Source organism: Rousettus aegyptiacus, unplaced genomic scaffold, assembly GCF_014176215.1.
Source record: "Rousettus aegyptiacus isolate mRouAeg1 unplaced genomic scaffold, mRouAeg1.p scaffold_m13_p_13, whole genome shotgun sequence".
Classification (NCBI taxonomy): domain Eukaryota; kingdom Metazoa; phylum Chordata; class Mammalia; order Chiroptera; family Pteropodidae; genus Rousettus; species Rousettus aegyptiacus.
The window spans coordinates 13,210,470-13,316,215 of NW_023416288.1; the positions used below are offsets into that span (position 1 = coordinate 13,210,470).

General features: G+C 36.4%; 1 protein-coding gene across 1 annotated transcript; it reads right to left on the minus strand.

Moving 5' to 3' along the window:
• Positions 1–22,895: 22,895 nt before the first annotated feature.
• ABCB1 (ATP binding cassette subfamily B member 1) lies at positions 22,896–102,949 on the minus strand. The gene is made up of 28 exons (XM_016148017.2): positions 102,808–102,949; positions 102,196–102,263; positions 96,780–96,831; positions 90,270–90,441; positions 79,305–79,353; positions 74,153–74,344; positions 73,568–73,739; positions 67,997–68,121; positions 61,468–61,639; positions 59,629–59,742; positions 59,384–59,494; positions 59,098–59,223; positions 58,790–58,993; positions 58,310–58,480; positions 56,102–56,263; positions 55,108–55,284; positions 54,455–54,601; positions 52,055–52,162; positions 49,335–49,412; positions 46,825–46,908; positions 41,131–41,334; positions 39,071–39,171; positions 37,750–37,890; positions 35,373–35,529; positions 34,693–34,890; positions 26,914–27,120; positions 24,287–24,433; positions 22,896–23,475 (listed from the first exon to the last, which is right to left on the minus strand). Exons 2-28 carry the CDS (start codon positions 102,255–102,257, stop codon positions 23,272–23,274), a joined length of 3,837 nt encoding a protein of 1,278 aa, XP_016003503.2. The 5' UTR covers positions 102,258–102,263; positions 102,808–102,949; the 3' UTR covers positions 22,896–23,271.
• Between the last annotated feature and the right edge of the window lie 2,797 nt (positions 102,950–105,746).

A 105,746-nucleotide genomic window follows, 5' to 3' on the forward strand; every position in this document is an offset into this window, starting at 1 on the left:
TCCAAGATTCCTTCTTTTATCATTTCTTTTCTGTTTAGAGAATTTCCCTTAGCCACTCCTTTGGTGTAAGTAATTAGTTTTCCTTCATTTGAGAATGATTTAATTTTATCTTCATTTCTAAAGGATTATTTCACTGGATATAGGATATAGAATTCTAGGATTCGCTGGACGTAGGAGTTCTTTTATTTCAGTACTTGATAAATGACGTGCCAGTCTTTCTTGCCCCCATGGATTCCGATGAGAAATCCATTTTCATTTAAATAATTTTTCCTTGTAATAATGTGTCATTTCTCCATGGCTGTTTTCAACATTTTTTTCTTTATATTTAGTTTTTTTTTTTTTTTTTAGAGAAGCTTTAGGTTCACAGCAAAATTAAGCAGAAGGTAAGAGGTTTCCATATACCTCCTGCACCCCCACCCCTTGCATAGCCTCCTCCATCATCAACATCCCCCACCTGAGCGGTACATTTGTTGTGATTGATAAACCTGCATTAACACATCTGAATCACCCAAAGTCCATGGTTTACATTAGGGTTCACTCTTGGTGTTGTACATACTATGGGTTTGAACAAAGGTGTAATAACACATTTTTATTATTATAGTATCATGCAGAGTATTTTCATTTCCCTAGAGTCCTCTGTGTTCCACCTATTCATCCCTGCCCACCTTACTACCCCAGTTCATGCTCAACCCCTGGCAACTACTGATCTTTTCACTGTCTCTACAGTTTAGCCTTTCCAAAAATGTTGTATAGTCTGAATCAGACAGTATACAGTCTTTTCAAATTGGCTTCTTTTGCTTACTAATATATATTTAAAGTTCCTCTTTTCATTTCTTGATCTTTTCCTTTTTTTCCCTTTCTTTTTCTCTTTTCTTTTCTTTCTTTCTTTCTCTTTCTTTCTTTCTTTCTTTCTTTCTTTCTTTCTTTCTTTCTTTCTTTCTTTCTTTCTTTCTTTCTTTCTTTCTTTCTTTCTTTCTTTCAACACTGAATAACATTCCATTGTTTGGATGCGCCATAGCTTATTTATTGATTCTTTTCCTAAAGAACATCTTGGTTGCTTCAAGTTTGGGCAACTATGAATAAAGCTGCTATACACATCTGTGTGCAGGGTTTTGTGTGGACATGTGTTTTCCACTCCTTTGGGTACATACCAACGTGTGACTGCTGGATTGTATGGTAAGAGTATGTTTAGTTTTGTAAGAAATCACTAAACAGTCTTGTAAAGCGGCTGTACTATTTTGCATTTCCACCAGCAAAGAATGAAAATTTGTGTTGTTCCATACCCTCACCAGCATTAGGCACTGTTAGTGTTTTAGGTTTTAGCCATTTTAATAGGTGTGTAGTGGTAACTCGTTTTAATTTGCACTCACCTGATGACGTATGATGTGGAATATGCTTATTTGCCGTCTGTGTAACTTCTTCAGTGAAATGTCTGATAAAGTCTTTTTTGATCAGGTTGTTTGTTTTCTTAATGTTGAGTTGTAAAAGTTCTTTGCATATTTTATCATATGTGTCTTTTACAAATATTTTCTCCCAGTCTGTGGCTTGTTTTCTCATTCTCTTGACATTGTCTTCCACAAAGCAGTTTTTAATTTTAATAAAAATTATTAATATTTATTAATAATTAATAAGTTATTAATTATTTCTTTTGTGGATCATATTTCTGGTGATGTAGCTAAAAAGCCATTGCCATATCCAAGGTCATCCTATGTTATCCGCTAGGAGTTTTATAGTTTGGCATTTTATTTTTAGCTCTATGATCCATTTTGAGTTATTTTCGTGAAGGGTGTAAGGTCTATATCTAGAATCATTTGTGGGGGGCGGGGTGGCGCAGAATGTGGATGTCTGGTTCTTCCAGCATCATTTGTTGAAAAGACTTTTAGCTTCACTGTATTGTCTTCGCTCCTTTGTCAAAAATTGACTATATTTATGTAGGTCTACTTCTGGGCTCCCTATTCTGTTCCATTGATCTATTTGTCTATTCTTCTGGCAATACCACAGTGTCTTAATTACTGTTGCTTTATAGTAAGTCTTAGAGTCGAGTAGTGTTAGTCCTTCACTTTGTTCTTCTTCAATATTGTGTTAGCTATTCTGTGTCCTTTGCATTTCCATAGAAACTTTACAACCAGTTCGTCCACATCCACAAAATAATTTGCTGGGATTTTGACTAGAAATGCACTGCCTCTATAAATCAAGTTGGAAAAAATTGATATTTTGACAATGTTGAGCATTCCTATCATGAACATGGGCTATCTCTCCACATATTTAGTTATTTGATTTCATTCATCAGAATTTTTTAGTTTTCCTCATATGGATTTTGCACATATTTTGTTAGACATATCTAAATATTTTAATTTTGGGAGTCTAATGTGATAACCTTGTATCCTGCCACCATGTTATAATCAATCGCTTATCAGCTCCACAAGTTTGGTTTTTTGTTTTGTTTTGTTGTTGTTGTTGTCATTGATTCTTTAAGATTTTTCTACATAGACTACCATGTCATCTGTGAACAAAGACAGTTTATTTCTTCTTTCCCAATATACCTTTATTTCCTTTTCTTACCTTATTCCATTAGGTAGGACTTCCAGCCAATGCTGAACAGGAGTAGTGAGATGGGATATTCTTGGCTTGTCCTAAAAGTCGAAAGATTCACCATTAAGTACGATGTTAGGTATAGGTATTTTGTAGATATTCTTTTTCAAGTTGAGAAGGTTGCCTTCTATTCCCAGTTTACTGATAGTTTTTGTCATAAATAGGAGTTGGATTTTGTCAAATGCTTTTTCCGCATCTATTGATCCCATCGTGTGATTTTTCTTTTTTAGCCTGTTGATGTTATGGATCACATTAACTAATTTTTGAACGTTGAATCAGCTTTACCTATCTGGGATAAATCTCACTTGGTCATAGTGTATAATTCTTTATACACATTGTTGGATTTGATTTGCTGAAGATATCTGCATTTATGATCATGAAATATACTGGCCTATAATTTTTTTTCCTTTAATATCTTTGTCTGGTTTTGGCATTAGGGTAATGCTGCCCTCATTGAATGAGCCAGGGAGAATTTCCTCTGCTTTTATCCCCTGAAAGAAATTGTAGAGAATTGATATTATTAATCTTTTTCCTTAAATGTTTGGTAGAATTCACCAGTGAACACAACTGGGCCCGGTGCTTTCTGTTTCTTAAGGTTATTAATTATTGATTCAATTTCTTTATATTTAGTTTTCAGAAGTCTAAGTATAATATGCCTCGGCATGGATTTATTCCGATTTACTCTGTTTGGGTTTGTTTATTTCCTTGAATGTATGGCTTTATGTACTTTGCCAAATTTAAGGAATTGCAGCTACTATTTCTTCAAATACTTTCTCCGCTCTCCCCTCTTTCTCCTGTCATTGTGGGACTCGGATGATACTAGTGTTAAATCTTTTGTTATAGTTCCCTGAGGCTCTTTTTCTTCAGTATATCATTCCTACTGCTGTTCAGATTGAGCAGTTTCTATTGTTACATCTCCTAGTCTGCCGTTGAGCCCGTCATTCAATTTATTTCAGTAACTGTATTTTTCAGTCCTAAAATTTCCATTAGTCCATCTTTATAAGTTTTATTTGTTTGCTGAGATTTTCTGTTTGTCATTTGTTTTAAGCATGTTTGTAATTGCTCTTTGAAGCATTTTTCAGTGAGATTCTGGATCTCATTTAAACCTTTGTTTGCCTTGATTTTCGAAGATTGCTTCAGCAGGGAAAGTGGTGTCATTACTGCCTCATTATCATAGTGGGTGTAGAAGTCCAGGTTGCCCACTGATCTCTATTGATACCTGAGGCGGGAGGGGGTCCTTAGTACTGCTGGGGAGAGGTGGGAATTCTGCTTCCCCCTAAGTCTCCACTGACACTTTCCTGGCTGGGAGAAGTAAAAGTGTATTGTTACAGCTCTCCACATGGCCTCCACTGACACCACAGTTGTAGGGAGGTGACCTTGTTACTGCTATGTGGTGATGGAAGTCCCGATTCTCCACTAGGCACCCTCTTACACTACTCTGGAAGGAAGGGAGAGAGATACCTCATACCTACCAAGTGGGGATGAAAAGTCAGCCCCCTACTTAGCCTCCTCTGACACCACCATAGTGAGAGACAGGCAGTGAGGTTGGGGAGCTTTGTTACAGCCAGCAAGGGTGGAAGTGGAGGCCTGCCACTCAGCCTTTGTCGGCATGGGTCTGGGTGGTGGCACAGTTTTTTCTATGAAATTTGGCTAGAATAGAACAGTGATTTTCTAAACATTTTCTACCTTGCCAGGCCGCCCCTTTCCTGTACTTATTAGCTAGAGAGAGCAGGCTTTTGTAGGGGCTCCTTTATGTATGTGCACATTGGTGTTTCTGGGTTTTCACCTTTTATAGCTCCAAGTCTGGAATATACGAGGTAAGAACAAAGCTAAGGAAAATAAAACAAAAACAAAAATTGGTAACTTACCATCATGTCATTCTTTGTATTCCAAGATACTTAGCTGGTTTGTCTTCTCCCACTTTTCATGGTCTTCTTATGTTTGTTTTATATATAATGTTCAGTGTTTCTAATTGTATTTAGCAGGAGAAAGAGGAAAAAATACATCTATTCCATCTTCTTGGAAGTAGCTGCTTATATTTTAAATCCATTTTATTTAGTAGAGTGTGTAGAGGCAAAGAAAGAAAATTATAAAATCAAATTAGCCAATCCTTGTATTTATTCATCGATAGAAGATAAAAATATTTCTCTAACCTATCTGCTCATTTGCCTCCCCTGCACTCTCTCACCTTCTTAGTAATATTCAGTCCATGTGACTCCTTCTAAAACTCTGTATTTTTTTTTTTTACATAAAACGTAAAGATAAGTGGACACTATCTCAGTCAGGTCTTAAGCTTATTCGACAATAAAATAGGATGTCAAATGTCAATAATTGTAGATCTTGCCACAGCAAAATATGAAGCAATGTTAAAGAAACCAAGTAAAATCTATTTATTCATATGACCTTATGTTGTGTTGTGCTGTTGTGTTATGTTAAAGTATATTAATTATACTTATTTTTACACCTTTTCCTATCCACTAGACTGTGAGCTTCTTCAGAAATGGGAATAAACCAAATATAGCACCCGGCACATTGCAAACATCTAATAAATACTACGCTCCCTCTTCTTGCCCACTTCTTTCTCACTCCTAGTTAGTTTAGAAATCAAGGAAGAAAGCCCAGAGGAGAAACTGCGCCTGCGATTATTCTAGGCTTAAAGGTTGGAGAACACCTCTGGATCAGTAGCCAAGTAATATCAATCAGTACTTCAGACTAGATCTTGCAGGAGGTGCTGGTCACTTCCCATCCCACCCCATACATTTTTGAAGATTCTGACACAGCAGGTGCCCAGGGATTAAAAGGAAGGGGTTGTGGAACTCTGTCTTCTACTTCTCTTCTCTTAGAGTTCTGACCAATTTTGTCACTCTTTGTTTATTTATTCAATAAATATTTAAGAAGGAAGAGAAGGGTCAAGCTAAAGTATACCTCTCGAGCAAGGTTTTCCAAACTCGAAGAATACCAGCAAGTGCTTAGTAGATAACGAGGATTCTAGGGTCAAATAAATTTGGGAAATGCTGGTTACCATGTTGCTCTCTCAGAGGGTCACAATCTACATCATGCATTTTGAAAGTTCTGTAGTAAAAAGATAAATCATCTGTTTACCTGTTTCCTTATCTTCCCCTGTTCCCACAATACCTATTGAAAACACAATATTCATATTCTCTTTAACTTTATACATGAAGCTACTTATAAGAGAAGTATTTTTAAAAGTTTCAAGAGCAGGGAAATAATGCAACACTGATGAGGGTCAAGAGTGGATCCCTAGAAGAAAGAAGATGTGATCTTAACTTGACTGAGGCAAAAGGCAGATAAGACTGCGGTGGGATATGTAAGACGTTTTATACATTAAGTAGGAATTTAGACTGTCAGAGGTTATTGAGAAGCTCTTTAGAAAGCAATCATTACACTTGTCAAGAATGGTGGATTCTTTTTAAAATAATTTGACCTATCTTTTGTCAGTCAAAGTCCAAGGAGGAGAGGAATTACACATTCAGATTAGGATATTCAAGGAGGATTTAATGAAGTAACCACAAAAGTATGGGCAGAATATAAGTTATAGTGGATATACTATAAATAGTGAAATATGTTGGGACCACAAAAACGGGGAGGGGGACATTGCCTTCCCTAGGCCAGTACGGTGAGGGCAGGGAACAATTACTAGAATCCATACTGAGTGCCATGTGAAGAAAATTGCTTCTAGTAGGGCAGAGATGCCCGCCAACTGTCTCCCAGGCTCCCATTAGCTGAACCAACAAAAGTCAACCTCTCAAGGTATATAAAATAGTGAAGAGAAGAGATAACAGGTAAATATAAAACGACCAAAGAAAGATACTTGACACCCGTCTCAACATGGAAGAATCTGGAAACTGGCAAAAGATATTTCAATTCCATTTCCTGCCCAGCTGTATCTATTCATGATTCCTGTAACACTTTTGAAGAGAGTACTTATTATGTCAAGATATTGCACAAAGACAATAAGATAGAGACCCAACCCTCTAGTTTGCGAAGTAGCTACAGATAGAGAGAAAAATAATCAAATAATTAAAATACGGTGTGAGACAAACATGAAGAGGTGTAGAAAGTATATGAGAGTTTAGTGCAAAGAATTTATATAGCTGACTTTTGACCTTAGCCTCGATATGCAATGCTAGTATGTAAAATGTTGGCTAAGTAGCCTTTCTAGTATAAATGCATCTTTTGAGAATTTAAAATATACTCAAAATTTAATTTCATCAATTAATAGCCAGTAATAACCCATAATAAAAAATGTAACTACACAAAAAATTTGCTATCAGAATGGAAGTATATGAAAAAGAGTATACAAATGCTAAGTTTTGTGAAACATCAGTATTTTGTATTTAGCCTTCAACACTTTTAAACACCCTATTAAGTATTTATTCTCATAGAGGAAATCTGTAAGATTGTTTTTTCACTTTAACCTAACCATTTCCATTTTGGCATACTTCTCTCCAGGTTTTGTCTACATGCACATCTTCCAGACCTGGGCTCCCTAACCCCAAAGAATTTTATACCAGTTTTAATCCTAAGGATGTAGAATACTGTGACCATAAAATTTTTCAAAGAATTCAGTAAGTCTCAGCCATAGCTTGCTGGAACTGGCACTTTTCTAAGGCAATGTGGAAAATTCGTGGATAAATCCTGCCTGAGTCATCTATTTACACTCTAAAGAGTAGGAGCAGTGATGTCACTGCCCACACTGATAGATATGTTTTGCATATGAGAGAATTGAACAGAGACAATGAAGTCTTTTAGAAATGAAAAAATCGTCATACTCTAATTCCGATAAGTGGGAAAGCCTCAGCTGCAAACTGGTTTGATAATAAAAACAAAATCTAAGAGTAGTTTTCTCTATCTTTTTATTAAAATTTAAAAAAAAATTTTCTTCCTTCATCTTGCCTTTTCTCCATTTTTCCAAATAGAACAGTATTATTTCTTGCCTACGATGCTAAGATGTGCCTCTGTCTTGTGGTCGAAATGCCATAGCCACAGAAATTCTCTTGCAGATTACTCATATGCTCAGAAGTTCTAAACTGTGTCCTTTTCTCCTTTTACTTATGGAGTTTGTAAAAGGGTTATCTTTATAATGAATATCAAAAAAATTAAATGTAGTTCATTTTATAAATCCTCATGCACAGGTACATTACTAGGAATGTGGATACTCTGAAGTAAAGTATAGGTCAACACTTTCATCATTTCATATAAACCACTGCAAGAATAAAAATAAATCTATTCTGGTACACCAGGCCCTTCAGGCTCGGTCCTACCTGACTTCCCAGAATCATTCCTATGGTAACCATGACCAACTCTTCCCCACACCCAACACCTGAAATTCTGACCACCCTCAGTCATTTCTGTTTCTAGCCTTCCAGGCTGTTCTACACTGCTCTCCACATCCATACCTTTTGTGTACTATCCACTTGACACGTAAATACTCAGTTATCCAGGAAGCTTTTATAACCTTCAAACCACTGAGGAGAAGTGATGGCTTTTTTCTGGGTTCCCTGAGAAATCTTGCATCACAGAACTAATAAACATTACTAAACATATTTTTTTGTCTCTTAAACTGTGAGTTTCTTGTCTTATCATCATGCTCCCAGTATCTTGTTCAGTAGGCACATAAGATAATTGTTAAATGAACAAATATAATATAAAATTTCCTTTTCATGCAAGAGAATTGGTAGCATTGAAGAGCAAAAAACAAAACAAAAAAAATGAAGTGAAAGCAACTGTTGTTCTTTTTGTGTGTGTGTGCTTATATTCTGTGTATTGAGAAGTGTCCTAAAAACTTTATTATAATATTTAGTGCTCAAGTAATTTAATGAGGTAGCTATTGAAATCCCTTAATTGCCAATGAGGAAACAAAGGCTCATACATGTTAACAAACCATAAGCCAAGAAGAGAAACCCAGGTTTTGCTGACTGGAGGACCTCGGTACTTCTCCATACACCAAATGACAATCAATAAAAGGGAAAACATTCAAATTTAGCTGCCCAGTGGAGAATGTGAAAACGTTCAGTTTCCAACTCAAAGGTCACTTTTCCTTATGACCAAAACTGTCTTTCGAAAGAGTTCAGGTGAAAATATTTCATCATGTATCTTCGCCTCTTGCACATATCCACAAGCATTCCTGCTTTTCTCTTTGCTATTCTGATTTCTCCAGACTCTAATGGCAGAGGTATTTCACATTGGTGTTGGAAGTTCTAAGTGGAACAAAGGACTACAGCTGCAGAAGGTGCTCCCCAAAATTCTTTTGTTTAATCTTTTTTAAAGAGCAATAAATCTTTTTTTTTCCATTTGACAAATTTTTTATTGAGGATTTTCGGCATGCTAGGAATCGATAGAGATGTCAGAGTAAAATGGTGAACCAGGTGCCCACCAAGATATTGCAGCCTAAAGGGATTCTTTTGAAAACTATGAGGGTTAAGGTAAGTGAAAGTCCTTTATAGGCTCTGAGACTAAGAAGAGTTATTACTTGATCTAGTTACCAATTGGCTTTAAACAATGGTTTTTGTGATCACTTATTATTGTTTGGATTGGACTCAGCTGGGTGGTTCTCATCTCATGAGGGTGCAGTCAGATGCTGGCTGGGGCTGCAGTCATCTGAAGACATGATTGAGCTGGATGTCTGAAATACCCACTCACATGGCTGGCACTTGATATTGGTTATGGGCTGGAGGCTCAGTTGAGTCAAATCACATGATCTCCCCATGTATCTTGGACTTCTTATAGCATATGGCTGAGTTCTGAGAGGGAGGAGTTATTGCAGTTAAGGACCTGGTCCTCAGCTTATAACTAAACCAAATTCCATTGTGTCAGGCAGGGCTTCCTCTGGAAAGCAGGCATCTCTACTTACCCCACCAGGTGTCACATACCACTCTTTGCCTTGCTCAGCCAGCTCCAAATGCTCTTTGAACAGGCTGTTTCCTCTACCTGAAATTTCCTCTACCTGAAATGTCCCCCTTCTTCCCTATGGCCTGTCTTCCCTACTCTCACTACTCCCTGGGTAACTCCTTCTCATTTTTCAGATTTCAGCCCAAATTATTATCACTTCAAGAGCAGCAGATATTTTAGTAAAGTTTAACCATCTGAATCTCTTATTTCTTTTTTTCTTAACTTTTTGTTGTGAAATAATTATAGACTCACAGGAGGTTGCAAAAATTGTACATACCCTTTATCCAGCTTCCCTAAGTGATACCATGTAGTATGCAGCACAAAATCAAACCAAGGACACTGACGTTGCTACAAAACTCTTACCAAACTATTTCAATTTCTTAAAAACAAGTTTTGTGTGTGTGTGTGTGTGTGTGTGTGTGTGTGTGTGTGTTTTACAAAATTATGGGCATAATTCTCATAAAGCCTTACCTTTTGTTCTGTAGAGTGTATAAATAAGGTTGAGTCACAGGTCATATGATAATGATGGGCTCCCCTTCCTATATTTTATGTACATAGCCTTAGATAAGAGTCATATTAATGTATCATATTAATAAAGGACTTTTTCGATATTGTGATAAAACAAAACTGACCCAGAGAAAGGTATATACTAGATCAAAAACTTGGCAAAAGAGTAAACATTTATTGAACCTTTCCTATATGCTAAGGACTTTGCCAAACACAAGAACAAAGTGATGCAGACACACAGTTCTTTCCTCAAAGGGTTCATAAATGGAAGAAAGCATCTGAAACAGATATGTGAGTAAGAAAAATGAACAAAAAAAAGACTTATTATTGAAACCTGGGAACAAACGCTACTTTGTGTGTCAAGAAACAGACTGAAACACATTTTGGCCTAAATTCAGAAGTTTATTTTGGTGAACGAAATAGAAGGGCCACCATTGTTTAGAGTTGGATATAGCTGAATAATCCTAAAATGAGACTAGGAAACTAAAAGAGAGTTGAACTCAAGCAAACAGCACACTATGGGACCCATCTGTATTTAGTTAGTACCCAAGGCCACACTTCCAAATGCCTTCGACGATGATGTCACTTTCAAGCTATATGAACAAATCATCTTCCTCCAAAAACAGTTCCTCATCTCCATCAACGTCACAGCATTTTCTTAGCCAATTTTTATCATTCCTCTGCCTTTCTCATTTAGACTATGGAAGTTTTTCACAGCCACCTCTTCTCTGTTCTAAACAGCCCAACTTAGAGCCTCATTACCCTCACATTTAAAAAATAAAAGCATCTAGTTTAGCTTCCCTGGTTTGAGGCTTATATCAGTTTCCCAAGATGACTATAGCAAATTACTATAAATCTGGTGGCTTAACATTATGAAAAATGGAATAGAAGTTACTCAAAAAATTAAAATTAGAGCTATCACATGATCCAGGAATTCCATTTCTGGGTATGTATCTGAAGCAAATGAAATTTGCTAATTTCAACACCATGTTCATTGCAGCATTATTCACAATAGCCAAGATATGGAAACAACCTGTGTCCATTGATAGATGAAAGCATAAAGAAAATGTGATACACACATACACACAGACACACCCACATAATGGAATATAAAAAAGAAGACAATCTTGCCATTTGTGACAACAAGAATGGACCTGGAGGGCATTGTGCTAGGTGAAATAAGCCAGACAAAGAAAGACATTTTTTGGTGGAATCTTTAAGATCGTCTCTCTCTCTCTCCTCCGCCCCTGCCCCCACTCTCTATATAGTCACAGCATCTGCAAAGAAAATTTTACTTATAACTTTTTCTGATTTCGGTGACTTTTATTCCTTTTTATTGCCTGATTGCTCCAGCTAGGACTTCTAGTACTACATTGAAAAGAAGTGATGAGGGCAGGGACTCTTGTCTTGTTCTTGATCTTAGAGGAAAAGCTTTCAGCTTTTTATATTGAATATGATGTTAGTCATGGGCTTGTCATACAGGGTCTTTATTGTGTTGAAGTATAGTCCCTCTATATGCAATTCATTGAATTTTTATCATGAAAGAATGTATTTTTGTCAACTGATTTTTCTGCATCTGTTGAGATGACCATATGATTTTTATCTTTCATTCAATGAATGTAGCATATCGCATTTATTGATTTGTATATGTTGAAACACCCTTGCATCCCAGGGATAAATCCCCTTTGATCATGGTATGTGCTGTTGAATTCAGTTTGAGAGTATCTTGAGAATTTTTGTATCTATATTCATTGGAAATATTGGTCTCTATTTTTCTTGCAGTGTACTTATCTGGCTTTGGTATCAGGACAATGTTGGCCTCATAAAATGAGTTTGGAAGTGTTCTCTCTTCAATTTTTGGGAAGAGTGTGAGAAGGATTGGCATTACTTCTTGTTTAAATGTTTGGTGGAATTTACCGGTGAAACTGTCTGGTCCTAGGCTTTTCTTCATTGGGAGGTTTTTGATTATTGAGTCAATCTTCTTACTCGTTATTAGTCTATACATGTTTTCTATTTCTTCATGATTCAGTTTTAGTAGGGTATATGTTTCTAGGAATTTATTCATTTTCTCTAGGTTATCTAATTTGTTGGTGTGTAACTGTTCATAGTAGTCTCTTATGAATTTTTGTATTCCTGTGGTACCAGTTCTAATGCCTTTCTTTCATTTATGATTTTATTTACTTGAGTCTTCTGTTTTTCTTAGTCTAGCTAAAGTTTTGTCAATTTGATCTTTTTAAGAAATCAGCTCTTAGTTTTATTGATCTTTTCTATTGTTTTTCTTGTCTCAGTTTTACTTATATCTGTTCTGATTTTTGTTAGCCCTTCCTCCTGCTAACTTTGGTCTTAGTTTTTCTTTTTTATAGTTCCTTGAGGTATAAAGTTTGAAATCTTTGTTTCTTAATGTAGGCATTAATCTTCATAAACTTCTCTCTTTGAACTCCTTTTGTTGTATCTCATAGGTTTGGTATATTGTATTTCCATTTTCATTTGTTTCAAGATATTTTTTATTTCCTCTTTGACTTTTTATTTAACCATTGGTTGTTTAGAAGTGTATTATTTAATTTCCACATTAGTGTGAATTCTCCCACTCTCTTTCTGTTATTTGTTTCAAGCTTCATATCATTGTGATTAGAATAGATACTTGGCATGATTTCAATCTACGTAAATTTGCTGACTTGTTTTGTGACTCATATGATCTATCCTAGAGAATGTTACTTGAGAAGAATGTGTATTCTGCTGCTGTTGGATGGGATATTTTCTACATGTCTGTTATTCTATTTGGTCTACACTATAGTTCAAATTCAATAATTCTTCATTGATTTTCTGTCTGGGTGATCTATTCATTCTTTTTTTTTCTTTTTTATTAAGTTTATTGTGGTAACATTGGTGAATACAATTATATAACTTTCAGGTGTACATTATAATTTCATATCTGTCTATTCTATTGTGTGTTTACCACCCAAAGTCCAGATCTCTTCAGCTACCATATATTTGATCCCCTTTACCCACTTCACCCTCCCCATATTCTCCCTATATTTGACCCACTTTACCCTGCCTACCTACTCCCCTTCTCCTACCCCCTACACTTTGGTAACCACTAGTCTGTAGTCCACGTCCATGAGTCTCTGTTTATCCTGTTCATTTATTGCTTTTAGGTTTATATCCCACATATAAGTGATATCATGTGATTTTCAACGTTTTCTGTCTGGCTTATTTCTCTTAGTATGATTATTTTGAGGTCCATTCATGTCGTCACAAATGGCAGTACTTCATCTCTTCTTATGGCTGAGTAATATTCCATTGTATATATGTACCACAGCTTCTTTAGCCAACCATCGATCATAGGATACTTCAATTGGTTCCATGTCCTACCACTGTGAATAATGCTGCTATGAACATCAGTGTGCAAATAGCTTTTTGGATATGGGTTTTCAAGTCTTTGGGGTAAATATCCAGTAGAGGAATTGCTGGATCACATGGTAGATCAAGTCTTAGTTTTTTGAGGAATCTCTTTACTGTTTTTCATATTGACTATACCAATTTGCAGTCTCATCAGCAGTGTATGAGGGTTTTTTTATCTCCGCATCTTCTCTAACATTTGTTATCACTTGTCTTGCTGATTATAGCTATTCTAACAGGTATGAGATGATATCTCATTGTGGTTTTCATTTGCATTTCCCTAATAGCTAGCAATGTTGAGCATTTTTGCAAATATTTGTTGGCCATTTCTATGTTCCCTAGGGAGAAGTGTCTGTTCAGGTCCTCTGCCCATTTTTTGATTGGATCGTTTGTTTTTTTGTTGTTATTAAATTGTATGAGTTCTTTGTATATTTTGGATATTAGGATCATACCGGAGGCATTATTTGCCAATATATTTTTCCATTCAGATGGTTGTTTCTTTACTTTGTTGATGGTTTCTTTGCTGAGCAGAAGCTTTTGAGTTTGATGTAGTCCCATTCATTTATTTTAGTTTTTATTTCCCTTGTCTTTGAAGTCAGATTCATAAAATCCTCTTTAAGTCCAAGGGCCCTAAGTTTAGTTTCTATGTTTTCTTCTATGCATTTTATTGATTCTGGTCTTATATTCAGGTCTTTAATCCATTTTGAGTTAATTTTGGTGTGTGGTGATAGACAACAGTCTACTTTCATTCTTTTGCCCATGGCTTTCCAGTTTTCCCAGCACCATTTATTAAAGAGGCTTTCCTTTCTCCACTATATGTTTTTGGCTACTTGTTGAAAATCATTTTCCCATATAAATATGGGTTTGCTTCTGGACTCTCAATTCTGTTCCACAGGTCTGTGTGTTTCTTTTACTGCCAATACCATACTGTATTGATTATTGTTACTTTGAAGTATAATTTGAAGTCGAGCAGAGTGATGCCTCCAGCCTCGTCCTTTTTTCCCAGGATGTCTTTGGCAATTTGGGGTCTTTTGTGCTTCCATATAAATTTGATGATTTTTTTTGTTCTATTTCTTTAAAAAATGCCAATGAGATTTTGATGGGGATTGCATTAAATTTGTATAATGCTTTAGGTAATAAGGTAATTTTAATTATGGTGATTCTTCCAATCCAAGAACACGGATTATCTTTTCATTTTTTTTTGTATCTTCTTTGATTTCTTTTAATAGGGTCTTATAGTTTTTATTATATAGGTCCTTCACATGTTTCATTAGATTTATTTCTAGGTATTTTATTATTTTCGTTATAATTGCAAAAAGAATTATTTTTCCCACTTCTTTCTATGATGCTTCATTATTAGAGTATAAGAATGCTATGGATTTTTGAACATTGATTTTGTATCCAGAAACTTTACTGTATTTGCTTATTGTTCCTAGTAGTGTTCTTGCGGCTCTTTCGGGTTTTCTACATAAAGAATCATGTCATCTGATAAAAGTGACAGTTTGACTTCTTTTTCTATTTGGATGCATTTTATATCTTTCTCTTGCCTGATTGCACTTGTTAGGACCTCCAATGTTATATTGAATAACAGTGGTGATTGTGGCCAGCCTTGCCTTGTTTCTGATCTTAGAGGGAAGGTTTTTAGTTTTTCACCATTAAGTATAATGTTGGCTGAGGGCTTGTCATATATGGACTTTATTATGTTCAAGTACTTTCCTTCTATACCAATTTTGTTAATTGTATTGATCATAAATGGATGCTGTATCCTGTCGAAGGCTTTTTCTGCTTCTGTTGATATGATCTTATGCTTCTTATTTTTTAATTTGTTTATGTGGTATATCACATTAATCAATTTGCATATGTTGAACCATCCCTGTGCCCCTAGGATGAAACTCACTTGATCATGGTAATAATCTTTTTAATATGTTGCTGTATTCGGTTCTCTAGTATCTTATTTAGGATTTTTGCATCTGTGTTCATGAGAGATATTGGTCTGTAGTTTTCTTTCTGCATATCTTTACCAAATTCTGGTATCAGAGGAATATTGGCCTCATAAAATGAGCTAGGAAGTATTGCCTCCTCTTCAATTTTTTGGAAGAGTTTGAGAATAGGTATTAAATTTTCTTTGAATGTATGGTAGAATTCACTGGTGAAGCCATCTAGTCCTGGAATTTTATTTTTTGGTAGGTTTTTGATGATTGTTTCCATTTCTGTACTGCTGATCAGTCTATTTAGATTTTCTAGTTCTTCTTGATTCCATCTAGGAAGGTTGTATTTTTCCAAGTACTGGTCCATTTCTTCTAGGTTATTAAATTTGGTGTTATATACATTTTTCATAGTATTCTTGTATGATCCTTTGTATTTCTGCCATGTCATTCATAATTTCCTCTCTTTCATTCCAGATTTTGTTTATTTGTGTCCTTTCTCTTTTTTCTTTAGTGAGTCTAGCCAGGGGGTTGTCAATTTTATTAATCTTCTCAAAAAACTAGTTCTTTGTTGCATTTATTTTTCCTATTTTTTTATTGTTGCTTTCACTTTCATTTATTTCTGCTTTAATTTTGATGATTTCTTTCCTTCTGCTGACTTTTGGCTTTATTTGTTCTTCCTCTTCTAGTTTTTTTATGATGAAGCATTAGGTTGTTTATTTGGGCTCGTTCTTGTTTTTGGAGACAGGCCTATAATGATACAAACTTTCCTCTTGTGACTGCTTTTGCCATGTTCCACATGTTTTGATATGTTGTACTATCATTATCATTCATTTCTATGTATCTCTTGATCTCTCTTTTTATTTCTTCTCTGACCAGTTATTCTTTCAGTAGCATGTTGTTTAATATCCATGTATTTGTGGTCCTTCCTCATTTCTTTCTGCAGTTGATCTCTAGTTTCAAAGCATTATAATCAGAGAATATGGTTGGAGTAATTTCAACCCTCTTATATTATTTAAGGGTAGTTTTGTGTCCCAGTATTTGTTCATCCTTGAGAATGTTCCATGTGCACTAGAGAAGAATGTATAAGCAGCTGTTTTGGGATGGAAGGCTCTGTAAATTTTGATTATGTCCAGTTGGTCTAATGTGCCATTTAAAGATGTTATTTCCTTATTGATTTTCTGTTTGGACGATCTGTCTATATCTGACAGTAGGGTATTTAGGTCTCCTACTATGATAGTGTTTTGGTCTGTTTCTCCCTTTAGTTCTGTTAGTATTTGCTTTACATATTTTAGGGCTCCCTGATTGGGAGCATAAATATTAATAAGTGTTATGTCTTCTTGGTGCATGATCCCTTTATCATTATGAAGTGTCCTTCAATATCTTTCTTTACATTTTTATTTTGAAGGCTATTTCATCTGATATTAGTACTGCTACTCTACTTTTCTCTGAATGCCATTTACTTGAAATATCATTTTCCACCCTTTCACTTTGAGTCTATATATTTGTCTTTGGAAATGAGATGTGTCTTCTGGAGGCAGCATATGATTGGGTTTTGTTTTTTGATCCATTCTGTAACTCTGTGTCTTTTTCTTGGTGAGTTCAGTCCATTTATATTGAGGGTGATTACTGAAATATGAGGTCTTCTTATAGTCATTTTATCTTTTGCTTTCTGGTAGCTCGGTGTTTCCATTGTTTCCTTGTCCTTGTGTTTCTGTTTTCTTTATTTTGGTTGGCTTTGGTGGGTTTTCCCTCTAGTCCTTCTTGTTTTATGTCATGTGCTTTGGTTCTGAACCTTCTGTGTGTGGTTACTATTACAAATATGTAAATGATAGTTATATATATGTATGTATGTATGTATGTATGTGTGTGTGTGTACATATATATATATATATATATATATATATATATATATATAGTTGTCCCTTTTCTTCTGTGCATGCCTTATCTTCATCCCCATTTGTGAATTTGGATCTTTGAATCTTCCCCTTTTCAGTCATTGTTGTCTATGTATGCTGAATGTTCATTAATATCTTTCAGTAGCAATTCTACTTTTATTATTTAAACTTATAATGCCCTTTTCTTAGTAAGGATTGCACTCCTCTGCTTTTATTTGCCTGATAGTCACTTTACTCCTAATTATGTATTTTTTTGGTCATTTTGTTTTAGGTGAGCTGACCCCTTTCAGTATTTCCTGTAATGCAGGCCTCGTAGTGAAGAATTCCTTCAATTTTGTATGTCTAGAAAGGTCTTAATTTCTCCTTCATATCTAAAGGAGAGCTTAGGTGGATACAGTATTCTAGGCTGGTAGTTCCTTTCACTTAATAGTTTAAATATTTGATTCTATTACTTTCTGGCTTGTAAGGTTTGTGCTGAGAAGTTTGTGGATAATCTAATGGGTTTTCCTTTATAAGTTACTGTTTTCTTCTCCATGGCTGCCCTGAGAATTCTATCTTTGTCACTGATTTTTGATAACTTTAATACAATGTGTCTTGGTGAAGGCCTTTTTGGGTTGAGATAATTGGGTGTTCTGTTGACTTCTTGAATTCCAAGCTCCAGCTCATTCCTCAGATTTGGGACATTCTCATCAACTATTTGTCTGAAAATGCCTTCTAGTCCCTGCTCCTTTTCCTCACCTTCAGTAATGCCTATTATTCTTATGTTTCCTCTCCTGATGGTATCAGCTAGTTCCTGTACTTCTCTTTCACTATTTTTTATTCTTTGGTTTCTCTCTTCTTCCTTCTGACTCATTTCTAGATTTATGTCTGTGATATTACTAATATTTTCCTCCATTTGGTCAACTCTATTTCCCAAGATTGCTGTTTCAATTTTCAACTCTTGCAGAGTGTGTGTGGGGTGTGTGTGTGTGTGTGTGTGTGTGTGTGTGTGTGTGTGTGTGTTTATCCTCAGAAAATCTATTCCATTCTTTTTGAGGGTTTTAATCTCCTTGCTCTGCTCATCTAGTTGTTTTTACAATTCCTGAAAATGTTGAGATGACTTGTTTTGGAACTCACTGATTTTTTGCAGAAGTACCATCCTGAATTCTGTCACTTAAGTCGCACATTTCTATGTCTGTAAGCTCATTCTCTGGAGATTTTTCCTTCTTTATGAGATGCCTTGTCACCTTGGTTGCTCATAGGGTTTAATGGACTATTTCTCCTCCTGGGCATTAATGGAAGTATATTCTACTGTTTTTCCAGAAAGAAAAGATTTATTATATAAAGGTCTCTCTTTGCCTGATGCAAAGAAGGCGCTTTTCTTTTGGTGTCCAGTAGGTGGCGTCTAAGCCTTTTGGATCTCTGCTTTATATAAAGCCTTAATAATTTCTTTTACATTTTCTTGTAGATATTTAATGACGCTCACTACCTTCAGTTTCAGTCCCTGTCAGTGTCAGCAGCATTTATTCAAATTCCCCTGGGGCTCTGCAGTGCTCGATCTCTGTGGGTATGGGATAAGGGGCCCTGTAGGCTGGGAGCTGGGGGCTGCAGCCCAGCCTTGGTTTTGACACCAGGGCTGGTAAAAATCAACTGTTGTTTCTCTGCGGCACTGTCCTGCTTCTCTGCCTTCTGCCCTGATAACTGGGCCCTGCTGTCGGCTGCGTGGAACTCACAGCACTTCCAAGCAGGGCTGTTCAGGGAAGTCGCCACATTTTCCCTTCTCCCCCTCCTCCTGCAGGGAGCTCTGGAGGCTGCGAAAGGCAACTCCTTTATGTCTCCCAGTCCACTGCCCAACACCCGGGGTTCTGACCTGTGGTAGTTCTTATGCACAGATCCCATGTTCAGACTTGCTGGTGTGCAGTTGGGGTGTTTTTTTAGATGTTCAGCTTATCGTTATTTCAAGGGGAGAGATCTGAGGATGTCTCTCAATCCACCATGTTTCCAAGAATCCCCCTCTATCCATTCTTGAAAGTGGGCTATTGAAGTCCTCTAACATATAGTGTTGTTGTCTATTTCTCCCTTTAAACTTCTTAGTATTTGCTATCTTCTTTATCATGATATAATGACCTTCTTTGTCTTATTACCATTTTGACTTAAAGTCTATTTTGTTTAATATAAGTATTGTTGTCCCTGTTCTTTTGGTTTCCACTATCATGTCCTTAAGGCTGAAGTAAGTCTCCTGTAGGCAGAATATAATTAAGTCTTGTTTTATTATCTATCCAGCCACTCTATGTCATTTGGAGAATTTAACCAACTTACATTTAGAGTGATTATTAATAGGTAAAAACTTACTAATGCCATCTTATTCATTCTTCTCTGCTGTTTTGTAGTTCTTGTTCCTTTCTGCCTCTGTTGCTGCCTTCCTTTGTGAATTGATGATATTCTGTAGTGATATGTTTCAATTCCCTTCTTTTTGTCTTTTGTGAATCTACTGTAGGTTTTTGCTTTGAGTTTACCATGAGGCTTACAAAAAACACCTTACAGATATAAAAGTATGTTTTACACTAATAACATCAATTTCATACAAAAAAAACCCCTAACCTTTTACACTCCCTTTTGTTTTTAATGTCACAATTTACCTCTTTTATATTGTATGTTAACAAATTATTGTAGTTACACTTATTTTAATCCTCTTGTCCTTTAAATTTTATATTAAAGTTAAATGATTAAATATCAATACATTACAATATTAGAGCATTCTGAAGTTTACTATATACTTAGCTTACCATTATGTTACATATTTTCATATGTTCTAATGTTACTAATTACTATCCTTTCATTTCAGCTTGCAGAACTCCTTTTGGCATTTCTTATAAGGCAGGTCTAGTGGTGAATTTCCTCATGTTTTTTATTTCTCTCCATTTCTGAAGGACAACTTTGCGAGACGGAGTATTCTTGGTTGGCAGTTATTTTTCTTTCAGCACTTTAAATACATCATCTTTCCCTCTTCTGGCATGTAAGGTTTCTGCAGAGAAATTCACCGATACAGTTGTGGGGGTTCCCTTGTAAGTTATATGCTTTGTTCCCCCTCTTGATGCTTTTAGGTTTCTTTGTCTATAATTTTTGAATTTTATTATAAAGTGTCTTGGATACGATCTCTAAGGTGATTCTATTTGGGGATCTATGAGGTACAGGAACTTGGAAATCCAAATCTCTCTCCATTTTTTTCAACAACCATTATTTCTTTAAATAACCTTTCTACCTCTCTTCTTCTGGAACTCCAATAATTCACAAATTGGTTCTTTTGATGGTATTCCATAAATCACATAGGCTTTCTTCATTTTTTTTTCCCCATTCTTTTTCATTTGTTCTCCTCTGATTGGATAATTTCAAAGTTCCTGCCTTCTGATTGATCTATTCTGCTGTTGATACTCTCCATTACATTTTTCATTTCATTCACTGTATTTTTCAGTTCTAGAATTTGAGTCCTTTTTTATATTTTCCATCTCTTTGTTAAACTTCTCATTTTGTTTTTTTTCTGATTTTGTTGAATTATCTTCCTATGTTTTCTTGTAGCCCATTGAGTTTCCTTAAAATAGCTATTTTGAATTCTTTATCAAATATATCACAGATCTCCATGTCTGGAGTTGGTTACAGAAAGATTATTGTTATCCTCTGTTGGTATCATGTTTCCTTGATTTATCATGTTCCTTGAAGTTTTGCATTGCTGCTGATCCATTTGAAGTCAGTCATCTCCTCCAGTCTTTATTGACTGGCTTCAGGAGATAAATATCTTCCTTAAGACCTGCTAATGATTATGAAGGTTTCTCAGACCTTCTATGAGAAAATATGATCCACTCTTCTTCCTCCTATTGTGTCAAAGTTCTTAAGCTTTATGCTTTCTCTAGGTCCTGCAATGCACCACCAGGCCATGCACTAACTGCCTCCTTTTTGTTTTTCCAAAGGTGACACCAAAGCTCAAGTCTGCAGTCTCTCCCTGGCCTGCAGACCTGGGATAATCTTTTGTGAGTGCTCACAAGCTGTCTGATTGATCTTGCATTTGCCACCACCATTGGGAGCACACACAGGGCATTGGCCACAGGGGTCAGGAGGTGTATATGAGTGAGGTACATGGAGCACTTGGGGTGCCTGTGGGCCATTTGAGGAGATCTGCAGCTGAAGTGTTCTCAGCACCTTGTGGGCAGGCTTCTTGGTAGAGTCCACAATGCAGTTAGTAGGCTCCGCATACTTTTCATGCCCTCTGAGTCCTATTTGCCACCCTTCCAGTTTTTTTCCCTCCCCTAGCCATGTAGCTCACAATTCAGTACTCTGGGCGGGGCAAGAGAGAAATGAGCTTCTTTAGCAGTCCCCCAAAGCTGGGGAGACCAGATGCTCACTAGCAAGTTCTCACTTTCCCCCATGAGAAAAATCACAGTCTGAGATCACTCTTGGCCCTAAGCTGTGTTACTTTAGGGGAAAGATAGTGCGAGTCAAGTCAAGATGTTCCTCTTATCCTCTCCAATGCATCTAAACTTGTATTTTTTTCTCTCCAATGATATGCAGGAATTTTTCTTCTGAAACTGGACTTCTATAAACACTCTCTTCTTCAGTGGTTTTTGGCTAAGACAGTGTTTTGCAGGGGCTCTCAGACCTAGGCCAAGAGGGGCTGAAGGCAGTTCACAGGCTACACCAAGGTCCACGGCCAGGACCAAGGTCTATATGCCAATTACCTGACACACGGTGGGAAAGACTCTCCTTAGGTCCTTGAACACATGGTGCTGGATTCCACAGCTCCCCAAAATGCACTTTTGTTTGTGGATGGATGCCAAATTATCTTTGTTGAGGGCAAACAAGAGATTTTTCCACCATGAGGCTAATGTTACTTTTAATATGCATTTCTTTGAGATTGTGCACTTTTTTTTTCTTATCTATTTCTTCTTTTGGAATTACCTGACCATGTTCTTTGTCCTCTTTTCTTTGGAGGTGATAGCATTTTTTCCTTTTAAAATTCTTCATGTATTAAGGGTATCAACTGTTTATAACAAATATGGCAAATATTGCTCTCAGCTTCTGCTCTTCGATCTTGTTTAAAGTGCTTTTTGGATTTTTTGGGGCATCATAGTATCATTCTTTGTGATATTTTATTTTTTCATCATGTTTGCATGATGCTGTATTTAAAGTTATGGCACATCTTAAACATCTGCCACCAGAAAGACCATCTTTGGGAAAGATAAATTATTGGAAAAAAGTGATTCATTATCAGAACAACAACAACAAAAGAGTGATTGTATTTTTTAAAGTACAAAAATATTAAAATTCTGTAAGAGCCCTTTATAAGAGCAATGCAAAATATTTAATGTATATCAGAGTATATATTTCACAATTGTGCATCTTCTGCCCCACTCCAACCCCCCAAATCTTGGTATTGATCTGTGTGGTCAGTTTGAGAGCCATCATAATGTGTAAATGCAATGATCAGTAGGGTCAGGTCCAAGAAGAATGAAGGTAGATGGTTCTTTAGAATCCAGTGTGAAAAGACATATAGAATAGGAAGTATTTACACTATTTAACCATTCCCACAAAAATTAATGGCAGTTTTTAAAGGAGTCTCTTTTTAAAATGCAGATGTACTCTTCAAAATTCCAACAGGGAGGTGACGTATTTATAGGTATTTCAGACAAGATGACCCCGGTCATATAAAAGTTGTTTTATTATATGCACTTTATGCAAATATTGCTACTTTTAGCAAGGCAATTACAGTCCAAATAAGCAAATATAAACAAAAGTTACATACTTTATTAACAAAATCTACTTTGAATCATTCTATAAATTTTCTGATACAATTGAAACCCTTATTTTATTCCATCTGATGATGATCCTTCCAGTTTCTTTAATTACAAAGTCTCTGAAGACTCTGAACTTGGTGGAATGATCTGGTGTTGGAAGACATTAAACAGGTAACTCTACATAGTTTTTCAGTAAGTGCCCACTTTTTAACTTTGATTAAATGCCATATTTTAACACAAATATTAGAAAATATTTAACAGCTCATATGGTCACTAGCGCTTGGCTCCAGCCTGGACAGTGACCATGGAAAAATAGATGCCTTTCTGCGCCAGCAGCTGTTGATGTGTGCCGTGCTCCTTGATTTTGCCATTCTGAAACACCACTATTAAGTCTGCATTCTGGATGGTGGACAGGCGGTGAGCGATCACAATGCAGGTGCGGCCTTCTCTGGCTCTGTCAAGGGCTTCTTGGACAACCTATTCAATAATCACATAAATTAATTCTAATTAAAATAGTCCTCTCTTTTTAATTCCTCTTCCATAATAAGTCTCAACATTAATTTATCCAACAATAGGTCCTTCTTTAACAATGGTGTCAGTGAAATACTACAGACGATACAAAGCAAGGGATTTGTCATATCAGAAGATAATTGAATCCTAATTTGAATTAGTTCTGAGTTATCTATTCTCAAAGTTATTATAATAAATACAGCCCGTCAACCATTTTAAAAGGTTTATTGGTGTATCCAGCCTCAGAACATCCTTCAGAGCAGCCCTCTGGTCTGGCTCTACAGCAAATTCAGGAAGACTGAGCACAGGTCAACACAGCCTCCCTACATTTTGGCATTTTTAAGATAGGAAACATCTCAGGATTAGTGTTTCTTTCAGATAACTAAATACTCAACTTTTTCTCAAACTGAAAATAATTTCTAATATTTATCTTAAAGAACAGTTAGCTTTTAATATAGCTTTTTAAATATAGTTGCTGAGGAGAAAATGCCAGTAGAAATGTAACTATGTCTCCTGACTACAGCATCTTAGGTCAATACAAAGTGATCAGGGCTGTTTTTTTTGGAGCATAAAGGCTATAGACTAATTTGCCTCATTTTATCTTAGTTCTCTTTAGTAACAGCTACAGAAAGTGTTTAAATTCTACTGAAAGGTGACATAAGTATCAATCAACATATCCAGCTAAGTTTCGTTTTCTATTGTGGAAGATAGAAACATAAATTTAAACCTTTCAACTACAACTGATTCGAGTGTGAATGAGTCCAATTTAAATTCTTACCTTTTCACTTTCTGTATCCAGAGCTGATGTAGCTTCATCCAAAAGCAAAATTTGAGGCCGTCTAACAAGGGCACGTGCTATTGCAATGCGCTGTTTCTGGCCACCGGAGAGCTGGGTTCCTTTGTCTCCAACTCTAGTGTTGTATTTCTGCAAATAGGGTTTAGTTATTATGAAAGTAGAACCAAAGTTCTAAAAAAGTTTGCTTAAAGAATATAGGATAACCACTTCCATATATACAAAAAAACGTTTAGGTTCAGGAGTTAAGAGTGAGTTCAGAGAAAATTAAACAAAGACAGAGCTCTAAATGGCAGGTTTTATCCCTTTTCTTGAAAATAGACACTTGTGTCTTAAGTTATGTTTCAGTGTAAACAAGTCAGCATGTTCATGAAGAAGAATATTGCTGCAATGTTAGTCTCTGGTTTCATATTTGGGAAAAAGATTGGTAGGAAGAAGGAAATTTGATTTGAACAGGCTATGCATAATAAAATAAGTAAAGTTTATTTTTTTATAACCAGCAGGTGACGCTCTCCACATTATTTTAAAGTGAAGAAGGGAAGAAATTCTTGGGATGCTAGCTAGCCTTTTGGCCAGCATGTGAGTGTTTTTATAAAGCTGTCTCCAACATTTCAGCCCATTTTAGTGGATGTTAAAGAATTCTATTTTGATACATAACTTTAAAAGATGAACACTCCTTTTATTATTTTTTTTTAGAGTTCTACCCCCAAATTTTAATATACTGTTGCCCACAGTAGATAACTGTCACTAATTATTCAATATGATGACAGGGACAGGAATTAAGAAGTTATGTAAGAGAAAGCCAAAATGGGGTGTGAGAGCACATGTAACCTAGAAAACAATATTATCATTATTTTTAGGTGCTTGCCAGGCTAAAATTTTAGTCAAACTGTAGCCTCTGATTCTGACACCCAGAGTTTGACTGTAAAATTCTTGTTCTATATAGCATTGCCTATTTTTATTTACTATATCTGGCAATCCTAGTTCTATGGCACTCAGACTGAGGTCTCCACCTGCGGATGGAATAAGAAAACTCCAGGAGAGGTTCCAGCATATGCTTGGGACTGGCTCTAGCCCAGAAATATCTCTGCCTGGGAGGCAAGAGCACTATGTCCCATGTGCGTGTAGAGGTGCCCAGGTTGCACTGATAAAGTAGCAAGCCTGTTAAGGGAGGTAAAGACAGGACTCTAACCCTGAAGGAAGGAGGTAACTAGAAGAGTGAGGTAAATCCTAGTACGAATCACTCAGGGGAAGAAGTGGATCCTTAGACAGGAAACAAAACAAGGGGTTTGCCTTCTCTTTCCTTGTCTAGACACTGAGGAAAAGAATCACAAGGTCTACAGGTATGCTTTGTGTGATAGAATGAGACCAGGAGCCCAGAAAGGTAGGGTCCCAGTTGTAGACAAATGCCAGAGGGGCAAGATGCATTGAATAAGCTAGGAAATAGTTACTCATTCTGTTTTTGTCAACCCCTAGACCACTGGTCCTCACACTTTAGCCTGTGTGAATATTACCTGAGCTATTAAAACACAGACAGCTGGACTCCACCTCCAAAGTTTCTGATTCAGCAGGTATGGGGTAGGGCCTGAAAAACCTACATTTCTTACAAGTTCCTAGGTGGTGCTGATGTGCTGGTGGTGGTCCATTCCCATACTTTGAGAACACTGACCTTGTCTTTAGTAAAGGGAATTGAAGCTATATGTAAAATTTTTCTAGCCTTGGGAAGAGCTAATTGTTCATAGTTGAGCTAGAACGTTAAGGGAGGGAAGGCAACAATGCCTCCTCTGGGGGCCTCTCATCTGGTGGCAGCAGTTATCCAAAAAAGAGCCTAAGAAAAAGAAAATCTTAGGAATGAGTTAGGGCCACCTGGTATTACCATCTTGTCCATGAGATAGCCTTGCCTGCTGGTTTGAGGCTACTGAGCTTTATTTTTTAGGGGGCACTTCCTTACAATAAAGAATATAACTGGTGATAATTGGGGGAGGAAGTTTAGATCCATTTCAAAATATAGGGCCAAAGGCACATAAAAGAGGGTGAGAGGTTCTGTTTATTTAACTTCCTAGGAGGAATTCAGAAGACAGCCATGGGACAATAGCCCAGGAAAGGTTTCAATAATCAACCCTATAAGCAGAGCTTGGGACCCATGGAAAGTGCCATGGTAAGAGATTACATGCCATCAAGGTCACTCCAATGACTCAGCCCTATTCAGAGAGAACCTTCATTCTTGCATGGGTCCAGTTCCCTGGACTAACTCCACAGAGGGAGGTTTGAGGCTTGGAGAAGAGCTTCAGGGAGACAGAAGAATGGTTGGGAGAGAAATGAGGAGGGAGGGTCATGCTGCTTCTACAGGCCCTGCACTTAGACTTGAAGGGAAAGGTCTCTCAGACATATGTACTAATTTTAGGTCAGGCTTGTTCATAGGGAGAGTAGGTGGATCAGGTCAACATAATAACCAAAAGGGAATAGAAAGTGTGGCCAGATGCTTGTATTTAGGTGTGTGTGTTGTGGTTGCTCATTTCTCTTGACCTTTGGTAAATCAGTCCTTTGGAAATCAAACTATATGCCAGGGAGGCTGCCATGGGTGCCTGGGCTCCTAATTTGGAGAGACTTACATCAGGCAATGTTTCAATGAAGTGGTGTATGTTGGCCTCCTTGGCGGCCCGCTCAATCTCTTCCTGTGACACGACCCGGCTATTGTCTCCATAGGCAATGTTCTCGCCAATGCTGCAGTCGAAAAGGATGGGCTCCTGGGACACAATGCCCAACTGTGCTCGGAGCCACTGGACATTCAGGTGTTTTATTTCTTTGCTGTCAATAAACTGAAAACAAGAGTACACAGACAAACTTCAGGACCAGGACATTTTGAGTTTAGCAAAATTAACATCATTATTTCACATTAAAACTGCCAAATTACTGTGAGACTGACTACATTTCCGTTGTTGGGTTTTTGGATTATCTAGGATAATTAAATATGGTCATAGTTGTATGCTTTAAGGAACTGTCATGTTTCTTCTGTTTTTTTTTCCCCTGGTTTCTGATATATGCATGTGGTAGGCAGAATAATGCAACCCCCTGCCCCAGTTGCCACACACATTTACAAGATACCCATGTTCTAATCCATGAAACCTGTGAATGTTATGTCATATGGCAAAGGAGAATTAAGGTATAAGGATGCTCATCAGCTGATCTCAAAATAGAGTATCTTGGATTATACAGGTGGGTCCAATGAAACCATAATGGTCCTTAACTGTGGAAGGAGGTAGGAGAATGAGCATCAGAGCGGTGCAATAGGAGTAAGACTTGAAAAGTCTTTGCTGGCTTTGAAGATGGAGACAGGGGCCAGGACTCAGAAAAGGTAACAAGACAGATTCTCCCTTAGAGCCTCCAGAAGAAACCTAGCCCTGCTGCCACCTTGATTTTAGCCCAGTGAGACCTATTTTGGACACCTGGCCTCCAGAATTTGTAAGATAATAAATTTGTGTTGTTTTATACCACTAAATTTTTGTAACTTGCTGTAGCAGCCAAAGGGAAACTAATACAATGCCATAATGCATTTATGGGGTATATCCTGGCATCCTTATCCTTATGTATCAATTTTTCATAGGAAAAGAAGCTGAGATTAGATTCGAAATAGATAACTGCCATGACCACATAATAGGTTTTTCAGATCAGGTTTCTGATCTGCCTTGTGCTAGTTAGGATCAGTTTTTTGAGGAATGGGGTATAGCAGTTAAATGGAATAGAAATGAGTATGGGAGGCTGGCTGCTATAATCTTAATTGTTGATGTTGGGAAAGTGATTTAATTTTCTGAGAGTTTCCTTATGAGTAAAACAGGAATTGTGATAATTCCTAAATGCATAGAATTGAGAATTAAATGAGATCACATATAGACCCCTGTAAGCACAGTGCTGGACACAGAGTATGCACTCATCTGTATTTCTGTGAGTGTGCTATACTTGAAAATACAGTGGATGGATAGATGGCTGATAGATAAAAGGATGGATGGACATCTACGATATTGAGTCAAAAGAGTAGACAGGAAAGATTGGCCTTTCTTTAGTGACTTGGCTCCTAGAATCATGCTGCAGAATCCCAGGGAGGTGTCCCTTATACAGCCTTGCTGATAAAATCCGCATTCTCTGTTGTGGATAAGTCTGCCCAAAAGATCTACTTTGCAAGAGAATTCTGCCATTCTAGTGAGAGCTGTTCATCTTCTCTGAAGATGACATGAGTGATGGTGTAGAAGGCAGATGTTGTGCTGGCTTCCTCTCACGACCACATCAAAATTACAACAAAACTACAGAATGATCATAATTGGGAGTCACCTGAGGTCAGGCTGAACAGAAGTCCCACAACTGGGGACATACAGAAGAGGCATCCTCCAGACTGGTAGGAGTGGCAGAGACTCTTCATGGGCCAATTCTACAACTGCATGTGGTGGTTGAGAAGTGGGAGGGTTATCTTGGCTGCAGAGGTCTCCTCAGGAGGAGCAAGGGGTCCTGGCTCCACTCTGGGCTGCCCAGACTAGGGATCCAGTGCCAGGAAGAGAAGTACCCACAACCCTGGTTGTGGAAACTAGCAGAGATTGTGGCTAAGTGAGACAAAAGGCTGCAGTCACAGATGTTTCTCTTAAAGGGCCTGTGCATGGACTTCCTCAGTGATAGACTCACTTAGTTTTAACTCAAGTGCTGAAGCAGCTGCTTGAGGACTGCTGGGAACATACAGGAAGGAACTGAGTTGTCTGGCTTCAGGGCAAGGGCTGGAGGGGCTACTTTCTCCCAGACAGAAGTGCTGGCTGTATCCTTTGTTCTTTTGTTGAGCCCTCCCCAGTCCTGCCCCACAGACTCAGGGGGCCACCACATCTGAGTCTTCATCAACCTGGATAACACAGTTCACTCTGCCCAGGTAATTCTCTGAGATCCCATCCCTCCCAACTTGCTTGGATATTATCAATAAGACAAGTAACAAGTGATGAAGAGGTTGTGGGGGAAAAGGAACCCCTTCATTCACTGCTGGTGGGAACGTAATTTTGTATAGACACTATGGAAAACGGTATGGGGGTTCTTCAAAAAATTAAGAATACAGTTACCATATGACCCAGAAATCCCTCATCTGGGTATCTATCCCTAAAATTTGAAGACATTTATCCATAAAGATATTTGCATCTCAGTGTTCATTGCAACACTATTCACAGTGGCCAAGACATGGAAACTGAAGTGTCCTTCGATAGATGATTGAATAAAGAAGATATGGCACATATATACAATGGAACATTACTCAGGCATAAGAAAAGATGAAATGCTGCCCTTTGTGACAACATGGATGGGTCTTGAGATTATCATGGTAAGCAAAATAAGCCAAATAGATAAAGTTGAGAACCATACGATTTCACTCACATGTGGTATATAAAACTGAAAGCAACAAATGAACAAGACAAACACATACTTATAGACACAGACAACAGTTTAGCGGTTACCAAAAGGAAAGGGGGAGGGGAGAAGGCAAGTATGGGTAAAAGGGGTGCAATATTTATATAGTGATGGAAGAAGGAAATATGACATTGATAATGAATACACAGTACAATATACAGATGATATATTATTGAATTGTACACTTGAAACCTACATAATTTTATTAATCAATGTCACCACAATAAACTTAATAAAAAATTAAATTAAATTTTAAAAAAGATTGACATATCAAAAAAAAAAGACATGAATGACTCAGCTTCAAGCTTTTCTCATAGTGATGATGAGTATATACTGAGCCTTGCATACTGACTGTACCCTGTGTGCCTGGCTGGTTGCCTGTGTGAGACAGATGGTCAGGGGTAGGATACAATCTTTGCTGCAAGAAGGCAACTGTATGTGAAGCTTACAGGTAGGAGAATGGAAAACACTGCCATGACCTTATTGGTACCAGGCCCAGTTGCCATGGAGACTGTTTTAAGCTTCTATCTCCAGGCCTACTTACAGTGTGAAATGAAGGTGGAGAGGGTGAAGAAAGGCAGGAAAAACCACACAATGATGTGGTGAAACAGATCTTGTTAAATGGAACACTGTACTTGAGAAATGTAAATCTGAGGAAAGAAAAAGTAGTTATGTTGGTTTTTTTCCAGGCTTATGCCCCTGGGAGGAAAACAGACACTGTCTAACTAATATAATCAGACAAATTTGAATGATCCCAGCAAGTTTTAATGAACTTCTCCATCACAATGAATACAATAACACTCCTGGGCCTCCTCATCCCCACACGATACATTGGAGTTGCAGATTATTTAAAATCTGTATTAGCTGAAGAATTCTTATTTTTTAGGGAAAACATGTTTAGAAGCCTAAATATAAAGCAGATCAATGCAGAGGTTCTTTGGCTGAGGTCTGGGTGGTAGTCTGAGGGAAGACCAAGGAACTCTGGGAAATCAGTGAGCATCGCTCAAAAAATACTGACCTAAATAAAAACTTAATTAAGAAAATAAACACATTGGTACTAATAATGTAAGGCCAAGTTAAAATAATTAGCTATCTTTATTCTAGATTGATAAATCTACTGCTTGCTTTCATTAGCACAAACAAATGTTAAATATGTATTATTCTGCTGTATGTATTTACTCTGAGATAATAATTACAGATAAATTGACCACTGACTATACTATAGGTCCTGTGATAAGCATGTCTCATGCATTCTCTTGTTTAATCTTCACAGCAACCCTTGTGAGAGAGATGTGATTTTAATCCCTGTTTTATAGACAAGGAAAGAGCAGATAAGTAACTTGTGCAAGGTCACACGGTTAGTAATTGGGGCAGCTATGATTGGACTACACACTACAGGTTAGGTTTTGGTAACACAGGAGTCTCAAAATTGAAAGATGCTTTCTGTCCTGCTTCAAAAGAGTAATGCCCCTGTCTTAACCCAAGCACCCACTGAGTAATTCTTAGACAATGATAACGAGCTTATAACTGTATCCAAACAGGGACAGAGGACTCTAAACGTGGTGTATGGGATGGACCAGAGTTGAAAAGGTCAGGGGAAGACTTAAACCAGAAGCAATTTGACAGTGAAACTAATGAACCCAAGCTTCAAGGGTAAATACTGGGAGTTGAACAGGTAAATCCCAGATGGGAGGGAGCCAGGCTGTAGTCAGAAAGCTCTGCCAGATAAGTATTTATGATAACTTACCTAAAGAGAACAGGGACCAGAATCTTTAAGTTTTCAATGTTTTGTTGTGATTTTTTTTCATTTTAAGCAAATATTCACTTTTGTACCTAATTCTTTATTCATAATTTTGTATTCTTTTAAGTAAAGTACCTAAAATCATTTAAACTTTAGGCTTCACAGCAGTTAGAACCTCCTCTCTGTACAATTCTGTAGCTTCGTTTTTCAAGACTTTCTATAATTTAACTTAAACCTTTCAAATTTATCAGTTGAATGGTTCTCAGACTATGGCTGGTACTGGAATTGTCTGGGAAAATTATAAAAAATTAAAAAGCCAGAAACCTACTTGATCAAGCCAGGGTAGCTGTGTTCTTTATTAGCTCTCTAGGCTATTCTGATAGACATCAACTTGAGAACCACCACTAGGGGCAATGTTTCGCAAAGTATAATTCACGGCCTATTGATGGTCGTGAGGATTTCCCAACCTCGGAGTCAAGTCTTTTCTTCTGTTCTAATGATTAAATGATGCTCATATCCCAAGACTTATTTTCACATGGTAATGAGAACTAATTACTAGTAATCTACTGAGTTATTAAGGGTTACTAATTGCTATCCATAAACAAACTTGGCACATTTACTAGTGTTTACTGGGAACAAGTCCACTCAGTCTGGCTGCTATGCACCACTAATCGGTATTTCAAAGTTTCAGTGCAAACAGGAGCAGGTAATAGTATTCCTACAATAGATGAGGACACTTTGTATTCAGTGCACTATCAGCGTTGTCTTAAGATAATTATTGTCCTATGCACTCAACATTCATTTCCATATTCTTCTGTGTCTGCCTTTCCATAAATCAAGGAACTGGAAGGCTGAAAATTATTTTCCAGACTCTCTTCTGGTTCTAGAAGTAATTGAGGTTTCTTCAGTGTGATGCCCTGTGCAAAATCTGGAATGCAAAGGCCAATTCTCTTTACCAGCCATGGTAAGCTAACACATGTGTTATGGCAGATAGGAGTTTTTCCAAAAGCCACAGTCTGGTCTTAAGTCTTCAAGTTTAGAGCAGCTGTGACATTGGCATAATTTTATGCTACTTCCTGGCCACAGGATCCCAGCTGCAGTGCTGTGATTTAACTGTCCTGGAGCATTTACTTTCTTTCATTTTATACTTCCACTCCTTCAGCCCTCAGCCCTTCCAATGATTTTGTAAGCACCTAATTCCCCTTCTTATTTACTTATCTACTTGAAATACATGGAGCAGTTTCTGTTCCCTACACTGCATCATAATTGATATGGTCCATGTTTTTAATTATGCTCCTCTTTTGTTTTTATATGTATACAATAATTATTAATTTCTTCACTTTCTTCTTATTTAATTACTTACTGTTTATTATATTACTGTTTTCTACTGAACACTGTTATTGAGTACTTCTTCCGCTAAAGTGACTATGAGTACAGTAGTGAGGCCATGAGAATTTTTTGTCCTTCCTAAATGGGTTATAATAAAAAAAAATTGAGAAACATAACTCTAATTAAATCCACTGTTTCAGCCAAAATTGCCTATATGGATATTGGGAACAAATCACTTATCAACCACAACTCACATTGTCTTTTGCATCGAATGACATCTTGATGCTCACCCTTATTCCCCTATGCAACCAGCTCTACTTATCCCTCAAGAACCAGCTCAAGTTTATCTTATTCTTTAATCTAACTCATGGACGTATATACCACATTTCTTCAGTTAAAAGTCTTTGAGGGTACCCTATAACTCATTAGAGTTCAACATTTAACACGTTGCTTAATAAATCTCTGTTAAAAGCCATAATCAGTGTCTGAGAGCTAACATTTAGTTCTCTAATTGCTTTATTTGCAGGTGAGGTCTTCACTTAGAGTCCTTTGTCCAAACTTTAACCACAAAACTGAAACATGATATCAGAATTCACTCACACACACACAAAAAATAAACAAAGTGGTAAAAATAAGGAACAAAGCTTATGTAGCTGTGAAAAAATAGACTGAGTAAAGGCATAACTGTCTGAATACAATACAACATATTCATGAGTAACTGTGAATACTGAGGGGAAGTAAAAAAATAAAATTCTATTTTATGTCAATTATTAATGCAAGTAGGGCCCATATGCAATGGGTGGTCATCAATCTAACCGCATGGAACAAGTGTCTGGTTGGTCAATGCCCATGCCATCCCAGTTGTTAAATATTTTTAATATCACCACTAGGTGCAACAGATAATTAAATACCTATGTGATGAAAATTTCTTGCTATAAATTTTATTCCTTACTAATTTAATTCTTTTTCTAGTCTCCATTATAGTCACTTAAAATTTCACTACTCTCTTCAAGACTCTTATCCCCATTACTTAAGACAGTTGCTGACAGGCACTCAGTTAAGATTTGTTGAATGCTGAATGAATAAACATGACTCTTTACTTATTCTTTTAGTTAGGGAAACAAAAGGGAATCCTTTTATATTCTTTTTCCACTTCCCAAACTTGTTGATCTCACTTTTTTCCTTAGAAAATGATTCAATGCCTTCTTTCCATCAATGCCTCTACCTCACCTTTGGCTATTAAAATGCTCAAGATACCCTCACCATTTTCCCTGGCCTCTGCCTCCCCATTCAAGCTGCTGTTCTTATTTGCCCTTCCTTCACCTTTGATCTTCTTGATAGTCTACATTCAGTTTCAATTTTCCCTCCTAGCTATACCTCAGCTATGCTAAACTGGTTTCTACCACTGCCTCTTCACTGGGAATGGTTCACTGAAAATGTCAGAAGTAGCTCATTAATTACCAGATACTATCGTGTCTTTTCAGTCTTCATCTTACCCTACCTCTCTGTAGCCTTTGTCATTGCTGATGACTTTCTTCTGGAAACACTCCCTATCCTTGGTTTCCATTTTGTCTATCCTCTATCTTTCTGGCTACTTAAATTTTTGCTGGATCTTCTCATGGAAGCTGAAATCTAATTACGAGAAGGGAGCTGGGTGGGTAAAAGGCTGCTCACAAAGCAGGTGAGAGGGGCAGTGCTGAGGGAGGGGCTGCAGATGTTGACTGGGGCAGACGACACAGCTTAAAGACCATTTCTAGGATGTCAGACACTAAGTGGGACTGCTGTTTAAAGGTTTGAAAAACCACAGTTTACAATAAATACTTAAATAAATAAATCCAGGCATACAGATAATGAGAAATTTAAAATGAGCTGAATATGACAATGTGCTCACCACTGTTCCAGCCAAGGGGTCGTAGAACCGCTCGAGGAGCTGGACCACCGTGCTCTTCCCACAGCCACTGCTGCCCACCAGGGCCAGCGTCTGGCCCTTCTTCACCTGCAGGTTCAGTCCCTGAAGCACTGGGATGTCTGGCCGCGTGGGATAGTTGAACATGACTTCATTAAATGTCACATTTCCTTCCAATGCATTCTAAAATCAGAACAAAACCAATAAATTTGATTGCTATAATCCTGGAATCATATCGTATAAGCCAACCCCCTCTACTACCAGGTGTCAGAAGGTAGTGAACTTATACTTGGATCTCATTTACAACTGCTAGAATTTAATAAACAAGATCTCAAAGTGTCAATGTTTTTATAGCATGTATTGTTAATACAATGCAAATGTGATAACTCAATCTGTTCCCTGGGAATAATCTACATATAATAAAACCTGATTAACAGGATTTGCTTATAAAGTGGGCAGAATTCCTATCTCCCTGTAACTTTATCATATAAAAGTACTGGATGTTAATACATGCTATTAGCATTTATGAAAATGAACCTGTGATCTATAAAGTTTTATTTTATCATCAGCAAATTTAAAAAAGCACAGATTTTATTAAATTTCTTCTTAGAATACTTTCATTTGTCAGTCAAGAGAAGATCATTTAATCAAAACATCAAACTCACTAGCTTTAGGCCTTCTGTGCTATAGCTGTCGATCAGAGGGACTTTTTCAATGATCGTGATGATGTGAGCTGCTGATATTTTGGCTTTGGCATAATCAGGAGCAAATGAACTGACTTGGCCCACTGCCATGGCACCAAAGACAATAGCTGAGAATACCCTTGTAAAAAACAAAGAGAAAATGTGTGCAAAGAATTATAACTGCAGTGCTTGAAAGCTGACATTTCTATAAACCAAACAGCATTGCATCAAATTATAAAAGAGAAGTTAAAAAATAAAATAAACACTTTTCTTTATGTTTATGCAAGTATAACAAACTGACTGTAAAATGGCCCCATTTTCATATCTGTATCCTCACTGTTTTGCAATGTGACTTTGCAGCTCCTCCATTTAAAAACTGGGAATTATTTTTCCTATCCTTTGAATTTGGGTTGGCCTTGTAACTTTCTCTGGTCAACAGGATGTGGTGGAGGTGATTGTTGTCAGTTCCAAGCCTATGACTCAGGGGACCTTGTATGCTTTGGCAATCTCTCTGTCTCTGTCTGCCTGTCTCTCTCTCTCTCCCTCCCTTCCTCGAAACTCTGCTACTACCACAAGCCCAACTAGCCTCCTGGGCAACAAGGCACAGATGGAGGAGAGCTGTGTGGGTCCCAGTCATCTAGCTCATAGCTCACTGCAGATACATAAGTGAGCCCAGCTGAGATTCATGATGCCCAACCAAGATCAGCAGAACTACCTAGCTGACCCATGGACTTATGGACAAAAATGTTTATGCCTGGGCATTTCTCTAAAGTGGCTTCCATCCTCTGTTTTAGGGAGTAGCAAGGCTGATTACACCTACTGTTAAAAAGTTCTTCGAATTGAAGTAAAATCTATAACCTTTTAATATAACAAGTATTGGAATATTGTGGGGGGAAAAAGAAGAGCAGTTAAATGGTAAGATTTGGAGAATTTTGGAAATGACAAAGGAAAGCTAGATTGGGATTCCTGCTACATTGTAGGCACAATGCAGATAATTTGCTTCCCTACTAACTCCTTTCACTCTCAACCTTCCAGCGGCCTTCCTCTGGATACATTCATCAACATGCCTTTTTTTTTTCTTTTTTTTTTTTTTTTAACAGCGAGCCTGAAACCGACATCAAACTTGAGAACCTTCCCAGAATAATACTGTGAGTCCATTACTTCCTCTTCTCCGGACTTTCTGCCTGTGTTAATGCAGCACAGGGCGTCTTTTTTTTTTTTTTTTTTTTTTTTTTTTTTTTTTTTTTTTTAAATAGCTCTAAATAAATCACACAGATAGTTAATCTTGGACTTGTTATTCTTTAGATCTATGGACTCTTCAAAATGGTTTGCTCTCTGATCAGACAGGTTTTCCCTTTCCTTTACTTGGAAGACTGATTTTATGACTGTAAATGCTCAAGTGTCAGCAACTTACATCAATTCAGTGCCTTACTTTGGAGTAAAGCAATATATCAAATAATTATCTAATCAAAGCCCCAATGCCAATGATGCCTGGTTTTGATCTTCTGGTCATGGTCATAAATAGCACTTGTATATCATTTGTCAGATGGAGATATTAAGTGGAAATTTTAAACCTTCTGTTGGGGCCATCCTGAGCAAGCTATAATGCATGTACATGTCCATGTCTAAATAGAATGGAAATATACTAATACATGGTGTTGCCGGGTTGAGATGATTCTGGTTTAAATGTAAAACTATTACTCCTAATTACAGCACGCTATCAAAGGGCAGAATCTCACCCATTACCAAATCCAGATGCTTAGAAAAATTACACATACTTTTTAGTACCAAACTGCATATTTGAATACTTTAGAAGTATAATAAAGTTGAGGCCTGTCTCCCCCTGACCAAGGTACAATTTTCTGTATTAATAGTGATTTAGCAGATATTGCAATCTAGCATTCCTTTGTCATTTCTGAAATTCTCCAGCTTTTACCATCTAATTGCTCCTCTTTTATTGAAGAAAACAAATTTATTCTAGAATCTGCCAGGGCTTCCAAAACTCAGTTCTCCACACCATTCGTTAGCTGCCTTGTTCAGAGTCCTGAAGGAGCCAGATGCATTGTTCAGGGTTAGGCTTCTTCTAAAATGCCACGGACATTTGTAAATCCCCTAATTAATCACCACCCCATCTAGCCAAAGATCCAGAAAGGTCAAATGTGTGAGTCAGAAGTGGGGAGAGAAGGAGTCACTGATTTCCCCAAATGAAACACAGGGAGACGCAGAGGCAAAATGCCATCTTTCGAATATGAAATCTCTTCCTGAAGCGTCACAGTAAAGGTTTTCCATCCAAGAATGAAGCAAGTTCACCTCAATTATTTTTATAAAGTTTAATTGTAAATATTAATCCAATACTTACAACAGAACATCCTCAAATTCCATGAGCCCATTTGCCACCAAGTAGGCACCAAACCGAAAACAGGCAGCATAGGAAAAATACATCATTGCCTGTGTGATGGAAAATGTGATGCCAAAGATGTGTGCTTTCCTCAAAGAGTTTCTGAAAAGAAGACATTTCGAAACTTACTTGACTTTCATTTCTCAAGACTTAAAATGTAACCTTTGATAGGTTGCTGGTGGGGCATGGAAGCATAGCAGACAAAAGTGGGCTTAGTTTCCAAAAAACTAACTTTGGTCTTCACTTTACCACTTGTGAGAATTTAGGAAACTGCCTAATCTCTGAGTCTTGGTGTCTTCATCTTTAAATTATCCACACTTCAAAGTATTGAAGTAAAGTTAAAATAAGCCAAAAAAAATATGAAAAGCCTATTAGGGATTAACAAATGGAAGTCCCTCCCCCTTTGCCCTCACTCTTGGACATATAACACTTATATACTCTACAGTAAAGATTCATACACATTTATGTAACATCAACAAGCTACAGCGAGCATGCTGGGCAACACAGAGGAATCAAGCATGTCTTGGCCTTGGGTATCCAGGAGTCACAGTAAATTATAATTTATGCAATGCAGGAACCTTATAAATAACATGCTATGAGGAGAAAGAGGGAGAACTTAACTCTCTGGGGGAGTTAGAGAAGGTTTCACAAAGTGGTTAACATTTGTGGATTTCCTGAACCACACGGGTGTGGGTGACGTGAAGGTAAGAGCAGAATGACAGGCGGGCAGCCCTTGGGCCTCCTCCTCCCATTGCAACTAGATTGCCTCTGCTTAAATCTAATTCATATTTTGGGATTTTGAATGAAATTGTTTTCAGAAAAAAAGTCTCTTCTTTTGGGGTGAGGGGCTTCCTTATATTCAGATCACTTCTTAGAGCTCTCACTGGATGAATTCATTAATGGAAGAAGAGAAGGCCTCCCCTGGAGAAAAGTAAAGAGGGGAAGGAAAGGCATACTTCAAGAAGCACCGCTCCCTTGGCTCCCACAGATACCTAATAAGGTCATTATCCAAACTTGGCAACAGAGAGACATTCTCAATATCTTCTCACCCTCCCCTCCCCCCCAAGTCACCTGCTCTTACTGGTTCTACCACAGAGATGCCCCTGCCTTAGGTCAGGGCCTTGTGATTTCTTTCCTAGATAATTACAAGTACTTTCCGAATGGTTCCCTTTAATAGTTTCTCCACTGGTTCCCTACCTTCCAGCCAGAGCAATCCTCCTGAAAACAAATCTGGTGATTGACAAACTCCCACACTCTTCTCCTACGCCTCAGTGGTTATTACCTGTATGGTACCTGCAAACTCTGTGCATACATATTTTCAAACTTCTCCTCCTGAGTCAAAGAAACAACAGTTCGGAAGTTTTCAATTGTTTCGGTAGCAATCTGTAACAGAAACACCCAGTCACTAAGAGGCACAAAGACAAATGGTGGCCATTAGTTCGAATTCTATAAAAGAAGTAAATAATATGTAATAACAAAATCAATTTTATTAACTTATTATGACCTGTAAGTTTCTTCCCTATGGAAGAGGATACTAAGAAATTTATTAAATCACTTTTTAGATCTGGAAGAAAGATTGGATAAATCGTTCTCCTCTTTACAGAAAGAGAAGGTAAGGCTTAAACAGATAAAAGCATTTACCTAAAGCCATATAGCTTTATAGTGGCAAAATTAACCTGAGAACTCAGTATTTTACATCTACTGTCGTGCTCCTTCTTCTATGGTGGTTATATTTTAAGTTCATAGTAATTTTATATATTTTAAATGTAATGTTTGTATTTTTCTCTTTATAATTAGTAGTCATGATAGAGGAATAATTGGAAAATACCGAAGGGTAAAGAAGGTAATAAAAAGATACATATTGGTATATTTTACATATTAGCTTCCATTTTTTCCCTAAGCATATACATTTTTAACAAAATTGGGTCCAGATTCTATATTTGGCCTTATATCATTATTTTTTACCTTAACAAATATCAAAGCACTTTCCAAGGTCATTAAATATACATGAATAATGGGATATTTAATGGGTCACTTAATATCTCAGACAAGTAAGCATTCCTTTATTATTGAACAGATTTTCCATTCTTTTATTATTAAAAATAATGTTGTGATAATCATCCTTGTATATAAACATTTGTCCGTATTGAATTATTTTCTAGGAGAAGTTCTTAAAAGTGAAATTCCTAGGTCAAAGGGTTTTAAGGAATATGGCTCATATTATCAATTTGTTTTCTAGAAAGTTTCTATCATTCAAATTTTTTTTAATTAAAAAAATTTTTCAATTACAATTGGCATATATTAGTTTCAGGTGTAAGCATAGTGATTAGACACTTATATAACTTTTAAAGTGATCCCCCTGATAAGTCTAGTACCCATCTGACATTATATGTAGTTATTACAATATTATTGACTATGATCCCTGTGCTGTACTTTACATCACCATGACTATTTTTATAACTGGCAATTTGTATTTCTTAATCTCTTCACCTTTTTCATCTATAACCCCAACCCCCTCCCATCTGGCAACCATCAATTTGTTCTCTGTGTTTATGAGTTTATTTCTGTTTCGTTTATTCATTTATTTTGTTTATTTAGATTCCGCATGTAAGTGAAATCATGTGTATTTATCTTTCTTTGTCTTATTTCACTTAGCATAGTACCCTCTCAGTCCATCCATACTATCTTAAATGGCAAGAGTTCATTTCTTTTTTTTTTTTTTTATGGATTAATACTATTCTACTGAATTGATGTACCACTTCTTTATCCATTCATCTGTCAATGGACACTTAGGTTGCTTCTATAACTTGGCTATTGTAAATAATGCTGAAATGAACACAGAGGTGCATATATCATTTTGAATTAGTGTTTTCGATTTCTTTGAATAAATTCCCAGAAGTAGAATCGTTGAGTCATAGGTTAGTTCTATTTTTAATTTTTTGAGGAGCCTTCATACTGTTTTCCATAGTGGCTGTGCCAATTTACAGGCCACCAACAGTCCACAAAAGTTCCCTTTTCTCCATATCCTCACTAACACTTGTAGTTTGTAGATTTATTGATGATTACAATTCTGACAGATGTGAGGTGTAATCTCATTGTGGTTTTAATTTGCATTTCCCTGATGATTAGTGATGATGAGCATCTTTTCATGTCTACTGGCCATCTGTATATCTTCTTTGGAGAAATGTCTTTTCATGTCCTTTGCCCATTGTTTTGATCAAATTGTTTTTTTGGGGGGTATTGAGTTGTAAGACTGCTTTGAGCAGTAGTGAGTAACAGCATTAGAACAAGATTGACTGGAACATTTTACTTAGGTAAGCAATTACACTTAGTTCGACTCACCTTCCCCGCACCTTCTAGTTCTTTCTTATCTTTTAGCGCTTGTCCAGACAACATTTTCATCTCAACAACTCCTGCTATTGCAATGATGGGTACAATTCCTAAGAGTAAAAGCGTCAACTGCCAACCATAGATTAAGGATATAATAATGCCTGTCCCAAGATTTGCTATATTCTGGGTAATTACAGCGAGCCTGGAACCTATAGCCTGCAAAACAAACAAAACGAATTAGAGGGACACTTACATTATCTATAAAATCTATCCTTACATTTTATTGAGGAATATGACAATCAGCCTCATGAAAACCTATTATCTTCTCAGTTAGGAAGTAAAAAATAAAAGTTTACTCATAAGTTTATTTGGTTTGTAAAATGAAGATTTTCATGACCAGAATAAATTCTGAAAGTAGGTCAATAATGTAGAGTTCAGCTGCATTTTTCTATGTCTTCAGATTTTTTAAAATCAAGAAAATTTTCATTAAACAAACTGTGATCACTAAAGTGAGCTCTGTAGATTAGCAAGATAAAACAGTCTGACAATTACATTAAACTGGGAATGTTGGAAATTTCTGATGTTAGATGCAGAGCTACTTATAATTTGAGCTTAATATTTCTCATGGAGGATATTCAAATGTACACTGGCCTATTTGAGATACTGACTGTGTTAATCTAATCAGAATTTGATTTGGAAAAAGTATAAAAAGCTGAAAGCTATGGAAATTAATTTAGCATATTAAGCAGGCATTAGATCCTTCAGTTTGAATGCAAGATGCAGCCTGAAACCTGACTGTCAGTAGCATACAGTGACTTCCAACTCTAAAACCAGAAGCCAAACTACAGTCAGTTTAGTCCACCACTATATATCTTTCTCCCTCTACCCTGAAACACTCTGTGGACTCAAGCCATTCCAAATGCCTGCTCTGGTCCCCATATCTGCTTTGTCTGGAAAGAGCCTATGTTCTTTTCCACTCCCAGAATTTCCTCTGCCTGAGTGGGACTGGTCTCAGGTAAAGATTATGGTAGAGTATAGTCTAGGATGGTCACTGCCATATCTGTGACTTTGGACAAATTTCTCCTAATCTGTGATATGAACAGGTACATTGATTAATAACTAAAGGCTGTCTCAGCCCTGAATTTGAGGACACAATCCTTTACAACACCCCTCATCCCAATATTAAGCATCTAAAATCATTCGACACTTACATAATACAAACAGTAGATCAGTAATTAGGGGAAAAGGGAACTAACCAGGGAACTAACTGCACCAAGGCTGCAAGAAATAGCATAAATAACAGAGCATTTATTTTTATTTGATGCAGTCATTGAGCTTATAGTAAAGGGGTGCTTAGCTAAGTTTGCCGTAAGTCAGAGTGGAGTGGCCTTCAAAGTCAGCTCTCTGTATTTGCACATTTTCAATTTGAAAGTCAAAGTGTACAACGTGGAGAGAGTCTGCAGCACAAGGACAATGTAGATTGCTCCTGTTCTTACTATCTACACGTCCTCCTCAGAACTCACTCCCCACAGCAACCGATTTAGAGAAGTACTCAGAACTCTCCCCAAGTTCAGACCAGATGAGTTATCCTTTCAGACATATAACTATTCAGCTTTAGATGGCAGTCAAGGCCAAAGAAATAAGTAAAGAAGCTCAAAAGCGACAAATTCTTCTTAAATGTACATGAAGATGAGCTAAAAGATCTAGAATCTTCAGCTAGGGGTAGATTAGGCCCCTTGGCTTAATTAAAGTTAGCACTTCAGGTGGCATTGCATTGGTTAACAATGAATGGGAACACATGGATTAGTAATGAAGCCAAGTAATTTTTATTTCAAAAACTAGGGCCCAGTTTGGAGGTAACACTCCAAACACCATAGCCAAATGTGAAGCAAGGTAAGGCTAACACACTTGAAATCCACTGACTCCCCTTACAACCTCTCCATCCCACTGTACTTACAAGTATTTGTATCTCACTCTCCTACTCATTTTTCTCCCTGCCCTTCTGTTTCTCCCTCTCCTGCTATTTATTTCCTCCTCAAAACACCACCATACCACTTGAAATCTAATTTAAAAACAGTTGTGCTTACTGAAAAGACAAGCATATTTCCTGAACCTCCGTATGAAATTAGGATCATTTAACTTCATCTTTCCCTCAACTATTTCCTCTCAGAAAAAAAAAAAAAATTTTTAAAAATAAATATTTGCTTTTGATTTCTATATGGCTCTCCTTTGCTTTTTTTCTCTACAGAATGCTAGTCCTAATACCAAAATAAATAAAATTTAAAAGCCCACTGTTTCATTGAGAAATTTTTTTTCTGATTTATGTTTAGCAGAATTAGGCTACTTACTCAAAAATACATCTGAGAAAATGTTTCACCGATGATAAAGTTAAATATGAAAAAAATTTAACCTAGATAAACATTATCATTAATTATATACAGACAAACTTGGGTTAGCCCTGCCTTGGCAATGATTTGAGATAACACTGCTTGCCTCAGATATTCTTATATATAAAAAAATTAATGACACTATTTCCCATTGTGGAATAAAGATACACACATACTTATGTGTGTGTGTGTGTGTGTGTATATACATACATACATATATACACACATATGTATATATGTAAATGCATGTGTATATATTTATATATATACATACATGCAAATCGTCCATCACAAACAGTTCAGTTAGTGGCATAAAGTGGATGCAACTATTTTCTCTTAACTGATTTGTGGTAACAATTGTACTGGGCCTTCCTAGCTCAGATAGCACTCACCAATCTGCTTGCTTCCTCTTTCCTGATCTTTCTTTTTTAGCCACCATTTTGAATTCTAGAAAACAGTTCAGACTCAGAATGGCTACACTGAGTGTGCAGGTGGCCCATATGAGTGGGGCCATTAAAATGCAAGTTTGAGATGCGTTCTAGGAAACAAATGAAAAGCAGACAGTTGACACCAGCAGGCAATTAGAGACTAGCAGAGTATGTGAAGACAAGGGCCTCATAAACCACACTGTGGGGGGAAAGGATTGACTACCAATTTAACAAATATAGGAAAGCGCTGTGGCCTAAAGCAGGTCATCACCGCAGAGGAATTTAAGAGGGAAGGACGGCCAGAACAGAATGCCCAGATTGCATCTGCTGAGTGTTTAGCTCCAACATCATAAGTCAATGTTTCCTCCAGGACTGTGCTCTCAATACCAAGTGGGCTATGGGATGTGGGTCTGTGAAAGCACATGAATACATACACTGAGGTCTCTGTGAAAGGCATACTAAAGTTACGGTAGCTAAGTTCAGCTAGGGAGTATAGGATCTAGAAAATGTAAAGATCACAATTTGTTTACAGTGATCACTAGCCTCCAAAACAGCTCTTCCAGGAAACTAGCAAAATAGATTTACCCCAAGCTCGTTGATTGTTTCTCATGTCAATTTAACTAAAAAATAATATAGAAACTACTTACATCCTCCTACCATCCATTTTCCTGCCTCCTTTACCAGAAAGTCCTTGAACAGTTTTTCCAAATGTGTTCTATTGCTCTTTTCACTTTTCTCCTGAACCAGCTCCCATCAGGCTTTGTTCCCACCCCACCTCTGAAACAGTTTACATTAAACAGTTTATATTAGAACCATAAACACCTCCACATGACTACAGCATTGTGGAATGTTTGGGTCTTGCAAGTTTATCAGTAGTATTTGATATCCTAGACTGCTCCTTCCTTAAAATGCTTTCTTCATTTTGTTTCTGGGACACTGCTCTTCTCCCTCACTGGCTATTTCTTCTCGCTCTTCTTTGCTGGTTCATCTGCATAGCCCTGAGCTCAGGACCCATACTTTGCCATCTTCTTTAGTTATACATGCTTCCTTGGCTACCTCTAGTCTCACAGCTTTAAAAGCCACTCATGCACTGAAAAGTCCTGGAATGTCTATTTCCAGATCAGACTTCTCTGTCAAATTCAAGACTTGCAACTCCACCTGCCTTCTTGACTCCACTTGGAGATCTAAAGTGGGCATCTCAAACTCACCATGTTCCAAATAGAACTCTTGATTCTCCCCCCTTAAAATTGCTCTCTAATAGCCTTCACAGTTTTACTAAAAAAGCAACTCCATTTTTTTTCAGTTGTGCAAGTCAAAAATTTTAAGGTCATTCTTAAATCTTCTTTTTCTTATATCCTACATCCAACCAACCAACATATTCTGTTGGCTGTACCTTCAAAATATATCCAGAATATGATTATTTTTTATCACCTTCACTATGAACATCCTAGTCTAAAAACACTACCATCCTTACCCTGGATTACTGCACCAGACTCCCTGGCTCCACCCTTGCCCCCTTCAGCCTATTCACATAACAGCCTTTAAAAATTTAAGATCATGTCACCTCACCCCTGCATTCATAACCCTACAATGGTTGCCCATCTAATTCCAGATATAATGCGAACTTCAACTCTCATGACTCTTCCTTTCACTCATTTTACTCTAGCCACACTATCCTGCTTCTGTTTTAGGGTCCATCCTCAGGGCCTTCATACTTGCTGATCCTTCTGTTTAGAATATTTTTCTAGACATCTGCGGGGCTTGCACCTTCCCTTCAGGCCTCTTGCATACATCAACATATCATTGAGGCCCTCTTTCCCTGATAACTAGCCAGCTCCTATCCCCATATCCTACTGCCATTTTTTCCCATAGCTCTTAGGGTGATCTGACATGCCATGCAGACTCCATAAGGTCAGGGTTGTTGTCTGTTTTTGGAAGTTCAAAGTTATTTCAAGCAATGCACATTCGGTTCTGTTAGGTTCTATACAACTTGGTCTAAACCTCAATTTTTGTTGACATGTTTGCTTTCAGCAAACAAATCTGTATTAAAACAATTCCTAAGATTTATATTGCAATTTTACAAGTCTCTGTGTGCTTCTATATTCAGAACCTAATTTATTCCTGCAGAAGATCCATACATTAGTAGAAGAAATGTTACAGATATCACCTTATAGAAAGATTAAGAACCAAAGATTGATAAGGTTCAAGGGTGAGAAAGATGGCAGGGATTACATGTTTTTGTTTTTGTTTTTTCAAATTTGACATCATCTTGTGGATTTTTGCTATAAACAGTTGTAGTTGTAGAAGAAATTTTCACTTCATCCATAAATTGATATGTCCTGGTTCAACGGTGTCTAATTATATCAATTAAAGGGATTTATATAAATTTTGTGGCAAAATGTAAGCTTTGTAGTCTGATAATGTTATTTCTTTTACCCTTGCTTTAAATTTTTAATGTGCTTTTCATTCATTTCTTTCCATCTTTTTTTGAGGTTTTCTTTCCTCCTTTCTGAACTCTAATGACCTTAAACTTGCTTACGGCAATGACACACGTTCTTTTTGTTGGAGGCAATTAAAATTTTCTGTTGATTAACTGAACATTAAAACACACTGATTCTTTTCTAAATACCTTTCCATATGTATTTTGTTAATTGCATGGACAAGATGACAAATAAAAGAAAGCCTGTGAGTTATCCACATATTAAACAGTATACGATGTTCAAATAGTTAACAATCGGCTCTAAGGCATATGATATATTGTGTAGGTTAAATGTTTATTTAACGTTTTCTTAAAGATGATGAGAACTAACATATATAATGAGAAAATCAGTTTCATGCTAAGATTCAAAATGGCCAATTAAGACAAACACCAACAGAAAGGAGGCACGTACCCCTTTCACTTGAGCAGCGTCATTGGCAAGCCTGGTCGTCAATGCTCCAGTGGTGTTTTTAGGGTTATCAAACCAGCTCACATCCTGTGGCATGGAAAATGATTTGATTATTGTAAAGCCTTATTTATGAGACTCTTAGCTCTGAAGACAATGACGGGGTCAGTTTTATTTATCGTTTACATCCCTTGCATTTAGCACTCAGGATTTGACACTGAATGGACAAGGAAGGGACTTATTAGGCAAACGCATAAATCACTTCATTTGTCAAAAAATTTTTGTGAGTGCCTATTTTGTTCCAAATTTGACTTCTAAGTGTTCAATCTATATAGCAATGAACAAAAAGGACAAAGTTGCTGCCTTCATGAGGCCTAGAGCCTTGAGATGGAAGCCACAGATAAATACTTACCATGCCAGATAGTAATAAATGCTATGAAGAAAAATAGAGTAGGGTAAGAAGGAAAAGTGAAGAAAGGTGGTATTTTGTAGACTATGGAAGGGACAGAGAAGGCCTCTCTAAAGTGATATTTGGGCAGAGACCTGAACAAAGAGAAGGATGAGAATAGCTGAGAGAAGGAAGAAATCGCATGTGCAAAGGCAAAGGCACATTCGATCTGTTCATCTAAAGGGGTCGTGGGGGTCACACCATGTGTGAACTTACAGCCACTGTAAAAATTTCAGATTTTACCCTGAAAGATATGGGTAACTTTCAGCAGGTTTTGGGCAGAGGGCTATAATTTGACTTATATTTTAGAAAAATGAATCTCGCTTTTGGGAAGTGAACCTACTAGATTGAGATAAAGATGGAAGCAATGAGAGCAGTTAGGAGGCTTTTGTAACACTAAACAGATAGAAAGGAGTCAAGGATGACTCAGGTTTTTAGCCTGAACAACTGACAGAATGGAGCTGCCGTTACTAATATGGGGGAAGTCTAGGTAAGGAATGAACCCTGTGGGAGGGGAGAGTTTAAAGTTTAATTTTGGAAATGTTAAGTACTAAATGTTTATTAGACATCAAAATATAGACGTTAAATAAACAAGTAACTATAGTTCAGGAAAGAATATGTAAATTGGGTTAATAAACAACAACAAAAGAAAGCTAAATTAAAATTTCACATTCAACATAAAACAAAATTTTCTTTATAAAACCATTTATATTTTTAAATACACAAATACTGAAAAGATAGTCAGTTTGAAGTATAAATTTATTTCTATTAGAAAAATAACTATGGTCCTAAGAAGTTATCTGAACTGGTGATTTGCATTAAAGCAGTATCTATCATTTTCCCCAAAAAATCTTTAAGAAAAAAACAGCATTATAACTTATTATAGCATGTGTCAAATTTGCTTTTTAAAACTGTTAAGCCTCTAAGTACCTCCTCCACTGGAATGTAACTTTCTTGAAGACAGGGTCCATTCAGATTTGAATGACTTATAGTTCATAGTATTATATCTTGTAAGCAGATGACACTTAATATATGCTAGCTGGACTTAATAATTTATGGAGAGAGCATTACACAAACCATCAGCTCAGCTTCCAAAGTGTAATGGACCTAGGAGTTGGCCTGAGTGCTGGTGGGATAATGGGGCATTTGGCCCTAGACCAAGGTCAGCCTCAAGCCTAAGTAGAATCTCAGCTATTAATATGGTTTGACTGAGAGTTCTAGGACAGGAGCCTCCATCAAGGAGTGCTCTCTCACTCATAGATTCAGTTCTGACTCTTTCAGTCACTAGCTAGCAATTCTCATAACTATGTCTTCTTTTTAAGTGGCAGTGGGAGGAGCAGGAGAGGACTGAGAAACAAAAGACAGCTGGGAAAATGAAAATGTCATCTGGATATCCTAACGCAGCAAACTGATGCTTCTCAGGCAAGGTTTGAGTAACCCTGGTATTTCTGCGGTGTCCTCTGAAGCATCATTTTACTCACTGGGAAGTGATCAGTGTTTTTAAAATGAAAAGTCATATACAAAATTTCCATGATTGTTTGAACTGGACTGCTTAGGGTTACATTCCCAGAATCTCCTCTCTCCTTTTCCCCCAGGGGTTTTGAAAGTACAAAATGCAAGAGGCATTAAATTCAGCCTTTATCAGCTAGTGACACTGCAGCTTGAATTAGTAAACCGGTCTAGCCCCAGCAAAGAAACTGGGCAATGAGGAAATGGGCCATGGGGATAAATTTTGATTTGCAGGAAAAAAGGGTAAAAAGAGTGTCACTTGGTAGGAAGAAACACAAGTATCCTGGGTTTCCCAAGGTAAAGAAGGAAAGAAAGAAAGAGATGAGGGGTATTGAATATCTCTCTGCCTACTCTGCCTATGGCTGCTGAGACAAAGCACACACAGAGACAGGGTGACAGCAGGACCTCTGAGCCTGCATCTGGGCAGTGGTTTGTCTGCATCTGTGAGAAGAGATCTAGGGAAGAGCAATGCAGGAGGTGCTCCAAATAACCAGACGATACCCCCACTGCCAGAGTCCATGGGGCCCAAGTGGGGAGTTCTGCACATCAGTAAACATACCTGTCTCAGCATGGATCTGAAAACCATGTATCGTAGCCGCTTGGTCAGGATCTCTCCTGCTTTGCCAAACAAAAAGCCCTGTGAAGAACAAGAACAAACCCACAAGGAAGGGGACTTGTCAGACACCCGGCTGCTGATCACACAAAAGGAGAGGAATTTGATGTCATGGCCGAAGAGGACACTAGACAGCATCAGAAAGCCTGATTTTAAGGGTTGTCTACATTTTGGTGACTGTATACAATGGTGCCTAACTGCACTGGTGGCATAGCCAGGAGAGCCCAGTTTTGAAATTGATGTTGCACTCCCCAGCTAGGTGGCAGCCCATTGGAAATTTTTTTCAGAAATGTGGTTCTTTGTCCCCCACTCCCACCCCTCTTTATTTCTCCCAGTGAACCAGGGTCTGTCACTAAGGAAGCTGAAGCTGTTCCCTAGTCAGGGGATGCTCTAAACAGGGTAGCTATATTATGTATCATCCAAACCAGGACACTTTTAAAAGTGAAAATGGGTTCTATTAATAATTATACAAGGACCTGAGGTGTACTGGGAAAACAGGAATATACAGTCTCCTGGACATAAAGGATGCAGAGAACAAAGACATCAAATTTTTAGTTTCCAAGTTTGAAAAAGCTAAAGCCTAGGAGAAAAATAGATTGGGGAAGAAGGCTTACCAAGAGAGAATTTTCTGTACTACCCCTCCCATCCCCCAAGGGTATAACCTGTATTTGAGAGGGAGGAAGGAAGAAAATCATTGGGGGAAAAATTGAGTAAGCTGTGATTATGCGCCTATGTTTGGCCACCTCTGAGGGAAGGACAACAGAACTCTCATCTCAATGAGTTGTGGATACAGGACTAAAAGGAAACAGTGTTCCTCCTTTCTTTCTGGAGCTCTGCTAAGTGTCAGTTTACAGATGAGGCCTGTCACACAGTGGCATGGGGAAAGCACAATGGAAATAGCTGGATGGTGCATCAGGATTGAGTAGGCCCTACTAACAGGCTCAAGTTTCCTGCAGAATCAGAAAGTGGAGGAGGACTCCCGTATGTCCTCTGTGTTCCCAAGTAGCATGCTGGACACTGTGGAGAGAGGGAAGAAACACATGCAAAGAGCACAGGTGAAGAAAGAACTAATTCTTCTAAGTGTTCCTGATAAAGGAGACAGCCAGGTCGGGCCATGTAAATGTAGACCAGATGGGGCCACATATCCCTCTGGTTGCCAGCACAAAATAGATCATCACCCCCACCCGGTGCTGTAATGCTGCATAACCCCTCTGCTAACATAGATGCCAACCCAGGGAGAAGGAGGGGAGGGATTATTAGAATGAGTTTAAGCCTAAAATTACTAAAATAATTACATTTGTTTAGATGACCAGACACATTTTCTGCTATTAGACTGAATGCAATATGAAATATCTTGCCCACTATAGGAATATTACTGTTGTTATATTGGAGACAATATAAATGGAGAGCTAGCTGTTGTTATGTGCTTCCTGTGACACTATACTTTACACATGTTATCTCATTAAGTCCTCATGACAACCCTATAATCACTTTAAGAAGAAACTAAGGTTTAGGGAGGCTGATAAGCTGCCAGAGGCCACAGTTCTAACATGGCAGAGTTGAAATCTAAATCCAGGTTTGTGAGAATCCTTACCAGAATGGGAACCCAGAGCCTGAGATTTCATCACCCACCAAGCTCACTCCTAATGTTTCTAAATGAGGGGCTGGTCATTCTAACACTGGGCTTGGTTCTGTATCTACACTTCTGAGGCCCTAGGATTCAGAGCCTTCGTTCTCATCTTGGTTTGCCAGGTAGGCTCCAGTCTCTCCACGCATCATCATGTCACAAACATACTGTTTTAACTGCTTTGGCTTCACCAGTCTCAAACTCCAAAGTTTAAGGGAACAGCTCAAAGCCTACCTCCCTCTAAATTCTTTAACCAACTTCACCCTCAGCCATCTTTACTTTCTACCCACTGCTACTGCATTAAGAGTTGGCATAGCAATCTTGTATACCATTAGAGCATCACATCTATTACAGTAAGGTCAAATGCCCCAGTGAGACTTTAAGAACTTAGTAATGAAAGAGTTCAGTCTTTTTCTTTTGTACCTCCTATACAATGTCCGACCAATGCTCTTTCTATTAAAAATATTAATACATGCTTAAAAATTGTTAAATAAAGAGATCTATTCAGAATTTTATGTTAAAAATTACATGTGGCTAATTGTTCATTCATTCATTCAATAAGTGACTGAGTTTTGCAACTGCCTCACACAGGCCTGGGAACCTGGTCTCATTATCTCTTAATCATCTAGATGCAGGTACCATTATCTCTATCTCATAGATGAGGAGACAGGCTTAGACAGTTTAAATTATTTGCCCAAGGATACACAATTAGAAACTGGTTCAACCTGTATTCAACTCTAGGTCTAACACTATAACTCATACTGCCTTACCATAACTAATCTTTGAGAGTTCTTAATTTCTTTATTTGGTTTCCTCTGACTTCATTAATATTTTAGCTGGGGGAGGTGAGGGTAAAGAGAAAGAGGTAACCAAGGGAGCTATCTTTGTTTCAAATATCCCAAAACAATTGGCTGCTAATAGCCCAGTTAATATAGGAATGATTCTACTAAAAAGCAAATTACACAGATGTTTATAAATTTGCATTGTTGAATAATGATGCATTTCTCAAAATAAATAAAGTGAAAATGTAAACATTTACCTGAAGGAAAAATGTAATAAAAGAAATAATTCCAAGGATGAGAAACAACAGTGAAAACAGGTTACTATTCTGTCGTTTTGTTTCAGGATCATCATTTCTGGTAAAAATCTGTTAAGAAAATATTGAAAAGGCTTTCAGTTTGATCACTAAAGAAGTCATCCTGAGTCTGACTCACTTCCCGTTTAGTACAGTATTTGGGGGTCAAGAGAGCCTATAATGGAGGTCAGGGTTGGCTTCCTTAACCCCAAATTTAAAGGCATATATATATTCACTGAGTCTGTCAATCATAAATCAATCCGACACTTTTTTTGCTCATACTCCTTCTTTGAGTAATGAGTGCCACAAGTGCCAGACCTGCTATGTAAAGTAGATATGAAAATAAATACTCTCTTCTTCCTTTGAGAAAAATACATTGTATGGTAATTCATTATTTTATAATTTGAACATTTCAAACTCCCAAGGTGTCTGGAGACAAATCTGCTGATGTGGTCTTGGTGAACCAGAGATAGGTGGTCATTCACTCAGCCCAGGTTTTTTAGAAAGAAAGGCAGTTCCCTGAGCCAGTCTTCTTACAGGATGGCCAGTTAGGTAGCCAGTGGGGAACCACCACCAGCTGACTCAACACCACACATGGAGACGTTCCCAGAAATGGTTAGAAAAGTTAACAGGATGTCTTGGGCTCCAAGAACACAGAGAAGAACTGCCTCACAGGGAAAGAAAGCAAACATCACCCTTCACAGCAGGTCAAAGTCAGTCCTGCAACAGAGCCACATTCCTAACCCAGCCCAGACAGCTCTACCCTTTGTAAAGAAAAAAACTTTTTAGAATAAATTGTCTTGATTTGTCATTCTAACAAAAATAATAGCTACTAATCAGTGAGCTCTTAACTCTGTGCCAGACATTATTCTATGCAAATTCATGTACGCTATATCCTTTTATCCTCACGATCATTTACTGACGTTTGTTTTATTATGATGACCATTTTACACAGAAGAAAACTGAAGCACAAAGAAGTTAGTTAACTCATCATAGTAACAGTCAGCAAGTGATGACCCAAGGGTTTAAACCCGAGTAATCCAACTCAGAGCCCACAACCTTAAACTCTCTTACAAACCTTCAGTGAGGCAGATGGCTGGTTGCCTACCCAATATCTAGGAGCTAATGTGTCAGCCCTGGACCACCTGCTTTCAGACCTATTGTTACATAAGGTATGTGGAAAACAAAAAATCCTTAAATTGAGTTTTGTTACATACAGCTACATCCATTCCTAACTACTCAAATTCCATTTTTTTTTTTCTGATAATGTCGCTGTCTGCCTCTCTGCCTGTGATGCAAATATTAGAACAGAAATTGGGAAATGTGGGTAACCAGTCAAATGTTTGTCAAGTTTTACTGCTACTTTTGCACTACAATGGCAAGGTTGAGTATTGGCAACAGAAACCGTATGGCCTGCAAAGACTAAAATATTTACTATCTTACCTTTTACAGAAAAAGTTGGCTAACCCCTGACCTAGTACATATGCTCCATGTAATCAGATACTTTATCTCCTTCTTGGTACTTTTCCAGTATCTAGAACAGTACCTGACACAAGGCAGACACTGAAAAGTTATTTCTTGAACGTATACATTAAACACACAAATGTCAACCTGAAAGTTAGCCAGGCATGGGTAGACCTGAATATTTATCTTGTTTTTTTTTAAATAAATATATAATGAAAATTCGTATTTGGTCTATGTTTTGTGTAGTGATCAATCTCTTTTTCCAGAAGTTAGGGTAAGGATGTCCTCAGCTTGATGTTTGAACTTTAGTCACTAAACAAAGAATTCCTGCCTGGATTGCAGCTTTATTACTGAAAATGCCATCATTAAAAGTAGGTACAATGAACATACGACAATCTCAATTTTTTGGAAGCCATTCCATTTGTTTTCATCTAAACAGGGGGATGGACATCTTATGGAGGGAGCATGCTAGGCCTATTACATCCTGATAAATGTGTATATCAGAGAACAGCTCCCTCTCAAGCTGGTCTGACAAATACACGAGTAACTCTCTCTGCCTACTGGTGATATGACAGTTCATGAGGTTTACTCAAAGCCCAGTGATGGCAGATAAGGGATAGCCACCTAGTCAGTTTCAATGAATATACTTCAGGGATTTGGTCCCCAGGATCCTAGTAGAAACCAACTGCCAGGACGAAGGAAGATTCAAAAACTTAGCTTCTCTATCACATACCAGGCTTCCGTTCTTATATCTTCAAGCTGCTTCGTTTCATATGAAGGTCCATGGAGGGTGTGTGTGTGTGTGTGTGGCTTTTGTATACAGTCACAAGTCACAAATATGAACAGTTCATTCTTTAGTTAGGACTCACAAGCAAATCCAAAAAGTAAACAAACACTTACCCCTATGATCTTTGAAAATATTACTGCAAATGCTGGTTGCAGGCCTCCATTCACAAGGGCACAAAATACACCAACCACAAAATAAGGCCATTCAGTTATATTCAGCTTCAGAATCCTCCAAAATGAAACTGAAGGAACACTTTCATCCTGGATAACACAAAATATTACAATAGGCTAGTCAGAAAAAGAACTGGTACATAATTGATTTCATGAGAACAGTTCTTCCATATTCACAAACATTTTTAATGAATATATCTAATCTTATTTCCTTATTAGTTGATGGCTATTTAGCTTTAAAATGACAGATTCTGTTATATTAGTCCTCTATTTTTTAAGGAATAAAGATTTCCACAAACATTCAACATTTGGAACGTGACAAGAATATTTACAAGTAAGTATAAAGTCCCATTATAATCTGTCTCTTTACATTATAAATTTTAATTCTAAAATTCTTGCCCTACAAATTATCATTCATAAATTCTAACCCAAGTCTAAAACATTGAGATTATGGTTTGTGGAACACTCTGGGGGAAAAGACAGGAGGATTCTGGATAACCTTTTATTGTTCCTACTCCTACCCCAGCCTTAGCCCACCAAATTAGGGCAGCCACAGTGGGAGAGTTGAAGACATAACTCTACACACTCCTCCATACCAAGGGTTCTTCTGTACTAAGCTTTCCATCTTGGCCTTGTGGTGCATGGATACTCCTGCGGGTTGATCTTCTTCTTATCAGACTGGATCCCGAATCTTTTGGAGACATTTCCAAAGCATCCATTTCACTTTTGGATTCACTAATTTCATTTTCTAATTCAATCTCATTTCCTCTTGTCTAAAATAAACAAGATATATAAGCTGGTTAGACTCAGTTAACCAAGGAAAATTAATCACTGAATATCAGATATCAAGGAAAATGGTAATCTGAGTAAATACAGGAAAGGATAAGGTTAAACTGCTGTTTCATTTTTTATTTGTAATATATTTGAAAACTAAGACTACTAAATAAAAATGATTCTCGATAAACATCCAGAAATAACATGGCATCCATTCCACATAGCTTATCTAGTCATCTCCTTTTTGTGAGTGTTTTTGGCTCAATCATATTTGACTATTGCTGTCAACAGAAACACAGCACAAGCCATACTGTAAGCCACAGTTACATCAAGTTAAATTTTCTCAGTAGCCACATTTAAAAAATGTTAGAGAAGTAAAAACAATTCTAACATTTTATTTAACATAATATATCTAGGACATTAGCATTTTAATCAATGCAAAATTTATTGAAATATTTTGTATTCTTTTCTTATACTGTCTTTAGAATCTGGTATGCATTTTCTACTTAACACTTCAATTCAGATTAACCACCATTGTACCCAAAAGCCACATGAGGCTAATGGCTACTACAGTGTACAGTTCACCGTTAAACCTTTAAAACTTTAAAAAAAATTTTCTCTAATTATCCTTCTTTATTTCCCCTCCTTTAAAGAAAAAAAAATATCTAAAACACTGATCTAAGCCTGAATCCTCCAAGTATTTTCTTCTCATTTCTAAAAATAATCAAGTCAGCTAAGATTTATGTATAACACTAAACACGGCAAAATCAGCATATACCAGAGACACTTTAGGAAAATCCTAGAGTTAGATTATACCTGCATTGTGACAAGTTTGAAGTAAATGCCTTTCTCTTTCATGAGTTCATCATGATTTCCTTTCTCCACAATTACTCCACTATCAAAACCAGCAATGACGTCAGCATTCCGAACTGTAGACAATCGATGAGCTATCACAATGGTGGTCCGGCCTTTTCTGGCCTGAAGAGAGAAAATTTTGACTTTTGAATGCAGGTACAAGTATATGCAAAAATTCATTTATCGACTTGTATTTGCTGAACATCAATGCCTTGGATACTGTAAAACCATCTAACCTATGTAAGGTAATCAATCTCTGTCTTCAATAAATATATAATCAATTGATAGTGATTTAAGTGATGTTTTATTATAATAAAGATACGCATAAATGATAGTCACATATTAATATTATGTATGCCTCTAAGTATTTTACTTAACCTCTATCCGCCTGAGTTTATAATAATATTCAGGGGCTTATACAAAGTAAAAAGCCCTACAGCCCAGGCATTGGACATTCCAAGTAAACACAGGTCGGTGTTGTACTGATGCATGCTAGCCAGCCATCACACTTGGGAATCACAGTGTGCCATCTCACAGGACATTTGGATGATCAAGATGGACAGTAAGTGTGAGGCAGCAAGGTCTGATCTTCAGTGTCACAATGATCTCAACTCAAATCTTAGTTCAGCCATTTATAAATTCCAGGATTTTATCCAAATCTTTTAACCTGTGGGAGGCTCAATTTATCCATATATAAAGTGGGAATAATAACAGCACTCATTTCTTAAAGTAGTTGTGATGACTAAATAAAATAATGCACATGAAGCATTGTGATGTACACACAGTAAGTGTTTAACAAATGACACTGATGTCTAGATAGAAGCTGTATGGAAATACTGAAGAACTACGTCAATGTTTACAAATAACAATTCCATTTTTACTTTAATGTAAAACAGAGCCAGATAATCAGAACTTGTCTGAGATTTCTTTGGCCTTTGTAACTCCCAATGCTTATGATTTTTGTTACTCTATATTTCTCTCCGGGAACTAGCAATAAAATTCTCAAAACAGTTATCAAGATCAATACAAAAAGGAGAAGTGGAAAACTCTAAGAAGAAAAAGAAAATACATGTAGAAAAATTAGGTGGTAGCTACTAGAAAGTAGAGAAGACAATGGCTCAATTCTTCAGATGTCTTCAAGAAAAAAAGAGGCATGTGGAATTCCCACCCAAAATTTATGTTCTAAAGAAAGTATTATTAAATGTAACCTTTTAAAATTATTTTTATTTATAACTTAAGACATAGTTCTACTATAGAGTAATAAGAAAACACAGATGTGAAATTACAGATAAGCAAAGTGAAGAGGGGAAAAAGCAGCCACAATCTGTCCCTATTTTCGTTTGCAAAATTTTCAGTAACCTGTTTTTTCCTCCCTTGACAATATAATAAGCACAGTGACAGGATGTTGAAAGGAACATGCAGTATTGTTTTGTTATTAGAGAGGGGAGTAGTTGGGACAAATATGAGTTCATGTTTGAATTCTAGTATAACACTTCAACTCAAAGCACTTTTAGGTTAAAAGGTCACCACATTCCTTATCCTCAAAGAACTAGATTGTATACCAGAGACACAGCACACAGCACAGGGCACAGCACAAACACTTAAATCCAATTTGGTGAATGAGTCACATGAACTCCGGAATTGCCAGAAGGTCAAACAGTATTGATAGTCAAAGACATTTCATGGCTCAAGTAAGTTTCCAAAACTATCAACTCCCTGGCCCTGTCTTGGGGATAAGAGGCTTCTGATTTCCCATAGAGTCTCCATCAGGCGTTTAACATCTTGGAAATTAAATGTGAATCTTTGGATCATAGTTTCGTCTTGTCGACAACAGTAAACACTTACAAAACCTAAATAACAGGATTATCTCTAAAGCTAAGTTTTCAAGATTACAAAGGAAGTTCGATTTTCATTTGGGTCTATATTTCTCATTGTTTAATTAAAAAAATTTGCAAGTATTTTTCAATGAAAGTTTGTTCATCCCTACTTAAAAAAAAACCATAAAGTTAAACAAACAGATCCAGAAGCCTAATGATTTTATTTAAGTATCAAAAGGAATCACTACAAATGACAAAAACTTTCCTTTTTAAAAAATAATATTAAGAATAACTAATAGTGGGATGTTCTTATGCTTACTAATCAGGTTGGTTTGAACCGAGGCTCACAGACCTTATCCAGCGCAGCTTGAACCACTGCTTCACTCTCAGTGTCCAAGGCCGAGGTGGCCTCGTCTAGCAGGAGGATCTTGGGGTTGCGAACCAGAGCCCTAGCAATGGCGATTCTCTGTTTCTGTCCACCACTCAGCTGGGCCCCTCTTTCTCCAACCAGGGTGTCAAATTTCTAAAACAGAAAACACAGGAGGATTTAATGAAGAACAAGTTATCTCAGCTCCTAGATGAGAGGGAATCTCTAAACAATGTAACCCTCACAGAGAAGACAGTCCAGATCCTTAAAACTTAGCAATAACCAATTCCACTTTTTAAAAATATGCCTACTACGAGTTGATGCTGCTAGAGCTTTAAAATCTGAAGTAATCTTGATTTCCCTTCTTAGGAGTTTCTTCCCATTTATAGTTTACTAACTTATCATGCATTAGGCCAACACTCTATGCCTTGAACCTCTAGCATGCAAAAGTCAAGAAGGACTTACATTAGGCAGTTTCATGATAAAGTCATAAGCGTTGGCTTCCTTCACAGCTTTCTCAATCTCATCCATGGTGACATTTTCACGGCCGTAACGAATGTTTTCGGCTATTGTGGTGGCAAACAACACAGGTTCCTGACTCACCACACCAGTAATTTCCCGCAAATACCTTACATTTATGGTTCTAATGTCCTGTCCATCAATACTGATCTGAAATAAAAAGTATAAATTTTATACATTGCAGAGTTGTAACGTGTGATCTGCAATGGTACTGCTGATTGCTGCAGCACCTAGTTCAGCAAAAGCCATCTCACCATGCCCTCTGTGGGGTCATAGAGTCTCTGCATCAGCTGAACTGTTGTGCTTTTCCCACAGCCGCTGTTCCCAACCAGGGCCACCGTCTGCCCACTCTGAACCTGCAGGTTGAGGCCCTTCAAGATCTACCAAGATGAATAAGAAATAAACTTAAAGGCAATACACAGATCCTGGGACTATAAACTGACAGATGAATTTAAAACTAGGTTAAAATATACATATTTTTTTAACAACAGAAACTATCTGATACATTGTTGAATCACTGATTAAGCAGTCATCTTGTACCTTAACTTCTTTTCGAGATGGGTAATTGAAGTGAACATTTTTGAATTCCAAATTTCCCTTAATATTATCTGGTTTGTGCCCATTCTTCGAATAGCTGTCAATGTTTGGCTTCTAAACAGAATAAAATTTCACAAGATTACTAGTTTACAATCACTGCTTTGAATGACATTTGTGGAGATAAAGTTACCAAGAAATCTACTTTTAACTCTTTTAGATAGGTGGATAAACAGCAAGCCCAGACTTACATTATCAATTATCTTGAAGATTTCATAAGCTGCTCCTCTTGCATTTGCAAATGCTTCAATGTTTGGAGATGCCTGTCCTATACCAAAAGCCCCAATTAATACGGAAAAGAAAACCTGAGGAATGTGAAGAGAAACCCATTAAATTATTAAGATAGCATTTAGTATGATTTTTTTCATAATTCTTCTTTCTTCTAACATGATTGATAAATTTAAAAATGGCAAAGCAACATATATAAGTACTGGGTGTTAAAAAATATTATAAAAATTTAAATACTTTTCCATTTAGAATGTAGAATTACTCTTACTTGTTCAGTGAAATTATAGTATAACCTCTATAAGACCAGAATATTACAACCTAATATTTTAATATTTTTGGAATGGTCAAGAATTTTGGTTTAGATTATTGGTAGAGGATGGTGGAAACAAACCCTAGAAGGAGATTCAGAAGGTCCAGGTCTGAATCCTGGAGTGAGCACTAACTAGCTTTGCCTTCATGCAATTCTAGAGTCCTAAGTCATTATTCTTTATTAGACTAATTCTTTTTTTTCTCTATCAAACTATGTTCTCTTTGAGGTGTGATAAATAGGTTTTGTTTTTCTTCATTTTGCCAAATCAGTTTCTTATTGGTAAAGACTTTGTTTCTCATCAGAGTTAAAAAGAAGGAATATTACTATTCATTTATTTCTAAATCACACAGGAATTATTCAGTAATTTACATAGAAGGGATTTTGCTAAGTGATTCTATATTCATTTCTAGATTAGTCCTTGCAACAATACTGTCATTTGCATTTGGCGGAAGAGATAATGGAGGCTTGAAAAGTCTAGATGGATGTCCCAAATCATGCAGCTAAAAGTTGCACAGCTGGAATTTGAAACAAGCTGACCCGATCATCAAATCCTGTGCTCTTACTCACTATTCTGGATGCTTCCAGTTTGTAAAGCAGTTCTGGGTTCAGTGAATACTTGATTTGAAATTGCTTATTTACATCACAATTAAGCAGAATACATCTTTTATCACAACCTAGGACAGCATCACTATCCTAATGAAAGCTTTTTGGTAAAAACCATTTAAACTAAATAGCACCACACATTTTGGATGAGGCAACAGTTTGAAAAAACAAGAGACACAATTATCACACCTACATTACAAATCTGTTTCTTGAGAAAAGAAACTGTTTTAGGGGATCAGCAAAATACAATCTGTCATTAACTCAATATACTTGTGCTTGGCCTATGAAAAAGGAACTGAGTGACACTTCTAACAATATGTACTTTATTAAATCAAGATGCAGATTGAGCATGGTTTGTGAATGATTTCATTGTCTTTAAATAAAAAAGGATAGCATCAAATTGCAAGCTTTCTATACTTATACAAAGATCTATAAGGCAAAGAACCTCCAAATAGGACATTATTTTAGGAAGAGTAACAATTTATACTTCCACAAATTGGCAAGGTGGACTAGCTGTCATTCAAAAGATTTTGAAAAGTATTTTGCCATTTGTTGTTGTAAATGGTAATCAGGAAATAAAAATGAGGTACTTAGCATAGAGTCTGGCACAAAGAAACGGTCTCAACAAACACAAGTTCATGCTATAGAGACTGGTAATGCTAATATTATTTAGGCTACAGAATGAACTATGACAGCGGTGTCTACAAAAAAGACAAAAGTGATTGTTGAACACATCTAATTTCTTTTCCACTTTTTAACCTAGTAGTGAATATCTTTGTGTTATTCAAGTGTTCTTCAAAATATATTCTCTAACAGTCAAGCTAATACCATTCGATTTCATTGGCATTTTTCAACAGTGAGTCTTTTTTTAAAACATAACATCACTTACAGTGAGTACTTGTCCAATAGTATATTCTCCTGAGAGGACCAAGGAGGTCCCATACCAGAATGCCAGAGCATATGATGCATAGATTAGCAGGAAAGCGACACCAATAGAAATGTTGGCTGTAATAGCTTTATTTATCCCAATTCTTTTAGCTTCTTCTAAATTTTTGTTGTACCTGAGAGAAGTAAGAAAAATGATCATATATACTCATAAATCTTATGAAATGGGTCAAAAGAGAATGATGCTTATTGAGGACTTACAATGTACCCAGCCCTATGGTAGGTGTTTTATACGTATTTTCTCCTTTTGTCCATACATTGACCCCATGATGTTAGTACTATTTTAATCCTTTCTTGTAGAAGAGTAAACAAGTGTATAGAGATTAAGTAATTTGTGGGAGAGTTTTCTAAAAGCTCCTTTTTTGGATTTGGCTATAGTGAAATAGAATAATATTTAGCAAACTTTCAGAACTGGCAGTTTTGTACACAAGACAAAGTAGAACAAAACACTTGTGTTTTCCCTTTAAAATCTGCATGCCTTTTGAATTTATTAACAAAATGAAGAAACAATGCCAAAAAGTGGTCAAATAAGTTAAGTCCTTTAAAACTCTAAACATCATGAAAGTTTTGGAGAAAGTTTGCTCTCCATCCTGCATTCCTGTGGGACTACTGGAAGAACCAACTGAAAGGATGCATGTGAAGAAGAGTAAAGAAATAAAATGGAGTCACTAGAGTTCAGCTCCTAAATTATTAAAATCAAGTAGGCTAAGGCAGGAGGAAATGATTCTATTCTTGCTTTCACTAGCCAGAGAACTTTTGAGCTTTCCAGTCCTGTGTCAATGTCCAGACATTTATTTACCTGTAGATAACCCTCTGACTACCCACTAAAGGACTCAGGACATGACCAGACCTCCTGATGCCCATCCCCCACATCGCCCGGCATCCATCATCCAGACTGACATCTGACTGACAACTGTCCTGGACCAACCATTGGGCTAAGAACGAAGCACTGATTATTCTCAGGGATATAACTTTTATTATAAGAACTCTCAATTTTTCTTTCTTCTTTGGAACACTTCTGGGTTTTTGCCTAGCTGTGTTTACAGTTTGTAAACTCTAAGACCCTTGAATAAATCTTTGTCATTTATTTCTAGCAAAGCCAGACTCTTTTGAATTTGTTCGACACATGTGTAAAGGCATTTTGAAAGCTGAGAATTGCTATGTAACACTTTTTACATCTAAATAAACTGTAGAGTTTATCTTATTGCCAAAGACATTTATTTTAAAAAACACTGACCTGAAAAAATTATTTGGCTTAAAAATATATAACAATCCATCATGATATATCAGTGTCCCCAGCAGTCTTTCCACACATTGCCTATGTCCAGTTTCCTCGGTCAATGCTTCCTGACATTTGTCATGTCATGGTTGCTCACTGCTAGAGGAAGGGGCTCTGGGTTGGTGGTTTGGACCACCTAAAGCTTTCTGGTTGCCTCAAGGACTAGAAAAATAAAAACCTCAATACATCTAGAACTCTGTAAGCTATTCACAGCCCAAAAGTCTGTACTATATTAGCCAAACTTTTTTTTTTTTTTACAGCAAATACAGTAGATTTGGGGTTAATGATTTTTAAAATAAACATTTATGGAAATAAAATAAAATATTCAGTTTATTCAAATGTAAAAAAGTATTACATAGCAATTCAAATTTCACAAAAGAGCAAAAGCAAGGAAGCAAACAAAAACCAAAAACAATGTTGGAGTCCTCTGACAGGTTACTCTCTTTGCAGTTCTAATGATTTAAAGCTCAAGACCAAATGTTAAGTTAGTGCTTTTTATATTCTCGGACAGCTGTTAATTTCTGATGTTAAAGTTAAAGGATATGGTATCTGTAACTTTACCTTCCTTTAAAAGAAACACAGCAGACTAGTCTGCTTAAGAAGAGAGTCCTGGAGATAAGGTAAGGGGGCTCGAATTTAAAGAAAAGGGAGGATCTTTGCAAATATAAAATCAACATAGTATTATTAGAGAAATAGGATAGATTATAATTAAGCTTTAAGTCTGTCTTTCTTCTTTAACCACAGCTCCCGGTAGAACTTAGCACACTGCCTTAAAGAAAGGAGGAGCTCTGAATTGTTGAAATAAAAGAACTTATTTCTACATAATTCATATGCTGAGGTCTTTAATCCATAGAAACATGACTATATAATTATATTAATTTTCTTTAGAGGATTTTTCTATTGGTATGTACAACAGAGTTCAAGTCCTGCTCAGAAATGAGCATGCCTTCATGATTATTTTTTAACTAGCTACTTTACCAGTTATAAAAGTATGCCAAATGAAATTTACATGACCTGGCCCCAAGACCAAAGTTAAACAGAACCAATCGTATAGCGATAAAATAGTGATAAAACATATTATTAAAGTTTCTCCCTGCAAAAATGTCGATCCTTACCTTGCCAGTTGTAATCTTTGAACAAAAATATTATTTTTGAGAAATGTATTTCAATAGTTGACATATATATGTATATACATATATACATATATATATATATATATATATATATATATATATATATATATATATCTCCCACTACATGAGTTGATCTGAGGTGAAAGTACTAGGCATAAACTATATACGATTACATTTAAGGAACTTGAATAATTATGACTAACACCATGTTATCTCCTTTAGTTTGGTTCTTGCTTACCGAGACTAATGTAGAAATCATTTCACTGATTAACTGTTGTCCCATGCAGCCAGAGGAAACATTTGCATAGGAAGAAGCAACAACAAGGAAGTAAATCATTTAGATACCAGAAAAGATAAATAAAGAAAAGAAGTGCGTAAGGAGAGAGGAGATATAAACAATATTTTTACATATGCTTTTTGATTAGTATTTCAACAAAAGTCAGAATACAAAATCAGCTATTAAAATCATCCTTTAATTAAAAGCATGGTAATTAAAATAAGAGTTCCTAAAATGCACCAAAGTTATATAACAAAAACATTGATCTTTAGAAAAGATTTTTTTTCTTACATATTATGAAAATATTTATCAGTGTTGCATGCAATAGCCACTTATAAGAGAACAAGGAACAATTTTAGTTAAACAAATAGAAATCAATATTAATAGGCAAAACACACAAAGGAAAAAAAATTTAATTAAGGAGACTAAAACTATTCTATATGATTGAATTAAATTCATTTTAAATTCTGGTTAAATTTCCATTTTAAGAAATCCAGCTTTCTCCTGCACCTGGTCATTTGAAGAGAAAGACTAATAAGCTTGTAGTTACTCATCTATTTGGAAGCAGAGAAGGAAAGGGGATGAATGAGAAAGAAAATTTAAGGATTATATTTGGTCTCAAAATAGGTTTTTCAATTCTACTTCAAAATTATATTCCAAATTTATAAACTTTCCATCCCTCTCCTGCCTGCAGTCTAGATTGGGCCACCAGAAGCTCTCTCACCTGGACCACTCCAACAGCCTCCTCACCAGTCTCCCCATCTTTACTCTAGCTGCTCTCGTCTATTCACCAGGCCAATTATAGACAGAAAAATGATCTTAAAACAGAATGCGCACACTCATTCCTTTGTTTAGGACCCTCAACTGCTTCCCTTTGCCCTTGGAATAAAATCCTAACTCCCCACTGACCTGCAATTTCCCTTGTTTTGGCCTCCATCCACCTTGAACAGCCTCTCTTCACCTCAACCTTCTCTCATTCTACTGAGCTTCAGTCACACAAGCATAATATTTCCTAGAACACACCAAAGTTTTTGTCACCTCAGGAAATCCGGAAGACTTTTCTATTCTTACCTCTACCCTGGCAGGCTATTTCTCATCCTTCAAGTTTCAGCCTACATGAAATCTCAGAGGTGCCTTTTCTGACCCCGCATTTAAAGTAAATTTGCCCTCCTCATCTTCATCAGCACACTCCTTGATTATTTCACAGTACATTTTTAAAATCTATAATTTCATTCATTTCTTTGATGATTTCTTTCTTATCTTCCTTCTTACTTTTCATTCTTTTCTTCCTTTTTTTCCCTCCACCTTCCTATTTTGACTCAGAATCGCACAAGGGCAGACAGCCTCTATTTCCAATTCACTAATGAAAACCCAGAGCTTAGCACAGTCCTTGGCATGTGGTAGATACTGGTTAAGTTTGTTGAATGAATAAACTTTCAAGAAATGGCCAAACTGGAAAGAACCTTAGGCTATCAGGTTATAGTCCTAAATCAACTCTTAATCTCCAGACAAATGAATTTCCAATTTTCCAGGGGAAGGTATCATTTCAAAGATAAATCCCAGTAACTATTCCCTTCTGAAGAAGTGATTCCACACATATAATGAATCTTTGAACGTAGCTATGTAGGCCTATTTGCTTATTCTTATAAGTTGATCCTCGTTTTCTCTTAGGAAAAACTCTTTCTGTACCTAATTAAAGTACTCCATTTAAAATAATTTTCAATTCCTTTAAATTTTTAGTGAACTAAAATGATGAGATTTTTCTAAGTTCTGAATATTGGACTTGACTCTCATAACGTCTTTCCCTTCTACCCAGGTTACATCTCATAACTCACTAGTTTTGTTGCTTTAATATTTTTCAAAAATATATTTCTCAAACTTAATATGTCATTAATTGTAAGAAGCATTATTATTCTGTTACTTTATGTAGCATCAAGAAAGGAATGCAACAGGACATTTCATACATGGCTGAGACCAAAGGGCTACAGTCCCAGTATAATAAGCACATGCCACATGGAAAGTGACAGCAGGAAAACTTTTATGTCTCAATCTTGGCAACAGATAAAGGCATGAAAAGACAACCTCCCCTGGGAATTTGTATCAAAAAGCAGTATTTATGCAGATCTACAGTATGAATTCATACTACCAGTGTGGTTCGAAATCACCTAGATAAGGAATGTAATGGTGGTCTCAGGTTACTAGTGTCCGCAGCAAATGGTGCAAATACAAATCCTGCCTGAAAGAATCAACTCCCATAAGACCCATAGCAATTGTAACATGACACTGATTGTAAGATTTATCTCAACTTCAGAGATGATGAATTGTGAGAAAAAATGTATATCTCAGAATTGAAAAAATACTACATATTTTCTAAGTGTTCGCTGCTGGGGTTTTTTTTTTTCAATTTTTGTTTACTATTCTCACTTTTCTTTCCTTGTTCCACTTTTGTTTCCTTGTTCAATGAGCAAAACTGGAAAGAATCCCAACTTCATTCTGTGTCTGCTCAAGCATCAACTAATCAGAAAGGACTTTCTGAATAATCTCACTACATAGACTCGATAAAGTATTTCATTCCCCCAAATAATATTTAGCCCAATTGGTATACTAGATGTTTTTTGTTTGTTTGTTTGTTTGTTTGCTTTTGTTTTTGTTTTGTGGTTGTCTGTACCTTTCCTCTACCCCAAGAGAGGAACTATTTTATTTGATTGGATGTTTGCCTGGTCATTAAGCAAGACTTCTCATTTGAGTAGTAAGACATATTTCAAGGCAAAAGCAAAAACCTTAGCAAAAAATCAAGATAGTGTTTTCCTTTGGATTACGGCACTTGATCATCACAAATCTTTCTCTGAGGACACCTTTGTGCAGATGAAATATATCATACAAACAAAAAGAGTACTCCAAACACATGTGCACCAGTTTAAAGAATAAGTATACAGTGAATATTCAGGTAACCACAACAGAAGTCAAGAAGCAAAACACTGACAGAACTACAGAAATACCTTGTCATATGTTCCACACTCATTCCATAACTCTTCATCTTCCAAAGAGGTAACCATAGTCTGAAGGGTAAGTTTCCTTCTTTCTCTTTATAACTTACTTTCCAAAAACTATAGTTTAGTTTTTCCTATTTTCAAAAGTACATGTATATTCATAACATACTATAACACATGTTATTTTATATATCTTATGAACATTATAAATTTCAATAAATTATCATCTACACTCTCAGAAATCTAATAAAAAGGAATAGCTGCAAGAAAAATATTAAACAACATACAGTAAAAAAGATTTTGAGTTTTTATACAAATGTGATTTTTTAGTTATGTTTTTATCTTCCAAATCAAGGAGCATAACTCAACTGATCAGGGGCCTGGGCAAGAGGGGAAATGAACCATAGATTAACATGTCTGCAGAGATTTTACATGGAATACTTATTCAGTATTAGAGAATCAGGGATGGTACGTGTCAATTATATCTCATAAATAAGTAAAAATTAATTTGATGGAAAAAAATATCATCAGAGAGATAAAATACATTTCAACTCTAAGAAACTATTTTTACATCACTACTCACCTAGAAAATGATCTGATATAGCAGATTTACAAGAGTACAACTAGAATTACAACTTCTCCATAATATTAGATATGCTATAATATATCTACGAAGGTATTTAAAGAAACATGTATTGGAAAATACCCTTAAAAACAACACTATCAACCTAAAGGGCACATAAGATAACATAGAATTTAACATTTCTATCAACGTTAAAAAAAGAGACTCAAACCTTTCAAGTTCTTTCTTTTGTCCTCCAAATGCAATCACAGTTCGAATAGCTGCTAAGACCTCTTCAGCTACTGCTCCAGCTTTTGCATATGCCAAGAGTTCTTTATCAGTAAATGAAGATAATATCTGTTTTAAAATGCAATTTCAGATCATTTAAAAAGTTAACAAGTTAATTTTATAATTCGTAAAATAAAAATAAATATATACACAAATGCTGCTTGCATGTTAATATGTGTATAGAAAAAATCTGTCTTTTATTTGTCTTTGGTCATGATGTTCTAATTTTTAGTATATGTATTCCTTTATAAGTCATTTCAAATTCTTTTTGGACTGAGAAATGTATTATAAATTCAATTAAAAATTTATTTTCTCACTAAATGCTTCATAGATCCTCATTTAGGTAAAAAATAAACTGTGACCTTCGGGAGATTAATTATACAAAAGAAGGTATATACTATATTCATAATCAAATATAGAAAAAAGCCATTAAAGGAAATATGGTGTGTGCTCAACACAGCAATTGCTAATGGTACTCTAGTTCACAAGTATCAAGGGAGGCCAGAAGAATTCTGGGGATCAAACACTGTGCAGTGACAGAATTTCGAGAAAGTTTCACGTGCCAGGGGAAGCTGATACCCCTGAGCAAAACAATACATGTAGCCACCAGTGAGGTCTTTGTTTTATGGTTGCTCTTTGATCCTTCTGTTTAGTTCCTGAGCATTTATTCTGTGGAAGGAACAGTGCTGGGTACTTTATACACACAGGATCTCCTTTATTCTTTTCAATTGCACACTGAAGTAGGTACTATTGTTAGGTATCTAGTCAGACATGAGTGGCAGGAGGACAAAGGAATAGGAGTCCACCCTAGAGACCAACCAAAGAACACCCCAATGGTAGTAGAGTTCTGGGTACATTCATGTGCACTAAGCAAAGAGTTATATAGCAGCTAAATGTCAATCAAAATGACCTCACTTGCCAATCACCTAGGAATGTCCTTGTAACCACCCCATCATGGCCCAGATATAATGTAGACATTCCCACTTCTGGGTCTTTTTGTCCCTTAGTGGCCCTTTTTTGCTCTTTCATGGCCCTTTTTTGCCCTCTCATTGTTGTCTGTGTACAGTGCTCTGTTGCAGATCTCATATGCCACCTAGGGGCATGCTTTGTCGTTCTAAAATATACTTTTAATAAATCTGTTGACCTGTAATTCTTCAAGGCATCAATGAGGAAGAACTGAAGAAAAATGCTAACTATACTTCTGTATCATCTTTATCCCTTTCCCTCCCCACTGTGGTTTTATATATGAGGAAATGGGGAGGTGAAGAGGTTACATAATTTGCAAATAAGTTAAATATCCAGGATTCAAGTCTAACTCCATATGGCTTTCAAAGCCCGAATTAACAGCTACTGAAGAGATTTTCTCTCTGAAACCAGCTGCTGAAAAATGAATCAACTGGCATGGACAAAAGACTAAGGTTACTATTTATTCCTGGGACATCTATTTAGTCAACCATTTAACTAAAGATTACACATAAGCAATTCAAAAAAGATAATGATTAACAGTATTACTACTCTCTTTCAATTAATAATTTACAGGCATTTGTAGACCCATTAGTATAAGTAATACCAGCCTATTCCTTTTGTCAAAAAGCTCAGTTGTTTTGATTCCATCAGCATTTCTTTCTTTGCTGCGTATTCAAGTGAAAAAGAGCTGAATGGGTGGGTGAAGGCAAATGACCGTTAATTAACTATGTCTTATGTGCAGATACTGTGCTGCATGCACTTATCTAGATCTTCCTGGCTTCTCTAAGCAACTTTTGGGGGGCTGTCCCGCCACATTTGCCTGAAGCATTCACAGTGCTGGGTCTGAGTCAGAGTGCTCATTGCTATACTGAACAGACATGTCTGCATAATATAAGAGTCACATGCAATATACTTCAGCTATGTTTCTCTGCTCCTCTTAAAACAACAATCACCCACAACAATCACCTACAACAGAGGCAGCCAACAGTAGGAAGATCACTAGAAATATTTTGAATAAGGAGTTTCAAACATGCTATTTTAACTTATTATTAACTATATCAAGTACCATACCAAATTTAATAAACCAGGCTCTTTTTCTCTTCTATGACCTTCCATAAATATAAGCATATGCTCAGGCAAGACAATGGTGGAATTTTCATTAGTTTTTGTTTTGTTTTGCTGTTTTGTTGTTTTGTTTTTTAAGAGATTGTGTTTGTTAAAAGACAAAACCTATTCGAACTCTTCTTAGAGATATGAAAAAGGCAACTTCCACTGTCAGTCTAATATGAAAAAATAGAACGGTGATACTTCCATTATTATAATTACCCATATACACTACACAAAGTATCATTAATCCATCCCTTCTTCCAAAAGTCGATAATTTCTTAACAAAGCCTACTTGGTATTAATTTGAGATGTGAAATTGTTATTTCTATAGTTAAAAGCTATCTAATATAGGCAATTTTGTATTGTTTAAATTAATATATTTGGAAATAATATTTTTGACCATTAGGGATATTTTCACCTTTGCCTTTGTTCCATTTTTCCATTTCTCATGTAGGTTTTTTTGGAGAGTTTATATACTTTATATTTTCTTAACTTTTTTGAGATAATTATAGATTCACATGCAGTTGCAACAGATTACACAGTGAGATCTCATGTACCCTTCATCTAGTATTCCCCCATAGTGACATCTTGAAAACTATAGAATAATGTCCCAAACAAAAATTAAACATTGATATAATCTATCAGTGTTATTCAGATTTACAAGTCTTACTTGCATTTCACGTGTACTGAGTTCTAAGCAATGTTATCACCTATGTGGATTAATGTGACTATGGCCATGACACAGAACAATTTCATTACAAGGATCCCTTATGCTACTTTTTTTAGCCACTGGCACCATTTTCTTTACCCCTTACCTGTCCTCCCCTCCCTCACTATCCCTAACCCCAGGAAACCACTAATCTGTTCTCATGTCTATAATTTTGTCGTTTCGAGAATGTTATATAAATGAAATAGTATGGTATGTATCCTTTCAGGAATGACTTTTGTTTTTACATAGTAAATTCTCTAGAGAGTCATCCAGATTATTATGTATATCAAAAGTGCTTTCTTTCCCTTTTATTGGTGGGTAGTAGTCCATAATATGAATATACCACCATTTGTTTAACCATTCAGTTGTTGAAGGACAGCTTGCTGTTGTTGAGCAGATGTTTTTAGCCATTATTTTTTTTAATATTCTTTTAGCTCCACTCTCTGTCTTCTTTTGGAACTCCAATGGTAACAAATGTTATTGTGTTTTGGATCTTTTGTTATTGTCCCACAGGTCCCTGATCTTTTCATTTTCTCTGTTTCAGAATGGGTAAATTCTATTGTCCTATCTCCAAGTATGCTGATCCTAGCCTATCCTCTCCCCTCACGGAGACAGTGCCCATCCATCATGACTTTTATTTCTGCTGTTGTACCTTGAGTTCTTTAATTTAGTTTTGTTCTTTTTTTCGAATTTTTATTTCATTGTTGATATTTTCTATTTGTTTGTTTGTTTGTTTCAAGAGGATTCATAATTGCTTGGCAAAGCATTTTTATGATAGTTATTTTAAAATTTATATCAAATCATTTCAACATCTAATTTATCTCAGTGTTGGTATCAGTTGTTTTTTTTTCTCATTCAAGTTGTGGTTTTCTTGGTTCTTGATGTGACAAATAACTTTTTATTGTATCCTGGACATTTTATTTATTATGTTTGGGCTCTGAGTCCTATTTAAACCTTTATTTTAGCAAGCGGTAACCCTCTTTGAGTTTAACATGCAGTTTCTGGCTTACTTTTGTGAGTGTAGTTCTAGTAGCAGTTTAATATTCAGAGGCTTTGTGATATTATTTTGATCAGTGTGGTTTATCTGGAGCTCCTGGAGCTCCATTGACCCCTGTTTCTGAAACCTGAGGGAGTGGAGGTGGTTTCTCCAGGTCAGACCAGGTATCTCTTGCTGGGAGCAGAGTACAGGGTTTCTCCCACCTGTGCCCTACAGCTGCTCCGGTGTTTCTGGTCAGGGAAGAGAGTCATCAGTGCACATGTCTATAAAGGCTCCTTGGACCAGGAAGTTTGCTGTGACCAGTCCCTTCCTGTTCTGCCTTTTTGCTCTAGTGTCAAGCTCACAGAGTTGCAGAAGCTTCTGAGACTAGGCCACATTTCTTTTTTAAAATGGCTGACAACCAGAGACTTTAATAAGTTTGTTTGAAATCATATCAAAGTTTATGACAGAGTGAAGATAAAAGCTTAGATCTCTAGTTATAAGCCCAGGACTCCATTTATTAAATAAATAGTATCTGAAGTAATGTATAATTAATTAACTGTTAAAAGATTAACTTGCTGTCTATTTTCTTAACTAGAATGGACATCAATACATTTTAAAGTTTATCAACAAACACTAATATGAAGAGTTTGCCACCTGTCTTGCTTAACACTCTAACAGAAAAAAATCAATAACACAGAAAGCTTTTGCCAAATATTTCAGTTAACTGATACAGAGATGAAATTTAACTGCCAACACCACCATTTAAAACTTGTGTTATTCTGAGCAACAAAAAACCAGAATCCTCAAAACTTCAATTTCTTCCTCTGTAAAATGACCTATACTTCAAAAAGATAACATATATATTTGCCTGACATAGTAGATGCTTAATAAATGGTAGTTATTGTTTGTAATAACAAAACAATATCTGTCCCACAGAGTAAAAAATCTAAAACTTCTTAATACTTCAGCCTGATTTATTTTATGTTAGCCTTGGCTTTGGTTGGCCCTTCATTATTTTATATTCTTTTGCCACATGAATTTTCGGTGCCTTTCTAAGTTGTGTTGAACCCAACAGAAATTACGTACTAGGCCAATCTCTCTACCACAACCCACTCTTACATCAAATTAGTTTAAAATGAGCACCATATCAAGCCTTAAAAGGAAAAATAAGTTTTACTCTGCCTTTGTAATTGAAAGAGAACTATAGGCTTAGGATTTACATGCATATGAGACCAGAAATTATTTTTAAAATTATTTTCATACCAATGATTAAAAGGTATACAAATATAGAACTACTTACAACACTGACAAAACTGTAAAATCAATTTACAAATTAAACAAAATCTACAATACTAAAAACATTAAAACCAATAAACTTAATCGAATAGGACATGTGTTCACTAAAGTTGAATCTCTATTTGCTGTGTGAATATGGAATTGCTGATTATTCATATTTAACAATACACACCTTTTTAAGAGTTGAGCATGCTTTTCATATGAAAGTAGAGGATGAGATATGAGAGTTATTTCTTTCTTTCTCATCTCTTCCCCAAATAACCACATGACCCAAGACAACATGGAGTCCTGAGCAGGACTCAGTGAGATGGCATCTGCTTATTCCCACTGATTTTGAAAAGAATATTTAAACCAAGTATTTAGTACAAAGTCAGGGCCATCATTTGGTAAAAACAGCCTTTTGCTGATAGAAGTGGGGCAGAGACAGTTGAGAATCTGGATTTATAAGCTTCACCTACCTTTGCCCATACGGCAACTGACAGTCCAAGAACAGGACTGATGGCCAAAATCACAAGGGTCAGCTTCCAACCACGTGTAAATCCTATTATAAAGCCAGTGAGAAACGTTGCTATTGACTGAAAGAACATTCCAATTTTGTCACCAATTCCTTCATTAATTTTGGAGACATCACTAAAAGAACAGATAGTGTTAGAAATAAACATCAGAATTATGAACACAGAATTTTTCTCCTGAATCTAGTCTTTTTTTTTTTTTTTAAGTGTGGGGTAAATTAACTTATATCTAGAATCTTGCTCAGAAATATCCCCAGAAAGTTTTGCTCTACTTCACACTCTCGGAGGATTTTTTGAGTTGGGCAAGTGCAACTCCTCATTCAGTGCTAGTGATGCAGATGCCCTCATGCCATGCCCTTATGCATTGGGAACAAAAAGATGCAAAAGACGTGGCCACTGCTCAGAAGGAATTTAGTCTCACAATTACTTCTAAGTGATTCACTAACATCTCCTAGAAAATCTGATGACATCTCTTTCATTTTAATAAGAATAAGAACCACATAGGAGTTCAACACAAAGCTAGGTACTTACTCTGTCAGCCGAGTGTTAAGCTCCCCAACATCATGCATATCAAACCAGCCTATCTCTTGTCTCATTATGGCATGAAAAAATTGTTTTCTAATTTTATTTATTTGTCTTCCAGCTGCCAGGCACCAGAATGAAACCTGAATGTAAGCAGCAACAAGCACACCAGCACCAATTCCACTGTAATAATAGGCATACCTGAAAAATAACACAAATAATGCATACTGTTTTCTAATTAATGCATCTTTCCCAAACAGACCACTCATTTTGACTTTTTTTCAGCTATCTGGATATCTTGCCATCTTTAACAAATACAAAGGGACTATTACAAGTAGAGTTGATGGTCAGCATCCAACTATGTCTGTGCCAACATAGTGTGGGATGGCTGAGAGTCTGCTTTCTGCTTTGGCCCAAATTCCAGCTCTTCACTTAACTGCTGTGTGATGTGGCAAGTTGATTAATTTTTCTAAGCCTCAGTTTTCTAACAGATAAAATGGAGATGAGAATAGTAATCCAGTAGTGCATGTAATACACTTAGGCCAGTGCTGGGCACAGAGTAAGCACTCAGAGATTGCCAGTTATTGTGAAAGACTTGTGGGGTGCCTTGGAGCATCACAGTTTCAGGTAAGATCTACCATTGTTGTCCTTTCTACTTGTACTACACCTTGTATCAGTAGATGAGCACTTTGGGGTGTTGTCTGCACATTAGCAAATGAAAAGAAATGACAGAACTTGCCAGAAAGTGGAACCAAGAGGTGGAAGTGGTTCCTTGGCCTTTTGGACCATTAATCCGGCAGACTTAGGATACCAAGAAAACTGAAAATAAAAAGTACTTTTATGCCACATTCCCAACTGTCTGTCATGAGTTATTGCAAAATGCTTAATGAATCAAATAGTAGCCCATCCAGTTTAAACTCCAATAATAAAAAAGTAAGCATCTTCTAAAACCAGACACTTGATCATCTAGAATTTGTTTCGTCACTCCGAGTCTTCCAGTTTAAGAATACAAACAACTCTTGGGTTTTAGTAAGCAATCAATTTTTAAGTTAAAGATAAACACTCTAAAATGAAATATAAGATATCAATATTCCCATTCTTTTTAAGTTCATTACTTGCTATCTTCAAATAAAAGTGTTTGTATGAACCATACAAAAGCTGTAAAACTGGTTATATAATAACCAGATAGTCACTGATTGTTTACAACTCAATGTTCAACTTAGCAGGGATCTTAGTATGCATATCTGCCCAGAGCTATATCTTGTAACTTAATATCTTTATCAAGGGAGGTGTAATTACAATACTAGATTGTATTTAATAGATAACTCAATAATTAATTATTAGTCAAGTGTTAATGATGTAGCAAGAGAGAGCTAAAAAGAAATCCAAGTTAACAAGTCAAACTCATGCTTTAAGAATCAATTAATATATTTTTAACCATCAATCTGTGTTTACTCAAATAAAATATATTTGATTAAGTATTTATAAGATGATTATAGGACAGTTTTACTTTTCCAAATATTATTTAAAAAGAGTGTTTCCATATAAATATTAGAAGTACTTGCTCCTCGTTAAAAAAACAGTCAAGTGTCTCCATTCTCTTCAAATACCATATCATTTATAGGATAATGTGGAATCATTATCTTCTGATTCACCAATTCATACCTTTGGACATCTTTTGCAAGATATATAAATCATTAACAAAAGCTTTGCTGAGATGAGTCAAAGTTAAAGTGACTATATTTATTCTGGGATGTTTTGTTTCAATGTTTAGAATTATATGCTCTGTTAACAAAAAAATCATGTTAACTGATATCATCATATCATTACTGAAAACATTCAGGAAGCAAACTTATACTTACAAAGCCATAAAAAATAATGTGATTCTTAAAGAAAAAAGAGAAAGTACACAAATAAACAAAATCAGGGATGAAGGAGGAAAAATTACAACAGACACTACAGAAATACAAAGGATCATACAAGCATACTATGAAAAGGTATATAACACCAAATTTAATAACCTAAAAGAAATGGACAAGTACTTAGAAAAATACGACCTTCCTAGACCGAATCAAGAAGAACTAGAAAATCTAAATAGACTGATCAGCACTATGAAAACTAAAATAATTATTAAAAACCTAGAAAAAAGTAAAAGTCAGGACTAGATGGCTTCACCAGTGAATTCTACCAAACATTCAAAGAACATGTAATACCTATTCTCCTCAAACTCTTCCAAAACATCGAAGAAGAGGCAATACTTTCTAACACATTTTATGAGGCTAATGTTACACTGATACCAAAAACTGGTAAAGATAACACTGAAAAAAGAAAACTACTGACCAATATCTCTCATCAACATAGATGCAAAAATCCTAAATAATAAACAAGCAAACCGAATACAGCAACATATTAAAAATATTATATACCATGATCAAGTGGGTTTCATCCCAGGGGCACAGGAATGGTTCAGTATATGCAAGTCCATTGATATGATACATCACATAAACAAATTGAAAAATAAGAATCATATGATCATATCAATAGATGCAGAAAAGGCCTTCAACAAGATACAGCATCCATTTATAATCAAAACACTTAACAAAACTGGCATAAGGAAAGTACCTGAACTTAATAAAGTCCATATATGACAAGCCCTCAGCCAACATTATACTTAATGGTGAAAAACTAAAAACCTTGCCTCTAAGATCAGGAACAAGGCAAGGCTGTCCGCAATCACCACTGTTATTCAATATAACATTGGAGGTCCTAACAAGTGCAATCAGGCAAAAGAAAGATATAAAAAGCATCCAAATAAGAAACAAAGCAGTCAAACTGTCTACATTTGTGGGTAACATGGTTCTCTATATAGAAAACCCTAAAGACTCCATAAGAACACTACTAGAAACAATAAGCAAATATGGTAAAAGCTTTTGGATACAAAATCAATATTTAAAAATACATAGCATTCTTATACTCTAATAATAAGTTGTCAGAAAAGTAGTGGAAAAATAATTCCTTTTGCAATTGCAACAAAAAGAATAAAATAGCTAGGAATAAATCTAATGAAATATGTGAAGAACCTATATAATGAAAATTATAAGACTCTATTAAAAGAAGTTAAAGACGATACAAAGAAATGGAAAGATAGTTCATGTTCTTAAATTGGAAGAATCAACATAGTTAAAATGACCATATTAACTAAAGCGTTATACAGATTTAATGCAATACTCATCAAAATTCCATCAGCATTTTTTAAAGAAATAGAACAAAAAATCATCAGATTTGTATGGAAGCACAAAAACAACGATTGTCAAAGCCATCTTGAGAAAAAAGAATGAGGCTCGAGGCATCACTCTGACTTCAAATGATACTACAAAGCAACAGTAATCAAAACAGCATGACTTCAAATTATACTACAAAGCAATAATAATGAAAATGGCATGGTATTGACAGAAAAACAAACACACAGACCAGTAGATCAGAATTGAGAGTCCAGAAGTAAACCCATATTTATATGGGAAAATAATTTTTGACAAATAGCCAAAAACATACAGGGAAGAAAGAAAAGCCTCTTCAATAAATGGTGCTGGAAAAACTGGAAAGCCACCTGTAAAAGAATGAAACTAGACTGTTGTCTATCACCACACACCAAAATTAACTCAAATTGCATTAAGGACCTGAATATAAGACCTGAAACAATAAAATACATAGAAGAAAACATAGGAACTAAGTTTATGGATCTTGGACTTAATGAAGGTTTTATGAATTTGACCTCAAAGGCAAGGGAAGCAAAAACAAAAATAAATGAATGGGACTACATCTAACTCAAAAGCTTCTGCACAGCAAAAGAAATCATCAACAAGGCAAAGAGACAACCGTTTAAATGGTAAAATATATTTGCAAGTAATCCCTTCGATAAGGACTTAATATCCAAAATATACAAAGAACTCATACTACTCAATAACAACAAAAAACCCAAATACAATTAAAAAATAGGCAGAGGACCTGAACAGACACTTCTCCCAAGACATACAAATGTCCAACAGACTTATGAAAAGATGCTCACCTTCACTAGCTATTAGGGAAATGCAAATCAAAATCATCTCTCACCTGTTAGAATAGCTATTATCAACAGGACAAGTAATAACAAGTGTTGGAGAGGATGCGGAGAAAAAGAAATCCTCATACACTGCTGATGGGCTGCAAATTGGTATAGCCAATATGGAAAACAGTAAGGAGGTTCCTCAAAAAACTAAGACTTGATCTACCACATGATCCAGCAATTCCTCTACTGGGTATTTACCCCAAAGACTTGAAAACCCATATCCAAAAAGCTATTTGTACACCGATGTTCATAGCAGCATTATTTATGGTGGCCAGGACATGGAAGTAACTAAGTGTCCTACAAGAGATGATTGGCTAAAGAAGCTGTGGTCCATATATACGATGGAATATTACTCAGCCATAGAAGAGGTGAAATACTGCTATTTGCAACAACATGGATGGATCTTGAGATAATTATGCTAAATAAAGTAAGCTAGACAGAAAAAGTTGAAAACTACATGATATCAATTATATGCGGGATATAAACCTAAAATCAACAAGCCAATAGGACAAACAAAGACTCACAGACATGGACAATGGATTAATGGTTACCAGAGGGTAGGGGGTTAGGGAGGAGGTAGGTGAGGTAAAAGGGGTCAAATATGTGGTGACAGAAAGAAATATAACTATGGGCAGTGAACATGTAGTGTAAATATATATGTGCCTTACCGTTAAAGTGTACACTTGAAACAATGGCTTTTGTTAACCAATGTCACCATAATAAAATGAAATGAAATGAAATAAAATAAAAGAAAAAGAAAATAATGTGATTCTTAATTATATTTAAAGGCCACCGTGAATTCTAAGCTCCCTGTATATGATATTCTATATATACCAATGCATACAAACATCTAATACGTTTATCCCTAACTTAAGTATGTCTTAAGTGGCAAATTATTTTCTTTAAAAAATTCTATATTATATTCTCCTAGAAAACTGACAATGGTAATTTTTCCCCTCAAAACTTTAAATCTTTATTCTATGCAAAAATTTAAACATTACCACAATTAGACTGATACAGAAAAGCTTAACAATAGGAAGAAAAATATTTATTTACGTGGTCATCTCCTCCTCCAGGTTGTCCGCAAGATTTGGAGCGTTCAAACCTAAATCACCATGAAACAAACATGTACCATTATGTCTCTTTGTTCTCCATTTTAAAAAGCATATAAAAATGAATCATGTCACTTAACAATTTACACAAAAATAGCTCAAACTGATTCAGTTTTAATTGTGTATAACATCGCAGCATCCATTCAAATTCTTGTCTGCTGGCCTTGTCCAACCACATAAACATTAAATTCGATGAAGCTTATTTGCAAGAAGAAACCCACATTTATTAAGGGGCAGTTCATCAACAAGAATATCAGTATCTTTGAATTAAAATATTTTATGAAATATCACTCCAAGATGACATACAGAAAAATCTTTTCTAGGGTTTCTGTCCTGATAAATAAATATCAGTGCATACCTAACATTAAAGCACCTAGTATTTAAAATCTAACACTGCGTTTCTCCAGTTTTTATTTTTATTGAAAATATATGAAATACAAAGAATAATGTAATAAGCACAATGAGTTTGTCATATAGTATTAGCAACTGTTAACATTGTTGGACAAGGTATATTAAAACTTTAACACCCGTCCACACACCAACACACACACACACACACACACACACACACACAATAACCACTGTTCAATATTTTGGTGTGTATTTTTTCATATTTTCTTTTCTATATGTATATATACAAATATACAAATACACATGCATGCTTATTTTGAAAACCAGAATCACAGTCCACATTCAGTAGTCAATTTTCCATGTTAGTATGCATGTATGTATGCGTATCTCTATTCTTTTCAAAAGTGCTTCTACTTCAGTTGTTTGCAGTATTTTACTGTTATAAGCAATGCTGCATTAAACATACCTGTATACATATACTATATATCAATATATGATAAATATTTTTATAGGATAAATTATCATAATCAAGATTGCTGGATCATTGGGGAGGCACACTTTAAATCTTGTAGTCATTTCAAAAGCTACATTATAAATGAGAAGGCCTAATTCAGATAAGCCTGATTTTGACTAATGTGGGAAAGAGGACGAGATATTTTTCTGGCCAAGAGAACAATGTGGAAAAACTTCCACGAAAGTCTGAACAATGAGTAAGGCAGTTCAGCTGGGCTGAAGGGTGTGTTGTGAGGATGGGAAGAGGTGGATATGTGTCTAGAAAGATAATCAGGGCCCCACGAGGGCAGTATATAAAAACTTGTAGTTATTCAGTGGTTTGCACTGAAAAGAACATAATTAGAGGTGTGGTCTAGGATGACTTTGCTGGCAGCAAGGTAAAAAAATAAGTAAAATAGGGGAGAGACTAAGAGACTTGAACTACTGCAATTTCGTAAGGAAAGAAGTTCTAAATGAGAATAGAAAAAGAGAGTACCTATAATATTTAGAGAGGGAGAAGTTATAGGCCCTAGCAACTGATGGAAAAGAAGTTGAGAATGTAAAAATGAAAAAACAATCAAGACCTCAAATATGAGCATCTGATAAATACTGGTGTCATGGTGGAAAGTAAGTCAGCAAAAAGAGAAGGTCTTGTCAGATGTTAGTTCAGTTTTGAAGACCGTTATTCTGTGGTACCAAGGACATTCAATTACAGATGTTCAATAAGTGTTTACACTCTGGCTCTGCCATTCTGGAGAGAGTTCGAGTCTGAAGATTTAAGAGTCATGTGCTAGAGGCCATAACTAAATTCAAGAAAGAAAAAAAAAGCCATCTCTCTTTACCTGTGAGGAAAGGAAGGCATGTAAGGAGAAAATGGCAACCAAACACAAAACCCTAGGTATGACCACATGTAGGGGCAATACAGAAAGTAAGGAAGTAATAAAAAGACACAGAGACATAGCAAACATGTAGCAAAGAACCATGACTGCTTCATATTATGTCAATCCAATAATAAATGCGTCCGGACTGATTTTTTTTTCTTTCATCAGTGATGCGATTGCATCTGCTCCATATTTTCAAAGACAAAACAGGATATTAAATAGTGGGTAGGAATTTTTCTTCTAATCAATCCTGGAAGATCTCTCAATAGGGATTTTCTATCTTATTTATCTAGCTGGAAAATGTTTCTAAATAATATTAACTGTCACTAGTGTTTATTACTACCAAAACAAGACAAATTTCCAACTCTAAATATCTTTTTTACTAATTGCTACTACCAGTTTTCTCAATTCTAGAGATCAAGGACTAAGAGAATTAAAACAAACATTCTCTGACAATGGCGGCTTCAAGGTCCACAGTCACCTTTTCACAGATCAGAAAGTAAAAAATTATGTTCAAGGTCAAAAGTGACTCCTTTATTCTTACATGTATAACTACATTATGTATAATGATATAGGTATGTGTTATATATATATATGTATACATATATATATATAACTATATAGCCATCTATCTATCATCTATCTATCATCTATCTACCAATCTACCTACTGACTGACCAACCTACCTACCTATCTACCTATCTACCTACCTACCTACCTATCCATAACTTCAGTCATCAGAAACCAATGCTTTATTTGTGCTTCAGCAATGTTAAAGTGTACCAGTTAGAATAAAAATGGAGCATTCAAGTCATCTTATGGATGATTTCTACTGACCAAAAAATGAAATAAAGATGTTATGTTCTTTATACTTCCACCATTCAACTTTCCTTTCCTCCAATCGACTTTTATTAATTAAAAGTTCTCTAGCCTAGAGATTTTTCCCTCCTCAATGAGGCTCTTGCAAATTCTTATTTTTAGGCATGCTTTCACGAAATAAAAGCTTTCAAACTGAAATGACCTTAGAGATCATATAGCTCAGTAACTTTTGAGTTGTATCAATCTCAAAGGGCTACAGCCCAAACCTACAGTTATAAAAAATATGTATTTGAATTGTATCTAAAAATTAATATTGTTTTTCAGTGAGAAAAGCTGAAACTCTCTGGGCTATATAACCATATTGGCCAAATAATCAGTATAGGAAAGCCAAACATGTAAGTGTAGCTTCCATGAAATAACTTGCTTAGACTCTTGACCAGTTTCTCCTCTCTGGCTTCCAGAACCTCATTCTCCTGGTTCTTCTACCACTTTGATCCCTCTCTTTTAGTCACATTCACTGGTTTCTCAGCCTTTTTCCTACATTCTGGTGTTTCCGAATTACATGCATGCTCTCAGCTTCAGTGACTACCATATCCGTACTGGAGCTATTCAAATTCTATCTTGCTTCATGGTCAGTGCTCTGGGGTTCAGGTCCCCATCTAAGTGAGAATAGAAAAGAAAAGTATCCATAATATCTATAGAGGGGAAGTTATAGGCCCTAGCAACTGATGGAAAAGAAGTTAAGAAAGTAAGAATGAAAAAATAATCAAGACCTAAAGTCTGAGCATCTGATAAATACAGGTCTGGTCAGATGTTAGTTCATTTTTGAAGACTGTTATTCTGTGGTACCAAGGACATTCAATTGAAAATGTCCAATAGGTGTTCAAACTGTGGCTTACTTTAATAAGAGCCTCCTAACTGGTCTTTCTACTCCAATCAGATCTTCCTATTGTCACCAGATCTTATCTTTGGAAATGAAAATATAATATTGCTCCTGTTAATAACCCTCAATGACCGTCCACTGCATAAAGGGTTAAGTCCAAGATGCATAACATGTCAAATTAATGACTTTGTGATCTTGCCACAATATGTACATGACAGGTAACACTTTTGAAATGTCAACTGATGATTTCCCAGATGTTTTCTTTACCCCACACCTTTCTCCTTATTCCAGTGGCTAGAGCCCTTGGCAGCTGCTGGCTGGAGGGAGGGCTGCTGTTATGTCAAAGAAAACATGCCTAAGTTTCTTCTCTGCTCTTGTGTTCCTGAAGTCTTTGCCCTTGGATGGGTTGTGGACAAAAGGTCTTCCTAGGGGAGAAGTAAATGATAAGAAGCCATTACAGAGGGATGGGGCAGGTTCTGTGTGGCCCCAAGACAGGAAGGAAGTGTTCATGGAACAGAAAGAAGGCCAGTGTGGGTGGGCTATACTGGGCAGGTATTAAACAATGAGACTGACAAGACAAGAGATGGGTAGATCATGTGGGAAATATAGACCAATGTAAGGAATTTGTATGTATTCCATACTATGGAAAACCATTGGGAGAGATGTTTGTAAAAGCTCACTGGAAATGTATGTAGATAATTGGATGCAAGTAGGGAAGAGTAGAAACAGAGAGGACTTAAGAAGTTACAGTTGTGCAGGCAAGAGATTAGAGTGGCTCTGGGCACAGGTTGTAGCCAGCACTATACGTGGTGGGCTATACGACTGACCTCGGCACTTCTGCCAGATGAAAGGAGAGCACGCAATCTGCGCAATCTGCAGATGTCCTGGCTCTGGGCTCCCCTCCAACACTTTTAATCAAAGAAGTTTCCCTTTTAACTCTTATCTGATGAGCTTTCTTAACAGATGCTATTTACACAGGTTGGTACTCAGGTTACAGAAGAGTTTGTAAATCGTTAACTTAAATGAGCCACAAGGTCCTTCTAGCTTAAGAACATTATGATTCCAATTTTTCCAGTCCTCTTATGCAGGAATTTGGACCTTTTGCCTAGATGGTCAATCTTTCTGGCATTTGCCTGGGCTACTGCCTTCCACTCAGTATGGTTGGGCTTATTGAAGGTGACAGAGGTGACTCCGGGAGCCACAATCTCCTCCTGCATGCTGCTTTCACACCTCTGTCCTGAAGAACTACGCTTTGTGTCTGCCTGCCTGGCACATCCATAAGCAAATATACAGATGGCATCTTAAGGAGAGAAAATAAAAAGTGAAAATGCTATTTGATGTAATTTTAGGCAGAGTTTGAAACCACTAGTAGAGTGGAAAAAATACCAGACTAAAGAAAAATTCCTGGCCCTGGAACTCAGTTCTCTAACCCTAGCAAGCAATTCCACTGTGGTCGCATTGTTTCAAGTTTCTGGACATCTGTTTCTATATCTATAAAATTATGGATTTAGAACAGGTAATTTCTAGGCTCTTTTTCACCTACAAAATTCTATAATTCAGGCTTTTGTTTATTCATTCCACTTTTAAGCACCTAGAATGGGCCAGGTTCTGTCTCCATCTTTCTTTTTTTTTTTTTTTTTTTTTTGCTGTTTTTATAACATATTACAGATATTACATTGTGACTAATCTATGTTTTGGCTGAAAGGCATTCCCTTAATAGAAACTGCTCCCTCCCCAAATCTGACTGTATTCCACTAATTCTAGAAAAAAACAGCCATATTTTAAGTTTTAACTCAAACTTAAAATGTACACTGCCACACTAAACAATATATTTTCAAGTATATTGCCATTATTTGGTACTAAATTTTCCAGAAATCTCTAAGAATTTTTCCAATGAAATGGTTAGCAGCAGAAGAAAGCCTTGAGCAAGTAAAAAAAAAAAAGTCATTATGGACATTTTTAAAGTATATGTTTAGAATTTAAATATTGGCTAACATTATAGTTTGGAGCATACTCCTAATGCTGGCCTTGAGGACACAGATGGCAATGTTTTCTTGGGTCAAACACCAAAGACCTGAAATAAAATAAGGTTTATACATGATTTCTGTACTCATAGTTTAACCAGCAAAAGATAGATATAATTTCGAGAACTGTCATTTTATAAATAGTTCCTTATATGAGTTTTATAGCAGTGAGAATAGAAATAAAAAATATGATGATATATATAAAAATAAGTTATTTCTACTTTTTATCTGAATTTGAGTGTCTCATTTCCTCCCTTACTCAGTCCACAATCTGGTAGGAGACCAAATAGAAACAACCATAATATAGAAATGAAGAAAAAGAAAGGCCATCAGTGTGGATGTACCATAAACTCAATCATTAGAGATAATAAACAATCAACAACTTATATAAGGAGTATCCACTCCTTAAGGCTAACCACTATGAGACTTGGCAAATCTCCCCCATGTCCTTTAACTTCTGGATTAGCATGTTATCCTCAGTGTCTTCCTTCTTGGATGTCCCTCTGTTTCCTTTAGTACATAAACTTGGGGCCAGTCTACATGGGCTCATATACTGACTATCAACTTTATGACCTCAGGCAATTTAAATTTACTCAATCCTGTAGGCCCAGTTTCTTCATATGTTAAGTGTAGATGACAATAGTTATCAACCTCATGTGTTTGAAAGGTGTAAAGGAGTTAATATACATAAAGCCCAGCACATATTAAGTGCTCAGTAGATGTTAACTTTAGTAATTGTTAATATTTGAGTCTTTCCTCAAGGCTTAGGATTCCCATTCCTTCTACATTTCTCCATATCTTGTCTCAGGAGATTTAATATCCCTTCGACTCAAATACTGCCAAATCTCTAGTCCTATATTTTATAGCAAGATTCAGTCTCATTTCTTCAATTGCCTGTATGTCATTTACACTTGTTCCCAACCTGTCACCTTCAACACAAAATGCCTAAAATCACAGCCACCTTTATCTTGGCCCATTTCCTGATAGTAGACAGTCTATGAGGAAGATGAGAATTCACAGAATACTATAGAAATTCAGCAGTGGTTCACACAAGGTTGTGGCAAGACCAGAGAGTTCCCTAGGCCCAAGTCATCAGATATATTCAGGCAAAGGCAAATGCTAATAACGAGAGAGAGACCATTGGAAGTCAGGTGTCAGGAAGTCACCTCCACATCAAAAAGAGCAGAACAAAAGCCGGTATCTGATGATCAGGGCAAGGCATCAGTAGAAGAGAAAACTTATAAGGGGTCTAGTGCAGCATCAGAGAAGGATCTGCTTACTCAAAAAGTTTTTAGAGCTGTCTATTTAAATTGTATGTTTAGCCAAAAACTCTGAGACTTTCAAGAGCCTTAGCAAATCTAAGTTTCCTTAAAGAAGAGGCTCTGGTACCCAATCTACCCCTACAGAGAAGTTATGAGGTTCTACCTGGGGAAGGGCAAAAAGAAGGGTCTGAGAGTGTCTGGGGACCCAGGAATTCAGCAGGCTGGTTATCCCTCCAGAGGCATCAGAGAGTCTATTTGCTCTCACCTCTAGGACCACCATCAAAACCTTTTATGCTATACCCTTCATCAAGGCAGGCTTCAGAGTATGGCATCAAAGGTTTTGATGGTGGTCCTAGAGAGGGCAAAACATAAAGGCAGTTCATTCAGTCTGAATCTGCAGACAGATTAGTGACAGGACTAAAAATTACAGTAGAGATAGCATGTTGTCTTTGAAAAGATGTGGAAGGATATACAACAGGAATGGCAATAAGGAGTGGGGATAAGGGAAGGATTATTAATTTTATTTTTTATTTAATATTGATTTTAAAATGGTTTCACTTGTTACATAGAACATTTTTATTTTGTGCACAAGAGAGGTATTATGATACTAAACTTGATTATCACCTCCTGTTGGAAGCCTCCCATGACTCTTAAATATGGAATTAGGTGCCCTTGCTCTCTTTTCCCAAGCTTGTTGTGTATCTCTGTAGCACTAATCATATACGATGGCCTTTGTTGGTTCACTTGTCCATTTCTCTCACTATACTAGGTTTTTTGGGGTTTGAGAATGAATACTTAGGACATGTTCCATGGCTGGCACATAGAATGTTTTAATAACAAATTGACTGATGGATTGATTGAAGATAATAACCCCGCTCAATACCCTGCCTTAGAGATTGGCAACCTTTTTCTGTAAAGGGTCAGAGAGTACATGTTTTAGGCTTTGTGGGCCATATGGTCTCTGTCACAACTATGCTACTGCACCAAAGTGGTGTAAAGGCAGCCATAGATAATATACAAATGAATAGAATGGCTGTGTTCTATTACAACTTTATTTACAGGTAATGAAATTTCAATTTCATACATTTTTCTGTCACAAAATATTGTCCTTCTGTTGACTTTTTGCCAATGATTTAAAAATGGAAAAACCATGCTTAGCTCACGAGTGGTGTGAAAAGAGGCAATGGGCCGGATTTAGCCCATGGGCCATAGTTTGAGGACCCCCGCCTTCCTTGAAAGGCATGGCTAATGGTCCAGTTACCAAGGAAATGCTGCTGAGAGGAATAGGTATTCACATCTGTAACAAATACTGAGTAACCCTAGGTATGACCTAAGCTTTCAACAACCATGAAAACAGAGGTAGTATCACAGAGTTCTATAAAGACAAAATTATATAAGGGACCATATCATTATTACAAGTTATGCAGGTTCATTTGTGAAAAACATGGAAGCATGAGTTTCTTGTTGTTGTTGTTGTTGTTAATAATAATAATAATAATAATAATAATAATAATAATAATAATAAACAGTAATATTCATTGAGCTCTTTTTTATGACAAGGCCCTATTCTGTGAGCTTTGAATGTTAAATCCATTTAATTCTCACAACCACTCTATGAAGTAGGTTCTATAGTTATTCAACATTTTATAAAAGAGGAAATTAAAGTATGAAGAAATTTCCCAACCCTCCAAAATAAAAAGTGGTAAAGGTTGGGTTTTAGAGCCAGGTAGTCCAATTCCAGAGCCACTCTCTGATCCCTAAATATAGTATTTCTTACGAGGTTAACAACAGCAAATTTCCAAATATTTCTCTAAATTTTCCCAAGCTTGAAAGTGCACTGTTTGGGAAGGATTGGCAAGGAATGCAATGTGAACTATGACAATTGGAAATCATGTGATCCAGACATCTACAAAGATGAAGTCCAAATTACCAGCTCACGAGGTGGACATTATTTGGCTGGGAGACTCTGATCAGTATTCAGATACATGGGCATAGTAGTGAGTAAGTGTCCACAATTGGATATCATCTGGGAACTTATGCATGCTATTAGGTAACTAAGTTAGATTACTGTCTACGTCACACATCTATATATGGTCCAGGTAAAGCCAAGAGATAGTAACGGATAGTACTTCTACTTAAATAGGTCAATTGTTTTCTCACAAGAATAAAACCCAAATTGATATCTGGGTGATAAAGATATAATGTATGCAAGTGTTAATATAGTTTTTTATTTCTTTCTTTTTTTTTTTTTTTTTAAAAAAGATCAATGGACATAGCACAAGTTGAGATTACTGTGGCCTATCAAAGTTCAGCTCTGTTAGCTTTAGTTAGCCATTTAATGGTCTGTTCTTCCAAGACTGGGCCAAATTTTGACAGTTGTTTTAAGAACCTGCTATTTCTTTATTAATATAGATGATTTCAGCAGCTACTATCCCTTATGTAGTGCGTGATTAATATATACATCCCACAGTTAGATCAATATATATATCTGGACTCCATAAAAAAGTGGGTAGGATCAGAACTACCAGACAACACTGAAATTTTTGATTCTTCCACTATAAAGTGTAAGAGAACTGACTCCAAAGAATATTGCCAAATATAGCATACATAGGCACCAATGATTTCAGAGAACACCAAGAACTTCCTTTTGGTGAATGGTATAAAAGAAAAGTACCAATTTAAAGGTAGCACAACACTTTGGTAGGTACCTTTGAATGCCATGAAAGGACATAATAAATGCATTGACAATTTTTTATAGGTCAAACAGACTACAAAATTTTCCAGCCTAACTCATTACCTGCATTTACAAAATTGGAGAAGTCCTGCCTTGAGGTAAACAATGTGTTCTTCAGGATCACAAAGAAGTAGTTCTCAAGACCCACAGATGGGTATCAAAGGATCCATAAATATCCTAAATTGGTATAAATATTTAAGCGCATGTTTCTGGGGGGAAAGGATTCATAGCATTCATCAGACACCTAAAGGTCCAAAAGCATCATTGAAGTATCATTGTAAAAGCTACATGGTATCACTGTATTCTCAAGGTTATTCTCAGAGAGGTGTTTTCAATATTTCTACTTGAGCGCACACTAAGTTGTAAGTCTTTGGGTAGCTTAGTTTAAATCAATCTATGCTTGACCAAAGTTAACTTGGAAGCTCAGAGATATCAACTAGTTCCTTCTCAATCAAGTGTGAGAGTGTTAGAGAGCATGTATGTAACACCCGAAGTAGTCCAGCAGTCCATTCACTTTCCCACTGCCTAGAGGATTCTTTCAGATCTCCCTTCTTTATCAGCTAAATGTCTTGCTTCCTACTTTACTGGTAAAAGTAAAGTAACCAAAAGAAAAATTTCACAAATTCTTACCTACCAACTTTTGGACACTGGCATTCAAATACTTTCTCTTCCCACCTGTTATTGTAGGTGAACTATGTGGCACTACTACCTAAAGCAAATATTTCTTCTTGAGCATTATCTCATTCTTTGTCATTGTATATCCCTCAAGCAAATCTCTTCCCCCTCTTTCTCAAAGCATCACTTTCTTCTCTCTTTTGGATCATTCCATTAGTGGACAAAAAAGCTATTTTTTCTCTCACCACGCTTGTGCACATGTACACACACACACACACACACACACACACACACACACTTCTCTTGGCCAAATTTCTCCATTTTAGCATCTGTTTCCAAAGAGCTCAACCTGGGACAAAATCCAAAATTAAATTTCTATATTTACTGCCCAAACCCACTCTCCCCTCTTCTTTCCTCTTCTTAGTTGATGGTAACTGTATCCAGTTTATCCAATTTCTCAGGCTAAAAACTTTAGAATCATCCAGGACTCCTATCTCTTATGCCAATATAGAAAAATGCCAGAGAATCTCACATCTGATTTCTAATTATTCAAGGGCCAGATTAGGTTCCTATACCTCTTCCTAGAACTTCCTGGGATATTTCTGACTTTACAGAGTTGTCTCTTTTTCTACATATCTCCACCAGCACTTCCACTATGCATTCTAATGCTTGTGAATATCATCTTCTCGTACTCATTACAAATGATCTAAAGCTCAGACCCTTCCACCTCCCACCACACTAAATATACTAGTGCATATTTAATAATGTTTGTAAGGGTCCTACAAACATCACTCTAAGTGATTTTTCTTCAAGCTTCCAATAAAATCAATAACACAAACAATACTTACTTTGATTAGTAATGTTTGCAGAAGTTATGTTTCCTGATTGTCCTGCATTTGCAAAGCTATCTGTCATCTCTCCAAAAACCAGCATCATAAGGGGAAGTCCAGCTCCATGAATGAAGGCGCCGATAGTTCCCAGCAACATATACAATCTATCAAGCCAATTTGAATAGTGAAACTGAAAAAAGGGAAAATGTAGAGAATAGGAACAATCAGCACAGTTTCATGGGTGGGTTGCTTTATTTTCCATATATATCTCAAATGCAAACATTTCTCAGACTACTACTGCTACTACCCTGGTCCAGGTTAAACTATTGCAATAGCCTAATTAGAAATTGGCATTTGATTCTTCTATTGAGTTCTAACCTGCTTCTTCATATTGGACTCAGTATGTCTTCTTTCTTATACATGAAGTTTGATGAGAGGGACAGGTCTTTCCTCTGGGAACCTGTAAAAGTCTTTAATGGTACAGTAATAGAAACATAGTATTTGTTCTGTGATTTCCAAGAAGAGAAGCCACTTTTTAATCTCAAGATTTTTTAGTCGAGAAAAATCTTGATTGCCAAAAGTCTCTCTGAGGAAACACGTTTTGTTGCTTTAAGAAAGCGGCCTGGGTCACAGATCTGCTGTAAAATAGCATTAGCATAACTGTTACATGATTTTAATGTGATCAGCCTCAACCGTGAGACAGAAGAAAAAAAGAACAAGTTAAGATACATGATTGCCAGAGAACAGGCAGATTTCATGAGGAGACAAAATATGGCCATAAGGACTGACAAATGCAGACCTGCACAATCTCTTTAATTGCAAGCCAGTCACAAAAAGAAAAGAAAGGCTTCTCTGGATCTAAAAAGTGGTGAAAAGAGGACAGAGTAAGAGGAACAGGCTTGGGGCTTTATAACAGGCCCACTGGGAAATAATACTTTGCCTGTATAATTCAAGGAACTAGTTCAGGACCAAAAGAAAACCAAATGAAAGAATACAAAAACTGAAATAGAATGAAGTCAACTGTGGGGTTTTGTGGATAAATACCAAGGCAGGTATTTGTTGTGGGGATATAATCAGCAGATTTGTAGGGAGGAAACTGGGTAAAAAATCATAGGCCTGGTCAGGGTACATAAATCGCAACAAAGACCAATATCAAGCAACATAAAAGACACAGCAGCAGAAAGTAGAAGTTTAGCTTATGTGTACTGCATAAAGAGATAGAAACCAATCCTAAAGTTAACTAACAAGGAATTTACAGGAGTAAGAAATGGGAATAAGTATTGAATTGACAAATGAAGAAATAAAGAGCAGAATAGTTCTTCATTTGTCAATTCAATACTTATTCCCATTTCTTACATCCCCTTTACAAATTAAAACCTTTAAGAGGATTGTTTTTTGGGTGTTTTTTCATGATTCATTGAAACGCAGGTTAAATTTTACCACTGGTTACTTTGTCTTGACTAGCATTCAACCACCTCCAAAAAAAAAAAAAAGAAAGAAAGAAAACCTACAAACAAGGAGAAAGAGATGGACAAAAACCATTTATCTTCTCTTAGAGACTTTATTAAAGTGGACAAAATATTAAATTCCTCAGTAGAAGAATAAAAATAGTTGACATGCAAGAATTTCTCTCAAAGCCGCCCCCACAAGACATTCTACCCCCAAAAGTAAGCATTGGCCATAATAAAAATAAGCAGGCCATGAATATAAACATTTACTAAATGCCTACTCAATGACTGATAAAAGCCAGAGATAAATAGAAAAGATAGAACCCCTGCATTTGGAGTGTTTAAGGAGAAGGAGGAAGGCAAAGCTAAAAAGTATATGCAACATATATTCTACATGCCTTGACAGCATAGTGTACAAAGTAGCGCAGACACAAAATTGAGCAGACAGTTATTCTCGCCTTTGTCAAAAAGCGTGACAGAGGAGGTGATGCCTCCTCCTAAATTTGAAGTTCAGCAAGTGTTCAGAAGCAATAAGGAAAGCATTCCAGCCAGAAAGAGCAATAAGCAGAGCAGGTACAATTACAATAAGCTTCAAGAAGATTGTGGTCTTCTGAACCTGAGGCGTGAGGTGTAGAAGCAGCAAAAACAAGCTGATTGAGCAAGAAGCGCCTTTCACTAAGCTAGGGCAAACCAGAAGAGGTAAGAGTTTAGGGGGAAAGAGGGCAGAGAAATCTTTGTGTTGTTTGACGTAAATTGAGGCAGTTACATGTGGACCATGAAATCTATAATTTCAGAGGAAATGCTACCCAGAAAATATGGTGGAGAGAACTCAGTTTGAGGCATAGTTTTGTGACAATAGCATATGTAGCAGAAGTCTTGGGAGTGGGAAAGATCATCCAGGAAGAGGTAGAAAGTGAGAGGGCTTAAGAATAATTTGGAGATAAAGTAATGGAGATAGCATGTTGACTGTCCTTTTGACGATCTTATGGCAAAAGGAAGGAGAGAGAGGATGGTTACTAGAGGGGGATGCAATGTCAAGGGATAACTATTTAATAAAGACTTACATATGATTACAGGTAAATCACCTAAAGAGATGATTGGTTAAAATACAGGAAGGAAATTGAGATGGAGCAAAGTTCTAGAGAAGAAAGGAAACAATGTTTTAAGAACCTGAGGTGATCATCAGTGGATTCTACAACTACTGGGTGAAACAAGATATCCTATGATACCTCGAGATCCCTCATAGCTACAAGGGGGTAGAGATTCTTCTACAATGGAGGGATCCAACCAATCTGTCATCATCCTAACAAAGTAATCAAAATTAGTATCATAAAGAAGTATAACACCCTGACATCTGATGTTTCCAGATGTGATGAGACGAAGTAAACAGCAACTCCTATGCAATTTTCCCAATCAAAATATTTAACATGAATGTATTAAAATCTTTAGAACTTTCAACATATAAGAAATGCAAGGCATGGAAGAATGAGTTAAATGATGCCATAAGGAAGCGATAAAATGGTCCAGAAGGTGAAGCATTCTACATGACAACTAGTACAGTCTTTTGACATGTCAATGACATTTTAAAAGAAGAGAGAACTGTTCTAGACTCAAAAGACACAATGTCCAAATGTTGTCATTGACTGGATCCTGTTTTGAACAAATTAATTGTAAGGCATTTTTGGATACAACTGAAAATTTTTGCATATAAGTATTACATAATACTAAGGAGTTACTGTTCCTTCTGTTAAATATGATGGTTGTATTGTTTTATAATAAAATGTTTTGTAGGAAATCTTTTTGAGATGTAATCTATAATTTCAGATAAAAGAGTTGGAAAAATGTTAACAATTATTACATATAGTCAATGGGTATATGAGCACAAATTTTACTATTCTATCTTTCTATATGTTTGAAATTTTTCATAATAAAACTTGGTAAATGGAGGGAGGATGGTTCTCAAAGAGGCAAAGGTATATTTCTTCATCTCAAGCTAGAAGGAACAAGCTAAGAATGAGCACAGATACAAACAAATTTCTAAGAATTTCAGAAATTTTGGACAAAGTTGAGAAAGTTCAGAACCTCATATTTGTGACTCGAGGCAAAACTGGCTTCTAGAGAGAAAGTGCTGAGAAGATTTGAGGAAAGTGACAACACAATGCTGAGTAGGACAAAAGCTCAGTAAAATGTCCTAGGTCTATCACTTACTAAGAAGGGGATTTTGGGGGAAAAAACTCTCTTAATAATCTTGAGACCCAATTTCTACATTTATAAAATGAGGACAAGATTTATATACACAGCAAGTTTCACATAGTTGTTATGAGGATAAAAAAAATGAGACAGTAAAAGAAACTTTTATTAGGGATGCAATATAATAATATACAATATAAGCAGGCCCTGTTAGTAGTTTTAGAAATGTAAAAATTAATAAGATTTTCCAGAAGCTTACAGTGAAGGAGCAGGTAGACAAAAAATAACTGTAACCTATCAGGTGAAATGTAAGACAGAGGTATAAAATGATTATAATCAGAGCCCTTTAAGCACAATGACATGGAAAATGTTTGGTTAGATGCTGATAAGAGAAGGAGGAGGTGGTGAACCGTAACCACATGGAAGGAAAGTTGATCAGTGCTGAAAGACAACGGTTGGACTTCCCAGGGCAAAGAAGTAGAAAGTGCTGGTAGGAGAGTTGTTTAGTAATATATAGCAGACTAAACAGAGAATACGACTTTACCACAGTGCCTGAGTTGGAGGAGGAAGCTGGTGAATTTATTCATTCATTCATTCATTTAACATTTAAAAGATATTTATTAAGCACCTAATAGGGGTCAAGTTTACTAAGTACTGCAAACAACAGAGGATAAGATTCCTGTCCTCATAAAGCTTACACTCCAGTGAAAATAGTAAAAAGGGGGAATAGATGTATTTTAAACATTCATTCAATATCTAAGTACCTATTAAAGTTCCAGACACTGTTCTAGGCACTTGGAGTATGTCAGTGAAGAAGCATACAAAGTCCCTCATGGAGCTTAGATCATAGTGATAGGCGGGGCCAGCTGGCTTAGATTGGCTGATCAGGGACAGCCAATCTGAGAAGGCAGCATCTGAGGTGAGACCTCAGTGACAGAACGGATACAGTTTTTCCTGTGATAATCCAGAGACAGAGTATTTCAGGCAGGAAGAGCAAATGCAAAGGTCTTGGGTTGAATGTAGTTTGGTGTGTCTCAAGGACCAAACAAAATTACCACTGCAGTAAGAGCAGAGTAGAGGATCAGAGTCTAGAGTGAAGTCAGAGATGAGACAGGGGTCAGATGATGGAGGGCCATTTATAGTTACAAGAGGAAGTGTAAAGGAAAGACATATTAGAGTGTTTTAAGGGAGGAACTTAGGTGATTTAATGTGGCTACTATGGGTCGAATAGTTTTTAGAAGAGCAGAAATGGAGGAAAGGGACTAGGAGTAAAGAGAGTGGTTGCAAGAGCAAAGTCTTAACTATGTGTAGTAGGCAGAATAATGCCCCTCTCCCACCAAACATGTCTATATCCTAATCTCGAAACCTGTGAATATGTTTTCTTGCACAGTAAAAGAGACTTTGCGGATGCTACGGATCTTAAAATGGGTAGATTATCCTGGATTATCCAAGTGGGCCCAATGTAATCACAAGGGTCCTTATAAGAGGGAACCAAAGGGATCGGAGTCAGTAGCAGGAGAAATGATGACTGAAGCAAGAGGTTGGAGTGATGCAAAAGAGGGATCATGAGTTTAGGAGTACAGGTAGCCTCTCGAAGCTGAAAAAGTGAAGGGAATCAGCTTCTCTCTTAGAAGCTCCAGAAGAAATCCAGCCCTAGTGTCACCTTGATTTTAGCCCAGTAAGACTTCTGACCCCAGAACTCTAAGGTAATAAATTTATGTAGTTTTAAGACACTAAGTTAGTGATATTTCATTATGAAGCAATAGGAAATAAATGCATAATGTAAAAAATAAATAAATAAAAAGGATAATAAAGAAGAATGGCCAAGCTAGAAGGAATCAGAAATTGAAGGTGACATTCATTTGAATTTACAGCTTCATAGATGGGTGTCCATCCAGGTGATAAGCCCAAGGTCCTTGTCCACAACTATAACTTACTAGAGAGTAGGGATGAAGGTTGTTGGAACTGAAGAGGTCAAATGTTAAGCCTAGGAATAATTAATAAGGTTACCAAAATAGAACAATAATGAGAGCACAGGTGAACAAAAAAGAAACAATCAAATGTCATTGTTGACCATGGAAGAGGAAAATTAACTAGAAATCAGAAGGACACTACTGAAAATGGATAGAAGATACTATTATTGTGCAGAATGAAGCTCAAATGAGAAAGGAGTTTTGCATGAAAATAATAGGAAATAGCTGCCTGAGATAAGAGAAATGCCAACACCATCACCGATTCCTGGGATAAAAGGTTGTGGAATTCCAGCTTCACTGGCAAAGGCGACACAAGAAAAAACTGAAGAGTTGAAAGAAAAATCAGTAGACTGTGGCATCACATATAAAGGGAAGAAAGAATATAGTGGACAGTATCAAGTGCTACTTACAGGCTAGACAGAATCAAAACATGCCCACTGAATTTGGTGAGTGGTGGAGACAGAAGCCAAATTATAACATGTTAAGAAGTGATTACAAGGTGAAACTGAGACAGAGCAAAGGCAACTCCTATATGAAAAGCAAGGTAGAGAGGGATAACTTTAAGGAGGGCATTAGTGAAATTAAATGCACCTGATGTGTAAATGCCGCTGGGAAAGACCCTGTTGACATGGAGAGATTGAAGATACAGTGAGGTGTTTTAAGAAACAAATGATTCTTCAGTTGTATAGGAGAGAAGGAGGAGGGAACTGATCTAACTATTGAGGCTCAATTCTCATGACAAGTTATAATAAACATTCCTCTGTAAAAAAAAAAAAAACTTAATTAAACTAATTCATTTTCCTCTACATTAACATACTCTCCAAGAAAATATTATATGAGGTGCAATATCTCTTCTCTAGGTAAGAAGAAGTTAAATTTCCAAAGCATTTTGAATAGTGAATAAATTCAAAACTCACCATTGCAAGTATACTGACAGTTGGTCTCTTTTCTTTCTTCTCATCTTTTTTACTGAAAAACATAGCAATAGAATTACACAAATTTTTTAAACTTACATAGGTTTTCAAGTTAACAAATTAACATAGAGCTTATAACATGTCCACAATATATTATTCAGTAACACACAAACACACACACACACACACACACACTCACACAACAGGTTAATAGTATGATCCCATTTATGACATTTAAACATGTTTACATGTATTTAGAAATCTATATATGTTTATCACCAGATGTTGAGATTTCTATCAAAATATTTTCTTCCTGTGCCTTTAGAATTTCCTAATTTTCTATGATAAATATACACACAGACTCACAACTTTCGCAATTTGGAAAAAATACTAAAAAGAGACAGCTTCCTGTTTTTACACTAATTACAAAATCATTCATGTTCTCCCAATCTAATCCCGTTAATTATCTATCATAAGAGTAATTTTAGAAATAACTCTTCTATCTACTATCCAGAAAGAGCTATTCTATCTACTATCATTATTTTTACCATTGCAAAGTAAAGGCAATCAAATGCTAGGCACAAACTAAGACGAAAAATAATTAAATCACTATGGACAAATCTAATTCTGAAAGATGTCTGGAGCCCTTATGCAACCTTGAAAAGCTATGGTTAGAGAAGATGGTCTGTAAACTGCAAAAAAGCTGTCCTCAGGCATAAGAAAGTCAATTATTACTTTGAACTTAGATTCAAATGAATCTATCTTCGTAACCTGTTTCCAGTCAACATAACTGCTACCCAGGACATGACAATAAACCAACTATGACCAGCCTCTGAATCTATATGTACAAAAGAAAAGCTATTTCAGAGAAGAACCACATTATTTTTACACAGGTTTTCAAATTCTAAATATAAATTCATTGTTGTCTTTGTTTCTTAATGCTAGTGAGGTCAGAGTTGAAGAGACTTCTAAAAATAAAATCCAGCGTTTATTCCATATTTGGCCTTGGAGTGATGTTAGATGGACACACACACAAAAAAAACACAAAATACACAAACATAACTCTTCAAATGTGGTCTCACCCTGTCCCCAGTAAAGGCATGGTTTCAGTGACCCTGGAACCAGGATGAGAGTAGAAAAATAGCCATACAAAATTAAGTTTCAGCTCTAAGCTTTTATTTACTTTTTCATTCTCTAAAACTGCTGTTACTTTGGAGAATTTATACTGTTCCTGAGGCTAAGTAAACACTTCCATACATGATCTCATTTAATCTTAATCTCTGTGAAGCAGGCACATTTTTGTCCTTCTTTTAGAGATGAAAAACCTGCAGATGAGTTAACTAGGTTGCCCGAGGTCACATAACTAAAATGAAGTCAAAATTTAAACTGAAAAGTCCATCCCCTCAACACCAGACTTCTGTGTGAGTGCACTACATGGACAGATGCACTTCCACACTGACTCTCACCCTTATTGGATCACTCATATACCTCATCAGCTCAGAATACAATACACACAATGCAATACATAGATAATGTATTATTGATTTGTATACTTGAAACTTACATAATTGTATTAACCAATGTCACCCCAGTAAATTTTTTAAAGAATAAGATATTCCAAATGGTACAATTATCTAAGTATTATACCAACAAAGCCATATGTTTCTTTATAATTTCAAATTAGAATATATAGTTTAAAAAAAAAACTCATAGAAAAAGAGATCAGATTTGTAGTTAATGGAGGGGGCAGAGGGGATGGGGTAAGTGAGGACAGAGGGAAGTGGTCCAAAGGTACAAACTTCCAGTTATAAGGTAAAGTACCAGGAATGTGATGCACAACACGGTGACTGTAGTTAACACTGCTCTTTGGTGCATAGGGAAATTGTTAAGAGAGTAGATCCTAAGAGTTCTCATCGCAAGGAAAAACAATTTTTTTTTTTTTTTTGCTTTTGCTTTTTATCATTTCTATATGAGATGGCAGATGGATGTTAACGAAACTTATTGTAGGAATCATTTCACAATATATCTAAGTAAAACCATTATACTGTATACCTTAAACTTATACAGTGCTATATGTAAATTATATCTCAGTAAAACTGGAAAAAATATACATAGTTTTATTAAGAACAGATTACATAGTTTTATTAAGAACTACTTAACTTAAAACAATTATTGAAAAAAGTTTTGAAACAGTCTGTAGGCCATCAAAATGAATATTAAAATGAAGGCATGTACAGGCTTGAACATACCTTCTTTATCATTTCCCTCCACATATCCTCGACACTTCCTACTTCAAGTGTTTGTGTCATAAGTACATAGATCTTCAAGGTGCCAAGTTTTTTTGTTTTTTTGTTTTTTGTTTTAAGTTAAAAACAGAAAGGGAAATATTTCCCTTCACTCTATGGAGTCTTTTTTTCTTTTTTGGTTTCTGTGAAAACTTTGTATTATGAAAAATTTCAAATTAACAGAAAAGTTAAAAGAATAGTAATGATTACTATTCATATAACATTCACCTAGATTCAACAATTAACATTTTGACAATATTTTCTTTATTTGTATAAGAAAGTATATATTACTCTTAATATTTTGCTGAATCATTTGAAAGTAAATTCTAAATATTATGGCACATGTTTTCTACCAGCATCACATCTAAAAAATTAATGACAATTTTGATATAATGTAATATCCAATCCATAAATTTCCCAAGAATGTGTTCTATGGGTTTTTCCTTTTCTGATCTCTGATGTAATCAAGGGTCACACATTACATTTGGTGGTTTTGTCTTTTTAGTCTCTTTTTTAAATCTATAAGTTCTTTTGTCCCTCCACTCCCACCCCCATTGACTTTTTGTAGGCATAAGAACATATGTCTTACAGAATGCCCCACATCTCAAATTTGTATTTCAAACTGAGTTCAAATTGAGATGTACAGTTAAGTATAAAATACGCAGCAGATATGAGGACTTAGTAGTATCTTTCACCCATATCTGTGGTTTCACTTTCCGCAGTTTCAGTTACTCATGGTCAACTGTGGTCTAAAAGTATTAAATGGAAAATTCTAGAAATAAACAATTTATAAGTTTAAAATTGTGTATCATTTTGAGTAGAGTGGTACTATTTTACGTCCACCAGCTGGAGACATGAATCATCCCTTTGTCCAGCATCCTCATGCTGTATACACTACCTATTAGTCACTTAGTATCCACCTTGGTTATCAGCTTGGCTGTCTCTATATTGCAGTACTTATGTTCAAGTAACCTTTACTTTACTTAATAACAGCCCCAAAGCCATTCACATAACTTTTATTACAGTATATTGTTATAACCGTTCTATTTTATTGTTATTTGTTGTTGTTAATCTCTTATCATACCTAATTTATAAATGAACTTAATCAGAGGTATAGATGTATAGGAAAAAATATAGTAGTACAGCTTTATAGTACTGGGAGAGGGGTGTATTAAAGGCACCGATTGCCCATACAGTCAAAAATCTGCATATAACTTTAGTTGGCCCTCTGCATACTTGAATTCCCAACTGCCAGTTAACCCTTAAACAACGTAGGTTTGAACTGCACAGGTCAATTTAAAAAATAGTATTAGTGGACCTGCATAGTTCAAACCTGTACTATTCAAGGGTCAACTGTTTTTTATAGGATTAGGTACTACCTTTGGTTTCAAGCATCCGTCAGGGGTCTTGGAACATATCCCCTGCGGATAAGGCGGGGAAGGGAGGAACACTATTGTATGAAAAAGAAAATGTAAGCTATCTGACTAATAATTCTGTTTACAGGTAGAAATGACAATATTTTGGATATACTGGGTTCCTTAAAATATATTTTCAAAATGAATTTCACCTGTTTCTTTTTACTTTTTTAATGTTGCTACTAGAAAATTAATAATTACAAATGTGGTTCACAGTATATTTCTATTGGACAGCATCAGTCTAGAAGCTTAATTGGGTTCAGACTCAATGTTTTTGCTAACATACTTCCTAGGTGGTGTCTTGTCACTAACACAGTATATTCTACCATAAGCTATACCAGGTATGATCACTTGGTTAAGGTGCTAACTCAAAATCTCCCCATTGGAAAAGCACACTTTTCTTTTTCCAATTAGTAAGGATTTTGGAAAATTCTTAGATACAATTTTTCTCTGAGTGGTTTAGAATCCATTAACAATTCTTGCCTGAATCGATGATAACAATCAAGGTTACAAAATGATAGCTGGCAATTTTCTGTAAAGAATGTTCCTTTATTCTCTCTACCTCTCCCACCTTTTTAGTTTTCCTCCTCCTCTAAGAATTTTATTAAGGACTGATGGATTGTATTCAGTATTTCACAATCAAGTACAGTCCCAGATTTGGCCAGTGAAAGCCCCTTTAAGCTAACTGCTGTGTCCTTTTGACTTTATTAAATTCCACATTCTTGTTTGGGGTACCACAAGATACTTCATCCTCAATCTGTATTTCCTCTGCACAGACCTGGTTAAAATTAGTCATTTTTTTCTATGGCATTCAAATTCCTTTTAGTGAGGAATGGTATTTAGAAACCAAGATCTGGCACTCAGTGTGTTCATTGCTATTGTCCCTTTCAGTGGACAGAAAGTGAACTATTAAAAATTGTGTTCATATTTGAAGTTTACAATTCAAATTTAATCATTATTTTTAAAAAACTTATTTGATGTCCACATTTGTATTTCTTTGCCCTTACACTGAAAAGTTCAGTTTCTAATAATAACATATTTATCAACTCATTTTATTTTACAATCTACTACTAACTATAAACCTACTGTGTGAGGTTTTAAATTTCCTGTACAGACACTGCACTGTGATCAAAATTTACTTAAAATAATTATTTTTCCTGTAGGTTTCATTACGAATTCTATATACAATGTGGATAATTTCACACCACGCTAATAACTTCTTCGGTACTGCAGTCTCTGCTTTCAGATATTCTTCTACAGGGGTCAGATATGCATTGCCTTTTGAAAAACATTAACACCTAAATGTAGTTTTGGTCTTCTGTCCCATCTGCCATACTACAAACATGTAAAGTTTATGTTACTGTTTTACCAGAAGCAAGAGACTAGCCCACAGAGCAGAACACAAAGATTCAGGCACGAAGACGATCAGCAGGGCTGATCTACATGGCTTGTAAACACGGCTATAAAACACAGAAAAAGAATGTGTGCATTGGCCAGAAACCAGAATGATGAGGAAAAAGCTCGCCAAGCCGGAGGGAGAATACAAAAGCTGTGCTCAACTCAACCAGCAAACTTCTTTCTGCAGGGAAACCGCTAGCGTTTAAGATTAAAATCATCATCATCATCATTATTTCTTCATTTATTTCAGAGCTGTAGGATAGGAATGAATTGCCCAGCTCTCTCAGGTCATGTAAAGTATGAAAGAAACAAATTGGCTACCTTTTTTTGTCCATCTTCAAGTTCTTCCCTGCTCTCCCATTCTGGCCCCCTTCATGATCCATCGCGACCTGAGGAGAAACCACAATCGATGATCCGCAGGAGACGGAGGTGAGACAGCTTTACTCGCGAGCGGAGCGGGGCGAGAGGCAGGGCGGTGCGCTCGCCCTGATGGTCGCCCCGGGGGTGCCTTCGCGCGGGCCCTCCAGCCTCTCCTCTCGCCAGCAGAGCTGGAGGACGGCGGCGCGTCCTGTTCTGCCCGCGGACACTGAGGCTCTCGCTCCCGGTTCCCCACGCCCAGACGATGCTTTCTCCGTCCACTAGCCCGCTGGCTCAGATACCCGCTTCTGGTACCGCGCTAGCTCTACGCGCTCGTAACAGCATAATCTAGTACCCGTGGCTAGCGCCGAAAACTATGCGTCAGGGGTGCTCTAGGATCTCCTGGAGTGACTCTAGGTCTCACCCCACTCGGTCTGCATGGACTGCCCAATGAGAATATCCCTCTCCATCCTCATCCGAAGTCCTTCTTCCACAGGGACCGAGCTCAGGAAATTGGAGAGCCCGACCCTTCCTGCGAACTGTCGCCATCCGGTCCCCAACTTCGCGCACCCCTACCTCGGGCTTTCCTTGGATTGTCCACCAAGACGTGGATTTTGATGGAACGCCCCGGAGGATGTGAGCGTCAAACCTGGCTTCCTCGAGCTAGGAGGAGCCAACACTAGAGTGTGCCCCGGCTTCCTGCAGCAAAGTGAGCCCTGAGTCTCTTCTGCCCAGCCAATGAACCGCACCACCTGCCCGCCCCTCCCAACAAGTTACGAAACAGAGTGAATTTCTAGGAGGACTGTCCTTGCTCCGCCGCAGAAGGGCAAATCGAAAAATGCTTATCTGCTGAATCACCTAGGGCGCTTACATTTATAGAGTTATGCCTCTACTTGTCCATATAAGTCTCCATATCCCTATACACTTGGCTCCCTGAGTCTCAAGTCAATAAGAGAAACTTTCTTTGGCATCGCATCTAATAGAGTTAATAAAACAATCGCCGACCTCGCCCATTCTGTAGTTAAAACGAGTTGAACTTCCCTTTCTAGCAGCTCCTTTAAAAGGGCCAGGTGAAATTTTTTTGCAATAGTCTTCAGGATATATTGACATTTCCTGAGATTATGTGTTCGTTTTTTATTAAAGATAAATTAAAAAGTAAATAGGAAGATGTTTTAATCTGCAAATTGAACGGGTATTTCAGGGTAGAAATAGTATTTAAAAGTATATAATATGTTCAAATTTTAACTAGCATATTAATGCCCTTGTTTATCCCAAGGCGGTTTAAAACTCTTATATTTTCATTTGGATTATTAAAGTGTCATGTTCTTCAGTATATTACTTTAGTTCTAATTTAATTCCATATTTACTGCTACCATTTTACTATTTTTTCCCATCTACTGTCTTCTTCAAGTTGATGAAAAGTAAGTGTAATCTTCACAATTCAAATTCATAAAACCCACATCAGACTTTGTTTTTGTGACCTTTAGTCTGCATTATCTGACTTACATGTGTTGCCACTCAGCTCACTGAAATGTTTAAAAAAAAAAAACCCTTTTTTATTTTTACTGCATAGCTTGGTTTTCCATGCTTTAAGTCGTACTTCGAAGCCATATTTTCTATCCTTTACTACAGGGTTTCCTTGCTTTGATTTTTTTTTTTTAGCTGTATATCAGGTTTCTTTCTTTACAAACTGTTAATTAGACGTTCTAACAAGTCACTAATTTTCTACATGTTCTAATTGGATATGCATTGTATAGCATGCTTAAAGGGTTAATACCAACACTTTGGGCCACCTGGGGCAGATGTATGAAGCTTTTCTCTTCATCACATGCATTTTTAATCTGATTTATGTTTCTGCTCCGTTTCCACTTTCGCTTTACTTTGCCTCACCATTAGCATACGTGATCTTGCTATACTTTATGCATACTTCAAAACTACCTTAAATCCTCCCTAAAACAATGCAGAGTATTTTTTTAAAGTATAATATTATGCCAATTATATATGCCTGCAGGCTTGAGTTTTAAGTGAAAACCTCTGTCAAGGACATACAAAGTTTAAGGATCAGAATAGCCCAGAGAGTTTTCGGTAAAGCTCTATTCTAGTAATATGTATTTTTTAGTTTCTTTGCTCCACTGACTTGAAAATATGGATATAACATATGATGGGCCTAAAATAATGAAAAGTTCTAGCTACTTTCAAGCCACAGTCCTTGACCTTTAAAGACTTTGATTCCTGTCTCACATTACTGCCCATCACTTCTGCGGAAACCCATGTAGCCCTTTTCAGTATCCTCACTCACACAGCTTCATTCAAGTAGCTATTTTTCCTTTTTGAAGTGTGCCTCCCCATAATTCTGCATCTTCCCGCCCTCTACCAGTCCTCTCACCAACTTGTCTGTACTCTCCTAACACTCAAGATTTGTATCCCTGCTGCAGTCTATTCAATAAATAGAGAGGGGAAATGCCAGTGCTTAAATAATATGAACAAATATAACACTATTTTGCACCTTCATTGTTACTTCCTCCAGCATTTGTCACCACAAATATTGCAATAACATCAAAACTGGTCTCTTGGCTTTTACCTTTAACCCTCTTTAACAGTCTCTCTCCAACCTCCCCTCTGCAGGGTATATTGTTAAGAGTAAGCCAAGTCAGATTCTGTCACTATCCAACTGTTCCCTCCCTTATGCAGAGTAAAATCCTGGTCTGGCCCCTTCCTACATCTGACCTCATCTCTTATTACTCTTTTCTTATTAATTATGTTCCAGTCTCATCAGCTTTCTATTACTTAAACACCTAAGCATGCTTCCAGCTTAGAGCCTTTGCACTTACCATTTCCTCTGCCTGGAACATTTAGCTGTACAGTATGACTCATTTCTTCATTTTTTTCAAATCTACTCAAATGTGTTATTTTGCTTGAACCACCTAGAAACAGTATCTGGCACATATCCTCAATAAGTATGTGTTAAATGAATGAACGGGTTGACTCAGGAAAGTGAATGAGCAGGTCGACTCAGGAAAGTGTGGTCTAAGTAAAAAATTATATAAAGGTTTTTGATTTTAAGATAGAACATTGTTCTTCTTTTGTATGCTGTTCAAGATTTTTTAAATTATTTGAACGTATACTTATTGAGATGTTTCTACATAAATCTGGGCTTGAATTCAGTCCAAATTTATTCCACATGTACTGAGCGCCTGCCATATGCTAAACATTGTGCTAAATTACAGTGGTAGATGATTTAAACATTACAAACTGCCTTCGGGGAGATAGTAGATTATTTTACCTGTAGAAGTTTTATTGTTCCAGATAGACTGAGATGGTGTTTTATTTGTTTATTTGTATAACAGTTAGTACAGTGCTTTTCCAGTGGTAGAAATTCTATAAATACTATTGTCAGGCTATTTGCCTTATTTTCTTTGAAACTGTTCACTGCCCGGAATAACATTAACTTTTTCTGAAACATACCTTTCCACCCTACTTCAATCAAAACTAATAGGCAAAGTTCTGCAAATATC

Coding starts and splice junctions, on each gene's coding strand:
- ABCB1 (XM_016148017.2), bottom strand. CDS start 102,257: ATGGATCATGAAGGGGGCCAGAATGGGAGAGCAGGGAAGAACTTGAAG. Junction 58,994..59,097: donor ATGACCCCACAGAGGGCATG/GTGAGATGGCTT, acceptor TTTTTATTTCAG/ATCAGTATTGATGGACAGGA. Junction 56,264..58,309: donor TTCAAGCTGCGCTGGATAAG/GTCTGTGAGCCT, acceptor TTCTCTCTTCAG/GCCAGAAAAGGCCGGACCAC.